This window comes from Ictalurus punctatus, chromosome 10 (genome assembly GCF_001660625.3).
Source record: "Ictalurus punctatus breed USDA103 chromosome 10, Coco_2.0, whole genome shotgun sequence".
Taxonomy (NCBI): domain Eukaryota; kingdom Metazoa; phylum Chordata; class Actinopteri; order Siluriformes; family Ictaluridae; genus Ictalurus; species Ictalurus punctatus.
This window is the reverse complement of record NC_030425.2, coordinates 13,659,552-13,781,447: the sequence shown is the minus strand read 5'-3', so window position 1 is coordinate 13,781,447 and position 121,896 is coordinate 13,659,552. Positions and strand designations below refer to the sequence as shown.

The window sequence follows — 121,896 nt, the reverse complement described above, 5'->3', positions numbered from 1 at the left end:
TATTTCCTATTTTCTATTAAAGCAGTTTAACTGAATTCATTAACCCATTGGCAGCCTCAACATCTGCTTAGCTGCAGTGTGGAAGATGAATTACTATAGCACTTAGAATTAAACTCATACATTTGGGTTAACAGGAAGTCAGTATTCTGTTGTTGTTTTTTTTAAATATAGCAAAGCAAAATAGTTTTTTAAATTTAATTTGTAAATAAGATGTCACCAAATATATGGTTTGAATTCTGTGCTTCAATGCTATCTATGATTCTTACAGAAACCAGACAAAACAATCATTCAAAATTCTCATATAAAGTGGTATTAAGACTTTATTCAGAACTTATAAGAGTTTCAAAATGAGTACATTGAGTAATTTCTGACTGCAACTGTAATGGTCTCTTGAGACAGTATTATGGTAAAGAAGGAATGGGGTCCCTTTCCAGTTAACCATCTGTGCACTGGTGATCTTCCCATGAGGAGTTGCACGCCAAATGCATCAAGTTTGTCCTTTCCACAGGGCGGTTTTCAAAACAAACTGTCATGAATCCATGGGATGACGCCACTAACTCCCAGCAGGCTGCAGGAGAGGATTGGGAATGGAAATGGAAATGGCTGTCTAAGAGGATATCTAGCTCAAGGTGAAATTAAATGCAGGGTTTACAGATATTTCAGTACATCTACTTCTATTGCCTGAAAAACAGAGACAGATGTAAATTTATAAAACTTTTAGATAGACCATAACGATTCTTGCCTAAGTGTTTATGAAAGATAACACTATTAACATACTGCACTGAAAAAGTGGCTTCTCGAGAAAGAACTTCTGTGATGCTGCCTTCAGATTGGTCTAAAATAAGGAACATTAGAAGACAGCTGTCCTCATGTCACCTTCTTGATAATGCAAACACTGTGTATCTAATAAGCCTCCTCTCAAATGGAGCACTGCGATAGTGATAATATTTTGAATTCATAACAATACTATCTTTGCTAAATACTACAAAGCAGCCAGCACATGCTTCATTAAGACAATTAAATCTCACAGCTACAGTAATTACAGTAATACAGTAGTTAAGCATAACTATAATAGTTATCATAACTAATGTTACCTCTCCAGTAGAGCTATTTGATTTTATTGGCTAGCCAGGTTCACTAACAAACTAACATTAGTTAGTAACATTACTAACTAACATTAGTAAAGGTATTATGTAAATAAAACAAAATGATAGTTTTAGCCTACTATTAATTTTCTTTTGTGGAAATTTGTAGCCAAGGTCACTAGCCTCTGTTAGCCCTCATGCTCACAACTGGACTGGGAGTGAAATAGATTTCTGATTTTACCTGAATGCATATAGCTTCTGTCTCAAAGTTTTGCAAATATGATGCAAAAAGTGAGAATATATTTTCTACTTACAATTGGATCTTTCACTGGCGAGTATCTCTTCACAACCTGGCCTTTTCGGTCAATGAGGAACTGCACAAATCACACATCAGACATCATTGTCAATTTTTTCTGCGCTAAAAGAGCATTTAAGATAAGATAAGAAGATGTACCTTTAATGATCCCCCATAATTGAAATTCAAATTGACAAAGCAGCACAAGTAGGATGAGTAACATGAAAGAAAGAAAGAACAAAAGAAAGAATGAAAGAAAGAAAAAAAGAAAGAAAATAAATAATTTCCATAAATACCTATACAACAGAAATAATAGAAGCAATAAAACAGATCTGTGTGTATGTGCATATGCTAAAGTTCTAATTGTATATGAACATGTGCAATATCATCTGTATTTATATACATGTGCAAGATCTGTGAAATGACAAATAACTGTTGAGTGTGTGGTTCTGTGAGACTCGGTGAATGCTCCTGAGCCTCCTCAGCTCAGCATAGAGAGGATGAGACAGATTGTCCATGATAGCTTTCAGCTTCCCTCTCATACTCTTCTCAGTCACTTACTCCACCCTGTCCAGTTCCATCCCTACCACAGAGATGGCCTTCCTCACCAACTTGTTCAGTTTCTTGGCACCGCAAGTCCAAATGCACCTACCCAGCACACCACAGCAAAAAGATAACACTGGCTACCACAGACTGGTAAAACATCCATAGGAGCCAATGCACACATTAAGGGACCTGAGCCTCTTTAGAAAGAACATCCTGCTCTGTCCTTTCTTATAGAGGGCCTCAGTGTTGTCTGGCCAGTCCAGTTTGTTACTGAGTTGCACCCCTAGGAACTTGTAGGTGTCCACAATCTCCACTCCCTCCCCCCTTATGGTGACAGGGGTGGGGGGCCGCTTGCACCAGTCCATCACCAGCTCCTTGGGTTTCCCAATGTTGAGCTGGAGGTGGTTGTTGTCGTACCATCTTATAAAGCTCTCGATCAATTTATTATCTGTGATACACCCAACAATGGAGGAGTCATCTGAAAACTTCTGTAGGTAGCACGTTCCAGAACTGAACAGAAGTCAGCGGTGTAGAAGTTGAACAAAAATAGAGACAGTAGAGTTCCCTGGGGTGCTCCAGTGTTGCTAGTCACCACGTCTGACAAACAGCCTTGCAGCCTGACATACTGCGGCCTACCAGTGAGGTAGTCTGTAATCCAGGCCACAAGATCCTGGTCCACCTGCATCACAGAAAGCTTCTCATCCAGCCAGAGTGGCTGAACCATGTTAAAAGCACTAGAGAAATCAAAGAACATGATCCTCACAGTGCTTTGTGGCCTCTCCAGGTGTGTGTAAGCTCTTTAAAGCAGGTAGATGATGGCATCCTCCATACCAATATCACCCTGGTATGCAAACTGCAGGGATACAGGCAGTTATGTACCATGGGCCTGAGATGCTGCAGAGCCAACCTCTCAAGGGTCTTTATTACATGTGATGTTAAGTTGAGAGCACTGGGACGTCCTTTCTTGGGCACAGGGACTATGCAGGATGTCTTCCAGATCTTAGGTACCTTCTTCAGGATCTGGAAGAGGTTAAAAAGATGACGAAACACTCCTGCCAACTGCTCTGTACACACATTAAGCACCCTTGGGTTGATGTTGTCAGGTCCTCTGGCCTTGTTAATTAGTTAGTTGACGTTTCACCTGGCTGGTCATGATTGTGATGACTGGGGTGGTTGAAGATATGGCGAGGGTGGGGATATGGGGAGGAGATGATGGTGGTGGTAATGCTGTCTTCCTGGGTGTAGGATGTGTATTAGGGATGTAACGATATCAACAATCTAGTAGTCGGTACCGATACCACCAAAAGTACACGATACTTGATACCAAAGTTGATACCATGATGTGGTATAAAAAATTTTTTTAAAAATTAAATTAAAAAACTCTCCTGGAGGACATCCATTTCTGGCTGATACTGGCAAAGAGAGAGAGAGAGAGGAAGAGAGGTGGGTATTTTAGTTATCAAACACTGGCTGACAATGAGTCTCCGGAGGTGCACTCCTAATCGCATGTGCGCACACACCCACCCCTTATACTCTGAATGCAAGCATTAGTTTAAATTCACTGATATGGTGGCAGGCCAAAACGATATATTAAAAGCATGAACATTTGAATAATTATTAGTGACATGAGGCTACATTTAGCTGACAGGACACGGGCTGAATGGCGATGCATGGAGGCCCATTCGGAGGTAGTTTATAACACTGCAATGCGTTAGCGTCTTTAACAAATAACAAGCTATCGCAAGCATTACATGGAGCATAACGTTAGCTGGTTTCACGGCCACAATGCCAACTGCCTCAAATATAATATAGGACCGTCTTTCAGGTGCTTCGACAAATTCCAAGTGTTTCCTCGCTTTGTTTGAAATGAACGATAGCATCGGCTGCACACCGGAAACCGATACTAGCTTTCCTCTCAACGAGTCGGGGCAGAACTAAACTTGTTAAGCTAAGCTAATCTTCTGTAGTTTTTCCCGTGTGCTTGTAGGCGTTCCTCTTCTTCTTCACCACTTGTGGACCGACTAAAAGACTTGGACGTATTTGCTTCCCCCTTCAGGTCCGGAAGAATCGCAACCTCGGTACTTTTGGTACTTTCGTTACAAACCGTCACATTTTAAGAATGTTGGTACCGACTTGGTACCGAAGTATCGGTTCTCGTGACATTCCTAATGTGTATTGATGTCATTTTCTGTCTTTGCATTGTCTGCTGCTGAGAAGAGGCGGACTGTGGCTGTCATTCCCCAAGTTTGTGGTGGCGCCGCAGGAAAGCCTGTGAAGGAGGGATGCCATGTCTGCAGGTCCGCAGCAGTTGAATGAATGACGTCATAAGCACACCACTGAAAATGGTGGAATGTAAACAATAACAATGGTGACTGAAAACTCCCGGGGCAGATAGTATGGCCTCAACCCGATGGCCAGCAGCTCAACATCAGACGTGCAGATTGTTGCCTTCGTAATAACATGCCCTGGGCTACACCATTTGGAGTTAACAAAGATAGCAAGTCCTCCACCCAATTTCTTGCCGCTCTATTTCTCCCTGTCCACCTGAACTAGTGAGAAGCCGGCTAGTCCCAGTGAACAGTCAGGTATTTTCCTGTTCAGCCATAACCCGCTGCACTCCAGGTGCCCTGATAGTTCATCCTACCTGTCAGATTGTCCTACCAGGGCTTACTACAGTGTAAGAGAAGACGTTATAGTCTTGTAGATATGTTACATAGGTGTGTTGTTATATGTTTAATTGATCATTTCTACCTGTACTGTTTTGCCTTAAGTCACGTTTTTTCCTTTTGTTTTTTTTTTTTAAAGTAAGATCATGAGACATGACATAGCAGTTGTACTGTCCCTCAAATTAATTAAATTAAATAGGCACATACCTTGGTGAAATTCCATTTGATTCCACTGGGAAAACACAAAAGACACATTTTAGCCACCAGGTTTATATTATAGCCATTATACTGTGTCACTTTGAAGTGAAAAACAAAGCTTGACTCAGTATTTTGTCCACTGTTTAATGAAGAGGACTGTAATGTCTTTGCACATTTTAACAAGAGTTACTTTCCTCCAGTCATGGTCATGGGGTTTCTTTTTTATCTTTTGTGCAGTGATGATTTATTAATTTATATTTGCTTTAGTTTTACAGTTGCTCTTCCCTATTGATCACATACTTCTCATCCAGCCTACTCAGAGGTATTTCCTTTTGATTTGCCCCTTCTAATGTTTCTTCACACGGGCAGCTGTGGCTCAGGTGGTAGAGCGGGTTGTCCACTAATCGTAGGGTTGGCGGTTCCTTGCATTGCAGCTCTGCTACCATTGGTGTGTGTGTGAATGGGTGAATGAGACACAGTGTAAAGTGCTTTGGATAAAAGTGCTATATAAGTGCAGACCATTTACCATTCTTCCTTCCCAAGGGGCTTTCCTCCAAATCACAGGTGTCAAACATACAGCTAATCTAAGTTTCTAATCTAGCCCACCAATTGAATTTAGAATCAGTGTTCAAAAAGAAAATAAATAAAAATAATGTGCCCTAAGACAGCGATACATAGATACGATACATCTCTATGTGTCTAAATGGAAAACACATTCACCTGCTTTTATAATAGGCCTGAATAGTGCTGACTTACTTTCCTAGGAATCCTTTGCCATTGGGTTGCGCCTTCATCCACTTCCACAGGTCATGAGCTTCTTGTCCGTTTACTTTGATCTTACTGAATAAATCAAATTGCACATTGTAGGATTTGACATGGTGTTTGATCTGTGCATGGGTGCCAGGTTCCTGATTAATAGAGAGGAAAAAACAGTCACTAGCATCTAAACAAATAATTAGCATTATACTTATTGTACACTAATATATATATATATATATATATATATATATATATATATATATATATATATATATATATAAGTGCAGTAATACCAAGTGCAATAGTGTTTTTTGTGCTCTGACATTTTCTGCTCATGTTTTCTTTTTTTAACACTTCGCACTTGTTTACAAATTCTCCGCTTGATTTCCCAAATGTTCCAGTTCGAGTTTCTTGTAAATGAGGGTGGGCTTTAGCGTCACCAATGGTCCACAACAACTCCTCCTCTAGCCAATCAATCGAAGAGGGGAGTTGACGTCATCCCACTGCGACTCATGGCTGTTGTGTTCATAGACATACATAGACGCCGCACTGGCCTGGTGCTGCTTTCAATGGCTTATGGTCTACGTGGAGTACAAAAAAAAGTTCTGTCTCCAGTTACTTAGAATCTCTATAGATATATACAAAGAGAGTGTGTGTGTGCATATATAAAGACCTTCTTTGTTTAAACGGCTGCAAATACTGTCTGAAGGTTACTCATACTATTTCTATCATCTAAACATATAGCAGAAATAGTGATTTCGATTTCAGCCGCTATTTTGCTTCCTTCCTCCCAGTGATAAGCGGGTATCTGAAATGGGAAGTTGTGCAGCGCCACCTTGTGTACCGGAGTATTTCTGCTTTTCAATAAGCGCCATCTACTGTTAGGGAGTGAATTTACACTTTCTTTCCGTTCGTTGCGGAGTTTAACACGTGGGTGTGAACACAACAAAAACAGCGCTATGAGAAAATCATCCCTGTGTGAACCAGCAAAAATGCCTCAGAAATAATGAAATTAAATATTTTTGCATTAAAAAAATACTAAAGAGAAGTAAACAGTAATAAATTAAACAACCTAAATATTTGTTGTGATGACCCTTTGATAAAAAAAAAAAATAGTAGTCACAGGTAGAATTAGTGCAGTTTTACATGGAAATGATCTGTAAGTTTTATTGAGCATGTTGCAGAACCAGTCACCGTTCTTCTGGAGACTTTGAGTGTCACACTTGCTTCTTATATTTTGCAGCAAAACACAGCAGCCTTCATTGTGTTTTTTTGTCTGAAAAGTGGTCTCTTATGCTGCTTTCTTGACTGTCATACAAATATTTTTCTGTATCATTTAATTTTGTGCTTGAAAACTAATGTTTGGGAATCTAAAATGTTTTTGTATTGACTCGATAAAGTAGAAGTCATCAAATAAAAAAATCTATAACAAAGTTTGTACTAAAACAATAGTGTGCCTAAAACTTTTGCACAGTAAGAGAGAGAGAGAGAGAGAGAGAGAGAGAGAGAGAGAGAGAGACTCTTTCACACAGTAACAGGTGTTAATTATTAAATAATTATAAACAATGATATTAATGCTTTCACAGCAGCATTTCCAAGGCACTGTTAGACACTTAAACATGGCCCTTATCACTCAACTGCTCAGCTTGGAGTGGGTTTTGCCCCACTACTAAGTCATCTGCCACATGAATAAATCACATTTTAAGATGAAGTCATTGATTTGAAAAGCCATAGTATTAGCTCAAGAAAAGGGATATTGTTAAAGGGTGTTCTCATACTGATCAAGTCTTATATCTTTAAGCCTATCTGTAGTTTATTGTAAAGTCAGTAAGTGTGATATGTAACCCATAGGCTGTAGCATAGAAGCAATGAAGGAAAAAAAGGGGGGGGGGGAGGGGTTGCCATATTTTATGTAGTTTTGTTTCATCATCCCTACTCTTCACCCACCTCAGCGCCCAACAAGTGGAAGCACAGAGCCACGGACAACCACCGGGTATGCATCAAAGATATGGGAATGATATACTCGTGTAAGCACATCAGGGATTTGCATTACTCAGTTGACAATCAGCCAACACCTTCTGAACTTCTGCAAATTGTAAAATTATTATAAAATTCCTAGCACAAGTCTTGACTAGCCGGTTGGTTGGAACGGGTCCTTATGACCTCCAATCTAAGAGAAATTGGAGCCAAAGTATTGTGTTGGAGCTGGGACAGCCGACATATGCCTCATTCCTCAAATACCAGGATCTATTCTTCCTCTGACAGGGGTTGCAACTATGGCATAACAAGTTTCCGTATTGTTTGACTCGTATGATCAATAGGGGGTGCTATGGACCTATTCCACCCCCAGTCCTCTTGGGGACTCTTATGGTGGGAGGAGAACTGACCTTGACAAAGTCTCACTAACACTGAGATATGCAACAGTTAATCTACAGACTGAATAATGTGTGTGATTTTGGCCTAGTTACACAAATGTACAGTAAAGGAAATTGTAAAAATGTATTTGTACTAGCTCTACCTTATTAACTTATTACTGAAGTATACAGCAGTTGCTCCCTTCATACATATACAGTACTGTATATTCCTCATTTTAAGATGTTTATTGTTTTCTCACTATTTACTCATGAAGCCTGAGGACTACAAAATTAAGAATGAAATGAAAATTTGAAGCATGTATAAAGGCATCATACCTGGTTGCCAAACTGATTGCATGGGAAAGCCAGGATGGATAAACCTCTCTCAGCGTACTTGGCGTGCATCTGTGCAAACTGAGAGTAGTTCACTGGGGCTTTGGCTCATTGGGTGGCAACGTTGGTGATGATAACCACCTTGCCTCTACAGAAAAAATAAAGACAACAAAGTGTGGTGAAGTTGAAACCTTAATTATAGATTATTCTCCCGCTTATCAACAGAATTATTCTGTATTTGTATTATGTTCTTCCATTTGATTTCTGTTTTGACTTCAGCTTGTAAGGCTGGTGTGAAGAGATCTGAACCTGGAGAGAACTGTTCTCTGAGGACCAAGGACTCTTATGAGAATTAACACTTGAAAGCTCTCCCACAGAATTAGCATCTTCATCTGAGATAACACATCACACTGAGTGGAGACTGGAAGATCACACCTCACTATATTGCTTCTCTCTCTCTCTCTCTCTCTCTCTCTCTCTCTCTCTCTCTCTCCACACACCCTTCTCTCTCTCGCAGTGTTAAGATCACCTTAAACTCACCCAAGGTCTATATGCATTTCATGGTATGCTTAATGTGAATAAGAGGTTAAGTATACATGTATAGTATCATTCAAAAGGTCTCCGTGTGTCTGGAAATCTGGTCTCATTCCCTCAGCAGCAGTTCAAATCACTATTAAGATCTAGAGAAAAATATTGCATGCCGTTAAAGGCATACCCTCCCCAGGTCCCTCACACAAATGACCTCCTGTATGTAAATAAGTTACATCCTTCCACAGAAATCAAAGAAATCACAAATGCCAACTGACCTCCTGAATAGTGGGCCCAAAATACAATTCTAATCACAAACACCATTTGGTGAACCTACAGCGTATCTGGGTATTTAGAAAGAACTCGCCAAACATTCAGGGACTCTGTAGACAGATCTCCCACACAATTGTTGTGTGTTGTTTCACTGCCAGGAAAACATCTCTAATTCTCTTTTTTGTGTTTTATGTGATGTTTATATATAATTTATTACTGTTTGTTATCTTTTGAATTATTATTGAAATTACCTGGTTAAAAAAATTGTTATATTTGAATTTATTCTGAACTACCCTGAAAATAGTGTCTCTAGTAGATTACGTTAAATCCATGTTACTGCAAATCTGCGACCAGGTTAGTACAGGCTAAAATCCAGGTTTAGGTGGAACATAGGGGCACGCCAACTGAGCTTTTAGAGTCCAGGTTAACGACTTGGCTTTAGTTAAGTGTACTTAGACTGTAAAGACTAAAAGGAATTTACATTTAGAACAACATAGTGTTGACTGACCAGTCTAAATAGGGTGAGCTTTAACCTCTGATTATTGTAATATTATTCTAGTTAAATGTACATGGTAAACCATGGCATGATTAGACAAAGCTACTATTATAGAGAAGTAAAATTGGTCGACTTGTTCAGATAGCTAGTAGTGGTCATGACTAGACGTATCTCTATCTGACTAGAGATAATGTTATTCTAATTAAGTGTGTACAGATCCATGGGGACCAAAGAAAGTACTTTTTAGACTAAAGGCAAGCATGGGTGGCCATCTGTATAGTACTAGTCAATTACCGCTGGCTAATGACCCAGACTGGTGAATTTGTGACGGAGATCTGCATACACGGCCGGCGCAACACTCTGAGCAACATGGAATCCCGAATGAATGAGCAGCACAATCTAAGTAAAGGGTTAAACAGGATAATCAAATGTCGAGATAAATTTAATGATAGGGATTAGAATTTTAATATCTCAGATAATTCATTAAATTAAACACGCATCTTTAGCATTGCGGGGAAGTCAGGGACAGTGCCCAAGGAGTGGCAGACTGGGGTGGTGGTTCCCCTGTTCAAAAAGGGGGACCAGAGAGTGTTCGCCAACTATAGGGGTATCACACGTCTCAGTCTCCCTGGTAAAGTCTACTCCAGGGTGCTGGAACAGAGGGTTCGGCCAGTAGTCGAACCTCGGATTGAAGAGGAACAATGCGGATTCCGTCCTGGTAGTGGAACAATGGACCAGCTCTTTACTCTTGCCAGGATCTTGGAGGGGGCCTGGGAGTATGCCCATCCGGTCTACATGTGTTTTGTGGATTTGGAGAAGGCATATGACCGGGTCCCCAGGGGTCTCCTGTGGGAGGTGTTGAAGGAGTATGGGGTGAGGGGTTCCCTTCTTAGGGCTATCCAATCGCTGTACTCCCAAAGCGAGAGCTGTGTCCAGATGCTCGGCAAAAAGTCGGACTCATTCCAGGTGTGGGTTGGTCTCTGCCAGAGCTGGGCTTTGTCACCAATCCTGTTTGTGATATTCATGGACAGGATATCGAGGCGTAGTCATGGTGGGGAGGGGTTGCAGTTTGGTGACCCGATGATCTCATCGCTGCTTTTTGCAGATGATGTGGTCCTGATGGCATTATCTGTCTGTGACCTCCAGCACTCACTGGATCAGTTCGCAGCTGAGTGTGAAGCGTCTGGGATGACGATTAGCACCTCTAAATCTGAGGCCATGGTTCTCAGCAGGAAACCAATGGAGTGCCTACTCCGGGTGGGGAATGAGTACTTAACATAAGTGAAGGAGTTCAAGTACCTCGGGACTTGTTCCCGAGTTAGGGGACATGCGAGCGGGAGATTGGCCGCAGAATCATTGCAATCGCTTTACCGCACCGTTGTGATGAAAAGAGAGCTGAGCCAGAAGGCAAAGCTCTCGATCTACCGGGCAATCTTCGTTCCTACCCTCACCGATGGTCATGAAGGCAGGGTGGTGACTGAAAGAACTAGATCGCGGGTATAAGTGGCCAAAATGGGTTTTCTCAGGAGGGTGGCTGGCCTCTCCCTTAGAGATAGGGTGAGAAGCTCGCTTATCCAAGAGGAACTCAGAGTAGAGCCGCTGCTCCTTTTGTGTTGAAAGGAGCCAGTTGAGGTGGTTCGGGCACCTGTTAAGGATGCCCCCTGGGCGCCTCCCTAGGGAGGTGCTCCAGGCATGTCCAGCTGGGAGGAGACCTCGGGGAAGACCCAGGACTAGGTGGAGAGATCATATCTCCACACTGGCCTGGGAACTCCTTGGGATCCCCCAGTCAGAGCTGGTTAATGTGGCTCGGGAAAGGGAAGTTTGGGGTCCCCTGGTGGAGCTGCTGCCCCCGCGACCCGATAACGGATAAGCGGTTGAGTGTGGATGGATGGATTAATTAAATGGAGTCAGATATTTCAATCATAAACTAAAGCACTCATTTAACCTTCGGCTGCACCTATCTTTTGTTATAGGAGAGCAGTGGGCTACTGTAAGTAATTAACCCTTTATATTTTAGCCCTACGAGCTTGTACTTATTGATCTCCTGTACACATATATTTACTTCATGATTTACTCTCTGTTATATTTTTGAGGTTACAGTGCCCCCGGATGTGATGTGATGTTTTCCTTTTATCACACCCTCAAGATTTTATTTTCTGATTTCTTGGCACTGTAGAAGATACCAGTTTAAACCAGCGTTAGGTTGCACCTGCAGTCTAGTAACTTTGTGTAACCCTAACTTTACTCGTCCTTTGTTAGATTGATGTCATCATATACCAGAAAGATGTGGATCATGTGCTAGAATTCTGCAGTATATGAAGTAAAGTGTATGTGATTTTAAGTCAGTCTGAGAGTGTATACTCTCTCTCTCTATCTCTCTAAAAAAAAAAAAAAGTTGCTACTTTTAAATGTAGTAGCATGTAAATGATAATGTTTTTACTGATGAAATTAAGTTCCTGTCCTGTTTTCAAGTGAAAAGTAAGTTTTATTAATTATCTAAAACTGTTAGAAGAGATTTTTTTTTCTTTTAGCAAATCAACTATGCTGTTTTGGTTTGTATATTAGTATGTCGCCTACCTGTATTTTTCCAGAGACACTTCGTTGCCATCGATATCTGTGACAGTGAAGTCATAAATAGACGTGGCTGTTTTCCAGTCCTCCACCTGTGCAGACGGGAAAGAAGAAAGAGAATCACCTCAGTCACTATGTCTGATCATGACATTTTCTAATACCCGAAAGAAGCACTAACACCATCCAAGACACTTTATCAGAGAATACCCAGTAGCACGGACTGACTGTGTACACACACAGTATTTTTTACTAGATCGAATTGAGTGCAGAAGTTCACACTCCATGTGTTCTGGGTGAATGTATATTTTATGATTTATCTCCAAAAATGTGGGTACATCCTGCAATGACAACAGTTTTGGCATGACCCTGAAGGTCTGAAAACCTGATAAGAAGAAGGCAGTATATTAGTACAGATGTGTGAGGGAAATTGGGGTGTTTTTTTATTCACTATAAATATCAGAACATACACTATAACAACATTTTTGTTACTTACGATAATGAAACAATGTCTGTGAAATGTAACACACTAAATGTATGGTTTTTATCATTTAAATGTCTTTGTCTTCTTGATTTTGGTCTAAATGTATACCAACTTTTGCCTTCAACTGGACAATATGGAAAATTCAAAAAACAAAAAGAGTCATTTGAAAATTCAGTTCTCCCTGTACTATATTCAAAACATACCAACCAAAACACATCACAACCATAGTATAAAGAGACTGTTTGAACACAATGACTTTGTGAAATATTGAGTGTTATCACCATACCAAGCGTTTGTACCCTGTTCCTCGTTTTGATTCATGTTCTTTGATCTTGTTTCTTGTTTCTGGTTTCTCATTCTCGATTCTTGCCTTGCCTAGTTTATGCCTGCTTGCTGATCGCCTGACCCATTGCCTGTTTTTGACCATGCTATTGTCTCATGATTTGGATTTGTCTGCCTGCCTCTCTTTATTAAAAGCTCTTATCTGCACTTGTATCCGTCCTAACCTCCATTACGTCCACAACGTGACACTCTGGCAGTGTGCGCACACACATATGTTATTGTGGCTTCTTTATTTTTCCTATTTTTCCCTAAAATGTTACGGATTGTTTTTCATGTAATTTTTATATTTTGAATTTCACATTGAGGGTGCAAAAAGTTGACATGATTGATCTTAGTTTAATTTTTTTTTTTTTACATAACAAAAAACCTGTCATTTTAACAGGGGTGTGTAGACTTTTTGTATTGACTGTAAACATGTGCCTTGATGATAAAACAAGTTTCAGAGCTGCACACTCAATAGTATTTTTTCATACTGGCAACTGTGATTTCCTCTTTTAGAGGTAAAAAGGAGTGTTGCTTTGATATTGAAAGTTCTTTTTTATGCATTCGCCTGTGATATTTATTTTCTGCTAAAAAAAATTCTCTCAGCTAAAAACAGTTTCATATAGTGCAGTGTGAAGCTTTGCTGTGTCAGACCTCGACGGTCCAGTGTTTGGTCTTGTGCTCGGGTTACTGTCTGCGTGGTGTTTTACATGTTCTCCCCATGTAAGATGAATAAATGGGAAAAAAAATCGGTTTCCTCCTCCAGCAAACCAAAGGAAAGCCAGAATCCAATACAGTTTTGGAATTTAAGTGTTTAAGTCTATTACACATTTACCATCATACTGGATTTGGCAAGACTTGGAACAAACATCCATTTAGACAGCAAAATTGAGGAACTTTTTTAAAGCTGGAAGTCACGCATTAACTGATTGCTCTCTTCTCTGTTATCAAGATTATTCAGTGAGACTGCAGGACGATCCATCACTTTCATTTACATTTATGTCATTTAGTAGAAGCTCTTATCCAGAAAGACTTTATAGAAATGTTTTGTAGTTCCATCAAAAACATTCTCATGCTAGTACACATAGGTCAGTGTCTAAGAATACCATCAAACTTTTAAAGACCACTACCACTAGAATAGTTTTTTAATGGGTGATGAGATCAAAACAACAAAATTCCAAGAACTCTGAATTTCACCTGTAGCATTCTTAAAAATGTCATTTATAAATGTACGTGATTACCTTGAAAAACAACTTTTATGGCATGTTTACCTGTACTGACATAAGAAGACATGAAACTGTTTACTCCAAACTCCCTTATAATTGAGGTCTCTGTGCAGTTGTTGGATAAATAAACATTTACAATTACTTTCACTTTCTGACATTGGGAGTAAACCAGTGAAATATTTTTCTGGTCACTTTCTCTCTCGTTTTGTTAATGGTGTCCTTGTGCAATCAGGTGCAGACTAACTATACTACTACGTGTACAATCACATTTCTTCCCTTTGGAAAAGTAGTTTAATCTCTAATAGGACAAATGATACCGAATTAGAGCCTAATTAAAATTATATTTGAGGAATTCCTAAAAGTGTTTACAAATATGTTTTTATATATACATAAAATGTGTGTTTGTGTGTGTTGACCCTGCAACAAGTGCCCTTAGACTGCCATTATAAAGTATAAACAGGTTTTCTGTTCTTTTCTCATTACAGCAAAAGACCTCTAGTATAAATATGAGAATTGTTGTGCATTTGTTCTTACAATAAATGCTTTAAACATTTTTTTCCACAGAAATAATTTTCAGCATGTATCATTGGTAGTAATTCCCTGCAGTCTCACCCACTGAAAGTTGAATTAAACAGAATGCACTAACCTCTTTCTGTTTTCTGAAAGCCATCAGTCAGTTCAGGATAATATCAGATGCAGGAAGAAACACAGACAATGAGTGCACTGTAAGTGAACTTCAGCACTGGGAAGTTATTAGTCTACTCTGATGCTCATTTTGCACCAGGTATAGCTCCTCCCTATGAAAAACAGAAGTAGCAAATAGAATCGAAAGTCTTTCACTGTTCTGCATTTGAAAACACCAAACAAACAGCAAATGAACTGTGAGTGAGTGCTCAGTACTGCTGGGAATATGCTCCAGTTACATTTTATTCAGGCGCATGCACAGATAGCCAGCCTAACTTAGACAATGGCCCTCCATTAAGCTTAACAACAAGCAAGCTAGTCTGATGACATAAAATAGCATCGTGACAGGGTCGGAAATGCCACCAAAATTAATAAAAATTCCCCCAAAATTCAAGATATGAATTGTCCCGTATGAGTTCTTGTTTTTAAAATAAAATAAAATAAAATAAACAAACAAATAAACAAACAAATATATATATATATGTATATATGTAACATAATATAGTTAAGCAATGTCACATGAGCAAGAGTGTTGTTTTCCGAATATCAGCGCGATTGCAAATGTGATATTCATTCACAATGTGATAGTTCTATAAACAAGAAGTTAATATTAAGTTACAATCTTTAGACACAGTATTGTCAATCTTGACAATTTTGGCTCTATTTCACCAGATAAAATAGTTCCAAACAAAGCAGAACTGTTGCGTCTCCCAGCAACACAGAGTGGTGTTTTTGAACGAATCGGGTGAGTCAATGACTACGTTTACACGCACATCAATACAATATTAATCAGAATTTGGCAATATCCTGATTAGTATTGAGTCACGTAAATGCCACAATTTGATTCAGATTAAGACGGTATTCTGATTCTCACTCCTGGAATATGTCTGTTTTAAATGGGAATTTATTGCGTGTAAACACTTTATTCAGAAAATCCACTGAAAGGAGATATATGTGCATGCTCAATCCGCAAGGAATTGTGGGTGCTAACAGATGCTTAGCTGTAGGCTAGGTATTTAGGAATGGCAACTCAGGCAAGCTTACAACAACCATGTACTGTATACAGGAATATTCCAATGCCTGTACACATATAAACATCATATTCGGAATATGGCTGCAACCCGGATATAGACCATAAACTTGCTTCACTAGTCACTTGCTTTGTTCATGAATGAATCAGCCATTTTTAAATGAATCAGTTAAATGAACTATTTAATGACTCACTTACCTGTATTAAGACACAGACTTGCCCTCACCTAATGGCGGCTTTAGTTTCATATATAAAAGTATAATTTAATGATTAAATATCTTGGTTATTTTATTTATTCAGAGAACAGCCTTTTAAATATTTGTGTAAAGATTTGGTGATTTTGAATGGTTATTTATTGTATAGACCACTAAAGCATGCACAGTGTGGCATTGTTTTCTTTGTTGTTGCCTGTTTCTGTGATAGCCTATATGGAGAAACATGTCTCTTTGTGAATAGGTAAACTTTCTAGAAGTCTGTTCAGTATTAAACATCTGCATGAGTGTATGGATATTAAAATAAATAAATAAATAAATATGTAAATAACTAAAAGATGTTCTACAGTATGTAACTTTATTTTTTAAAATAAATAATTATGATAGGTGCCCTTTTTTCGCTTGAGCACCTGTCACCCAAAATGTCTGTGCACGACCCTGAGTTTGTTCATAAAAATTTTTAAGGGTGCCAATAATTGACACACATGGTTTTGTTAATAATATATTCTTAGAATGAATTTAACTTAATTACAGGTCAGATTTCACTCAGTGAGATTTGCAGTGAGAGATTACATTTTTAATAACCTTAGGGTGCCAGTAATTCTGCATCTCACTGTGTTAAAAGACAGAATGATGTGCTTACTCAAATCTTTGTGTCAGCTGCTATTTGGCACAGTCATGAAAGATTTTTTCCCAACATCACAATTTAAGGACTAAAATAAAAGTGAAAGCAGAAAATGAATTTACAGTCAAGTGAAAATGTTCTGGATTCATAAACGATGGTGTAAAAGAAGTATAATACTGATGATGCCACATACACTGCACATGCTCTCAATAAGAAAATATCACAAAGCACACCGTTTCTGTTGATCTAACATAAATATGCATATTAATGACCTATATATTGCCACCTTCCAGCTTTCAAGACAAGCCAATCAGCTGATTTTATTAAAAGAATGGTACATTAAAAATGAATTAAGACATGGACATTTTCAGCAACAATGGCTTGGAAAAAAAACACATCTACATTTCTAGTAATGTATGAAAAACATGTTCTGTTGAAACTGCTAGTTTTCACTTGTTAGTGAAGAATAATACTGAATAACGCTTCTTACTCGCACCACACATGCATAGCTTTTAAATATCCATGTCTGTTTGAACAATATGCGTGGTAAACAAGGATCACACAAAAGGATCTATATACTGTATATATCCACTGCTGGAAAACTGTAAATAAAACTAAACTACAGCAACACTGTGAACAAGGTGGAGGTTGGGAATTATGATGCATTCACACTGGCAGCAAGTTTTTATCGTCAAGTTGCTCTATGTTGGTTGCTAGTAGGTGCTGCTAACTTTTTTGCAAGTTCAAGTTTTTTTCAAACAAATTTTACAATGGTTTCCCTGACAACATCTGGCAAACACGATTTGGTAGCACAAACTACGAAACTGGCTATGGAACAAGCCTGCTAAACACGAGATGTGTGGCCCCTTTTTAGTAAAAAAATCATTATATAATTATTTATTATATACAAAAAATGCTGTTCAGCTACCTGTTAATAATGGGGCTAGTGGGAATTATCCCTTGCATCATTTCTTCTTAAAGAGAGTGATGCAGCAGTGCTTTATTCTGTCCAGCTTTCACCTCTTCATCTGTACACTCTGTTCATACAGATCAGCTTCTAGAGCTTCAACACTCATGCTCCTAGCTCCGTCGATGCCGTCGTGCTGATAGCTGATTTGAATCTCTGCTGTAACTCAGTGTCATATAGTCGCATTGCATTCATTATAGCCAGAAAATGTTGAGAAAAGAAACACTTCTGTTTGAAGGAACCTGATCGGTATCCCATACGTTTGAGATCGCGAAACACTTTTCTCCTGACACACCATCGTAATTGTGCTATCGATATCCCGTGACATCAGAGTGTGACTGCTAACTTCTCACAGGAATAACAAAAATAAGCAAATATAAAACAAAAATATAAAAATTCTTTTTTTAGCTCCATTTAATCTCTGATCGACTTTTTTCATGTGCATCACCCTGCTCACTTTGCACTGCAGTCGGTTCACCTCCTGTCACGGTAAATCATCAGCGCTCAGTGTAAATGAATGACTTCAAGCTGCTTTGTCATGTTGCCTCACTGCCAGTGTGAATGCAGGGTTAACATTAAATTAGAGTCTTAAATCAGCAGCAGTAAAGCAGGCACTAAGTGCAATTTCAAACTTCAAGACCTTTTTGCAGCTACAAGCAAGCCACAATATTTTTGTCTCACCGTGTGTGTGAAAACAAAAGCATCATGGAAATGTGCCGGTCATCATGCACTGCATCTGATATAAAACAAGCTTGCTAGTTAAACACAGGGGGGTTTTTTGGGGTTTGTTTTTTTTTTTGTAAAGCTCCTGGCCTGTAGAAAAGCTCAGAGTCTGAAGCAGATTACTGAAACTAAGGGACGGTAACTGGCTTCTGTTGAGGAAATGTGCTTAAAGTTCCTGAAAAAGTTCCTGCAAAGGAAGCGAGTCTCTTTAAATCCAGGGCTTAGTCCTTATACCCAAACAATGCTGATTAACACTGTGGCTCATTATTGTTGGACTGGGTGATGCTGAGCTGTGCGAATGAGCTCGTTGGTAGATCATCTGGACTCTCAAGCTCCGGAGGCTCACTCTCGGGCAATGCAGGAGGTTCGTTGTCTGAACCTGATTGATTCTGGACCTCTGCTGTGGGAGGGGTTATTTCAGGATCCTCATTATTGATTGGGGAGTGTGGCTGTTCTTCAGTCCCGCCTCCTTCCTCCTCCAGCTCAGAGTCAGAATCCAGACTATGCTCCAGGGACCCCAGTGTGCCTGTGGAGCCTTCTAATGGAAAACAGAACAGGGAGAAAACACCTCAATAAATGAACATTGAGGATTTGCTACAATGTGAAATTCAGTAGTCCTAAAATACCCCACCTAGTTCTTCATTTATCTTGTCTGCCTCGGTTCCTCCATGTTCTTCAGTGCGATCTGCTTCATCATCATTTGTACCCGAGTCCTCCCCATCAATACTGCTTTCCTGAACAGGAACATCACAAATTCACGTATGCTTTAATAGAGTGTCAGTGTTGCTTTAGTATGGATCTTATTTTAGAGATGAATGTCAAAAGAAATGTATCGATCATCTGCAAACTGAGAAACAAACATAAATCTTCACCTAGGAAGTCAACAGAGGATTAAAACCACATTTGTAGACCTCCTCAACAATTACTAAACTCTGAACAACCTATTACCATTTTATAATAATTACACAAAAAATATGTATTAAAATTCAAAGTCATATTAAAGAAATAATTAGCACACATCTATCTTGCACATTATATTTGTCATACCCTCACCCCCACCCATGTGGAGTCTTTAAGGAACAGTTTTTAATATTAAAGCACAATAAAAACCAATGACAAGCCATTCCCAGAGCAGATTTGTTACAGGTACGAGTGGGGCTTCTTGCACACACCTGCTGCAGTGACGAGGAACGGACTGTACTGATGCCGCCAGTGCGATTTGACTCAGAAGGGAAGACAGTGGGGTAAAACACAATGAGCATCTCCACGATGCGGGCCTGATAGGGGTAATCCACAAGAGAAGATAGGGACACTGTGGCCCCCGAGGGCCGGGGCCGCATCAATGAGGGTCCAAACACAATACCCAGATTACTGGGGCTCATCTTATTGTCCTCTTCCAGCTCAGCAATCCTACAAAGTGAATAATACGAATGTGAACAATTATTTTTTAAAAATGTTTAAAAAAGAAACAAACCATGTTTTAAAAACGATCCTGTATGAGCTTTAAAGGTTATGTTTAGAAATAAACAGATGTTCAATTAAATTTGATATTGAGAAAAAGTTCAAATGTGGCCATTTTTGAAAAGTTGGGTGTCTGTGAAATTTTACAATATGACCCTGCAACACATTTTTAATTAACACAGTGATTAAAAAAGTCATAAATAGACACAGTATACATAAAGATCGTAAGAACATGTTTGTGGCACACAGGATAAGTCTTTTCGAGAATTTACTGTATGTTACCTGCGGAGATGGCGTGCTATGTAGCGCAGTGTGGTAATGTTTGCTTTAGGCAGCTCAGTGAGGAGCTCCTTTAGTCTGTGCACCAGGTTCAGGAGTTCAGGGTTTGTCTCTGGACCCAGATCTATCAGATCAGGCCCTTTCCCAGCCTCTGCCCCCTCAGGTCCCACCAGGGCCAGGCTTTCCTTCGCAAGGCCCATCAGACTGTTGTACAGGCGGAAAGGCATGACTGGCTCTGGAAGCTGGACAGAAGTACAAAATATGAAAATGTCGAAATTTCAGTTTGAGTATATGAAATATAATAATTATTTTAAGCCTAAATTTTTTCACATTTAATATTTAAGATTATATGTTCTGGTCTTGGCCTACACAAGACACACGTTGCCACGTGGAAATTTGTTCTGTATTTATGTATTTGGTCTGTATTTATGTATGACAGCATTTATGTAGAATTAATAAAAATTTTAATAGAATTTTTAAAGCAATGAAACAGAAATCCTCAGGCCATTATTAAAAAGCTGAATGAATCATATAAGCATAGATGACACCCTCAGTCATCCTTATCTGAGTTTAATAGTGTAATAATAATAACAACAAATCACCTGTCTCAGGTAGAGCTTTAGCACATTGCTGATGTCATGTGGAGAGGATTGCGACAGCTCCACAAGCTCTTTGCCATTTTCAAACGCTTGGCACAATTTCTCCACCCTGGTTTTCACCCCGTTCACCCGGTAGATGCCCTGTATTTGGAGGGGGGCATTGAAGAAGAGGAGATTTAGCAGGGAACTTATATTTCTGTAGACCTAATTTAAACTATAACAAAAGCCCCATCACTGGCTTTTGGTCTCACCTTCATCCTTAGTGCTCTCCTCTCGATCTCACATGTGCACTTTTTGATGATGAAGGGAATTTCATCAGAGCTGCTGCTGGACACCTGGGAAAATTCCAGTCCAAAAAGCTGGAGACGGCCCTGCAGTTTCTTATGTCCACACTGGATGGCCAGGGTCTCCAAACAGCGTTTGTGGCAAGCCAGGAAACACTGCAACAGGTCAAAAACCACATACAAGACACTAATTACATGTGTGCGTTATCAACACTACGACGCTACTGAAATCTTTAATCTGCATTTTAATCTACTTTAACTTCATAGACTCTGAGCTTTCCCATTAAGAGTACATTTAAACATGTTGATTAAATCATTGCCAAAATCTGATTTTCAGCAGTTACCAGATTATATTGGATATGTAAACATTTTCACTCTCCGGTTACCACACTGAACCCAGATAATTAGCCTGGTACAGCCATGCATACCTGGCCCAGGTTTGTTTGAAGCTCTATAATAGACAAATAGATTTCCTGGGAACATCTGCCTAGCTAACAACACTGTACTCACCTCCTCACATTCTGCCCCCTGGAAGTACACGTAGCTGTCACATTGCCGGCATTTTGCTGGAGAACGTAGTTTGCGCAGGCGGTGAGTTTGCGCAGCTTTGGATAGGCCTATGTTTCTAAACGGCCCGGTCGGCACCACGATTTCAGGCTCTATGCCATTAATGTCTGGATAGGAAAGATGGACAGAGGGGTAAGGCAATTCATATTAAACAACATCCAGTATATGAACAACATTACGACAATACAGCCAAAGCTATATTCATGGTGTCCTGCACAAAAAGCAACAGTCATTTTTTATGGATACTTTCAAAATACAAGCTGGGAAAGTGCAGAGAAGAAGGCAACATGTAAAGGCAATATGCGCGATCTAAATGCTGCAACTGCTAAATATCTAGTTAGTTGTCAGGTATTAACAAATGAATCCACTTCATATTAGGCTTATTCCGCAAATGTTCTGGATATGATGGCTTAATACGTAATTTATCCTAGTTAGCTAGTTATGCCATCACTATATTTATATTTCATATCAATTCTAAATCTAAAACAAAACAACGGCTACAGCAGTACATAAAATCTACTACCTCATCATCCTTGGCTTCAGAAGTAAATTTGAGTCACGCTACCCGTGGAAATACTTTGGACAAAAAATACATAGCTGTGTAGTACACTGAATGCTTATTCTCACATACCACATACTACTAATATTATATAGTATACAATATACTGTGTGAATGGGTTCACTGATGCATGAATGGGCAATTCTGCAGCACTATGCATTATAGTGTTCAACCCAAATTCACTCTACGGTATTGTAATATTTCACCTGTCACTGATTCTCTTTGTTATACACTCTCTTTTATGACACACACAATAGCAATGACCTAAATAATCAATCCGGGAGTCTCTCTCTACATAATGCATGTGTAATACATGTGTAATGTATGTACACTTGTCATGTTATTCAGCCTTACTGGATGTTTCAAAGTTCGCCATGGCCCCATCTTTTTCATCTGCATCCTCGTTTGATGACATGGTCCCTGTGGACGATGTTCGGGCCATTTTACTGATGTCACCTACAATGTGATCACGAGAGCACAATCAGCTGCATTAATATTGGTCCTGTGTTACACCAAATGTGAAGTAGAGCTGTGGTGTAAGTGTCAAAACCTGAAATCAGCACTGTAATCTACCTGCACTGTTGGTGGGGGAGCCGAGGTCATTTCCTCCGACCACACTGTCTGTGTCACTCACTGTGGAGCCCCATGATTTGTGAGTCATGTGACCTCGTGCTGAGGGAGTGACAAGTATAACAGATTATGCATAATGTGCTGTAATACATCGGTGAGACAGAATAAGAATAAGCTGTGTCTCAAATCATAGTCTTGATTTAGTCTCAGTTCATTGAGTGTGTCCATCAGAAAATGCTGCTACACTGCAGACACATAAGGAGTGAAAAACATTTTGGATTTTACAATCAATGCTGTCTTTGTGAAAGTTTCTAACACAGGTCAAGGATTTCAGGTATCGCAAACTGGTCTGTTATGTGTATGCTAGTGAATAATTTGAGGTGTTACAATACTACAAAAATGGAGGTACTAGATTGTCAGACACATAGTGCATACTGTAGTGTACCACTTGAAAAACAGTGATTAAGTGGCTTTAGAAATCACCTCAGTTCTTTGTAAACCTTTTTTTTTTTTTACAACTGTTTAAGAAGGTGTCTAGAAGGTGATGTCAGCATGAAATTATACATAAATGAAGCTCTTTAGTATCACAATTTGTGCTGAGTTCAACTGCATCAGCCTCTAACAGCTCCATTATACTGTAGATACAAAATCTCTGGTGGAGGAGAGTACCCTATTTTGTAATAGTACCCTATTTTGTGGGTACACTAATGAATTAAATATTCAAGGCACATTTTCTCTCAACAGATGGACAGAAACTCTAAACCAGAGCACCATTATAACCAGTGACATAGACATTACATTTGATAATAATGAACATTTCTTTGATTATTCAGTGTTTGAAATGCACAGATGAATAATCCAGGAAAAAAAAAATCAACATCGTGTTAAACTGTACATACCTTTCCTCTGCTCCTCTTTCTGAGCAGTGGCAATATCGGCTGTTTCTCCAGCTGTGACTGACCCTTCAGCGCTGCTCTGTGCGTCTGTGTTGGAGCTGTCACTGCGCAATCTGGCTGCCTGCCTACAGTCAAAAGCAAAAATATATTTAAGTCTACTGCACCAGTTCACATGCTAGTAAGATTTCAAACTATTTCTCTATTTTTCACTTTTACACTATATTTCAGGTAATGGCTGCCCACTTTGGTTCATATTTTGATCTGAATGACAATTTAAAAAAAAAAATCAGCTTATTAAATTGTTTTAATCTGAAAATATTTAAACATTATTAAAAATAATGTATGTAGAAAATGAAATGGTTAATGATTCTACAAACCTTATTGGTATACACTATACAGTCAATACGGTTTTAAGGACTACAAGTCTTCAACAACAACAACAAAAAAGGCTTCGAATATCGCTACACTTTCACCCTCTTAAAAATGTTCTGCGAATGTCCAAGAATATTTTGATTTGCTACATATATTCTATGCAATTTACATAACTGTAAATAAAGCTGTCAAAATACAATGGAAGAAACATGATTTTGCTCATCACTAATATTCCTAGCTGGCTTAGTTCTTAGTTTTAGTTCTGCAGCTAAATACTGTGACATCACTATTGGAGCTCATATATAAAGCTCAAGAATGCAAGACTCTTTTACAGAAAACATGTTTTTTTTTACAGAAAACATGTTTCACTTTACTGCTGGAACCCTTTGTGTGACACGCACTGGCTGCTGGAGGCACAGTAGGGCTCGAAGGTGTAATGGACCTCGGGCTCCTCGCTCATCTGCAGCTCTTTGACGTGGGTGGCATACTGCTGTCCCGGATCATACAGCTTACTGCTCTCACACAGAGTCTGGTAGTGCACAGGCAGCACTACCGTCTGCATGTGCATGATCTGGTAGTATGAAATAGTGGCCTGGGAGAGAAGGAGAAACTTCATTAGATGTATTGAAGCAGTATCATGCTAGATTTACTGACTGATGAGGTTTTACATCATCAGTCCAATAAATCCTAACAATGAAAATAGATCAAAATAAAATTTGTGCTTTATTTATACCCATTACTACAGTGAACTTAATGTCCTAATCTACACCTGCAAATGTTTTGTACACTGGTACTGACTCGCTTACAAAAGAATGTGGTTTTGCACTGAGAAAGCAGGATACTGTTTGAATTTTGTTCTTAATGAGACCTACATGTAGTAGCATGGAGTCTTCTTAATGGTATGCTCTCTATTACCCCCCTGCTCTCTATTACCAAGTGCACTGTGGGTGTTCTGCACCCTCTCAACTACTTCTTTTTGATATTGCAGTGCATTGTGGGATTTCAGGTATACACTGGATATAATACATTATTCAGACTTGGCAAAACTACCAAAGTAGGACAGTACAGTTTTACCAGTCATGCTAACATTACAGAGTAATACTTTTCATGTATGTTAATTGCAGGCTTGTATACATGATAATTATTTGCCGTATGTTAGTTAAATACATTGGTGTTTTCTGTTGAGACATATTTAGCATATTTTCATATGCTGGAAGTGCTAATTATTACAATCATGCCCAGGGACTACCACAAAACCCCACGGGTGGACACTCACAGAGCGGAGGGTCTGGTCACTCTGCCTGATGACCTCCTGGATCTGTCTCAGCACTGTAACCTTTGTGTGCTCCAGCTCCTGCTGCTGCTGTGTGGCGTCTGCAACACACACGCGGTACGTGGCCTCTGCTTCCTCAGCCTGACATGTGGGACATAAAGATACAAACAGACAAGGTGTTGTTTTGAATCAGATTACCTACTGCATTAAAGTGACAATAAAGCCTCACTGTGTTGTAAACAAGGCAGACCTTATTGCGAGCCTCTTCCTCTAGTCGCTTTTTCTTATCCACTGCTTTGGCCGTGGAGCTGCTGCCCTCCTCCTCTGCTCTGTTAGCTGCTGTCTTGGCCTTCTCATATTCCTCATAGCGGGCGACGTAGACCTGCTTGGCCCTCCGCAAATTAGCCTCAGATTCCAGCTGCAAAAAGGTGATCCCACATTAAAGCACAATCATAAAAGCTCGGAAAGTTGTTTTTGGAGATTTTGTAAAAATAATAATTGCTTGTCACAGCAAAAACATAGACAGACAACAGAAAAAGTCACCTACAGGTTTACTCTTACTAAGAAATCTAGATTCTGATATGTAAATCAGAAATGCCCCCAAACCAGTGTCATAACAGAGATGATTTGTTGGAACATATTGGAGATAACGGCACATAACTGAGATAACAGCAGGTATTGGAGTGCACACTAAAAATACAAAGTAAATGAATTTGTTCTACCGAATAATATAATAAAATAATAATATATTCTCTATGCATTACTAATAGAATTCTCTTCTGAAAGTATTGGAACGGCAAGGCCAATTATTTTGATTTTGCTATATACTGAGACATTAGGGTTTGAGACCCAAGACATTTGGGTTTGGGATCTAAACCTGCCACTTTTCCCCTCTGATAAAGTCCTTTGTTGAGTTGGCAGTGTGTTTTGTGTCAATATTTTGCAGCATGATGAAGTTCCTCCCAATTAGATCAGATGTATTTCTCGGTGAATTGGCAGACAGAATGTTTCTGTAGACTTCTGAATTCATTCTTCTGCATCATCAATAAAGATTAGTGATCTCGTTCCAGAAGCAGCCATGCAAGCCCAAGCAATAACACTACCTCCACTGTGCTTGACTGATGAGTCTGTTTGTTTTGGATCATGACCAGTTCCTTTTCTTTCTCCACCCTTTGGCCTTTCCATCACTTTGAGGTTGCCTAGAGGTTAATCTTGGTTCCAGAACTTTTGTGGTTCATCTCTTTTTTTTATTATTTCTGTGCAAATTACAATCTGGCTTTCTGATTCTTACTGCTGATGAGTGGTTTGCATCTTGTGATGTGGCCTCTATATTTCTGCTCTCAATGTCTTCTTCGAATAGTGGATTGTGATACCTTTGCCCTGCCCTGTGGATGTTGTTGGTGAAATCACTGACTGTTGTTTTTTGCATTTTCTTCATAGCTCTCACAATGTTTCTGCCATGTTCTAAGATGTACAACACATCTAGATGTAAATGTCAGGAAATGAAAGCTGAAATTTTGATCTATCGTCTCATATTTATCTTTTGATTCAAACTGAAATCGAATGAAAACGTGATTCATCAGACCAGGCCCTCTTCTTCCATTGCTCCATGGTCCAGTTCCGATGCTCACGTGCCCATTGTAGGTGCTTTCGGTGGTGGACATGGGTCAGCATGAGCACTCTGACCAGAAGTGTGTTCTGACACCTTTCTATCATAGCCAGGAACTTTTTCAGCAATTTGTGCTACAGTAGCTCCTTGGAACCACTTTTGGTAGGTGCTAACCATAACCATGTTAACTGCATAAACATGCATAATCAAGTTAACTGCTTTGTACAGAAGAGCAGATTTTCCTCATGCCTTATCTCTTCCGTTGAAACGTGTTTGGATTACACTCAGACAGAATGCATGTAAATATTTCAAAGATTCTACTTTTCACTCAACTTCTTGTCAATAATAGAATTTGTAATGTAAATTGTTGTATTAAATTAGAAAATAATGCAAAATCGAAGAATTTTCACTAGTGGTCTTAGACGTTGTATATATATATATCATGTTTAGGTAAACGGCATTCACCAGTCAGTCATATTCAATTACATGGCAAACAGCAAAACAGCATCAGATTGAAATAATCAGATCGTCTGTGGAATTTGCAGTGGCCGGATGATAAGATGATAAAACCACCAGCTCTCACCAGCTTTCTCCGAGCTTTGAGCCACTGTTCCTTCAACTCTTTTCGTTTCTTCTCATGCTCCTGTTTACGCTGCATCAGAGGCTGTAAACAGAACAGTTTAAGCAATTCTCAAAATAAGAAACAACAAGCATAAAAGTCCATACATACAGTGCTGTGAGAAAGTATTTGCACCATCCGGATTTCTGCTGTTTTTCTGTAGATCTCATACTAAATAGTTTTAGATCTTCAAACGAAATACAACCTGAGTAAACACACAATAGTTTTTATTTTTTTATTGAAGCAAAAAAGTTATCCAACACCTATCACCAATGTGAAAAACTAATTGCCCCATTAAACTTAAAATCTGGTTGTGTCACCTTTAGCAGCAATAACTGCAACCAAACGCTTCCGATAACTGGAGATCAGTCTTTCATTTACTTCTAGAACTAGGATTTACTCCTATGCTTTGGATCATTGTCTTGCTGCATAATCCAGTTGTGCTTGAGTTTCAACTTATGGACTGAAGCCTGGACATTCTCCTTCAGGATTTTCTGGTAGAGAACAGAATTCATGTTTCCCCTCAATTATCACAAGTTGGCCAGGCCTTGAAGCAGTAAAGTATCCCCACACCATCACACTGCCACCACCATGCTTGAGCATATTTATAATGTTCTTTTTGTGGAATTCTGTGTTTGGTTTACGCCAGATGTAACGGGTTACATCTTACAAGTAACAAGTTACACTTTCGACTCATAAGTCCACAGAACATTCTCCCAAAAGGTTTGAGGATCATCAAGGTGTGTTTTGGCAAAATTCAGATGAGCCTTAATGTTCTTCTGGGTTAGCAATGGTTTTCACCTCGCCACTCTTTTGCCCAGTGTCTGTCTGATAGTGGAGTCATGAACAGTGACCTTTATTGATGCAAGAGAGGCCTGTAGGTCCTTTGATGTTGTCCTTGGCTCTTTTGTGACTTACTGGATGAGTAGTTGCTGTGCTCTTGGAAGAGTTTTAGTTGAAAGGTCAGCCACTTCTGGGAAGGTTCTCTACTGTGCTGAGTTTTTCCATTTGGAGATAATGGTGCTCACTGTGGTTCTTTGGAGTCCCAGAGCCTTTGAAATAGCTTTGGAACCCTTCCCAGACTGCTGTATTTCAATCTCCTTCTTCCTCATCATTTCTGGAATTTCTTTCAACTTTGGCATAGTGTGTTACTGGGTAAGACCTTTTAACCAAATTCATGCTGTAGAAAAAGTTCTATTTAAGTGTTGATTTGATTAAACAGGTTTGCAGTAATCAGGCCTGGTTGTGTCTAGTCCAGCTGATCCCCATTATGAATGCAGTTTCATAGATTTCATAGTTTCATTGATAGTAACAAATACATTTTCACACAGGCCCAGTTGGTATTAGATAACTTTTTTGCTTCAATAAATAACATTATCATTATATTTTGTGTTTACTTGGGTTGCCTTTGTTTTATTTTAGATTTTGTTTTCATTTCTGAAACTGTTTAGTATGAGATATACACAAAAACAGAAGAAATCAGGATGGAGGCAAATACTTTTTCACAGCATTGTACACTGACATAAATTTCAAGAAATATCTGTACAACAGAATAAAACTTTAAAAAATATATATATAGTTTTAACTAGCTGGTCCTCTTGGCATGGGAAAAAATCATCTTCTCCTGTTTAACAGCGTCTCCTCCTTTTTTTAAAGTATAGTTTTAAATGTTTACGTTAATATAGTTAATGAATGGAGGAATTCTTTTTAATAATCCCATGTCTAGAATACCACAAATTTGATTAGAACACTATGTGTCAGTATATACAGTTAAGAAAAACCTACAAAGTTAACTGAAGTTAACTTGATTTAAACCTCTGCAATACACAATATCACATTAACTTACATATTAATATTAACTTACACTAAAGATTTGCTCTCTGGTCAAATCTTGCAGCGCACATTAATTCTTGTACAAATGAATTTTAAAAAAATATTCTTTTATTTATTTATTTAATAAAAAGCACGTCTCAGCTGTGTACCTGAACAAAGGTCTGGCACTGCAGGGTGTTTGCAGCCTGCTGTATTACTGAGCTCTGCTCCAGGTCCTGCTCCAGTGCCAGAGAGTATATGGAGAAGAAAGGCATGTGTGGCTGGAAGAGGAAAAAAAATAAGAGTAATAAAGAGTGAAATAGCAGCTTAATTCAATTTGCTTTATACCACAGTGCTGTTGAATACTTGAATCTGATTGGTTGAAAGGTGTTAATTCATCTTCTATAACACTGGTGAAAAGCTGTTCTTTAATGAATGAAAAAATGTTTTAAAAAAATAATCATAGTATCACAAACTGCTGTTGTATAAGTGAAACATTTTGTCATATGTTGTTATGGGAAAATAATAACCTTGAGCTGCTAACACTAACTCCAGTTCGCCTTGGCTGCATCACACCACACCACTCTTGATTACTTTCCTACAATAGCCCATTGTGTTTTATTCCTTACATAAAGAGTCTAACATACCTGTGTGATTGTTTGCTTGCATGTCTGATACAGCCTTTGGAGGCCTTTGGAAAACTCCACCTCTGCAAAACAAAACATTTAATATGCAGAGTGAGTGTATGCCACATGATATTAAAACAAACAGACTTACCAACTTGTCCAATGTAAGAAGGACATAGTGCGTTTAAAGTGCATGAGACATTCACGTCTTACCAAAAGAGATGCGTTTCTCCACGTAGCCAATGAGGTCCTTCATGTACTTGGAGATGGTCTTAGCATACGCCAGGGCAGAGTCAACTCCACCCTCACTACGTTGCAGAAGGATGTCCACCTCCTCAGCTCTCATTGCTGTTCACACACACACACACACACACAAAGTTTCAGTCTTATTTAAACAATCACAAAGTCATGCTTTAATTAAAAGAGAACTGAAGTTTGATTGATACCTAATTCAGAAGAGTCATGTGAAGTCTCCATACCAGAGATTCTGTACAGATTCTCCATAGACTAACAACACAAACAGAATTACAGTCATGCTCTTCAATTCGCTCAGACATTTTCGTTAAGTTTTTTTTTTTTCTCCTAACATCATCTTGCTCAATGCTATGAGGTAGTCTGAGTCTGAGTCCCTGTCTGCTACTGTAGACTACAGGATTGATGATGTGACACTTCAGTTAGCAGGAAGTGAAGAGTCTGCCTTCACAATGCTCACACACAGACACAAACACACACAGACACACCTACCTTGCTCTTCTCTGTGGGGAGTACTGATAAAAGAGTGCTGCTGTCAACCTCTCCCATTAACAGCTCCGAGACACTAAGCAAGAGAGAAAAATACAGAAAGAAGAGAGGAAATAAATGCGTACACTGCTCTGCGTGCTCCATACACCACTGGTAACACCATCACTGCTGTATGGCAGTCAAAACACCAGCAATTTCCTTGTCCGAAGCAAAAGTGTCCCATGGTATTATCAGTAATCTGGTAGTGGTTAATATTAGGGCTGAACTATTGTGTCTATGTGTGTCTACTATGATCAATTTTTACTCCTGCCAACACTGTTACAACACTATTAAAATTTTGCTGTGCAATTACGCTTAGTAAACTTTTTTAACTCATTAAATACATATTTGTCTCTTACAGTTCAATTAACATGCACCCAAATACAAAGATTTTACTAATGGATATCATAATATTATTTTAAAAAATGATGAGAAAGTGATTTACAGACAGTAAAAAGCACAATGATAAAAATCAAACGTCTGATTTTTTTTCGTTTTGGGGTGCAGGCCAATTGCTGAGAAACAGAAGAAAGCCCCGACTCCACTTCCTGTTATGGCAGTGGAGTTACAACCTGTACCAGTGTAGTCTTTCTTTTTTCTACAGCTGCACTTTACTCAAACTGCCGAAAAGTGCAGCCAAGTTCAAATGTGAATGCTGTTACTGGCATTTTCACACTACAGGTGGAATTCATACACAGCTCTTCTTACTCAGATATGTGCTGCCAAACCAAAAGCTGAATCATTTCAGAGTCCCCTTGATATGTTTTAAATATTAGATAAAATCTGAAAGTCTTGATAAACAGATCACTTACTTGTTGCTGAAAGCTACTGCAATGGTCTCGATGGCTTTCTCAAAGTCCTTTTTGTCAGTTTCATTGCAGACTTCATAATGAAAACCTGAGATCAAACCATAACGTTAGAGATTCTAAAAATAAATCTTGTTCCTTTGCTCATAGACTGGACAATGCTGTTTTATGTTTGCAATGTTTTTCTTATTTGTCTTGGTTATGCCTGTACAGACTGCCTACATCCAGCTTGAATCACAGCATGCATCTGTAACCACTGAAAATATTTCAATTACGTTCATCATATTCCACTGGCTCTGAAGCTAAATGACCAAAGTGGCATCTGACCTTTGACCTGGGAGATGAGCTTGCCGGCGGCGGTGAGCGTCTCCACTGTGTTGAGGAGTGGGTACATGTTGATGATTTGGCGCAGGATCCGCAGCACCTCACCCAGACACTCATGGGCCAACGGGCGGCGGTTCTCCTGTTTGTCTGGAAAAAACATACCCACATGTTGCTAAAAGAGAGCACTCGTTTACACCAGACAGATGAACTCTGACTGCAGAGTTTTACAGCCATACCTGTGAATTCCTACTATGAATTCCCCCGATTACTTAAAAATCAGCAATGTACACTATGTTGTACATTTCAGCGGATGGCTTTTTCTTCAAACGTTGCCCCCGCCAAATATTACTGAAGATATGACGAACTGAGGATATGAAGAGTTTGGAGGGTGTTAAGAGGCAAATGGTGGCCACAGGCTATATTAGAGAACATTAATATCAGATTTTTAAAGCAAATGTATGCCTTTTTAATATTAATATCTTAACAATGTTGCATGGTGGTGCAGTAGACAGCATTGCTGTCTTACAGCTCCAAGGTCCCTGGTTTGATCCTGAGCTTGGGATACTGTCTGTGTGGTGTTTTGCATTTTCTCCCTGAGGGTTTCCTCTGACCTCCCTAAAAACATGGGAGGTAGATTGTCGACTCTAAATGTATGTGAACGTGTGCATGCATGTTGCCCTGCATCGCTGGTGTACCATCCAGGGTGTATTCCCAATATACGCCCAGGATAAGTGCTGTGCCCAGTGTTCCAGGATAAACTCCAGCTCCACCATAACCCTAACCAGGTTAAACTGGCTGTTGAAGATGAATGAAAGAATGAGTATCTTAACATGTACAGTTTGACCACTTTTGTTATCTTTTTTTACTTTTTTGTTACTTTTGTGAAAATAAAGGAACATTTGTGAAACTCTACATACAAATGACATTATTTGTCTTTTGAAAGATTTTATCTTAAGGTTGTGCACATGACTATATAAATGCAAGGTCTCTCAATATCCAAATTCAGGAGACTGCTTCCATCAGAAAAGAATAGGTAAAAAGGTATAGAATGCAAGAATATCATGTTGTGAAGTGAAGATCGAGCTCTTAGGCTGTTGATCCAATAGAGAAACTAAAAAGCAGGCATGAATATATGTGTACTGTGTGTAGGAAAGTACAATATGAAGTAAAGTGACCAACTAGGCAACATTATACTAGTGACAGAGTAATCTGATCACACCAAGACCACAACATTCAGCATGTGTGTCCAAGAACTGTCTATCAGGCAGCACATGGTACGAGGGATGCATCGATACTGATACTGGTGTCAGGTATTGGTCTAATAAATATGCTCTGATACAAAACAATGCCACATGATACTTTGTGACTATGTGATACTAATGAACACTAATGCTAACACTAATCAACAGAGGACACACACTGACAGTGAGTGGATGGCCATCAAAGCAAAGCAGCCTGCAAACTGCACTCTGTGAAAACAACAAGAGGAGTAACAACTGCATCTTCCTATTATACAATAACCTGATAAAACATATTGTGGTTTTTAACTAATATGAAGAATAAAGAGCGTGAGGATGGCCAACCTGAGCATGCAGAGCAGTATCAAGTCATTACAAATGAGCATAAGGTGCTGTGAATTGCGTACGTAAAAGTATTTGCGAGCATGGAACAGTGAAGTGAGCATGAAAGCAATGCAGTTCTGAGTACTGAGTACTCAGACACATCAGCTTTCTTTCTCCTTGCTTGCCAGGGTGTATACTTAGCTTGCGAATCAAAGTGCAATTTATGCCATGTTGCTCTCATTTTTAATGATCACACTTGCTGATACTGCTCTGCACGCTCAGGTTGGCTCAAACATTCTATTAAAGATGCAGCGTAAGCACCACAACATCTTTAAACACAATACTGAGCACAAGGAGTTCACTCTTATCAACAAGCACAACAAAAACGTGTATTCGTTCTTGGTCTGGAAAAATGCTATTGATGCATCCCTAATTTTAATTGGACATTCTTCTTCATATGTCCACCTTATACAGCACACATGACCCAGAATTTTCAATTAAGCAAGAGCACATGGGACACATGAGCGACAGTGGGAGCCACTTTACACAAGTTCTGAACCACATTTAAGTGTGCTGCAACACCTCTGAAAGCCACTTCCTCCTCTGTACACCAAGCACCAGAGCATACTTCCCCTGATCTGTCAAAACAACACAGCTACTGAACCAAAAACAACCATGTAAAAGTCAGAAAGAAATGAAGGGAGGAAACACATCAATCAGAAAGAAAGCTCTTAAATACATAAATAACTTGCAAATTCACTGATTAGATCAAAAATATAAATGCTTTTAAAAATGTCAAATTAATTCATATTTTTTCCACTAAAAAAGAACACCAAAAGTTCTGGAATGAAGACGTATTTAAGTTTCATTCAAAGCCTGAACAGTGTAAGAACCTCTCCCTGGTGAGCATGCAGGTGTGATTGTGTAGAATGAGAGTGATTCTGCCAGAGACAGCATGAAGCTCTGTGAAAGTAGAGTTTCCTGTTTGAATGTGGTTTGCCACAGAAACTGTGCTGAGAGCAACGAGCGGAAGCTCAAGGTGCCTTTGGACCAAAGCCCCGCCCCTATTTTCCTTCTTCCGTCAATCATGTGGGGAAACTCTGGGACAAAACACCTTTTGTTATATGTGCAAATAAGTGCAGTTATAGAATTTAAGCTGTAATGTGGATTAATGGTAATCCACCATTTTGTCCACGCGCTACCATTTTGTTTTCATATATTTTTAGATTAAGTGCTAAATATGGTAAAAAAAAAAAAAAAGAAAAAGAAAAAAAGAAAAAAAGTGACTGGGTGATGTAAAGAAGACACTTAACACCCTCACTATAAATGATTTTATTTATGATAAATGATTTATTTTTTATTAATCAAAGAACAATACTTTTCATTCATTTATTCCATCCATCCATCCATCCTCTATACCGCTTATCCTTCTTTTAGGGTCACGGAAGCGTATCCAGGGAGCATCGGGCACGAGGCGGGGTACACCCTGGACAGGGTGCCAATCCTAATTCAAGGCCTGGTGAATTAGCTGTTGCTATAGAAACTATAATATAGTAGAAGAAGTGCATTACTATAAACCTGTGAGTTGCCTCGTACACAGCACTACCGTCAGAGCTGCTGTTATAGATATTATACCTGCTGTTATTTTTTCACAGAACTGTATAATGCAGATTCATACAGTTTTATTCTCAGGTTGTACAAGCTGAGCTTGACCTTTATTTCTAGATGATGATGAAAACATTATCCATTCATCCATTTTCTATACCGCTTATCCTACAGGGTCATGGGGAACCTGGAGCTTATCCCAGGGAGCATGAGGCACAAGGTGGGGTACACCCTGGACGTGGTGCCAATCCATCGCAGTGTGCAATCACATACATTCATACACTACGGAAACTTTGGATGTGCCAATCAGCCTATCATGTATGTCTTTAGACTGGAGGAGGAAACTGGAGTACCCGGAGGAAACCCCAAAGCATGGGGAGAACATGCAAACTCCACCCACACAGGGCCACGGCAGGAATCAAACACTCGACCCTGGAGGTGTGAGGCGAATGTGCTAACCACTAAGCCACTGTGGGCCCATGAAAACATTATTATGACTAATTTTCACACTTGCCCATAACGTCAACATTAACTATATGCTACATGTTAAATATATCTATATGTAATAAGCATGCTTTAATTTCACCAAAAACAAACATATTCAATACTATAATAAGACCAGAAGCCTCTGTCCTCTGCTGCAGGCCATTACATATGCTACAATTCTCACATGCACAAATACTGAAGCCTATTATATACGTGCCAGTCGCATCATGTAAAGCAATTAACTATCTCTTTATTGGACAATTATGATAAGAAAACCAAACCCTTCCCTGTCCAAATGACATAGAGAACACAATTCAATTAAAAGAGCTCTACTGTAAAATGGTGCCCTCTTTAAAAACAGTGATGCTCTATGTCTATTAGTAAGCTAATACATTTACCTAAAGATGCTAGACTCAATCCAAATGTGTGCTTTTAATCCGATTTAAAAATCCTGCCAGACAGAGAATAAGAGAATCCTCTGCCCCAGTCGATTTAGTTACAGAATATATTTACAAATAAATGACACCCATGTTCTCAGAAAGAATCGGCTACGCTGTATATTCATTAGAAAGATAACATGCTATACGCAGACAAAGACAAAACCAACTGTCAACTTGGACGGCTACAATATGAGAACCACATCCTGTTTTCCCTCCCACTTCGTTTACATAGAGGACATCTTGTCTTACCTTCCAGAACCACATCTTTGAGTTTCTCCACAGCCTCAGCAAAACGAGCCACAGCGTGCAGCAGTGGGGGGATGTCCTCCACCTCAATAGCTGCAGGCGCTTCCACGGTCTCAGTGTGAGGGCTATGGGCGATAGCGGCCCGGCCTTGGCCCTTGCTGAAGACCCAGGACTGGAGCGGCGAGCCCGCAGCGCTGGCATTACGGCTCAGAGTTGTAGGCCTCTTCAGGGTGCCTCCTGGTGACGGACAGCCCACCAGTTTGCCATGCGTGGCAGAGGGAGTGCCCGGGCAGTTCTGGCCTTCCACAGCTGGTAGACCAAGACTTGCAGGGGTGGAGGAGGATGCAGACGAAGAGGAAGAAGTAGCGTCCGAGCCATCTTTCCGTGGCTGCTCCTGGAGAATGGACAGCTAGGTTGAAAGGACATGAGAAAAACTAATCAACTAAAAATTTGGAGACAGAAAGAAAGACATTATACCCAAAATGGTTTTGAGGAACTTAAAACATTTGGGCAAATAGCAGAAGACAGCTGTTGGTAAACAGACCTTATTTCACAATAACACACTGAGTAACTGTGTGGCTTACTTCCTGTCACACCCTAAACCTGGAGTTAAAACGCTCAAAAAACACAAAAGTCCTAGTTTCTACAAGATAAACTTCAAAAACTAAACACAGCACCGCTCTGTATCAAACCATTTAGAGAAATCACAAACGGCACTCTGAAATACAAATACCTGAATAAACAGATGAAGTGCAGAAAAAGCCCATAGGTTTATATGCTACATTAAATAAAAGGGAATTCATTTCCATTTCGTATTAATTTATAATATTTTGAAAAGGGAGAATTCGGTTTTAGTTTTAAAACCAAACGTGTAGCGTACAATCTAGTCTTTAAAGTATGACAACTCCGTTTACACCTTGTCCAAAGTGGGTTTGAGAAAGTTTTTTCCTTTAAAAGGACTGTGTTAGTCAAAAGCATTGAAGGAAAGCCACCTACCTGTTTCAACCAAACATTGGCCTTATTGGGCAACAGATCCAGTTTTTTTGTTCTGCTGTCTGCTTTCTTGACCCTCTGGCCCGTTGAATATGGACTGTAGCTAGCTTTAGAACCTGTTCCCCTTTTTAACATATTTACTAATTTATCTCAAATAACGGAATAACCAAAGCTTATGAAGGAAAGAGAGTCCATCTTGTCAAGTTCATCAAATGTACTTCCACTATGAGTAACTTACACGCGCTCAGGATGTAAACTAATATCAGGAAAAACGTTAAAACCCCATATGCGTTCTAAAAAAAAAAAAAAAAAGAAAAGAAAGAAAGATATCTTTAAAAGAGAATACATCTGGAAAAATATTCATTCGAGACTACATTAATATGTTTCCATTAAAAAAGAAAGCTTCACTGTGCTAAGCTAGCTGGCTAAATCCATTTTAAACTCTTCCTTAACTAGACGCCATTTAGTATAAAGTTTTACTTCTGAAACTGAGATAAACACTTTATAGGAAAAAAGAAAGCCCAAATCCAAACCATTACGCTTTTGTTTTACACAGCGAGCATGAATTAAAAGATTAAAGAGTACCGACGATCCCACACGGTACCGAAATGACGGAAAAGTTAGCTACTGCATACTACCGTACTACGGTGGACGTTACAATGCTACGCCACCTCCGGTAACTATGGTGACGCACTATTTTACAATACTGTTTAGTAGGCTAGTATGCGGCTGAGTGACAGTTGAGGAAAATGCGCGACTTACTGTTGCAGAGCCGTGAGGCGACGAGTTTCCGGTCCGGCTCTTCTTCGACACGGAGTGTGTTTTTATCAGCTCTCTTCTCTTTTTGGAGAACATTTTTCATTCTGTGTCGAGTTTGACCTTCATTAATTTATTTTAGATTACAGACCCCCCCCAACCCACCCCCTCAATCCCCCATGTCAGAGCTCTTAAACTTGTTAATGATGCTGGTCCATCCGAGTTTGCTCATGCCCTGCCTCAGAGTGCTGCTCTTATCACATGTTCACTTTCCTGCTGCTCTGCATCACCGCTAAAACACATCCGCTCTGAGTTTTTTCTTTCTCTTTGAAAGACAAGTGAACCACGGTTGCCAGATTGGACGTACAGTTTAACTAGGCCTGTAAACTATGGAAAGCCAAATGGGTCATTATTCACGTGCGTTGCTACGCCTTTTTATCTTAAGTTAAATTAGCGTCGCGCTGATCGGCGCTAAATTTGCTTCACGCACTGACCGGCGTTAAATTAACGCCTCATATCTCTTAACAGGCACATTAATTTGCTCATTACAAAGCACTCCCTCTACTGTGTTTGAGTAATCTACAGCAAGTCAAATCATTCGATCGGCAAAATACCACCAAAGGCGAGAAGGAACTTTATTTTACAATCCACGCAGACAATAAATGTCTGCACCTGACTTCTCTTGTTCGATAATCCCGGACCTGATGTCCTTCACTCATTATTAAATAATCAATAATATTTATAGACATCAGAGGCGAAATCCTTACCTAACAATGTTGTAAAATAAAGTGCCTTCTCTTAGCTTTGCAATGAGCAGATGAATGAGGCTAGTAAGTGGTGTGTGGTGTTAAATTAACGCTGGTGGCTTGTAACGCTAACTCAACACCTTGCGGTGCTCTGCGTTTAACACCTAGCGGCGTTATCTTACCGTTATATTAACGCCTGGAGGAGATTACAAAATGACGTTTTTAAACTTAAAACAGCATAAAGATGCACGTGAATAATGACCCATTTGGCTTTCCATAGTAAAACTCAGGCTCACACACGATGTGATACGATTTCGAATATTAATGTAACTGCTGGATATTTGACAATACTGCTGAATTGGACTGAAATAATACGATTGGATTTAATGGCCTCTGATTCGAATGTGAACAGAATCTGGGGTAGGCCCAAATGATGATGATGTAGAGATGGACTATCAAAAAAAATAAAAAAAATAAATAAAATAATTATTATTATTATTTACACTGTCCTTTTTCAATAATAATCAATCTATAATCAGTTAACACATAATAATCAGTGTATTGTTACCTTGATTCATGTTAATCATTGTCTTTTAAATTGATGCATCAGTCCAAACTGTCCAATCATTACACATCACTGTGTAGGTCTGTGTACATAAGGAATAAAACACTAGTATGCTGTTATAGCTAAAGAATCAATGACCATCCTGAAGTTGATTATGTTCCTATAACAGTGTTGTTTTCTCCTTATACCACAGCGATTTGCAAACAATTACAATTGACTGTTTATTAATGAAGGACACATCCTTCTTTTTAATCCATTTATAATTACATATAATATTGTGGAACATCTGAGAGACAAGTTAGTTCCCACCCCAGCCTCTCTTTTTTGTCTCTCTTAAATTTACAACAACAAATTGGAGACTCCTTCGGTAAATGTTAAACATCTCTTTATGTGTTTATCTTTGTTAAATAGCAACACTTTTTAAAATCAGTTTATTATTAGTCTTAGATTATATAGATAATCCACCACACAAGTACCTGAGAATGAGTCGTTTCTATAAAAATGATAAAGGTATTATTACAAGCGCATCCAAACCTGTGATTTGTCTTGCAACTATTGTCAGAGCTGGTGTTACAGGAAATTAATCAACACCTTCCGACCAATCAGATTGGAGAATTCAACAATGCTGCAGTATAAAATAGCTTAACACCCTCTCACACAAATAAAAACCAAGTATACATTGAACATTAGAAATGATACGTCACACAAGTCTGCGATCTTATTTTGTTTTCTAACACAGCACGTGTATTAAAATGTTTTGTGAAGAAAGATTCCCAATCTGGCAACCTTCCACACAAACATGTGCGTTAAGGAACAAGATTAAATCGACCTCGTTTCTTTCAGAATGCTTTGAAAGCTAACATTGGTCTATAAATTTTCAGTTTATTAGGCATAACCAAAACAAGCTAAACACAACCTATTCCACAGCACTCTCAAATACTCAATTCTGATTGGTCAGATGATGTTGATTCATTTTCCATAATTAGAGGCTTTACCAGCAGTTCTGGCTGTAAGGCAAATCACAGAATCACAAGGTTTATATTAATCTGCTCGTTCTGTTATAGTGTCTATAGTAACATCTAATTCACAGGGCACACTCTATACACAATCTAAGTCTAATAATAAACTATTCAAATGTGATGATATTGAACACAGAAAAACATATGACCACTGATATTGTTGTGAAATTACAGGAGGAGGATCCAGCCTTGCACTTTGTTAAGGGCAGGATGTTTTCTGACAAGTCTACAGAATGGAGGACTTTGTGGTTTCTCTGTTACATGGCAAGTTGTATTTTTTGTGTGTGCCTGATTAACTGTAAGAAAGAGAGAAAAAACAAAGCAGTGAGCGAAATGGTGTTTATAACTGTTATAATGCAAGTGATAGCAGGAACTAATTTGTAGATGTTACACAACATTCGTTGTATCTATAATTGGTTAAAAAGTACAATGCATCATTCATCAATACAGAACAAATGATCATTGTTGGCAAAGTACTGTGGTATAAGAGGAATACAACACTTTAGGACGTTATTGGGAAATAAGAAACTACTGGTTGGTGACATTAATTCTGCTTCACATTGGGCCTGATCAACCCTACCCAACATTCATTATTTTCCTTTAACAGCATGTATGATCATGTTTTATTCCTTATTTATCAGACCCCCTCTGCCTTATTTATCAGTGGAAAGGGCACATGGTGGCTTAGTGGTTAGCATGTTCACCTCACATCTCCAGGGTTGGGGGTTCGATTCCCACTGTGGCCCTGTGTGTGTAGAGTTTGCATGTACTCCCCGTGCTGTGGGGGTTTCCTCCGGGTACGGTTTCCTCACTCAGTCCAAAGACATGCATGGTAAGCGGATTGGCATGTCCAAAGTATCCGTAGTGTATGAATGGGTGTGTGAATATGTGTGCACGGAAGGAGCCTTCCCTGGCGTACTGGCGTACCTTCCTAGGTATGCCAGTACGGAGTATAGCGCATGGGAGGCACTTCTTGAGAGGGTAGAGTGGGTAGTGTACTCAGGGTCCTCATACTGCTGAGCGGCTAATCCTTCCACCACGATGGTTCCACTATGAAGTAGAATCTCGACAGGAAAAGAAGAAGATGGAAAAGTTCTACCATAAGACCAGCGATTATTTGGGAGGTGGATCATTCAGACATGGACATGGTAGTCAGTGGTTCTGGAATGAGCATGTGCTTAGTGCTAGTCCTATAGTTGTCTCTTTCACTGAATACAGAGAGGCTGATACATTGCATAGCAATTGTTGAGCTACAGTCAGTAATTGTACACTTACAAAATGCATCTATATGTTAGGTTTACCTCATAAAATGGGCATTGTGTTCAGATATCTTGATTCATTCAAAGCCCATTCACTGTTCTTTTCAGAGAAAAAAACATAAGTTTTTTAAGTTTAAATATTACTGACCCTGGAAGGTGAAATATTTTGTTAAATGTATTTATTTTGAAACAGTTCACGTTTTTTTTAAAAAAAGACAAGGCTGTAATGTAATACAGAAGGTAAAATACACATTGTCCATGAACATGTCCAATGGTACAGGGCCTGAAAGAACCCCAATGTATGCATACAGTCCAGCAGTGAGAGTTTTCAGAACAGGTCCATGAGGATAGGTAAAAATAAAATAAAAAGCAAAGAGAAAAAAAAAAAAGATTTTCACATTATTTCCACAGATGTGGTGGTCCATGTGTCTTCTAGGTTGTGTGTATTAGAGCTCTGTGGCAGGACCCCATTCCATGTCATCATTTTCTTCATCATCATTATCGCCATCACTGTCCTCGGAACTGTCGCTGCCTCTGATCTGGGTCCTTCGCAGCAACATTGCTTCATGATGTGCCAACCTAGAATTACACAAAAAGGTCAGACAAAATCTGGAATTTTGGACTAACAAATGGTGGGTAAATATGCCTTTGGTTTTTGTCATGATACTTACACAACCAAAGGGGTCTTTGGTGCATCTACTGTGCGTGTCTAAACACAGAAAAAAATACATGAACATTTATGTATTTGCTTTCCATTTCTTATCATATTCCATATTGATATTCCATATTCATATTTCATGTTAAAAGATCAAGTGAAACATGTATAGATGTGATACCTGTTGTAGTTTCTGCTCTATGAATGACAGTGTGACAGGTGGTGGGCTCTTGCGAGGGAGCTGTGTGGGATCTGGAGCCCTAAATTCCGGAGGTCCTTCTGAGGTGGGTGTGCCAGGTGGATCAGGCTCGGCGCTGTAGTCTGAGTCTGTGAAACTGCGCGTGGCTGATAATGCTGCATTCTCCTTTTGCGAGGCTTGGGGCTCAGGAATATGGCGCATGGGAGGCACCTCTTGAGGGGGTAGAGTGTACTCAGGCTCCGCCTCCTCTTCTTCAGAGTGTGGCTGAGGCTCAGGGCTGGGTGTCTGCCATGCGGCTGGTTCTGAGGAGCGAGCCAATGCTGTCCTGCGGCGCCATGCTATGTCTGGTTGGCTGTTGGCTGGCTCTTCCAGGTCCTCATTGTCTGTGTAAGCCTCGCCATCAGTGTACGGCTCACCGTCCGTGTCCTCATAGTCGCTGGCACCACTGAGGTAGTCTGAGGCATCGTTGTGGTTGAGCACATCCAGTTCCTCATTGGCACCTCCCTCCAACTACACACACACACACGTTATTAACTCATTATTACAACTATCCGTGCAGGAAACATTTACAGTAAGTATATTCCTTAACCTAGTGCACATGTCTCCCCCTTCACTTAGTGTGTTACAAATACCATATAAGAGACCTAAGTGCAACATAATGGTGGCCTAGGAAACTCAAATACTAAACATAAAGGCTTATTTTACATAATAAAGTTTATATATTTCTATATTATTGAAACTTTTAAAATTGTACTATAAAGAATATCTTAAATTCCCACATTTGTACATGGATAATGTATTTTTTTAATGATTGAACTAATCTTGAGGACCTTAAAAGCCTAAATTTGATGATTGGGTAAATATATGTAGCTTTAAGTTTCGAAATGTGTCTTTAGTTCAATGAACTATCATTCCTCAGATTTGTTTAACACTGTAATTGATCTAAATTATGCTTTTTTCTTTTTATTTTCTTTTTCATTTTTTGTGAGCTTTTTTAAAAAAATGTTGTTTTTTTAACATTTAAATATTTTAAAAACATTTTTGCTTTCAGAGGAAAGAGAAAAGTCTTACCGTCACTTCTGAGACCCAGACAGGCTTAGACTGTTGTTGCTGAATCTTCTCTTTAAGAATTTCATACCACACATTTGAATTGGGCTGCAGATCGATGTGTGCTGAGGAAAAGCAGAGAACTTGTTTGGTAAAGTACAAAATATTATGTGAGTGAAATGCATAAGAAAAGCAGCATTTAATAAATAGAACACAACTGTCATATTGATATATAACTGTCACATGATATATTAATCATGTGTGTATATGCGTGCTGAAGGGGTTAGTGGAATTTATTTTACAGTAAAGTGGTTCCTGGCTACAAAAGGTTTAAGAACCACAGATTCTAGCAATTAGATAATAGATGAACATGTGTGAAGAAAACAAAGCGTGTGTGTGTGTGTGTTTACCAGCAAAAAGGTGGCTGTATTGTTTCCTCAGCTTTAAGGCCTGAGTGTACAGTTTCCGTGAGCTTTTCTTAGAATTAGGATCATATCTCTGTCTCATAGCTTTCACATCTTTACGGCTGTGCGGCTCCAGGAACAGCACTATAGGGTGATACTGGATGTAACTAAGTCTCTCCACTGCAGTGGGTGTGATGTCCAATAGAGGGTGCTTGTTCTGCAACAAAGAATATAAAAAAATACATAAATTTGCCCATTGGTGCTTGTTTTAGAAGCACATATTAAAACAGTGTATAATGTATGTATATGGATTAGAGAAGGAAAGAGAATAAAGATTTACAACCAATTTTACCTGCTCTGCTATTCTTTTTACTGTGTCCAACTTAATGACAGACTGGGCTTCTCCACCACCCCTGGGTACCATTTCTGCAAAAACCAAACCCAGTCATCAGTTACATATGGCAAGTAAATTTTTATTAACATTTTATACAAATAAAAATGTTAAGCATACCTGCCACCTCAAATTCATTAGGCATTTCTCTGGCCAGTTTCTCATTTGCAATGTCATTCAGGGGGCCCGTGATGACAATCGGCCGTTTAAAGTTGGCTGGAACAACCAAAAAAAAAAAAAAAAAAGCTTCATGAGACTGAAATAATTATTCAATAATGTGCTGATCTTTTCATCAAATACATTTGAATCCTATGTTTGAAAATGGTTCATGATATTATGCAACTGGGTTTCATCTTAAGAGTAAAATCATGTCAATTTCAATTTGTTCCATCTACTCACCTTCCCTCAGCACAACCTTCTCGTATGCTGGAAACTTGCCCTGGATGGTCAGTTGAAGGAGGTCATCCCGTGTTCTTCGGACAGGCTTCTTAGCCCCCCGGAGCCCCCGCAGTTTCCAAAACTCTGCCCTGGGAGCTGAGGCCTGGCGTTCTGCCATCTGGATCCTCTGAGTCTGCTCGACAATAGCTAGACTTTCAGCTCTGATAAACACACACATGCACGAACACAACATAGTGATCAGATTTTACTGCACAAACCACAATGGAGCATACTACAAACCTGGTTTAACCGGTTCTCAGGATCTGGTCTTATCATAAGCTTTTCTCAGAATCTGAGTGTCGAATATGCTTCTCAGCTTTGCCATTTTCACTCTAAAGCTGATGTATTTTTTTCCCCACTGTAAGGCACAATACTGTAAATATGTCATGGAGTAATTTTAAATAACCTTCCAAAATGAATATGAAAAAATAGGAGGACAGCCCCTAACACAGTTGAATCTTGTATTACATTGTATTCACTCTTGTATTAAAGGCTCTAATAGGCTGGATGTAAATGATATCGTCAACACTTTGCTTGTTGAGGTATGATTTGACATTGCAGATGAATGTTCAAATGTGACTGGTCAGAAGGTGTTGATTAAGTAAACAATAACACACAGTAGACCATGCTGCTGTACGAAAATTATACATGCCAGAGAGGCTCTCTCTAACAGCAGCTCTGACAGTAGCTCCAGTGAAAGATAAAGAGTCTCTAGAGTCAGCATTTTGTAATATTCACAGGCAAAGTTATAACCAAGTTGTCAAACACAGGAAAGTCTTCAGACTTTGTGTTTTCAGTGTGTGTTCAGTGGGGTTGAGGTCAGGGTTTTCTGCAGGCCACTCAAATTCTTCCACCCCAGCCTTGGAAAACCATGTCCTCATGGAGCTCACTTTCTGCACAGCGGTATTGTCATGCTGGAACATGTTTGGGTCTCTTAGATCCAGTGAAGGGAAACTGTAATGCTACAGCATACAAAGACATTCTATACAATTGTATGCTTCCAACTTTGGGGGAACAGTTTGGGGAAGAATCACATGCGAGTGTAATGGTCAGGTGTCCACAAACATTTGGCCATATAGTGTATAACTGGAGCATATAGTAGTGGGGTGTAAGGAGGGACTTAGCTAAACAATATAATGAGTTGCTATCATTCCATTATAAATAAGAAAATTTACAAAAGCTCAGTATTTTAAAATACTGGTTAACGCTCAACAAGTGTGCTGATATCAGAAAATAATGGACTTGAATTAATACATAATGAAGACACATGTGACATCAGTAAATATCTACATAAAGAAAATAAAAGGCCTTAAATTTGGTACAGAATTAAACCATATGAACACATAAATACTGGCTGCTTTCCTCCCACCTGGTCTGATTGGGTATAATGCCCTTGTCCAGCTCATAGAGGTTGGTTCCCATCCGAACAGCCATCCAACTTCCCAATTTCCCACGGTGCATTGTATCCACCACACGGAAAACCTCTCCCCGGGTGAAGCTTAGGCCGCGGTTCTCCTCTGACTCATAGTCAAAGTGGGTGCGGATGTAGAAGGAATCGCCCAGGCTGGAACTCAGGATCTTCTTATAAACTAAAGATATGAATTGCGCATTAGCACCATTAGACTTTAGCACTCCTAAAACTATGCCCCAGTCCAAAATGGCCCATACAATTGGAACATTTCTTGACTAATATGGATTAACGGAAGTTTCGCACTTTCAAAATCTCACATCTAGATTTTCCATACCTTTTGATAAATTAATTTTTGAATATAGAATCTTTTTTTCTTGCCAAAAATGTCCTGCCCTAACACAATGACTGTGAGTAGCATGAAGTTTTGTTATTTTTTTTCCCCTCTATTGTTATTTTTAAAAAACATAATTAAAATCCAGGCACGTTTTCCTCAATCATAAGGGAGGCATGTTTGAGGGGACAAATTACATGATACAGTGCTCAAAAGGAGTGTCTTCAGAAAATAACTAATGATCTCTCGAGTTTGGATGCAAACTTACTGCGACTCTATCACCCAATTTAAATAAGAAAACATATGACGCTTCGAATGGAATATAATCTTATCTACAAAACAGGCTGAGAGTCTCATTAATAAAATGCAGTACATGGCTTATGAACACGTGAAAAGCCTGGAACGACCCTTGCACATCAGTTACATCATCTTTTTATAAACTGAAACAAGACAGTTATTGGCTCCCAAAAGAGGATAGGTGTGTACTCACTGTTCATTTTATTCTGAGTGAGCATATTAATGCGTTCCCCAGATCGGATGTTCATAAGGAACATGGCCGCCTCTTCTCTGGTGAAGTGACTGAAGTCAACCCCATTGACCTGAGCAACAGTAAAACATCAAATGTTAAAAGAATACATGGGGAAACAGAAAGCAACGTAACGCAATGGAAACAGAAATCTAACCTGCAGTATCTGATCCCCCTCTCTCATGCCCTCTCTATGAGCAGGGCTGTTTGGCTGGATGCCTCCGACAAAGATGCCCACGTCGTTGCCCCCTACAAGCCGTAGACCCACACTGCCCTCCTTAACAAACCCCACCATGTTCTGGTCTGAGCTGTAGCTGCAATGGAATTTTATTTATTTTTATTATTTTATTTATTTATTTTTTGCAAAAATTCAGTCAAAAGATTTAATCAAAATTCAGTGAGTCTACACATTCCAATACTAGTTTGAATACTAGACTTTGCTTACCCCTGGCTAGGTGTAGGATCTGCATCAGGTGGGAGGGAGTAAAGAGGCTCCTCTACGGGCTTGGCTGTGTACATGAGCAACAACACAATGTTAATGACTGACTAAGTGAAGCATAAGAAAAGGGAACATGCTGCACACTCCTTTACTTGCCTTTAGCTTGTTCAAAAGGAGAATAAATTACTTGGTAACATGAAAATCAGTGGCCTAATTAATCTTATTCTTAATGAGTGACTTATAACAGAATGTGTGCATGATCATCATCCCTCATTCCTTCAATGAATCAGACTTACTAGATTTAATTACTGGGCTTTGATACATACCATTCCACTTGGTGTGGCTGGATCTTGATAAATCAGATCGGAGAGTGGTGTCTGCCTCTGGCAAACTAGAGGAAAAGTACAAAGAAGGTGCAGTAAACCTAATTTAATTATACTACTGTCCATGAAACAGTCACATGGTAAGAATCTTATGAGGCTATGGTGGGTAAATGTAGAGCAAAAACCAGCAAAAATAGCTAGGGTGTCCAAAACAGTCTTTTTGTTCAGACTTTCAATTTGTTAAGCCTACTTGTCTGCTGGGCAACTACAAATAAGCAAACACAAAAAGAAAAAATGACTCCTTATTTACATTAGCAAAAAAGAAATGTTTTCATCTGCTATATTTAAACTTCTAAATATAGCACAGGCTTCTGAAATCGGCTTAAATTTACAACACAGACACACAGGTAGAACTGTAGCTGGTAATGTGAATGTTCATACAGTGAGACCCCTCTACAGCAAATGTAATTACAGACTATCCCTCCTCTTTCAGGAAATCCTTTCTTTAATATATATATATATATATATATATATATATATATATATATATATATATATATATATATATATATATAAATAAATAAATAAATAAAAATTTGAAGCTAGAGAGAATGAAGTGAAAGCAAAATTTGGAGTTCCATGACTTTGTACGTTTACATGGACAGCAATAATCCGATATTAGCCAGATTAAGACAATACTCTGATTAAGAAACTGGCATGTAAACAGTGATTATTGATTACCTTAATCCGACTAAAGTCATACTTGAAGTAAACACAAATCAAATGAAGACATGTGGAGTATTCCTATTGTGGTTACATTACAGACATGTACACACCTTAATCACACACTATTAACGTTGTGTGGGAGTTTTCACCGCATTTTGTGACAGGACTATTATATAGTAGGTAAGTATGCGGTTTCGGACGCAGCCCATGGCTTCAAGCAGTCGTCTATTTGCATGTTTAGCGTGACAAATAATTAACTGCACTTGAAGCTTTCGTAAAATTAAAGATGAAACACCCAAAACTGTATACGGTTCCATAACGAAGACGAACTGTATGTTGATAGGTGAAATTCTGGAGGGAATGTCGGACGGCGTGGCGCGGTGACGTAATGACATGTGCTGTTAATCGATCTATGTTCTATAACATGTAAAACAGGAACATGAAAGGAATATTCTAAAAGCAACTCATGTAAACACCTTAATCACAATATTGTCTTATTCAGAATAAGATCAATAATTATATCACTGCCGTCCATGTAAACGTAGTAACTGACTCTTTAGTTAAGCATGAACTATTACTGGATATAACGGACATTTTTTGAGAAAGTGTTTGAAAAGTACCTATGATTGCTGTCATGATCGGTGCTGCCTGATCTCCTGGGTGGAGAAGGTGTCCTCTCAGACGGCGAGAGGTCTGGGGATTAAAACAGGGCAACAATGCAGGGTATTAAAAGATGTTCAAGACAAAGACGTGTAAATATCAGTACAGGTGAGTGGTGTGTTAATGACAGTGTACAGACCAGATGGAGGTCTGGGAGGTGAGGAGGCTCTGTAATGATACTCTGGTCTGCTTTTAACGGACGTCACTTGAGTTTGAGAAACAACTCTGAAATACACATTTATGCAACTCGTAAAAAAAAACAAAGCATATTTTCCAAGATGGAACACTTTTATTTGTCCTGACCTTGTGTGGAACTGGAATGTAAGAGAAACTGAAAATATTCTAGCTAGTCTATTATATAATCTACTTTTACATGCAGGTTTTATTGTCAAAGTGGAATTCTTACTCGTGTTTGTGTGTGGCATCTGGACTGGGAACCACTGGGTAACTTGCATCTGATTCAGACTCTGACAATGCTGCATGGACATAAAATTCAGCATCATATACTTTGAAATCAGTTTCTCCAATCGACTTGGCTAAAATGTGGGTGCTTACACCATGCTCACCTCTCTTGGTGGGTGTTGAGGGTTTTGACCATTTTGGGGCCGCAACCATGGGGGCTAGCGCTATCTCAGGTGTGGCCCTGCCGAAGCAAAAGGAAGAGGTGAAGGAGTGAGAAGGTGAAATTTGCTTGTGTCCAGCGACATGGAGGGAAATGTGGAAGATAAAAATAACAATGTTAATAAGCATTAATGAAGCATTAACGGGGGTGGTGTCCTTTGTGTGTGCGTGTGTGTGTATATATAATATTATATATATATATATGTACGTGTGTGTGTTTTATTTGCAAATGGCGTATTACTACCCGTCTTCTGATAAGACAGCTGCCAGCACTGCTTATCATAGCAACGGTACAGGAACTAATCTGTGTCTTTGAGCCAGTTTAGGCCTATTATTTTCCAAGCCTTCAAATAATATCCTTATAAATATATTCCCAAATGAAACGAAAAACAATAATTATTGTTTGACTGTCATTAGGTTTTTTTAAAAAAATGATAGAATTATTATTTTAAAAGCTCTGCAAGAAATTCACCTCAAAATATGACGTCTGTTTATATCAAATTTTAAATGGATTCATTCTTTTAAACGCTGATGAAATCGGAATTAAAAGTAATCAGGACTTGAAGTCATTGCGAAAAAAAAGTCTATTGAATAGCTGATGATTCAATACATTTTCTCTAATCACACATGAACACCCAGTCTATTTTAATGTGACTCGATTGAATCAGATCACATGTCTATGGTCATTATGTTTGCTATGTCTTTGCTATGATTTAATTATATTCATTATTAAAATTTCATTTAATTATGGTGATCATCTAGCCCAGCAAAATCAATTCAAATACAGTCACATATTCAATGTGATTTGATTATTTTTATTTGAGATCACAAATTTATTACACTGCAGCATAATGCTACAAAAATATGCAAACAAGCATGAGGGTAACAATTGAAAGGAGCAAAAAAAAAAAAAAAAAACCCAAAACATGTAAACAATACAAAAAAATACACAAAAATGCACGCACAAAATAGGCTAAATACCACCAAAACATGAATTTAAAAAAAGAAAAAAAGAATGTATTCATTAAAATTTTAATTGAAAATAAAATGAATTAAATCTTGAATGCCCAGTAGATAAGTGGTCCTGTATGGGAGGTTCTTGCTGGAGTTCAGCATGTTGAATGAGGAGGGGCAGCAAGACCTCCCTCATCAATACCTGTATCTGTTGTGCGAGTCCTGGCTGGACAGCGTTCCTGATCTGAATGCTGCTCCTGAACTTTCATCGGACTCGGACTCGTCTGTAGAAAAACGGTGTTAGCCATGAATCTAACATTCAGTACCTGAAGCAGTGAAAAGGGAAGACAATGGGATGAAGGGGACGAGCTGTGGAAGTGTCGGAGGAAGGGTCTCACCTGGCGGTGGGGGTCTGTAAGGGGAGGAGCCATGGCTAAGGATGTCCAGGGAACGGCTGCGGGAAGATGACTTCAAGCCAGCTTGGGGAAGTTCAGGGAGCACCCTGGGAGAGGAGGGGAAGGACAAAGTCATGGTCTGAGTGTTGTAGGGTCAGGAAATATGCATCAGGTCAAGTTCAGGAAATAAAAGCTGTAGTTCATTCTGGAGTACCTATTGTTTTTTGTTAAATGTGCGAAAACTGAATAATATCAACTTGGCAGTACCCTTTATCCTGAGCGTTCATGAGAGATCATACATAACTTTTAGCACACTGATATATTTATTCACCATCACCCGCTATATATATATATATATATATATATATATATATATATATATATATATATATATATATATATATATATATATATATATATATATATATATATATATATATATATATATATATAAAAACCTGCCTCCACCCCTCTCTTCAGAGGACATTGTTTGCACTAAATAAAGTCAAATGTTTTGAACTGGTACAGATTAAGAGAGGAAGAGGAGAAAAGAAAAAAGCAAGCAAAATAATTGAGAGAATTTTTTTTTTATCATACTTTACATTAAAAAGAAAAAAAATGAGAGAAAAAGAAAAAGAAATATGATACACATTTGCATATAATCATATCCTACTAATTGATCAGTTTTCCTCATTCCTGAGGGTGGATTCTAAGCCCAAGTTGATTACTGTTTGCTGAAAAATCTAGCTAGCTAACTAGCACTAACCGGCAGTGATGGTGTGCTGAAGCAATGTTATGACAAGAGCATGACACACTACAGAGAGAAAGATCAAGGAAATGCAGGTGTATTTGGAGCGATGTTATGTTTGTAATAACTCTTACTTGTATCTGGACTGACTGTTAGTCCTGGGACTCTCCCGTCTTGGGGGTGGAGAGGCATTGTGGTCTGAATCAGACTCTGAAATGGCTAAAATGCAGAACATAAAAACACAACAACCAAGCTTATGGCTATTAACCATTTTAACAGAATCAGATTCCTTGACTTCAGATTATAAGGCAAATCAAATATTATATGAGGGAAAATTTAAACCGCAAGATAGTTGACTGTAGTGCCTAAATTGTGAAAAGTGTTTGGGACAGACCTTTGCGTGGTCGTGGCAATGAGTAGGAGCTGTGAGGAGCGTTATAATTGACAGGAGAAGCTCGAGGATTAGGCAGCGCTGATATTCCTGAGAGCACTCTGTAACAACAACCACTCATTTACTCTCATTAACACTGGCATGTGTTTCCTTAATAAGTTAATGTGAAATAATGTGTGTGTGTGTAGAAATTCGGATATGTTTGAGGCCTGTTGTGAAACACAGCAACTTTACCTGTACCGGTCTCTGCTGTTACTGCTGTTGTGTTTACCCGGAGGAGGAGATTTGCTGTGGTCTGATTCTGACTCAGATGAGACTACACATGAACCAGGTAATGAAGTTATTTATTTGTTTATTTATTTATGTATTTTATTAATTATTATTATTATTAACAACAACAACAACAACAACAATAATAATAATATAAACCTCTCATTAGTTTTTTTTAAAAATCCCCTTTCATTTACAGAGCAGAATTATATAATAGAAAATGTATGCATATAAATAATTTTTTTTGGCAAAATGGACAGCCTTTGGACACTAAAAAAAAAAAAATCTTACCTCTGACACACACATAAATCAGATTTTACACAAAATGGCTGCCAGATCCCGAGTGACATGATTTAAAACTCTGACTGATCAGTGTGACTGTTTGAATGCCAGTTAAGCAAGACTGACCTCTGCGTCGAGGCACTGCATAGGAAGGTGGCTGTGACTTGCTGGTGCGCAGATCGGGTGAATCACGAGCTTTTGAGAAAGTAGGGGCCTCAGCGTTTCTGGTTCTGAAACCCAAAAGACAATCCTGTATGTGCCATTTCCACCTTCAACCTTACAGGTCTGCCTGTTGTGCGCGCGCGCTGTTTACCTGCGAGTGCGACGTTCTCGGGTCGGTGCACGAGACGATCGATTCTGAACAGGTATGTCCATGTCCAGATCAGAAATTTCTGATGGGAAATAACATTTATGTATGTTTTATGGCATTTATAACAGCGCATTCACAATGAACACGGCAGTGAGTTTGAATAATCTTTTTTTTTATTTTTTATTTAGTGACTCACCATCCAGCTCTGAGCTGCTGCCACTGCTCCTCTCCTCAGTACTGTTCTGAGGGCTGTCTGCCACTTCAGGAATACTGACCAGGAACTTCCTGTTGTCCCTCAGCACCACCATGGAGAGTTTACCTCTCGACTTCTCCACCAGGTGCTTGGTCTCCAGCAGGGAGAGGTTCTCTGTAGTCATTCCATTAATCTAAGAAAAATTGAATTTATTATTATTAACATTTTCAACAATCAGGTTAAATCAGTATTCAAGAACATTATACCTTGTGAATGAAAGCATCTCACCTTGAGAACGAGATCTCCCTCCTGCAGTGTGCCTTCTTTAGCAGCCAGACCAGTAGGGGTCATGTGCTTGATGAAAATCTGACTCCCTAACTTCATCCCATACTCTAAGAAAGAGTGAAATTTTGCACAGAACAAATTAAGGCATTAAAAAACAACAACACAGAACTGATGTCTGTCTTGCAATATACAAATAAATATACCAAAATTAACTGCACTGTCATGTCATAGCAAACTCACGACTCCATTTCCCAGAATGCACCGCAATCTACAAACATGGCCAACTTCTGAAACTACACACAGACATGTCACCTTCTCCTGAGGACTAATCAGAGACACCTGTTCCCAATTACACTCACAATCACACCACACATAAGAGAGACTCTCATACACAACGTCTTTGTGAAGTAATACGCTCGGTTGATCTTTTCTCTGTTGTGTACCAAGCCTTAATCCAGTGGTTGTTAGCCTGGTTTTTAACTTTGTTTACTCCTTACTGACCTTGATTTCTGCCTTACCTGCTCTAGCCTGATCGCCTGACCTCTACCTGTCTTTGTTTATGTCTTTTGCCTTGCCCTCTGGATATTATAATCTTCATTAAAGCTCTTAACTGCAAGTGCATCCATCCTAACCTCACGGTACGTGACATGCACAAGATGTCTTACATTTATTAGATAAATGGATCATAAAATACATGCATGCCATCTAAATCCCTTATAGCATAAATTCTCAACCTTGGTCCTGCAATACTCCCCGTTTTCCCTGTTTAATGTGAACGAAAGGAGGTACTCCAGGATTAACGTTGTGACCCGGTGCGCTAAGGGATTAATAAAATCCATCCCTCCATCCTGAAAGTGGCTCTACGGCTCGTCCCCTCACCGTCTGTAGGTTTCAGCTTCACCAGCGTGGCTTTGATGGGTTTATCTGAAGCGTCCAGATTGGGAAGTCTTTTGTAGCCGGACATAAGTGGCAGGTCGTGGCCGTTGTGTTCAGGTGTGGTACTTCGAGGACGCCGCCCATACCCTGAGTCTGACCCACGCGGAGGTTTCCGGTCATATCGGTCATTGTCCAGCAGGTTTGATTGTGAGGAAGCTCGTGTGGGCCTGCCACTGGCTGGAATCTGAATTGTGCGAGGCCTCTTCACTGTCTGCAAAAGATAACAGCAACAATATTAATTCTTTCATCAATATGAACAGCTCGGTCTATCAGTGGCCTTTCATGTAAAACACAAAATCTTACTACAGAAGGAAACCAGACACCAGAGCCTGGCAGACAAAGCACTGGTTTTGTCGGTGGTTGTACTCACAATGTTGGCTGTTTTGCCACAGCTTTTGAGGTGCTGAATGGTGTACTGTGAGGTGGTGTTCTCCACGGACACCCCATTCACCATCACTATCTGGTCCCGTGTCCTGTAAAGATGAGCGTATATATTCATATAGCATATTTAATTTTGGATTCAATCATGTTTTGATCTGGAATTAAAAACACCAACAATTATTGGGTTTAGAAGCTATAAGAAAATGATTGTTTTATTGGAGTATAACGAGGGTTGGCAGATTGGTATCACCGGTTCATTCATTTAATATTTGGAAGATTATAAGCTGCAAGAATGAAAACTTTTGAAAATAAATTACACTATTTATACAAGTCCAATCAATTTGTCCAGCCAAATAAGTTAAAAACAGTTGGGAAATCTTCCAAACCTGGCAACAGTTGTTAAAAGGATATGCCACTAGTTTCAAAATGTCCACAGTAGGACTTTACAGTTGATGAAAAGGTTAATGGGAAGCCAATGTAAACACAAAAAATGGATGGCGCAACATGCTCTGACACTACTTCCTGGAAAATACCCCTTCACATTCTCAGTTAGCAGACATTTTCTTACTTAAAGAGAGAGTAGCCAGTAACACAATAACACGCTGCTCTATATTTTATAATCAAATATTATAAAATCTTGCTTCATTTCACATGAATGGAAAATTATGTTGCGTTAAACACATGCGGAGGTGTTTGGGCTTGTAGGGTTTTTTAAAAATACACAAACATGACAGGTTGGACGGGATTAACTTGGAGGTGCAGGAGGAAGGGATGTATACGCGAGGAACTCACTGGAGTCTGCCCATAGCCGGGCCGCCAGGCACCAAATCAGAGACGATCACAGCGGTGTCCCCAGTGCCTGGGTTCGGCTTGTCCCTCCCGCCCGAGATGGCAAAACCAAACCCGAATTTGTTATCCTATCAGAAAAACAAAAAGAGGAGTGTGGAGAAAGAATGACACATGAGAACGTGTTAAAATCTGCATATTCCAACAGAGAATCTAAATGGGTCACATGATATGAGACATTAAAAAAATGCAGGGTGTGTCCTGGCGAGATGAAAAGGCACTGCTGTGACGAGCCAAAAGCAAAAACGCTCTTGCTTTTACATTTCTTCATCACCGTCTACTGAAATTCACCCACTTTCTTAACTCTTTAGGAATTAGAAAGCAAAGGCGTGTGGGATAGTGTAGGAAAGCTTGAAGGAAAACTTACTTTGTTTAGCGTGACTGTGTGCTGCTCCCATATTGTCATTTCCTCCATGTCTGCCTTCTAAAAAAAAAAAAAAAATGAACCCGTTTAAATTATAAAGTCCCTCCTGTAGTGTTACAGGTGCAAAGACTCAAAACAGCTCCATGAGCAAGACAGGAACCGTGACGAGAGTACGCAGATCGAAGGCCTTGGTGTTTTCCTCCCACTCCCTGAATTAGAGGAAGAGTGACTCAGCCCGAGCATGCTCTCACCTGCTCACCACATTCCTGGAGGGCAGGTAGAAGAGGCGGGGCCTGCAACATGACACTTCCCCCTGATAAACAAATGCATAATACACAGCACCAGTCTCTGTGCACAAATTCTCTTCATGGCCAGCATACCAGCTCGTTTCGACACGTAACACTTCAATCAGTGAAACTAAGACAAGACACACAGCTCACTGAATCAGTCTCACCTGAACTTCAACACAAAGAAAGATGAAACCAAAGCTTAACCAGAATTAACAACTTCAGCCAAGCTCTTTATTTTTTTCTCTTTTCCCTAAGGTCTGCTGTACTGAAACTATGACCACGTAGATTTCAGCCAACACCTGGACATCTCACTAGTTGTCAGGAAACAACAACAAACAAAAATACATATACATTTTATATATATATATATTTTTTTAATGAACAGAAGTAAGACTGACAATGCCGAAAATATAATCTACAATCACTGAGCCCTGTTTATTAAAACTGGATAAGAACTCATTTCTTTGAAAAATCGTCTGCAGGAGCATTTACATAAGAACTGTGGTGTTCATGAAGACAACAGATATTACACATGATCATATAGAAAAACAATGAGAAATGTCTTAAAAAAATTACTATTACTACTACGAATTATTATTATTATTATTATTATTATTAATAATAATAATAATAATAATAATAAGAGGAATCGAATATTAGTAGTAGTATTTATATGACTTCACAGTATTCAAAGCAATGCAATTAATGTAATAATCTATAATTTATCGTTAATAAGATCAGTACAAATCTACATTTTAAGGTATACATGTTGAAACCCATTAGAGTAAAACGTTAAAAACAATCCCCCACCTCTGTGACTTTGTACGGCTAAGATTTGTGAGGATTTCCCCCTTCATAAAAAGCCACGTCTTTAAGCCTCTACACTTTAAAACCAAAACTTTTACAGAAACATGTTCGAGTTCAATTTTTCGAGGCAGAAACGTCAGCAGGACACCACATTCTTTCCCTGGGACTTGATGGCGACCGCCTGTCTCAGCTAGTGTGCCGCTTCATGTGTTGACAAAACATGGATATTTTTGCACTTATGTGGCACGGGAGAGGCGGAATACAATGCACTGAGCTGTAGTTCTGCAGAACTACAGTATCACCAAGTCAAATGAAAACACAATATGATTAAGAGAACTCTCTTCACACTCAAGAGAGAACTGCTTTTATTAATGGAATTCTTTCAGACATCACTCTGATTTCAAGAGCTTCAAGCTTGTGCATAGCAACAGTCATCCAGGGCTGGAAATCTGGGGGCGCGGGGGGGGGGTCTGTCCTGTCTTAGTAGTTACTATACTGTCTTGTGTTGTTTGCATACGTTTGCACATGCACTTTATGTAGAAACGTGTAGGTCTGATTTAGTTCCATGTTGTCCCGTATAATTAGTGTGTTGCTTTATGTAGCACCATGGTCCTAGAGGAACGTCGTTTCGTTTCATTTCACCGTGTACTGCACCAGATGTATACGGTTAAAATGACAATAAGAGACACTTGGCTTGACTTGAATTTCAAGGGAAATGAAGAGGGTTTCTATCTTTAATTCACTCAAAAGCCTCCAAAAGCGAGTTCCACACCTAAGCGTAGCCTCTGTGTGCCTGTGCAATGTGTGCCTGTGCAATGACTTTCATGATTGGCCATAATACCTATAGACTGCAGCCAACGGGAACGCTTCTCTATCAGCACGCGTCCTCACAGGACCGATCAGACCACCTCAGGTAAGTTAATGGAGTCTTATTGTAAGACTCTGAAAAATCTGAACAGAAACAGTTACTTTAACAGAGGTGATAGTAGAAACTTTGTGCTGCGTGCACGTACCTGACATACTCCAGATTTAATCCATTTTGAATGCCCATATTAATCTTAATTTATTTTCACCATCATAGCTTGCTAACTATTATATCCACAATTAGGTTAAGCCTACATGTTTATTCATTCTTTGCAAGCAGAGATTCTTTTGAATGCGTTTGTTTTGTGCCACACATAGTTCACAAATTTTGTTCACTGGCCTTTCATATGTCTGTCTTGATACTCAAAAAAGCATAATGTTTGGAGGAGACATGAAAGTGTAATATTATATATTATAGATGTATTTATATTGATATGTTTCGATTTAAATTACATTTACACTCCAGTCACCTGAAAGCGATACCCCCACCAACCCAAATAAATAAATAAATAAATAAATAAATAAATAAATAAATAAATAAATGAATGAATGCCCCACTAGAGTCCCCCAGTGCCGCACGGCCATTTCCACCACTGCAGTCATCAATTAGGTGAAACGTGCATATAGATATTTTAATAATAATGTATCAATTCATCAATTCTCTAATCTATACTGCCGTTACACTGGCCATTTTGTACAGCAATCCGAGGCTACAGCGTGCACAGACTCGCTGACACTCTGGCCTGTTCTGTTTCAGAAAGCTGACAATGAAGCTGTCCATTTTAAGTGATTTTTCAGACTTCTCAGAAATGAAGAACTAAGAAGAATAGTTTTATTAACCGTTGAACTGTAACCTGTGGTGTGATTAATGTTTAACATTTAAAAATGATTTGAATAAAACTAATTCTGTCACTCTTTACGTACATGGTTGCACTGAAGCGTTACACTTTGATTGATTATGATGTTCACATCAGAAACGCCTAGGGAAAAACCCCAGCTTAGAGTTTCTATCACGTCCTCATTGTTACTCGCGCGGTCATAATCAGACGATTGCAGTAAAACTCCCACGAATGCACCAGAACACACCGAGTCGACAAAAGAATGAAACATTGCGTGCACGTGAAAGCCTTAAATGTCACAGGAAATCGAACGATGCACTGAGCTGCACAATCTCTGTTAATCTAAAAGTCTCACAGTAATGAACTTCCTGGATGACGTGCTGGTAGTGAGAACACCACCAACCCTCGCGATCTACTGCAGAACACATCCAGGACCGGTGGATAATATGGCAGAATGATCGGATCAGAGGTATCGCAAATATTTCCATGATAAGCATCAAGAGCTTTAGGTTTGATAGCACAGGCAGTGCAACTCTATACTGAAAATTCTCTGAAGGGTTCTTCACTTTATCCCCTGGGGAAATCCTTTAAGCTTTTATTTAGCACCTTACAACAAATATAGGAAGCTAGATTTGTTGTATACAAGGAACCCTTGAGAAATCTTTAAAACTCCAAACTGCTTTTACTGTAGTTATTGTAAGTAACAATAGAGTCATCTTGTGTTTAAAAACCCCCCACAAAAGCACCGCTTATTTCTAAGAAAACCATACTATAAAATTTATCATGATATTCGTATTAAGTAAGGAATAAAACGCTTGGGAGTGTGCCGCTATAGGAAAATAATCAGTGATGAGGTAGTGTGATGTTTCACCTGAACCAAAGTGGAGCTACTCTTACCACAAAAATTCACTAATGATTTTTTTTTATTCACTAAAGAATGACACGTCATACTTTTTATCCATTTACAGTTGCATTTGATGTCGTGGAATGCACAATGAAACAAGTTAGTTCCTGTTATCACTTATGTTATAGCAGCTATAAAGAGTCATTCGCTCATCGGCTGCTCTTTTCCCCTGTTTTGAAGTTTATATCTTCACTGAAGTTTTTAAGAAAAATCTCTTCATGTTACAGAAAAACTGGAAAACTCAAAGCCCTCTGACTCGAAGACGGAAATTTGAATGCTACAGCTTTACTTCAAACAGTTATAAAGTGCTGACACTGGAGACTCTTTCCAAACAGGCTAAGGAAACGTCACCAACAATTACATGGCCTTTTCCACCAGTCCCTGTGTATGTTACTACAGAAATTAGAGGTAGACCGATTGATCGGGTTTGCAGATTAATCGGCATTTATAACTGATTGCTGGAACTAAATCCATGAGGTTGCATCAGCATCTGAGAAGGGTCCGCTGTCATTATACAGCACGAGAGTGGCCTCTAGAGGCGAAATAAAAACTAGCGCTGACAAAATTTGTTGTGTTATTTGGGTTTTTCGATTTTTAATTTTTAAAAAAATAGCATCTATTTTTATTTGTTATTTGGAGTTTTACTTTATGGTTCAGTTTGGCTGTATCTTTTATTTACTGTAACATGTATTAATAGTAAATATATTAATATTGATATATTTATTTCATTAAAAAAAAAAAGTACAGTGCATTTTCATGTTACAGTACTGTTTATTTCTGTAATAAAGTTCAGCAATATTTTACTTTGAGTGTTAGTTTTTCAAATTGATTCTGAATAAAAACATATCGGTTGATGAACCGGTTATCGGCAGGTACCGCCCAACTTATTTATTGCTATCGTTCGACCTCTAATAGAAATGATAACGTATTAGAACGGGTGCTTTAACATGAAACTTGCTGCCGGAACTATTGTCAAGGCTGCTGTTATAGAAAACTAATCAACACATTCTGACCAATCAAAATAGAGACATTTTTGTTAGGAGATGTTCATGAGGATGGGGGCACGGTGGTTTAGTGGTTAGCACATTCGCCTCACACCTCCGGGTTTGGTGGATTGGTTCCTGCTTTTGCCCTGTGTGCATGGAGTTTGCATGTTCTCCCCATGCTTCAGGGGTGTCCTCTGGGTACTCCAGATTTCTCCCTCAGTGACATGTATTGTGGACTGATTGCCATCTTTAAACTGTCTGTAGTGTGTGAGTGTGTGTGCAATTATGCCCTGCAGTGGGTTGGTACCCTGTCCAGGTTGTCCCCGCCTTGTTCCCTGGGATAGGCTCCAGGCTCCCCTGTGTAGGATAAGTGCTACAGATGGATGAATGTTCATCAGGAGTCTTGGGAGTCAGTGCGTTGTAACAGTCATGGTGCTTTGTAAAGTTTTCAAGATAGAGGAGTTTATACATTCTGGTTTCTTGGTAGAATGCAAAGCTTCAAGAGAGAGAAGTTAAAACGACAACATTTTTTTAAATGGACATGACACAACATGAAATGTTGCTAAAACCATTAAAAAGTGCAACGTCATAAAAATTGTAAACATTCGCAAATCACCGTAGCATAAGAAGAATAACACACATCAGAATGTGCCTTTACGAGAAAATAATACATTCATGTATTATTTTCATATAACTGCCATCATGTGTTATTCCTTGTCCCAGTCTTTTCCACTACATTCCAGCCTAAAGGAAGAAAGTCTTCTAAACAGTTGGACCATGTCCCAAACATTGCTCTATGACCTTGGGGAAGATCAAGAAAATGGCATAAGCAGATACCTCCATATTTAGGGGTTTGATTCCTGCCTTTGCCCTGTGTGCATGGAGTTTGCATGTTCTCTCTGTGCTTCGGGGGTGTCCTCTGGGTACGCCCTTTAAAGGGTACTCTTTAACACAGATAACAAATATTTGCATGTCTGATCTTTGTTTGATAAGAGTTCCGTCCCAGAAAGACAGAACAGATGTGCAAAGATCTGTGTATTCTACATTTAGTGAAACCCACAAACAAATGAGCTGTTCCTAGGGCTAGCTGTTCAACTCTCCTACAACATGTGTAGCATGTTTGGCCAGTTTTCAGTTACATACAAAAGTGGAAATCATTTTATACCAATAAACACCTCTTGTATCTCAAGGTTGTCATATTTCTACAGTACTTTGTACCTTGGAGAATGCTATTTGGTATAGTACTGTACACATGCACATGGAAAGAACGACAATAAATCTCTCTACGCTACTCAATTAAAAAAAAGTTCAACAGAGAAACCAGAGGTGCTGGTGTTTATTCTCAAAGTCACACTGAGACCATATGGCAGCAGCGCTTCAGGCAACAGGTGCAGCAAGGGTGGTTAAGGTCAAGTCTCAGCATGACAAAGAAAATTTAATCTAACCATCGTCAACATAAAAATAATGAACTACTAACCTCTTTAAAACAAAAAATAAGCTGAACTGCGCACATGTGCCATCTACATCTGAACAAAGCCTGCCTGTGGACTCACCGGCTCTTTGAACCTCACCTCCATCTTCTTCAGGTAACACCAAAAGTAAGCAGGATAACACCTTATAATCTCCTGAAAATCATAGCTTTCTCCTCATGTTATATGAACTAATCCACTGCTTTCTGATCTGCAATGAAGCAGGCTAATCACAGGGGCTTTGTCCATGAAAAACACCTTAAGCAGAATGCACCTGACTCGGCAGAACGCTCCGCCCACAGGCTTTCCCATTCCCTGGATGCTTTCAAGTGTGGGATTTGCCAGGAAATTTAGGTGGAACATGAATCCACCTGGTAATTATGTGCTCTCAGCGAGGAGAAACTGCCTTAAGAAGCTCCATCATGACATACGATGATGGCAGTGAAGCACCTGGCAAACAGGCTGCATGAATAATAAGCCAAAAAAATAAAAAAATAAAAAACAACCCACCTGAAAAACAAACAAAAGAAAACCATGCTATTATAAAGCACCACAACAATCTAGGATACCGGTGAAATTTATTATATATATATATATATGCCTTCTGTTGGCCTAGATAGAAAGGATTCTGATCACTACTAGCAATGACTGAAAGACAGACAAGACCTGCTGTATGTACGCACAGTCTTAGTTACTCAAGGAATCATTACCAGGGCTGGTTAATAATTGATAAAGCTTTTAGGGGGGTGTTTACTGCCAGTCCAGCGGAGGCTTTGGTATGTGCTACATAGATTCAGGTTCAGGAAGCAGAGGCCTTTTTGTTTCTCGGCAATAATGAAGCATGTGACCTGATCTCGTAAAATGTGGTGCCAAGAAGAAAAATGGCCCCGTGCTCGTTCCCACAACTGGGATACACAATCGTTCTAATCATTTCAAACTGTTATGTTACATATCAAATATATCTTCATAGATTTATTCAGCTGGTAGAGATACAAGTACATCTATCAGTGGAAACAGGATGACTAGAGGACCAGCAGTGAGCAGATATTATTCGGGTGGTGGATCACGTGCGTTTGTGGTGCCAGTGAATCAGGCGCGGTGGATTTATTGGGATTGTAAACACCAAAACATTACTGCTGCGTTGACAAAACTGTCCACCGACCAAAAATATTGCGCTGCACAGAAATATGCTCAGAACATAAGCACTAGTGAAGGGTTAGAGAGAAGGTTCCCCAACGAGGGGTTTGTAAAATTGTGATCAATTCCAGCTAAGGTAGAGAAGAACCTAATGGACTCAACAAGGTAGTCTCATTCCCTGCTGCTTGCGAATCTAAATTATTCTTTAAAGAATTTGAATTTGAATCACACGATCACCTCCAATCATCCCACGCCCTGTGGGAATCATTGTGGTTTAATATATAAAAAACGACTTGGATGTAGAAGTAGTTGATTTAAATGATTGTTGAATGTCATGTGATGTTCTGTTACAGGAATGCGAGGTCATAAAGGTCTTTTTTTAAATTATCCATCTAAAGAATAATTTAATGTTGTGCAACGTCTGAGAAACGAGTTATTACTTCCTGTTCTTATTTACATCAAGCCAGCTATAAACAGCTGTTCCTTCACTTTCACTTATTAATACGGAAATTGCAGCATGTTACTGAGAAACAACACAGTGAGATGCTAGACTTTTCAGTGGCAGAAAACAAAGTTACAGCTTTAACTCTGGTTATTACAAAGTGCCAATACCGAAAAAACAAACTAAACATCTACTTTCAATTAACTTCATTATTACAAGGATGAGATGTTTTGCTTCCGTTAAATAACAACACATCTTGAACGTGGTTATTATTAAGTTTGGATTACGTGGCGCACACGTCATACAAGTGTACTGTGTTAGCTGTTACTATCGAAAGTATCATTTATTAGAACATGTGCATTAATAGAAATCTTGGAGCAAAAAGCAGCGTCAGAGAAAACCATACACAATGATTGGAGTTAATGTTTCCCTCAGAGGAAACTTCACAAGTTGGGAGGCAACTCGCTTGAAAGGATACAGCTGTTTCTCACACACAAGACAACACACTCCTGATGTGTCAAGGTGTGTCCTTACAACAGTATCAGTAAACATCTTTAGAAGAGGAAACCTGTTTCATGCTCCCAGTCTGGCTGTTTACTTAAGACTCACTTCTAGTTATGTAGAAACAGCTACGTATGAGCAACTAATAATAAAAAAAGTCCTCTCTTTTGTCCCGTTGCATGATATTAGATTTAGTCTGAAAAGCTTTAAACCACAGATATCATGTTAAACAGAGACGGTAAGGTAAGCACTATAATGAGGTGTACTTAATCCAACACCCAATGTTCTGCATATTGGTACAGGTGTTTCGTGTCTGAGTAACACACTGACACGGAGATTTGAGACAGGATTTATAAACGCATGCGTGTAGGCTTTGGATAGTTTGGGAATGATGTATTGTGAAACCTAGTGAAACTAGAAATCAAGCAGAGACAAGTGAGGGTGGCTCAACCAGAAGGGCAGGTTAGAAATGAGAGAGAGAGAGAGAGAGAGAGAGAGAGAGATTCACTCATGTGTTTTGTACACATTGTATACATCTTTTCGCTACAGCAGGTGTGTTTAATTACTTATTGCAGTTATTCCTCATGAATAAAGAAATATAATGACGAATAAATAACACTGGTGTTCCTCCTCACTCATGAGTGACTGCACCACTACATGGATCCCTATTTACTAAGTAGTGCTCCACAAAGGGTGTAAACAACACTATTTCAAGGCCCATGGAGTGGGCATTCACCACATGAATGAAGTGTCCAGTTCAAGTCAAATGTATAAACTTTAACACTAAATTCTTTTTACGTGATTAATTTCGACTTTTTTTTTTTTTTTAATTATTCATTTTACGTGATTAAGATTTCTAGAACAAAACCTAAAACCCAAGGCAGTGTAAAAACTGGTAACATAAGCACCAGTAACATTACTCAGGGTTAAAGGTCAGTCACTGGCTCATAGAAAAACATTGAACCGAACAAACGCTAATAAACGCAGCTTTTCAGCCTTTTAACACACATTTAACACTCAGAGACATTTGAACTCCTCTGTTATAACGAGTTAAACTAAGTTCACACGTTTAGCTACAAACCTTTTCGCCAGACAATAGGGCTACACTTCCAGCTCTAATGTTGAAATGGCCCAAAGAAGCAGCATGAAGACTAAACAAAACCGACATAACAGAATAAAATAGTAGGTTTTACCTCAGAAGATGCGCAGATCTAAACAGTAACACTCGTAAATCCACCACTTGAACCTCGTCACCTGTTTCTCCCAGTTTCACTGCGTCCACAATTAGCTTTACTGCACCTACCGGTAGGTGCCGTTCACCTGAATACACGATGGGCGTGGTTACGGGAGACGCGATCGAATGACGCAATTCACCGGTAGATACAATGGGCGTGGCTACGGGAGACATCATCTTGGGACGTCAGTCTAATTGAATCTGTATTTATTTGTTTACGTTTATTAATTTATGTTTAATTCATTTTATTTCTTTGATGTATTTCTCATATTTATTAATATGTATTTGTACCTTTTAGGTCTTAAGAAATATTCACATCAAACCATCGTTTCAAATGTAAAAAAAACAACAACTTTGGTTTTACAAAATGTAAATTTAAGTCCTGTTGGCACAGTTGGACACTTATGTCTAGTGAGATGAAGAAAAACAGCAACAATAACAACAGCAGCACCACCACCATCATTACCAACAGCAGCAGCACCACCACCACCAACAATAACAACAGCAGCAAGGACACCACCACCACCAACAACAACAGCAGCAGCACCACCACCACCAACAACAACAATAACAACAGTAGCAGCAGCAACACCACAAACAACAACAACAATAACAACAGCAGCAAGGGCACCACCACCACCAACAACAGCAGCAGCACCACCACCACCAACAATAGTAGCAGCACCACCAACAACAACAATAACACCAGTAGCAGCAGCAACACCACAAACAACAACAACAATAACAGCAGCAGCAGCACCAACACCAACAATAACAACAATAACAACAGCACCACCACCACCAACAACAACAATAACAATAACAACAGCAGCAGCATCACCACCACCAACTACAGTAGCAGCAGCAGCACCACCACCACAACCACCATCATCAACAACAACAACAGCAGTAGCAGCAGCAGAATTAGCAGGAGCTCCGCCACCGCCACCAATAACAACAATAGCAGCAGCAGCACCACCACCACCAGCAGCAGCAGCAACAACAACAACAACAACAGCAGCAGCAGCAGCACCACCTCTACCACCACCACCAACAACAATAATAACAGAGTGGCTGATAAAGTGGCTCATTTGGGGGCGGGGGACAATATGTGCACTTAAAGACATGCCACCTGAATGAAAGCAAAACAGTGACGCAATCATTCATTCATTGGTTCGTTCACCTGGGTCATTCAACTTTAACAACTTTATTATGGTCTAGGTGAATCTGGAGTTAATCCCAGTAACACTGGGTGCAAGGCAGGTGAATTCACCCCTTGTTCGCACGTAGAGGCACCTTGAAACTGGAGGAGACCCAGATAGACACAGAGAGAACATGTGAAACTCCACACACAGTACCCCAAACTCAGGATCGAACCCTGCAGCTATGAGGTAGCAAGGCTAACCACTGCTTTGTTGTGCTGCCTACAATGACACATGCTAGATTAAAGCTGCAATCAGTGAGTTGGTGCCCAAACCCATTCCTGATGGACTGGATCCATCCCACTTTGAAGACTCCCCGGCTCCACGACACTTCATAAATCCCCCAAAATCCCCAAACTGAACTACAGTAGACTGTAGATAAAGAGTGCCTTGCATACGTATTCACCCCTCGAACGTTTCCACATTTGGTAGTGTTAGAATCTAGAACTGAAATGGACTTAATTGGGATTATACAGTCAGGACCATAAGTATTTGGACAGCTACACAATTTTTGGCCTCTGTACACTACCACAATGGATTTGAAATGAAGCAATCAAGATGTGATTGAAGTGTAGACTTTCAACTTAATTCAAAGGGTTTAACAAAAATATTGCATTAACTGTTTAGGGATTAAAGCCATTTTTTTTTACAGTCCCTCCAGTTTCACAGGCTCAAAATTAATTGGACAAACTAACATAATCATAAATATTAGCATTATTTTTAATACTTGGAGGCAAAATCTTAGCAGTCAATGACTGCCTGATGTCTGGAACCCATGGACATCTCCAAATGCTGAGTTTCCTCCCTTGAGATGCTTTGCCAGGCCTTTACTGCAGCCGCCTTCAGTTGCTGCTTGTTTGTGGGATTTTCTGCCTTCAGTTTTGTCTTCAGTAAGTGAATAAAATGCTCATTTGGGTTGAGGTCATCAGATATTTAAGAACTTTTAATTTATTTGCCGTAGGAAGCTCTTGAGTTGTTTTTACAGTATGTTTTGGGTCATTATCCATCTGTGCTGTGAAGCACCGTCCTGTCAGTTTTGCAGCATTTGACTGAATCTGAGCAGAAAGTATTGCTCTATACACTTCAGAATTCATCCTGCTACTTCTATCAGCAGTCACATCATCAATAAACACCAGTGAGCCAGTTCCATTAGCAGCCACATGCCCATGCCGTAGCACTTCCTCCACTATGATTGACAGATGATGTGGTATGAGTCCTTCCTTTCCTTCTTCCTATTCGTTTCTTTCCATCATTCTGGTACAAGTTAATCTTGCATCAGAACTGGTCAGGTTATTTTATTTTATTTTATTTTATTTTATTTATTTATTTTTTTAGCAAAGTCTAATCTGGCCTTTCTGTTCCTGAGTGTTACCAGTGGTTTGCATCCTGAGGTAAACCCTCTGTATTTACATTCATGAAGGTGCCTCTTGATTGTAGACTTTGACAATGATACGCCTACGTCCTCGAGAGTGTTTTTGATTTGGCTAGATGTTATCAAGGGCTTTTTTCTTCAACGAGGAAATAATTCTGCATTCATCCACTTTTGTTGTCTTCCATGGTCTTCCAGGCATTTAGGCACTTAGCTCACCACTGCATTCCTTCTTTTTAAGAATGTACCAAATTGTTTATTTGGCCATTTCTAAAGTTCCTACTATCGCTCTGATAAGTCTGTTTTGTTTTTTCAGCCCATTGATGGCCTCCTTCACTTGCATCGACACCTCTTTGGACTGCATACTGTATTGAGAGTTCCCATGAACAGCTACCAAATGCAAATTCAATACTTGGAATCAACCCCAGACCTTTTATCTCCTTAACTTGTCATGAAATAACGAGGAAACAGGCCACACCTGGCCATAAAACTGCTTATCAGTCAATGGTCAATCCTTACCACATTGACCCTTTAACAAAATGTAGAAGTGAATACTTATGCACTTAAGACAGTGTATATTAAAGGGATCAGACATCCAGCACTGAATTTTCAGAAGGAAACTATGTTGCCTTTGGTAGCGTCAGCTCTTTACAGCCCCATTTAAATGTGGTGGTTGGATTACATTTGCATTATTTGCAAATACTAGGGTGGGTCACGTGACCTAAAATGACATCATATTTTCTTTTTTTATTTACACATAGTATGTCACAAAAAAAGATGTGATGACTTTCAAAATGTTACCAACAAATAATAATGCACCCTGTTGCTGACTTGTAGCTCATCTTCATGCAGATTTACAGTAGCAAATGTTTACTTGCAATTAAACATGACTTTAATGCAAGAATAGTGACTGAATAAAACTCAAGGCAGATGTAAAAGTCCGCACTACTGGTATTTTTGCATTTTTTCTTCTTTTTAAAAATCATAATAAAATCATTCTAACCTTAAAACTTTACATTTATTGGTTCGTGATGACTTTTATTTCTGAAACAGAATCTAAGGCAAGCATCAAAATACAACATTACAGCAAATGAATCATTTTATTCATTGCTTTGTTAATAATAAACATTGCACCGCTGTATGTTAATTTTTTTTTATACATAGAAAATTTTTGTTAAGAAATAGCTGAAAGGCACAAATCGTTTTGCACTATGTACATCTCAACATCAGATATAAATACACAATGCAAAGCAAACGGCAGACTAAAAAGGACAAACCCCAGATACATCATCTCAGTAGCACGGTTTTATCTCTTTGCGTTAACAATAAATTACTTAAAAGTGATATAACAGATTATGCTGTTTTATAATACATGGTTTAAAGGGATAGAACAAAAAAAAAAGTCTCCATCATACCAAAACTTTTACATTTTTATTTTAGTGCAATTTTACACAGAATAAATGACAGTTTATCTAGTCATGGAGGTTAATGTAGAGTGCAACATCATGAGGGTGTGTATAACATATTCAGAACTCACGTCATCTCATGTTAAAGCCCCAATCAGAAATCAGTGACTGAGACAGCAGTTTCATAGATATTTTTGTAGAATAATAATAATAATAATAACACCATTCTTATTAGTGTACAACATGTACATTCTTTTGAGTTCAGCACTTTTTAAAGGTGCCATATTGAATTTGTCTTAAACAACATGAGATGGAAGATTCAAGGATACTTATTCGGCTGTAAAATCAATCTGATTGGGGTTTTAATGTTCTTCATTTGCTGGAAAACAAAGACCAAATAAAGGACCACAGGGCTGGAACCATAACTCCATATTGTTCTAGTATATTCACGAATATGAATGAAGACTGGGATGTGCCTGGGAAAGTTTCACATGTGTCTGATATAGAAAACAATACTGTCTCCTACATGTGAAAAAAAACGTTTAGAAGCAAATACACAACATGGATCTGAACATCATTTATCTGCAGAAACGATGTGTTTTTAATAAATAATATCTAATCTGAGTCTTTAGCTAGTTTGGCAGAGAGACTAATTAATAAGCAACTTTTCATGAGCAGATAAACAAAATTTGCTTCATGAAAATGTGTCTCTTTTTGCACGCAAAGCCTGAGAGAGTGGCCGAGTGTAATATACTGATAAAACCTGCACGCTGGGCATGTATTAGTTTCAATCAGGATAAAAAAATAAAATAAAAATACAAAAAACGTCAAGCAACACCACTAAAATTTCTTCCTGAGATAAAGGATCTGGTCAGATGCTCTATAATGTAATTTACTACAATATTGAAACGCCTCAATCAGGAATTATTGAAGGACCCATCCACACCCACCCACCCCCTCCCACACCCACACTCCCACACCCACACAGCACATTCAATTAATCACAACAGTGTGATACTGTAACATCACAATACACAGGTTTGTCAGAACTAGTCCTGTGACTATGCTAATGCTGTGTCCCTGATTTCTGATTAGGGCTTCAAGTTTGAACTTGGGTCAAAAAAACAAGAAAAAAAAAAAAATAAAAAAAAAAAATATATATATATATATATATATATATATATATATATATATATATATATATATATATATATATGTTATTGACAATATATTAATCTGGTGCGGAAATACAGAACAGTGCAATAGTATGGTGCAAATGATTTACTTAAGGCTGGGCAATATGACTACAATATCAATATTGTGATAAATCAGGCCACAATACACTTTTTTGTTGAGTCTGAGAGATCGCAGGTTTTGTGATTGCAGGTTTTGTGATCGCAGGTTTTGCTTCTCTTAGAAACAAATAGCTGAGTGTATTATTTTTTATTCTCCCTCCTTATTGTGTCAAACAATACATTTTTGTATTGCATATAATCATTCATATTCACTTAGTGCTTTATCCAGGTCAGGGTCACAGAGCCTATCACAGGGCACCTCACACACACACACACACACACACACACACACACACATTCAGACAAACTTCATGTTTCTGAGAGGTGGGGTGAAACTGGAGAACCCAGAGGAAACCCACACAACACAGTAAGAACATGTGCAGAAACTCCACACAGGGCAGCCGATCTCTGGCTCAAACCCTGGAGCTGTGAGAATAACTGTTTTGTGCTAGCAAACCTAATGATAGTGTATTATGTATCCAGAATTGTGATATTTTTGCCACATCACCCGCCTCTACTTTGTCTTGTTTGGGTTTGAAATAATTCCTCATCTCCATTATGTTTCATTTTCTTCCTTTTGTTGTATAGGTTGTCTACACATATAGAATGAACAGAAGCTCCCGTTAAGAAAAAAAAAAAGATAATTTACTATAAATAAAAAGAAAGATATTGCAAGAGATCCCATCACCCAGATTATATAATATTTCTACATCTCTGTACTGCATCCCTGTTCAGCTTTTTGGTCAAGTCTTGTTGGTCAGTTTTGTTGGTCGCAATCTCTGAAGCATTTTTTACTTTGCTTTTGTTCTGTGAAACCCAAAATATGCACACACTGAGTGCATCGTAACTGCCCTGATGGGTATGTGTGTATATATATATATATATATATATATATATATATATATATATATATCCATCTGTAGGCGTCATACTGGGTGGGGTTGAACAGATTCTTTGCGTTACCTGAGAGCAAACAATTAAGAACAGGAATCACATTTTTAAGATTAAAAGCTGAAACTGAAAATGTTGGTATCTGCCCTGAATCACTACTGCGTCAACTCATTAATAGCAGAAGCACAAATGGAGTAATTACTCTGGTGCATAAAGAAGACAGAAGCATGTTTGAGGACATTCAGGTGGACCAGTGGGGTTTGTCCTACTCGCTCACCAGTCCAGTAATGAGGTCAGATAAATAAAAACAATAAATAAACGCATTGTATACAAATATATACTGTACAGATGTCTGTTTACAAGACTACATTTCCCTAATATGTTCAGAAGGCACTGTGTTAAACAGTAGTCTGTTATCTTGCTCTCAGCAATCGTAGGAGCCGAGTGTGACAGAAAGCTATAGAACATATAGAGCAGGTTTGGGTGCGGTTCTCTTCGGTTTGTACTCTTCCAGTTTTGGTTTCAGCTTGACAGACGTTTCAGCCAAAGAGATGACGTGTGACAGAGATGTGCCAGTAGAGAGCAGTGTGACTCAAATAACTGTCAATATTAGACTCGTTTCAACACTTTCATGCCAGTGTTGGATTTTTAAGCCCTAACAGTTGTTTTTTTTTTCTTTTTCTGATAATACAAACAAAGAAAACATTTAAACATCTAATCTGAGTAAATGTGGGCAGATAGCAGGTTGGTGGGCTCCCTCTACTAAACACTGCACTGCAAAAAGAGTCATCTTAGCAAATGAAAATATCTTGAATATAGTCACATTTACCTCTTATTTCCTTTTACAAGATTACAACAAACCAAATATAAGATTACTAAAACCTAGTTCTAGACATTTTATTCATTTCAAGCTTGATAGTCAAGCTTGACATACAGGTACATCTCAAAAATGTTTAATATTATGGAAAAGTCCCGTAATTTAATTTAAAAAGTGGAACGTTCATATATTCTAGATTCATTACAAATAAAGTGAATTATTTCCAGCCTTTTTTTTGTTTTAATCTTGATGATACAGCTTACAGCTCGTGCAAATCAAAAATCCAGTATGTTAAAATATTAGAGTAAGGAATTTATAATACAGAAATGTCGCCGTGTCACATTGCAACCTGGGCTTCCAGAACACCTCAGCAGTGCCACAAGCTGATCGCCTCCATGCCACGCCGCATTCATGAAGTAACTCGTGCAAAAGCAGCTCCGATCAACTATTGAGTGCATAAATTAACATACTTTTCAGAAGGTTGATATTTCTGTATTATAAATTCTTTATTATATTTTTAGATACTAGATTTTTGATTTCCGTGAGCTGTAAACCGTAATCATCGAGATTAAAACAAAAAAAGGCTTGAAATATTTCACTTTATGTGTAATGAATCTAGAATATGAGCATTTATTTCTAGAAAGAAGCAAAATGATCTGACAAGTGTACAAGCAAATTAGTAAAATATGCCTACAAATAGGTTTAATAATCTTAGATTTGTTTAATTGTAATCTTATAATAGGAAATACTAGACAAATCTGACTATATTCAAGATATTTTCACTTATACTGATGCCAGTTTTTGCAGTGTGGAGCTGTCTAGCGTGTGAAGCAGTCCAGTGCAGGTCTGTAACACACACTAAACAGATTTAGTGACACACCAAGCCAACTGTTGAGAGACGGAGCCCAACTAGCACCACCATCTGTAGAATGTTTGCGACATTCCAGTCAGTCCTGATTGTGCTGAACCGATATTAGATGCCAGAGGAATAGAGTTCTCTGATTGGCTGTTCATCAGGAGAAAGGAAACTACAAGTAGGCAAAGTAAGCTAACATTCACTTTGAGTATGATCACACACTCTTAGAGTACCTCATGTCCTGCTCATCTGGCAACTTTTTGCAAATTTTCTTCCAACAAAATGGCCGATAGGAGAGATTAAACAGATTCATAGTGACGAGAGGTCAAAACTGTATACCACTACAAGTGATATCAGAGGTGCCAACAAGACAATCCTAGAAGGCAGAGAGTAAAAAATTACCATAAAAACCCCTAGTGTATTCTAGTGGATTTTTATTCAAGTGGACTTTTTTTTTGATTCAAATTTTTTTCCCAGTAAGAAAACAGCAAGTCAGACACTCAGTGTGACTGCTACAAAAAGCAGTTCAACTCGTATGAATTTGCCTAGAGAGTGGAGCAGGTATGAGTCCTAAAACCTGGAAATGAGTTCGCATTTTAGCACTATCTGTTCCATCGTCCTGAAGTCAATGGGGTTCTGAATGGGGTTTTGGTTGAATGCCTGAAATAAGGTCTGTGGTTTAACAGAAGCTCAAGATATTTTCACGTTTTATTCTACGACATAAAATACATCAGTAATACCTCACTTGTTATTTTTTAACACTTTTATGTGTCTTGAAAAAGACGGTTGCTAACAATTGGCTAAATGGGACTACGCCGAACAGGAAAAACTCATCTACTACAGTGGCATTGTGTTTATACTCTGTTGCTCTTGCAAACTATTCCAGCTCAAACTTTCCAACTTGTACATTTATCAATTTATAGTATTTTCCAATTGTAGTGTTTTTTAAAATAAAGATCGAAAGAGTTGTCGGAAGCTTAGCGGTGGTGACGCTAAAGTCATGTGACCATGGTGTAGGTTTATTGCCTAACTTTTGCTTTTTACTTCTGCCGATTGTATTTTGGCCTACAAAGGTATGTCATCCCAGCAGAACTCTACTGGTCACAAGAGAGAGTCTCATGAATTCCAGCTAAAAAAAATATTCACCTCGATAAACTTTACCAAATGAACTTAAGTGAATTTCCTTTTCTGACAGGTGAAATTTATTTCTGTTTTATCTAGTAGCTCCCGTAGTGTCAAAAATCATAAATGCTACGGCTAAACTAGAGATTGGCACCTCTGTGATATAAGGTGGTAGATGGTATACTGTTTTGACGTGGCATCTAATACAGTAATATAAGAGTTGGGACATACAATACCGTATCTTCTACTTTTCTTTCATTTTTATTAAGCACACAGACTAGCCCTGGTATGAAGAGTTTCACCTTTCACACAGGCACAGAATGTGCACACTTGTCATTCAAGTTCAATTACCTGAAGAGGACATGAGCTAACAGGATCAGCCAATCTGCTCCTTTTAGTTGGTGCTAATCTGACTATGTCAGCTTGGTGTGTCTCTGTGCGACCAAAACCCAACAGGCCTGTTTCACACACTAGGCTGTGTTTAGGACAGATGCTCTGACTCGGGTACTCTGAAGTGAATGACAGACTGGTCTGAGCTGCTCCTCAGCATACTGCTCAGCACCTCTTTGGCGTCGATGGCGGTGTCGTCGCTGCAGTTAGCAAATGGGTGCTGGTCCGACGGCGACAGGGAGGAAAAGAGTGGCAGTGAAGAAGAAGAAGACGATGGAGTGAGTGAAGGAGAGAAAAGGGATGACGAGGAGGAGGAAGGATGGATGGTGGAGGTGGGGAAGAGGCTCGTTGGGGCAGGTATGGCAGCGTGTAAAGAGTCCGATGAAGAAGAGGGAAGCCCAGAGTGGCACTGTGGTTGTTCTGGCAGCGAGTTGAGAAAGTTTAACAATTCCTGATGCGCAGATTCTGGTTGACTTTGCTGCTGCTGGTGCTCCTGTGGGAAAACCATGCTGAAATCGGTGACAGGCCCAGAGAGGACGTCTGTTCCCGTGCTGTGTGTGGAAAGGTGAGAAAGGCCGGGCATTGTCAGGTCCAGGACACCATCAGGGTAACCGAATAAGGGGCTAGGGTAAAGGGTGAAAGAAATATCCCTCCGACGTTCTTCTAACATCCTCTGTTCATCCCGCCACTGGTTCTGAGCCTTCAGCTCTTTCTCCTGGCGCCTCTTTTTCACATCCTTATCCATACGGTCCAGCTCATCTCGCACTTGAGCCACACAGTTCTCTGGGATCTTTATTCCTGAGCGGCGCAGAAGAGGACACGAAAGAAAGCATGAGCAAAATTCAAATCAAGTCATTTTTTAAGAAGCGAATATATAATGACATGTTCACCAAAGTACAGCAACTTATTAATTAACAATTAATTTGACATCAGTGTCCCCTCTAAAGCTATACCTCCAAACACATGCACGCACTGTCTATGCTTAAGTGGCTGAATTCTAGTGCACAAGGAAAAGCTTTCTGAATGGAGAGACAAAATGACTAACAGGCGACTATGCACGCCTCCTTGTCCGATTGGTTTGGATGTTCTTTACAGAGCTTTACAGAGTTTCATTTCTGAACATGTATTTAATTAACATCTGCTGAAATGTGGGGAGAGCTTCACCAAGTGTCCTGGCTGACGGCCTTTAGCTGATACAGAGTAAACACGACACCATTAAACTTTAACTGAGTTTGCGGAATTCATTTGAGAACTGAAGACATTTCAAAGCAGAGCATAAAAATAAAGTGGTTCCAAAAAGTGTCATAGGGCTTAAAACCGTAAAACCAATTGTGGATTTTTAAAATGTTATTTTGCCCTATATTCATCAATTTGAATCATTGCAAATTCCTACCCATGTGCTAGTGTCACTCTGACTGATAGGCGAATTAAAAAAACCTAAATAAAAAAAAAACCCAAAACATTCCTCCTGCCCACTTGACCGTTAGGTGTGGATTATCCAGCTCCAGTAGTCTAGTGGACACTCACCCACTTGTTTGTGCTCCCTGGTTTTGAGGCGTACGATTTGCAGGATGCTGGAGCTGGTGATGTCTGCCACCACGTCAGCTACACGCTTCCACACACACAGAAGAGCACCGCAAAGGACGTGGTACTGCCGCAAGCGCATACCCTGCAAACACTCCTGGCCCTCGTCGACCTTTTTGCACCTCCCGTTCCTTCACAGAACGTGCACACAAACACACATCGAATAAACAGCCTGTTTTGAAAACATTTCTATGCTTGATTCATTAATATCAATCATTTAAAAAGACAACAGTCTTGTTCTTCTGCACGCTTTAGTAAAACGCAATGACTTTAGCATGCTTTGATATGTGTTCTGACATAAGTGCAAGCAGGGAAGAAATAGTAGTTATGATTAGAATTATTATGGTAGGGGAAATGATGAGATTCACACTCACCAGTTGGCATGGCTACATTTCCTTAAGGAGAACGTGAACTGATTCTCCCAGCTTTCCTTCGCATCCTCTGGAGTCACCTGCAGTTCGATTGTTGAAAACATCACTCACCATTTGTTATATAAAACAATGTCACATGAGACCTCTTAGTATAACAGTCAAAGTGAAGGTTCATAGATTGCCACCATAAAATGGTGTTATGATGCTTGGTCTCAAGACTGACCAAGACACTCAGTGACTTTAAGAATACATGGACATCCGGCCCAGATTATCACTGCCACGATACTAGTATTATTCAGACAGGATAAGACTTCTGCAAATAGTTAAGTAATGTTGCTGGAGGACGTCTGTAGTAATTATGATCGACTCACACGGTCTTCTAAAAAACTGAATGCGTACTACACACACCTCATGTTAATTGTTTTGTTCTTTAATATAAACACTTCTTAGGGGTTGTGGTTCATCAGTTGGATCATTAGTAGTGCACATCACCATAATATGTATGTAGGCTTTACCTGTGCTAGGAACTTAACTAAAACCTCCAGAAGCATCCCTACTCTAACAAATCCTTTTGAATGTCTATATTTTATTGTTCTGCATTTTAAACTCAGCCAATACTTGATTTCCGGGAGTTTCTCTATACTGAAGAATAAGCACAAAACCCCTTTTCCCCCACAGGATACAATATATATTACATTTACTGATGATTTTATAGTAGGTAAAACATGATGTAATCTTTCCAGATCCGTGCGCGTGCAGTCTCTTAAAAAAATATGAACATAAGACTCATTCAAACAGAAAGGATTAGATCACAGTAAAAATAAACAGGGATAGAAAAACAAAACAGACCTTGTGGTACTTCTTTTGGATTTTCTCCAGATTCTCCGGTTGCTTTTGTTTGCCCACATTGGGTTTGTAGACAGTCAGGTTGTGACCTCTGCCCTGCTCGGCCAGCAGCACACATGGGTGACTCCCTCTCAGCTGCAGGAGAGACAGACACCAAGGCTCACAGTCTGCTACCATGTCTTTGCGGTAAAGTGACCCCTAAGCACTGACATGTGATTTATTTATGTTTCCTGTCCATGCGTTTGTTCAGAATGCTCTAATAATGAACTCAGGTTCACCCCGGTTATCCCTCTCTTTCTTATTTTCATAGGACTGATAATAATGGAATGGAAGCTGAATGGAGATGTGGGAATGTGAGATGGCCTTTGGTTTCTGCTTCAGAGACACACCTTGTGGGAGATGTAGAAGCCTTCGTCTGGGTTGCTGAGTGTGTGAGCCTTTCTGAGAGCCTCTTCCCAGGGCATGCCTCTGTCGACACTGATCTGCAAGGCACAACAAAGCGTCCACATCAGAGGTGGTATAATTAGAGGAGACTGACAGACAGCATTGGGTCAACTCCTTACAAAGCTGCCTTATTCTGAGACTAAACCACAAAAGGAAAGGAGCTTTGCGTATAACTCTAAGCGACGGTTGATAAAACTGGTCTGTGCTGCACTTGCTGTTAATTTAAGCTGTCTGTTAGTAGAGGAAGAAGGAAATGGAAATCATATTCCAACTGAGCCTTTTCTATAAATTTTGCAGCTTGTGAAACAATGTCACATTTGTTCATGGTGTTGAAACAGCAAATGCGACCAATTCTCTGTTAACTGTTGGTGCACATACTGTACATGCTGTGAAATGCAGATGTTATCTGAAAAGTTCACATTTGTGAGCACATATCATTCAGAGCAGTTGTTTCACAGCTATTTAAAAAAGATAATAAAAAAAATCATAATATAATTAATATTAATAAAAATAAAATCACTGTCCTCTTACTGCTATGCATCATTAAACTTGCATGGTTCTTTAAAAAAAATGGCTCCAGATAACAGAAATAAAAATGGTCCTAAATGGGTGATACCCATGGGTGATATGGTTTGCTTCTACAAAGAACCAGTGAGGAACTCTTTACTTACACATTTATCAAGTGATCAGTGTTATTTGTTGCTGTTGAAGCAACTTAAATAATGAAGAAACGAAAATATAAAATGTAGTGTTTTCATGGAATTTGTAATAATTATCCAAATTATAATACAGCAGTGGTAAGCTTGTGAATTTTCATGTAGCTTATTAAAGATTTTTGAGGGTGTTTTCTGCATCTGAGAAAATGGAAAGGAATCCAAGTAATTATAAATGCAGAAAAGGTCTTTATTCCTTAAAATACTTTACTTGCTTTCTCATGAAGCCAAGTACAAACAAAATGACTGCTTAACACTGTGTATGTGAAAAATTCACTGCCCATTATTGGCTCTGGTTCTATTCACAGGAAAAGATTGTGTATTTCAGCGTCTATCATTCTGCATAACTGATACAAACAGTAGGAGCACAATGAATTATGTGTTTAATCCAAACTGACCTTATAGAGAATGACTTGGCCTTCCTGTGGGTTGCCTGGAGTCAGAAACTTCTCTTGAGTCTCGTTGGATATTTCATCATTACCAGGAGCCAGATCTGTAAATGAACAGTACAGGACACATGATATTACAATACAACCGCTCTTTGTATTGTAGGTTGTATTTTAAGGGAACAGCATTAAATAGAAAGTTACAGGAATGCTTACCCAAAATCCCCATATCATATTTGCCTTCCTTCTTGTCCTTTTCAATCAGGTACTCAAAATTGTCACTGAAGTACTGAAAGAGAGAGTTCTGCTTGTGCACCTCCAGACCCAAAATACGATTGAGGAACTTAGTAATGGTGCAGTCTGTCGCAAACAGAGGTGAAGAACAGAGTATGAGGTCATCTGTATTTGTATATACGTGTATGTGTATCGAATATAAAGAGTGGAGACCTCACCTTTCTCAGGGTTGATGCCAAGGCGAGCCTCCTTGCAGAAAATGCCAACATCCATCATGCCTTGCTTCATGTCTACCAGTAAAAAAAATGTGGAAATGTGCAAATCAATACCTTCAAAGGGTCACATAAATTACCTTATTAAAATATACAGAGAATAATTACAGGTTTGAAATATATAAATATCACACAGACATCCACATTTGCAATTCATCACATAACATGCATTAACACTGACTATAATTCCAAATGACATTAAGCCTACACTTCTCCTCAACTACTACACACAGACACACACAAACTAGTTTTACCTCTGAAGAACATGGCATCACCACCTGGATAGCCCTTGGGAGGGGCCACCTTACTCTCAATGTGACCCAGAATGGCTTTGGTGATCTTCTCTAATGCCCTGTTACCATACTGGAAAGGAAAACAAACACACTCGTTGCTTAGTCTAGAACTTGTTCAGATGAACATCTGCATATATGTTGCAGATAAGATGTTGACTCACTTTATTTTCAAAGTTGTACTTGCTCAAATCTCTAGACTCTGTTGCTCTTCTGTCACCGTGCGTTAGAGCTCCCTGTGAGAGGATACAGACATTCTATAGTTAACAACTACTTCTATAGTTAAAAACAGTCTGAATGTGTGGTCAAATTTAGCTCCGTGCTCAAGTGCTAAGCTCTTGCCTAATTAAAATATATTATAATATTTCACCATGTCAGCTGCAGTCCACTGGAGGTGTGTTCTAAATTACTGCTGCCACAAAGAGTTTAATAATCTACTTAAAAGCCTGAGCAGCGTCAAACATCAGGCGGAAACACCAATCAGCAAATATTAGCTGTGAGAAAAATTTAGGTTATATGGATTGGCTTAGCTTAAAACTGTACTAGGTAACACTCTATCAGCTTCGCTTTTAGTTAGACTGAAAGTGAGTAGGATGTCTCAAATCCTGAGCATTGCGTCCTATATCAGTTTTGACTTCCAAAATGACTAATATGACCTAATTGCAAGTGGTAGACCCCTTTGAAGTGAGAAACAAGATCACTTCCTCTACGTGGGGAGATAGACAACAGAGATGACCTCAATGCCCGAGTACATACAGCAATTCAGTATGCAAGGGGAATATTGTATATTACGATACGATAGAATATATTACAGCAAACACCATATTAGGATAAATGTGATCAATCTGAATGTTTATCTACTGATGTGCAGTGATGCTCTCTTTTAGGGGACAAGTGGACATAAACCATGGCAATAAAACTGTATACTTTTTTTTTGTATTGTGATGTGAAAAATTAAAGCAATCAGACATTAAGCTATGCGGCGCAGAGTTTCAGCTACCAGTGTCCACATGATTGTTTCTTATTAGGACATAAACGTCAAAACCTCTTATGTCTGACAAATATAAATCAGCCGTAAAAGCATAAAGCAACTGTGGTGTAAGCTTGAGAACTTTGCCACAGTCTAAGATCCCAATATGATATTGACTGTAATGGCATTATAAGATGCACATTGACAGAGGTGAGCCACAATAAATCAGTGTGTCAGCGGCTAGACGGTGCATGTGAGTGTGTTTGTGACATACCAGGCTCTCCAGCCTCTTAGCCACAATAGAAGCAAAGCGTCTTTCGCCCGCCAGTTCAGAGATAAGGAAGATATACTCTGGTGCTGTGACTTGGTTGGAGCGGTGAGTGCGACCTGTGTGAGAGTGATGAAAAAAAAAGTACAGTTTGCTGTTTATGGGTCTGTGGTTACAATGTCCTCCTTTACGGGAAGCTGACTCTGAACACTAGATCCAAAGGTCAGCACTGGTGGAGTTATTATTATCAAGTCATTACTGAAAATGTCAAAGGTGAGATCAAGAAACTCATTTGAAGAAAAGCAGGATATATACACACACATACATACATTTGTGTGTATATATATATATATATATATATATATATATATATATATATATATATATATATAAATAGATACATAGATAGAGAGAGAGACAGAGAGAGAGCGAGAGAGCGAGAGAGAGCAGTTTTCCATTGCATATGCAAAAACAAGAACTGGACCAAACAAAAGTCAACAAAACTAGTTCACGTTGCAGCAACTGTACAGAAACTGGAACGATCACAGGGACAAAAGTAAAAGTGAATGCTTCATCATTGTAGTGCATAACAATATGGAGTAAGTGCTTGGAGTAACAGTTGTTTATTTGTGTGGATGGATGTTTAGTTAAAAAGAGCATATCAGCCAAAACAAAACTGGTGCCGAAAAGATACAGTGGTGCTTGAAATTTTGTGAACCCTTTTGAATATTCTATTTTTCTGCATGAATATGACCTAAAACATCATCAGATTTTCCCACAAGTCCTAAAAGTAGATAAAACCTCATTAAACAAATGAGACAAAAATATTATACTTGGTCACTTATTTATTAAGGAACATGAAAAATATTTCATATCTGTGAGTGGCAAAAGTATGTGAAGGATTAGCAGTTAATTTGAATGAAATTAGACCCATTAAGTTGAAATTAGAGTCAGATGATTTCAATCAGTCGGATGACAATCAGGTGTGAGTGAGTGCATTATATTTAAAGAACAGGGATCTATCAAAGTCTGATTTTCACAACATGCGTGTGGAAGTGTTTTATGATAGGAACAAAGGAAATTTATGAGGACCTCAGGAAAAGAGTTGTGACGCTGTTGATGATGTGTTTTGTTGTCTGTGCGTTTTTCTTACTATATTACCTCCAAACAGAGTTTTTAGACTGACGGTATTCTTAGTCCCTGACCTAGTGAGCTAATATTGGGATGTATTTATTGATAGAGACTTTAAATCACTTCTGGAAGTAACTCTGGATAAGGGTGTCTGTGAAATGCTGTAAATGTAAATGTAAAAACAGTCTAAAGAGTTTGGACTTCACCAATGCACAGTCAGAGAGATTGTGTACAAATAGAGGAAAATCAAGACCATTGTTTTCCTCCTCAGGAGTGGTCGACCAACAAAGATCACCCAAAGAGCAAGTTGTGTAATAGTCCATGAACTCACAAAGGAACCCAGGGTAACTTCTAAGCAACTAAAGACCTCTCTCACATTGGCTAATGCTAATGTTCACGAGTCCACCATCAGGAGAACACTGAACAACAATGGCAGGGTTGCACGGAGGAAACCACTGCTCTCTAAAAAGAACATTGGCGTCCCTCTGCAGTTTGCTAAAGATCACATGGACAAGCCAGAAAGCTATTGGAAAAATGTTTTGTGACTTGATGAGACCAAAACAGAACTTTTGGTTTAAATGTTTGGAGAAGGGAAAACACTGCATTCCAGCATAATAACCTTATCCCATCTGTGAAACATGGTGGTGGTAGTATAATAGTGTCTGCCTGTTTTGCTGCATCTGGGCCAGGACGGCTTGCCATCACTGATGGAACAATGAATTCTGAATTTTACTAGCGAATTCGAAAGGAAAATGTCATACAGCAAGACAAAGACCCTAAGAGCACAAGTTGTTATACCAAAGAATGGTTAAAGGAGAATAAAGTTAATGTTTGGGAATGGCCAATACAAAGTCCTGACCTTAAGCCAATAGAAATGTTGTGGAAGGACCTGAAGCAAGCAGTTCATGTGAGGAAACCCACCAACATCCCAGAGTTGAAGCTGTTCTGTACTGATTAACAGGCTAAAATTCCTCCAATCTGATGTGCAGGACTGATCAACAGTTACCGGAAACTTTTAGTTGCAGTTATTGCTCCACAAGGGGGTCAAATCAGAGGTTCACATATTTTTGCCACTCACGTATATGTAATATTGGCTCATTTTCCTCAATAAATAAATTACCAAGTATAATATTTTTGTCTCAATTGTTTAATTGTGATCTCTTTATCTACTTTTAGGACTTGTGTAAAATCTGATGATGTTTTAAAACATCTCACAAACTTTCAAGCACCACTTACAATTTAGTCAACAAATACGGCAAGTTGAAAAATCTGTACCATGACAAAACAGTAAGTTATATAAAATTTGTTTGTGCATATAATTTACACAGAACTAATCATGAACAGTGCTGCTTGCACTAGCTTCTTTAGTGTTAAAAATGACCTGGTAATTAGCACAAGTGATAAGAGTCTGAAAACAAGACACAGTAAGTGGAAATCGAGTCTTTACTCACCAAACTGCTGGATGGCCCGGTCAGCACTCCAGGGCAACTCCAGGGTCATGTGCACTCGCCTGCACTGGTTCTTTACCCGCCTGTCTGCCTGCAAAGAGATTCCTGAACTGGCCGCCTCAGAGATTATAGCCACCAGCTGAGAAAGAGAGAGAGAGAGAGATACTTGGAATCTGATCCACCCTACTCAATTTTTCCATGATGTCATCAGATAGGATTGTGCTTTTGAAATGAATTATAGAGGCAACTTTATAAACCACAATTCTAACCTTCTCTCCATTCATGAAGCGATCCTTTTCTTTGATGTTGATGTGCTCAATGGTGTGGCCATGCTCAGCTCGAGACTCATAGCGCACACTCCCATCTAGCCGCCGAACCACTCTGCCCTTGCGTCCTGTCATCTATACACACAGATAGAGAGATGGATAGATAAAGATCGTGAGAGTGAGTGAGTGAGTGAGAGAGAAGAAAGAGAGAGAGAGAGAGCTTTCAATTTTATAAAAGTTACAATTTTCAGGTAATAATGTTCAAGGCTGCACAACTAATCATATCTTATTTAACTCAGGATTTTTTAGCTTTCTTAAAAAATTACACATACTGGTGAGCTTAGCTGATGTTTATTAACTGGTTTAATTTTTTATTTCAGTTTCTAATGACCAAACAAACCAAAAGGTCCCCAGTCATATGTTTAACACTCTGTAGGGTTTCATACTGTGGTGCACTCTTTGAGTTAAACATGAAGTTCATTATAAAGTGAAATAAAACATGCTTGTAAATTGGCTAAAGAATTGTTATAAATAATCAGGATCTTGAGCAAAATAACATTGATCAGTGATATTATCAAGCAGCTGTAATATATTATGTGATAATCTACTAATAATTTTTTCTAATATGTGATAATCCACATACTTTTTTCCATTTGCCTTACCTCTGAAACCTTCTCCGGACCTCCAAATTTATCTATGAGCTCATCCAATGTGTTCAGAGGTAGTTCTTTCCCAAGTTCAGCGATTTTAATAAGGAGACTTTGCTTCATCTCCTCCAAACGAGCTGGTGATGAAGAAAGGAACATTAGAACTTAAACGGTTATTTAATTACTCAGAATGAAAAGGACAATCATAAACAGTGCTTCAGTGAACTGATGAATTTAGTTATTAAGGTTTACATCAATTTAAACCTTTCTGTTCTTGTTGATCAGGTGTTCAAATATACACTTACGTTGTGCTGACTGAAAAAAATCCCTAAATGACTGACGCTAAAAGTAGCAGTATTTATGCATATCTGGACATAAAGCAGAATGATGAGACCCTGTACCAGCATGACAGTTGGTTTGTGTAATGAAAATGACATCATCGCCATTGTCCTGTAGTGAATCTGGCGATGAATTGGAGTCGCTGTCCACTCCATCAGACTCTGTGCTGCTATCATCGCTGATGTTAATGACGCTTTTGGCATCTGCACCCTGCCTGGGGCACTTCGACTGCCGTCCTTTGGGTTTACCTACACCACGCACAGCACAACATTTATACATATCTAGATAGGACAATGAAGACAAATGAAGACCATTTACATTTACAGCAATTTGGCAGACGCCCTTATCCAGAGCGACTTACACATATACAACTGAGCAGTTGAGGATTAAGGGGCTTGCTCAAGGACCCAGCAGTGGTGGTGCTGGGATTTGAACTCATGCCCATTCAATCAGTATCCCAACATCTACTGAGCTACCACTGCCCATTACTATCATAGCATTGATTTCTACTCATGCCCCATCCTATATTCAGGACTATATTCAGTTCAATTTTGATTCTACATAATTTTATTTAACTAGGAAAACACGATGGAGGATGAGCTAAGACCGGAGAAACTCAGCTGTCTTTTGATATGCATTCAAATTTGACATTTTCTTAAAGTGAGCAATACAAAGGACTTCTGATGTTCCACACAGAGCCACGGGTGTGAGAAAAGACCTACGTTTCCTCTTGCTGGCTGCTCCTTTCTCCCTTCGCTGTTTCTCTGAAGGGAAGTGCTTTTGGACCAAGGACTGGAACACACCCCTAAGAACACAGAAACAAAATCCGTTACTAAGAATTCACACTAAGCATTCACATTGATACTGCTATACTATGCTTTATATTACTGCTACAGAGAACAGTAAGCAGCATGACAGGAAGAAAAATCCCTTATATGGATATTCAGATGTCAAGAAAAGCTAAATGTAAGCGCCTTTATCTGGCAATCTGACAAGCTTGTAGTTTCAGAATGGCAAGTGGAACGTTAATCAAGTGATTTAAAAGACATCAGTGATAAAATCTCAATCATTCACACTGCTATACTTACTCCGCAGCAGAAACAAATTTGTCGAGGTGTCCTTCATTTTCATCAAGAACTTCTCGGGTTCGCGCTTCACCCGTGGACTGCAGCCCAATCACAACGCACTGCAGGACAAAAAGAAAATTATCAAAATGACACTTTGATAGTGTCATTCGTCTGCGTTGAAGCAGAACACGGTAAGTATAAATATTAATGATCGCTTCAGTGGAGTGATGGAGCTCACCTTGCCAGCTTCCAATTCCTTCTTGGCCAGCTCGACCAGACAGCGAACCTTGGAGGCAATGCAGAGGTATTTGAAAAAGCGCTGGTGGGAAGACCAGAATTGACCCCACAGAGACTTCCTGGACACCATACCGAGGAAATCAGCTGCCTGGGTGAACACGGCCAAGGCTTCTGCCCACTGAGGACCACAGATAGAAAGGGTCAGTTTCATTTTCACTGCTTCCTCATATACTGACAAACTCACATAGTAGCACAAATAGACAATAGGTAATACTGTTGTATTAAAAATATTATAATATTATACCACAGTGTGGGCTAATTGTCAAGTCAAAACCATGTGATTATACATTAATGTCCAAATCTACATTTTCAGAACCTCACTAAAAAACCCAGGACTGTTATTTATTTATTTATTAATTTTTAATTTCTTGTTTAATGTTCTGAATATGGCCATGTGGTAATCTCATTTCAATAGCATAGAGAAAGTCTTTGAACTGTAGTGCAAAATTTAGATCAATATAGCTGTAGTGAGCGATATTCACTAAACTGGAAAATTCAGTTTACTCTAAAAACATTATTTAAAAAAATAGAAGTTTAGCTGTTGTGCAGTGTTTACCAGTTTGGCGGCTTTGTTGTAGACGAGTGTGAAGTCATCGTCCAAGTTGATTTCTTCGATGCGGAAGGACACTCCTGAGAAGCTCAGTTGCCGTGCAATGTACATCCCACTAACCTTCATGTCCATGGCAACAATCTCCATGGCACCCACACCTCTACCAAAACAGTGCAAACAGCCAATGAGAAAACCTCTTCCCACACCGAGTAACTATTTACTAGCAATGTATATTCCACAAACCTCTTTTCTATAGCATGTAGGAAGTCGTCAAATGTCTTAAATTGTGTTCCTTCTCCCCAGATGCCCAGACGACTCATGTAGATCATGTTCTTTGGCTCGGAGGCACCTGCGGAATGGAAGAAACATCAACCTTTGAATCATAAAGACTCCAAACATTTCCATGTAGTTGTAAAGACATATTTGGAGTACTCACCTGTGGCACTGGCGTACACCACCCTGGCCAGAGGAAGCTTGTTCTGTAGCTGTATCACAGCTTTGCCCATTTTGGTGGACGTGGCATTTTTGGCTTTATGGCATTCATCAAACACGATCTGTAAGCATGGTGCAGTTAAGGGAATTTATAGCGATCATCCAGAGATGTGTAATACTCATCCAGTTTTCAAATCTTCACACTCCTCGATCAGGTATAGTGAGAACTCAAACAGTAAAGGATACGACACCATCAAAATCAGGTCCACACCAATCCAGGATCTGCTTGAGTCTAGTGCGATGTTGGCCTCCTGCCTGGCTCTCTCCAATCAGAGCCGAGTAGGTAGCAAACAGAACACCTTCTGAGGTAGCTGTGTCTCCATACTTTATCTGACAGGACATAATGATACACAAATCGGTGAAGTCTTAATTGGAAATATACTCATACAGAGTTATAGTGTGGAAAGTCAGAATAGGAAAGAGAGAGTAAATGTCCACTTTGTTTAATGTGTATGGACCTTCACCTTATTCAAGGCATGTACTAGAATATTAGGAGCACCAATGTCCTGAAGATCTCGTTCAGCATCATATTTGAGGTCATTGGATACGCTGAACCTGAAAGAGACAGAGGATAAATTAGAGATGGAAACTGTGCTTAATTTAGGTGAAAAAAGCTAGCTAAGAAGAACTATTGAGGTTTAACAGGGCAGTAATTATAAATCACAGTCTGGATGGAAGTTCCCCACATTACACAGTTTAGAATAATTCCTGCTTTTACATGCATCTTTTATTTGATTCAGATCAATCATGCTGACAAATAAGGAAAACACCAAGCTTGACAGTAAAGCTGTCATAAAGCTGTGGATCAAATGCTTACCAAAGTGCTTTCCTCCTTCCCTTTAGATAGTTCTCAAGGATGATCCCGGCCACCGTGCGGCCCTTTCCCACTCCAGCCCCATCTCCTATCAGAAAACCTGCCCTCTGCTTGTTCTGTAGGATCACCTCATGTTGCTAATGTGCAAAGAAAGAGGTCATTCATGAGGAGATTTTTCTGGTGTTAAAGTGACAGTGCTTAGCCTGAATGCAAAAGTGCCCTGAATGTGTCAATTGAAACTGTTAAAATAATCAGTTGAATAACATACTGTATACCATGATTTATAACATCCAAAAAATGACTAAAATGACCTCTACAGCTCTACAGTCATAAAGCATGCAAAACCCTTTATGTCATCCAACCATCTTTTTCTAAGCAACATCTGAAATCTGACATTGTTGATGTATCAGAACTGCTGCTATACCGTGATATTTTACCACTGGTAATGTTAGGCATAGCCAGCTGAAAGTGTATATTTATGTGTGTGTATGATTACGTGGTGTATATTTAATAGGAAATATGCTTGACAAGTGTGGACACAAGTGTCACTGCACGCACTTGGCAGGCATAGATGATGGCCTCGAGCTGCAGGGCCGAGAGCACATTGCTGTCTATGATGGCCTCAGGAATGGAGAGAGTGTAGCTGATGTCAGGTGGAGGGACGCTGGAAAGAGTGTTGGTCTCAACTACACGGTCAGGATGCGAGTTTCCTATAGTGGCTGGTGGAAGGGCAGGCAAAAAAGATGTCAGTTAAGCGAGGGGAATGACAGACAGACAGACATGATGGTATAGAAAATCAGAGGGCTGAGCCTACATTTTGAAGGTTTGTAGTCAGCGTAGGTGTCTACATGGCCTAGCTCTTCTGTCTCCTCTTCTTCTATGTCCTCCTCCTCCTCTGGCTGTGACTGTGCACTCTATAACGCAGATGCACATGAACAAGTTACAATTACTCACAGAGACAAAGAATACAGGAACACCCACTAATCAAACAACCAAGCTAAAATGAAAGTGAAAACAAAATCTATCAAAGCAAAACTTTAATACTGCCAGTCATACGAATAGTTCAGGGTATTAATTTAGCGAACTCAATTTAATTTCTAAATGAAGTGAACTGTACTATAAATGTAATTAATTACTATGAAGTCACTATAAAGGTGTTATAAACACTGCTAGTTTCGATGCGCTACAATGTTTAGGCCAATTCAAATCAAACCAAAATATGCACCCCAAGCATAGCTCAATTCTACTAATTTCTACTATAGACAAGGAGGATTTCATTGAGTCATTAACATCATGCTGTGAGAAGCTACCTGAATGCTCCCCAGATGTGGTGTGCTGATTATAGCAGTGATATCTTCTAAACTGTTTAAACCCTGAAACCGTCTGGAATTCAGCTGAAAAGAAAGGGGGAAAAAAACAAAAACACAAGACTGAAAGTAAATCAAGGGCAAAACAAAACGTGCGAAAATGTGCCATGTCGGCTGGGTTCACAGCGCCTCTCAAACACCAGCTACACCGAGCATATACAGAGGGGTTAAGTGTAGGAGTGCAACAAACGATATCAGAATTCAGAGGAAGCCCGCGGTTGCTTTGTTAGATGACTTTATGTGGGTGGGGGAGCAATTAAATGAGTCTTACCTCCTGATTCTGTGCTGGTGTACTTATGTCCCATATGGTAGGTACAGTTGGCAAGCTGTCATCTACATACTCAGACAGGGAGTCGTTAGACAGATTGGACAGATCATCTATACATACAAGGTCCTACGGAGGGAGAGAGGGAGGGAAAGAGAGAGAGAGAGAGAGAGAGAGAGAGAGAGAGAGAGAGAGAGAGAATGGCCACAGGTTAAAAGGATTTTATGCAAAATCCTTCAACATATCAAGGCTGGGATTTCATAATGTCAAAAATTTTATTTCTATATTGTAGCTTAAAGATATTCTATTCAGTCATCCCAGGTCATTGAAAGCTTTGCAAATAGTCATTCAAGCAGACAGCATATTGACTATAATTTTGAATACTGTGTCCATGTTGTGGATTTTCTCCGGGTTCTTCCAAAAACATGCTGGCTGATGGGTTGGCTACTCTAAAGTGCCCCTAGATGTGAACAATGTGTGAATGTGTGTGTATACAATGTCCTGCATTCCATCCTGAGCACCAGGGTCCCATCCCACCTCATGCCCAGTGTTCCTGGGACAGGTTGATCCACTGTGATCCTGGACACGAGAGACAAGTTACTGAATGATGATGTCATACTGAGTGACTAAATCACCCAAAACAGTTTAAAATCCCAAGGAAATGTTCTTCTCTTTTCTATCACACAAGAACTGGTTCTTGGACAGAAAAATCTATTCAGTCCCTGGAGATGGCATCATTTTGTTACCATGAGAACAACTCAAGCAACCCAACTATAGAAACTCAATTGAATTACATCAGGGCTATTGAAACGTTATTATTGTGTACTGATGCTGAAGGATTTGACTTTAGGTGGTGAGATATGTTTTGCAGCCTCGGAAAATCCATTGAATGTTGCTGTGACATTCTAGCAAAAAAGGCAAAAAAAAAAAAAATGGTTTTGGATCCGGACTAAATTGGGGTTTTCTGCCATAGCTGGGCACCTGAACATTTAAGAAACCACATATATATTTAACTAAAACAAAAGTGAGATGTTTTTAATTAACTTTTTAATTGAGCTTTTCTACGAAGATTACAGTGGATAACCTTGCTAGCTAAGGGTGTTTTCCATTCACACAGGCTTTGATCAAGTTGCTCAAAGTGCCCGAGCGAAACAGACATAAGCCTAATCAATTCAAATATGTGTCCCAGTGAAATCTTTACATGCAATTTTCTCCTTTCTAACTTTTGGGGTCAACAAACTTTTAAAATGCTAGAACATATATCAGTTCAGGAAACTATACATAGTAGAAAATGTCCAAGTTCACCATGCTCTCAGTATACAACTAGTAAAATCCTCCAAGCCCCAAATCAGATTATGTTTTAGTTTGGCACTAGGAGTTTATTCACAATCAGTGATGAGGAGACAATGATCAGCACAGTCTCTAATTAAAAGCTGCTTTCTAAGTGCATACAGTAAAGCCTGCTGTAATCTCGTAGCTGCATTTAGCTCAGAGCTCCATTCATACTGGTATCTTCTACACATCTCCATTTAATTATTCACTTCAGAAACACACTGTGTTTTCGCTGTTTGAGTCAAAAAAAGAAAAGGAAAAAAAAATAAAAAATCCAAAACAAATACAACCATTATAATAACACACTAAATGATTTATAGAGTACAGAGTAAAGCATTTCATCCAAAACTAATAGAATCGAACAGAATAAAAAAAAAAATGATGCTGGTAAAACAAAAACACTCGGGTAATCACAAATCTGGCTTCCTCAGTTAACCCTTTCATACATAAATGAAATGTATGAAAAATGTATGCAGTTTAGGACTGTTGCATGATGCAGCTGATTTCAGAGATTTAAAAAAAATTTAAATTAAAAGCTACATTTGTTCCTGATTTACGATTCCGTGTAGAAATCAGGATAATTAGTTATGTTACAGTAATGGCCTCAAGTGATTTGGAGATGCTTTACATCTTATATTTCCCTTAAAAACAGATTTTAATTGACTGTCCATAAGTGTGGACACTTGCATAAAGGGTTGTGTTTAGATACAGCATTTAAAAGATATACTCACTCACTATGACTAGGAAGTGGTTATATCTTGATTCAAAGATTTACGGTGTCAAAATAACTAAAATATAGGTTTATAATGTACAAAGGAAGAGTATAGTAAGCAAAATAAATCATAATTTTTGATTTCTGAGTGTACTCTGTGTACTGTAAACAGACAAGCAGGATCCCTGGATGCTGTTTACACAGATCACAGCTAGAGAATTCAGTGAAGAGTGCTACTGTTTCAGAGTAAAATAAAGCTGCCACTGGAACAGAACAGCAGGAAAGTCGCACACTTGGCGCCATCACGGCAGGCAAACTCTGGGAAAGCTTGCCTCGGAGAAGTTCTGAACATTTCCACGGAGACTCTGAGGAGCTCTGACAGCTGCTTCTTTACTAAGCAAAAACATCACATCCTGCCCACCTTACTGAAGCCAGCGCTGACTCAAACTAGAGCAGCCTGTTTGTTCCTGTTGCAACAGAAAACACCATGCACAGCCTCCTTTTTCCATGGACAGGAAAGTTCGGTGAAGCTGTTTAATGAGACGTGAGAATATACAGATGGAGCACATCTTGTATTCACTGCATGTATATATTTATGGCCATAAACATCCTTTGAATTAACATATTTAAATTTAAATATACTTACTTTAATATTAAATTTTTTAAAAAGTGTGTCCTAAAACTCCTTAAAACTTGTAAGTAATTTCCAAAGGAAACTCACTGGAGTCTCTCTTTTTCTACTGCTGAAAGTCCAAACTAACGAGATCTCTACATCACCATTATACTGTTTTACACCACAGCGGAGGTGAATTCTCGACTCTGATTGGTTAGAAGCTGTTCATGATTTTTTCAATAACAGAACAAGCAGCTGATTTGATAGTTTTCTAATATATATTAATTACAGGTTTGAAAATAATTATCCCTCCTATTCACTGTTAATTTATTATATACTAATTTAAAATAATTATTCCTCTTTTTCACTATTAAATTAGTATTTTTTTAATGATATATTTTATTCTACTGTTTTACTGGTCGTGATATTCTGATACATACTGCAAAAATGTCTTTAAATTCTGATATGATCATTTCACATCACCCACCCATACTATGGGTTAAATAAATAACAAATCAGAATCAAATAAGTTATCAAATAAAAGAACTCTAAGAGTTTCTTTTTCTGAAGAAAGACATTAAGTTACCATCATTTCTGTGTAATTTCAACAACAACATCTGTGTATCCCTTTAGCCTCAATGATTTCACATTTCAGAGGATTTGTGCTGAAAAAAAGACTCTGGGGGAAACTTTACATTGTAAAACACTTCCACTTTATAGATCTGCAGCCAATCCTGTATGAGTTTGGCCTATGGGGCATCTTCAATAGACACAATGGCCTACTGAATTTATAACTTCAATTTATAACTTGAGACAACGTGCTTATTTGGCTTGTGGTCTGATGATCCCTGCACCCTTTCACAGCCTGTTCCTCTTCCACTTCATATTCTCTTCTGATTCCTGCTTAAACAAGCACTTTGTGTTTCCCAGCAGTGCTCTCAAAAACCCTAAAACCACATTTATGACCATATTTAGACCATGTTTTCACAATCAGAGTAGTTCTCCCTCACTGACCGGTACTGAAACAGGTTCACAAACAACTGACACCACAGTACAGAAATTCAAACGTTTAACACCACCTTATCCTGATAGACTGCATTCTATTAGCTACAAGAACAATTCCACACCAGGGCGTATGATAAGGAAATAAAAGACAGGAGTACTGAGTATATCTGTAGTTCCAGATCATACATTGCTTTGTCTTGTAGTAGCTATGTAGCATAGGCTTTCAGGAAAACTGAACCACTGCTCCACTTGTTTGTTGCTGAACCAGTGTGCAGGGAATCCCCCAGCATTCCACATCAACCACAGGAAATTCTTCCATACATAAACACACACACACATATATATATATATGTGAACATTATATATATATATATATATATATATATATATATATATATATATATATATATATATATATATATATATATATACACACACACACATATATATATACACACACACACTCATATATATATACACACACATACTCATATATATATATATATATATATATATATATATATATATATATATATATATATATATATATATATATATACATACACACACACACACATACCTTCATTTGTTTGTTAACACATATTTCTAGCCAAGAGAACCACAGGACCATGAGAAACAAGAAGTGCTCTTTTTTAAATTCTCACTTGGTGTTGGAGGTAAATGCTTTTTTAGTTTCCGGGAACATTCGTATGCTTTAACACAAAGCTGGTACAGAAATTAATCAGTTTAGAAAGAAGGCTCAGGAATGAATTGAAGGGGAAAATGGTGCGGAAAATACTGTTGTAGCACAACTGACTCAAGGTTTGGCATGTTGTTCACTCTGAGATGCTATTCTGCTCAACACGGGTGTAAAGAGTTGTTATTTGAGTTACTGTAGCCTTTCTGTCAGCTCAAAGCAGTCTAGCCATTCTACTCTGACCTCTCTCATCAATAAGGCCTTTCCCCTGCAGAACTGCTGCTTACTGGATGCTTTCTGTTATTCACACTATTGTGTGTATTTTCAGTTTCTGAAATACACAAGTCGCACATTTTCCCCCATTCTGATGTTTGATGTGAACATTAACTAAAGCTCTTGAACTGTATCTACATGATTTTATGCACCGCACTGCGCTGTGCATGTAAATCGTGAGCATGTTGTGGATGATTCACAAAGAGTAATTGTGTGATTTACTACATGTGCAAAGTAATGGGAGGAAACAGTATGTGAGGTTTTCTCGGTAGCAGAGAGTCTCCTGGAAGAGTAACGTGAACAATGAATAAATAAATGAATAAAAGTGTACACACGAGTGTACAGTAAGTGACTCAAGTATACTATCGAAAACTTTTTCATCCATCTAAAAGGGGCTCGGTTTAAATGCAATTGGCATCAGATATGTGAATCTAATACAAAACTATAATTTTGAGAAACTTTTTACTAGGGAATAATTTTGATACACTTTCTCATTATTAGTAAATGGTTATAATTTTTCTCTTCAGCTAATTTCATGGCTCCCAGTTGCATTAAATTGTGCACTCAAAAGTGACTTTCTGGCTTAGTAAAACATGCTAAATCTATTTACATTGACTCTGCCCTGTATTTGGCATCTTCAGGTAAAAATGACAGACGTTCATTAAGCCAAATGCGCAAACAAACAAGTCCTGCTGTTTTGCTCATTGGAATGACAATCATCTATTACAAACCCACCCTGCTGGTGAATGTCGCATTGCAAAAGCTGTCCACTGAGCTCTGTACAATGGGAGAAATATAGGGAAGAACACCTAGGAAAAACACCTTCTGGCTAAGGAATTAAAATCCTTTGCCTGTATAAATAAATATAACATGCAAGCATGGCACACCCTCTTCCTAAACTCCATAACCCGCTTCACACTGACTGTAACCCAGCGGTGCTTTGACACTTTCCACTGAAAACAGATGATTTCATCTCTTTCATGTTGTGAATGCGGCCCTTGCTAATTATCCAAGCCTGCTTTGAAGACTGCTAAGGTGGCTCTGTTTGCTTTGGGCTTGAATAAGAGACTACAGTGCAAACACTTGGACAGACAAGGCTGCCTGTGGCAACATGCACGCAGGCCAGATGTGACTAACAAGCGCCGTGTTAGCTGATTACGTTAAGAGGAAGCTGAGCAGTGACGGGGGGCTTCTCTTACCGAAAGTCACTGTCAGTGTGTGATTTTGCACAAAGAGGAAAAGAGAGAAAGCTACGCACAAAGGCAAACAAAACTGTTCGCTGCACTGTACTACCCAGCAGGAAGACGATGAAATAAAATCAGTGTGCATGTGTGTGTGTGCGCGTAAATAAGAGAAGTCTTGAGACACAAGTGCTCCTCCACGTCAGCAAACTGACTGACGCTAATCCTCCTGTGAAATTATGCCTCATTATTACAACAATAGATTAGGTTACACCACAACGCATGACACTTACTGAAGCCTCTAAACAAGCGGTGACGGGAAAACAGCAAACAGCTTCCTGATGCGTTTTAAATAACGTTATTCCAACAGGTGCGGTTAAAACTGAGATCTGATGTTGTGAAACAATGTCTTTAAAATGCGAGAATGAGAAAGAAAGATAGCTAGATAGATAGATAGAGAAAGAAAGAAAAAAGAGTGAAAGAAAGGAAAACAAAAAGAAAGAGAAATGAAAATAAATGGAAACAAAAGCCAAATATTTTATATCAGTGTGTGTCAAGCAGTGAAACCACAGGTGTCCGTGTTCTAGGTCTCTTCACAGCACCTTACATCACTCTCTTCCAGTAAGGCACGCGCTCTTGCTGTTTAGCCTCAGGCCGAAAATAGATCTGTTTGCCCACCGCTTACTGACAGACCTTGTTTTTTTTTTTCCATCCAAAGAATCTGAAGATTTACAGGGCATGATGACACTTTTAGCACTTTAACAGATAAACAGATGTCGTCATTTTGAACCTCCTATTCAACACGGCAGAATGACATTTATTAAATATGCCACATATTACATTTTTGTGCATCGCATTTGTCCCCAGAGAAGGACAATCACGGACAAGACTAGCATACGCTATGTCTGGAAGTTTGATTCGAGACAATTTATTGTCTAAATTTGAGCGCACACACGCAACCATACAACAGCTCATGCAAAATGCTCCCATGCAAATAACCTGAAGTTTACATTCAAATGATCAAGTTGTCAAATAGCCAGAGGAGAATCCAAGAAGCGCCTCCTTCCACCTCTTACTGGAAGCCGGCACAGATTGCAGTTTGTCATGTTGATTACCAACATGCAGTGAACCCGAGAATCAATAGCGTCGAATGTGATTGACAACCATACTTCATCTTATACAATAACCCTGCGTTTAGTCAGAGAATTCATCTATGGGATTTTTATTCAAACAGGAAGTATATTTATCGAGAAAAGTGAGGCATAAACTCAAAGACGTGTTGACGAGGAAGTCTTTTGCTTACCACATCAAGGAAATAACAGACAAAAATTCCTGGAGAGAAACCAGATTAAATTGTGCATTGGCAATGACTTGCCGGAATAACACGTGACTTAACGCAATTATCATTCATCACTATGACTAAAATGCAATCATGTGAGCGAAGAACACGGGCAGTTGCATTTCTTGCATACATGCAATTGCAAATAAAACCCCAAAAAACCAACAACAAACAAACCCTGTGCATTTAAAAGAAACGAAGAAAAAGTGAAGCAGACATCTACCTTGGGAAGTGGACGTCCCAGGTCTGCATAAAACTTAGTCCAAAACTGCATGAGCGACATGAGTCCAGCGTCTCTCCGGGAACTCACTGCTGTTCACCTTGCGATAGCGACACATCCATCCATGTGCTGGAGAAAAACCCAGCACCGTCAGCACAGCTGTAGCATTCCCAAACAACGAGGACGCCAAGGAAAGAGTGACTGACACAGACGAGGGCCAACGCAGCAATCTCAAAGCTCCGCACCAACAAATCCTCTCTCTCACTCACGCACACAGACACATTCACATGCACACACGCGCACACACATGCGCACACACACACAACAGGTAGGAGCTAGGCTCACGCTGGAGAGCTCTTTGGCCTACTGAGTGTGCTCCTCTTTTGCTAAAAGAGGAGTGACAGGTATTTGCTCAGAATGTTCAGTCATATTGATTGTGGTTTAGTTCCTCAGTGCTGAAGGTGGCAGGGAGGGGAGGGGAGAGGAGAGGAGAGGGGGAGGAGGGGAGGAGCTTTCAGGAAATGATGCTTTTGTTGGTAAGTGACTAGAGTTCCTGGCAGTCAGGCCCTCTTTACTGTACATGGTGTAACACAACCGCATTTCTAGTGTAAACAGCGCAGCGCGCAGGATCTCCAGAGCACTGTGGCGGCTGTGTGGCCTCTGTTTAATGCTCACAGATCATCATTTAATGATTATTCTCTTTAGGCCAGCGGCTCTCTGACGGGCACATTATTGCAGCCTCTGTCTTTTTGTGTTGAGCCACACGAGGAATACCATGGTCTCATTCATCACTTATGAATGGGAAACGATCGAGATAATTAGTTTAACACAGCCCGGGCGGCAAGCAGAGAAATGAGTTAACGGCTGCGTGGAGGACTACAGAGCCAGAAGGCAAATGTTTTCTCAACTAACTATTAGTGCAGGAATGGAAAGATCCTCTCGAAAAGCAACCTACATCTTACCTATATATTTTTTTAACGCAGACGTTTAAAAATATAGAAAACAGATTCAGCAACAACTACAGCAGTAATGCAATTACAGCCAGGGGCACTGTTTACTCAAGGGATACATTTATCATATAAACACAATAGACTTTAACCTGTTTAATACAGTGTGGTGTTTTAAGGCTGCAAAATGTTCCTGCTTTACAATCTATTCACCATAGTTATGACATTATGTGTGATTTCAGGCTACACATTGGGACTTTTTTAAAGATATACTTCATGCACTAATAATACTAATACATACTAATGTCAGTATTTTTGAATCCTATATATGAGATGTATATGAAAGATATTTTTGAAAATGCAAATATGAACCTTTTTCTCTTTTTCTTTTAAGGACCCAAAATAATCTGATAAAAAAGAAAAAAAGATGATGCATGATGCCTTGAGATCCTAATCAGTTTGGAGGCCTCCGGCTGTGGCCCGCTGATCAATGCCTACTGGAAGAGGCTGCTCATGGCAATAAGAAGCCCCAGGACTGTTATGATTGTTAGTCTGAGAGACAGAGCGGCGTCGTGAGTGGGGTCATAGTTGGGAATCCACATGAACGAGTAGTCATCCGGTACTAATAGGATATCAGAAAGGATGATTCAACCTCTGTAGCTCTGCGTTACATTCAATTAATTTCCCTTCATGTTGTGGGTGAACGGGAAAAGAGAGTCATGCCATTCATTTTACACACCATATTCTTGACAAGACTTTTTCTATTTTTTAAAATAAAGTCATTATTGTAGGTCTGACTTGGGAAAGAAAGTGTCACATGGTCAGGTTGAGATTAGAGGCATGTCAGATAGCTCTTTATTAAAATTCACTGTTCCTGAATCAACTTAGCCCTAACTGACATTTAGCCTCAAAATAAGCTTGAAAAAAAAGAAGAATTCATGGCTTACTATTTGGGTAGAAAGTGTTCCACAGAAGTTTAGCCTACGCACTGCCTAACTGACAGTAATGTTCATGTCAAATTCTCTTTCTGCATAATCTCACTCTGTATTTGACCAAACTCAAAACTTGCCCACATACTAAAGCTAACATGGAAGAAGTAACATGATGCATGGGCATGCTTTTAAAATTTCTTTGTAAGCTTATTGCACATGTGTGCGTGTGAGTGTGTGCGCGTGTGTGCAAGCGCGTGTGTGTATGTGTGCGCGCGCGCGTGTGTGTGTGTAGCATGCACATGTATTGAGGCCCCTCATTTCTCTGTGGTTGCGTTGTGGTTTCATGTCCTTGTTGCTCTCTAGTTCAGGTAGGTTGTAGTTGTCTCCTACTCAGCTATCTGCTAGTTATTAACGCTACATTCTCCACTGCACAGCCTGAACAATCAGGAGGAAACAAAACAGTGAATCTGAGTTTTGCTTCCAGGGTTAGAAACAGATTTGCACTGAGAGGAGCCTGACACTGAGAGGACCTTGGGCTGTTCTATAAAGACCACTACCAGCACATTGATCAAGATGAATGGAAGAAGGAGAACAGACTGACTGCAAGGTTTATGTGTGTTTTTTTTTTTTTTTTTTTTTTTTTTAAATCTGTAATTGTGTGGAAACTACAGGACATTGTGAAGGGTGGATTCTGGAATCTCCTGCCTCTTTTATATATATATATATATCCATTGAGTGATTTGAAATGCGTTATTAATCAACATTTATCTTTTAATGGCTTCTTCAAGATGAGATTTACTATTCTTAGGTAAAGCATTTACTTTATTTTTCATCTTCAATCACTAGACAATAATGACAATTATTGTCTGAACTTCTTATTGAGAGAAAGTATATCTAATCAGTATGTTTTCTGAAAGTTTCCGGGTCAGAGCTAGAGCTCGACCAAATCCAACCTTGAGGAAGTTGTGTATCTGTGTGACGTTTGGAGGTGAATTGATCATCTGATGAGAAAACTGGAGCTTAAAATCTCAGTGGTTCACGGTGTGCCTAAACCAGGTTTTGACTGATGCCCAGATAATAGATGGATTCTTCTGATGCATATGTGGAAATTTTCTACATTTATCTGTGCCTTAACCAATCAGAATCATTCAGCCTGACGTAAAGACTTGCTTAGTGACTGTGTGAAAGTATAATTGTTGATGTAATGAGTGTGTACACAGAGGGTTGAAGCTGATGTCTGCTGATGAAGCTGTAAACAACTCTTCAGTAAAATTTTCTTTAATTGATTGCATCTCTTGACTCCTGGTCTTCATTCCTCATATCTGGTCCTTGGATCTTTAACTGTAAATTCCCCTACAACCGCAACTTAATACACCGTACACTTATGCTCTCATCTTTCATGAAAATGAGCAAGAAGTAATATGTAAAAGGAATAGCATATGCTGTAAGTAATGTTTTGAGCTAAAACATAGTGTGAACATATAATAAATTTTTTCCAAAAACGATTTTTTTTTTAAATAGTGCCCCCCCTGAACATTTTGTGATTGAGATTCTGGAGAGAATTACAGCTCTGAGTCTCAACACAAATTGAGAAGGATCTTCGTCCACTTCTCCATGCAGAACATTTTAGCATCCTTTATATTCTTATAATATGCTTGAAGAGAGGCAAACAGGGTTTGCTGGAAATATCCTTCGACTTTGATGATGCCATCAGTCTTCACTGAATTACCAGCCATAAAACTGCTCCAGGTCATCACTGATCCTCCTACATATTGTACAGTGGTGGATCAGCTGCTTTTCTGTGTAAGTAGTCGCCAAACATGCTGACAGTGTGCATGACCAAAAAGTTTGATTCATTTCAGCTCATCTGATCACAGCACATAGTGCTAACTGTAGTTCTAACAATGCTTGGTGGAGTTTAGCACTGGATCTATTGACTTGCTTTCAGGAAGGGCTTCTTTCCAGCAAAATTTCCAAACAACCTGTTATGAAAATGATGTTTAACAGCTGATTTTGAAATTGAACAAACACAAGAACCAATACACTGCATTTTTAAGTTTGAAAACAACCTAAAACTGTGATCTTTGGGTTCTTTTGTCCCTGCTTCACCATCATCCTGATCCATTTCTACTCCTGGCTAATGTTCAGCTGTTTCAGATGTGGAACTTAATTTGGTGCAGCAAACTATCTGTCTGTTTTGTGTTTTTTGATTTTTTTTTTTTTCCACCTGGGTAATAGACGACAAAGGGATTTTACATGTGTGCAACCTTGCATTTACAGTAGTCCACAGGGAAACAGGTCATGGTTAACGGAGTTCCTGGGGACTGAGAGCAAATCAAAAATGATGCAGGATTTTCACGAATGACAATCCGATCCCTTCATTTTTAAATATTCCATGGGGCGTCAATAATTTTGGCACATATTTCTGAGAAAAAAAGCCACTGAAAAAATTTAATTCCAACAATGAGATGTTTTCAAGAACAAAGCAAACGGTTTTCTCCTGCAAATGTGTGTGATGTTTATTTTATACAATTATTTTTGCTCACTGTTATGAAGGGTGTCAACAGTTCTGGAGGTAATTGTATATGACCCATGTTAAAGCCACCAGACAGCTGGGCCATTCACTTACAGCAATAAGACATTTTATGGAAATCTCATGCTCAGCATTAGAGAATGTTTACACACACTCACACTAGTATTTCAGATGTGTTTGGCAACACACAAGGCAGAAAGAATAAAATGACCGAAAGGTGTTGCTGCATTCAAATGGATGATGAGTGCACACAATAAATCCTTATTTCCACGAAGGCAATGTGAGCAAAAATACATCTGTTAGTCATGCACAAGATAAATACCTGGAAATGCACTCTGAATGCTCGCAGTCCTTCTATCACAGCCAAAGTTGACACATAACACAACTGTTCACGGAGCATGACTACAAATAGACTAAAACATGAAAGGATTTTCCCCCTTTAATAACATCATCACAAATAGGCTAACACATGAAAGCTAATCTGCCTAGTTAGATTATTACAGACTAAAACATGAAAATTGCTAGGTTCATAAAATGCTTACAAATAGGCTAAAATATGTTTCAGTAGGTTAATACAATCAGAACCAATAGGCTAATACATAAAGCTAATTTCACTAGGTTAGTAAGAATGTTATAATTAGGCTCAAACACAAAAACTCATTTTGCTAGGTTAATAAAAGTGTTAGAAATAGACTAAAACATGAAATACTATTTCACAAGGCTAACAAAATGATTATAAGTTATGACTAAAACTAAAAATCTGACTAAAGCATGAAAGCTAATTTTGCTAGGTTAAGAAAATTAGGCTAAAAACACTAATACTAAAATGGTGCTTTGCCAACTAGTTTGCTATGGATAGTTCAAAAGTGTTCACTATAAATAAATAAAAAGGATTATTAGCAATACTGATAACATTAGCAGCAACGATAACAATAGAGAACAAATGCATAAAATGATAACAAAAACAAGTTTCTGCTGCTACGAGTCTAAACCCAGCAGAGGATTATTGTGTCTGTTGTTGCAGGAACAAAACAATGGTCTTACATCCTCTACACAGCACAATATGAGGAAGTTCTGCTCTTTCCATTGTCACAAACCAATCACCTGTGTTTTTTAAGAAGTATCTTCCACTGTATATTTGTGTGTGTGTGTGTGGTTGCGTGTGTGGGTGGGTGTGTGGGTGTGTGGGTGTGTGTGAAAGATAACAGGGGAGTGTGATCTTTCCTGCTGGTCAACATGGCTAGGTTTAGTCACAGGACAATTACGGTCTCATTTAGTCAGAGTTTTAGCATGAAGTGTCTTTTTCCAGCAGCTGAGAAAGGTGACACTTGGGCTGACATGGTCTTTAGCACTACACTAAACCTACAATGAAACACGATTTTAGGTCATACGTCTATAGGTCACACACATTCATATTACACACATTTACATTTACACTTATTCATTTAGCAGACGCTTTTATCCAAAGCGACTTACAAATGAGGAAATACATTGCATTCAATGCTATCATGCAAGATTTATAATTGAGTTCTAGAGAAGGAAAGTGCACAGAGTAGAGGTGTAAGTGCCAGAGTAGGGTTTTTTTTTTTTTTTAAGGATAATGTGGGGTTGGCATTTTAGGGGTTAGTTAGGTGTTCACGGAAGAGGCGGGTTCGACACACATCAATCTGAGCATTATTTCTTATGGCTCACTACTTATCAAAAAAATAATGTCATGGTCATACTGGAGGTTTACACCATGGCCAGATAACTAAACTCTTATCCCCAGTAAGTTTCCTCACAGCAGCTTTCACACTTTTTCCTCAACCACCAATGTCCATTTCACATGTAATCCTACAAGAGGTGACTGTAATGCAGGTGGAGTGCAGCCCCTTTTTATAGCTGAAATTTTCAGAAAAGAGCTGTGTGGTGTCAAGCACTTTGAACTTCTGACCACTCAGTTTGCAAGCAAGAAAGACAAACATTCATTATATCCTTTGTGAGAGAATATGACTTGTTGAATTTCATTGTTGCAATGGAACTTAAAAATGACCTCAGTTTAAATCTTTATAACTGAATATAATAAAGCAAATCCAGCACCCTAACACTACATACTAAGGGTATAAGGCAATGACACTATCTGGATCTGTCTGTTTACTGCTCAAAAAATCAGTCTCTGTATCTTAAAGTCAAAGCGGGTTTGACCTAAACCAGAATTTCCAGTGCTAAGCACATAAAAAAAACCCAGATGTAGAAATGCCAGCAGTGTCAACATGGTCTGTGAATTAAAGTCAGCTATGTGACTCCAGAAATGTGCGTGGGATCTACTTGCCCCCAAAAAGTTTTACTTCTAAACCCTGCAACCCTGAATGGATGAACCCTGTAAGGATGTACTGCACATTCTTAGTTCACACAGTGTCTAGGTCCCACGAGCTTCATATATTACCGCTTGTACACACCCGTATGAAAATAAATACCCTCGCTAGCGTGCACGACTTTTTTGTTGTGTCCCGCGGGATCCCAATCATTATGCACACCTTTAGTTTCAACCAGATGCCCTGTAAACACTTTTTGGCAAGCTTTCCTAAACAAACAAAAACAAGCAAATACATAAATAAAATAAATAGCATTTCACCTATTCATATCCGTATTTGTATTTATTTAGAAGACGTTATCTGTTCGTTCAGGAGAATGTACTTGTATCTGGTTACATCTCTATCACATACACATTCACGATAACTCCTTATATCATTGCGTGGGTGAATTGTTGAATGTGATTGGGCCAAAGGTGTGCATTATTTCTGTATAACAGCACGGATTGGACAGTAGTTCCACATGCAACCTGAACGATAGGTTAATATTAATGTGCTCGCTCTAATATGTTATTGTTTCTATAGTAACATACACAGGGACTTGTACAGCACATGCTCAACCCAATCTAAAACTAATAGTAAATGGATTTTTATTAAAAAAAAGTGCTTTTTGTAAATTGTATGATTGTTGATGTGGTGAGGTTTTTTATTAGGAGGTATTAATTTAACATTACATGGACAACAATAATCCACTCTTAATCTGATTAAGACCATACTCTAATTAAGAAACTACCACGTAAACAGCAATTTGTACTTACCTTAATCTAATTAAGGTCATAATCGAAGTAAGCAATAATCTAATCAAGACAGGTGGAGTACTCCTGTTTTAGTCGCATTATGGACGTGTAGTAGTGACATGTAAACACCTTAATCACATTATGAACGTCGTGTGGGAGTTTTCACCGCATTTTGCGACAGGACACGATCACACACGACAGTTTTACGTTTTACGGCGAACAAGAGAGTTCGGCCGCGTCCCAAATCGCATACTTGCCTACTATAGGCCTGTAGTGGGGAAAAATACATGTGCCTTGGCTACTATATAGACGGTAACTACGCGATTTGGGACACACCCACGGCTTCAAGCAGTTGTCTATTAGCACGTATAGCATGACGAATAATTAACTGCACTTAAAGCGTTCGTAAAAATAATGTAATAAAAACACCCAAAACTGTATACGGTACCATAACGAAGACGAACTGTATGTTGATACGTGAAATTCTGGAGGGACGTCGGACGGGGTGGCGTGGTGACGTAATGACGCGGGCTGTTAATCTAATTATGTTCTAAAACATGTAAAACGAGAACATGACAGGAGTATTCTAAAAGCGACTCATGTAAACACCTTAATCACATTATTATCTTACTCAGAGTAAGGGCAATAATTAGATTAATGCTGTCCATGTAAATGTAGTCATTTATAGAAGGAGTCTCGGTTGTTAGCAACTATGTAACAGGAAAGTGTCTGGTTTCTTGGAAAATTCACTGTGTTTTGAGAGAGAGAGAGAGAGAGAGAGAGAGAGAGAGAGAGAGAGAGAGAGAGAGAGAGACTGTTTATCACAACTATAATGTAGATGAGAACCTGAACAAACTTATCTTATGGACGTTTCACAACATTAAATATAACAACCAGTAGTAAATTAATAAATTAAACATTGTAATTGTTGGAAAATTGCTGTGGTTTGTGCATCATACTGCATCATACACATCATGCTCAGGGGGCATTATCTGCACATAACCTCACAGTCTGTCGTGTGTTATTCCTTACAAATACCCTGACACATGCTCGCAGGTAAAATAGCTTGAAGTAAAGCCGCTGATCTGATCTCTTGCACCTGATCTCTTCATGTGTCTTAAGTATCAAGGGGTTGGGATTAGGGCTGAACAATGTATCAAAACTATTGAAATTTCACAAATGTACATATCGTGGTATGTTTATCGCAAGGCCTTGTGATAACTGAATGATTTAAAATAAAATAAAAAAGTCAAAAGTAGAAAAGTCAAAGTTTTGGGGTAATGCAGAAAGCACAGAATGATTTCTTTTCCTCAAAAGAACATGATACAGGTATGTTGATGATCATATCCAGGTTTTAAATAAATAAATTAAATAAGTAAATAAATAAATAAATAAATATGTATGTCACGATCTGTCACTACGGGATGGGTGCAAATGCAGTTTAAGCGGTTATAATATATAAAGTCTAGCAAACAAATCCAATAGGTAAGGCAGATGCAAAGTCAAAGCAGGCAAAGGATCAGGTGAGCAGCAAACAGGATATCATAGAGTAACCAAAGTACAAACAGCAGGGGACAAACAAAGTAAAAAAAAAAGAACAGTAATACAGGAAACAAGGCTTGGTAATGACAGAACACAACGGAAACTGAGCAATTACTTAGCGTGATGCAGTGACAGAATGAGGCTTCTATAGGTGCTCATTAACCTTATCCGTGAATCAGGTGAAGATGGTCATGTGGCAGTGATGCAGTGGAGTGCAGTGGCTTTTGGGAAACGTATTCCCAAGCTAGTTACCGCATATCCATGACATAGCAAACAAAGTACACAGCAAAATCACCAGTGTTGAATTCACACCCTACAGTGTTTATAAGAGTCCATTGGAAACTTTCAGGCCACATCAAACATCTCTTCAAGTCTCATTAATCCGAGATGTAGCCCACATTCCAGAACGTGTTTTTTCCCCTTTAACTTATCTTTATTTTTTTCTGAAAAAAAAAAAGAAAACCATGACAAAATACAGCATCACAGATTATTATTATACTGCACTGTCCAGTAGAAAGGCACTTTAAAAAAAGTATAGCCACTGAAAAAGTATAGGCACTTAAGATAAAAATCAAAAGAATCTCAGCATTGAGGTTTTGAGGCTCACACTTACCCATAATTGATCTCAGTATTAGAAATCAAACACAGCACTTCTGCTCTAAAATGATTTATGTACATTCTTTGTCATATATTGTGTGGGTAAACACTCTGGGTATTAATTCAACACTAGGGATTTTACTGTGTAATTTGATAAATTTGCTGAAGAAAACTTGCTGTGAAAAAGACTCTGCTAACAGGCACAGGCTTCCCACACTGTAATATTTTATTTAATGCAAAACCAGGGAGACTCGCAAACAAGCAGCATCATGCCATGAACTAAAGAACTGATGAGAAGTAGGAAATTCAAATGGAGCATGCAAAATTAGGGACTGCGAAGTGAAAGAGAATTGTGAAGTCAAACAGATGCTGAGTTATGAACGTACCGGTGCATCTCAAAAAATTAGAATATTGTGAAAAAGTTCATTTTATTCCGTAATTTAATTCAAAAAGTGAAACTTTCATATATTCTAGACTCATTACACATAAACTGAAATATTTCAAGCCTTTTTTTTTGTTTGTTTTAATCTCGATGATTCCGGTTTACAGCTCACGGAAATCAGAAATCTAGTATCTCAAAGTATTATAATAAAGAATTTATAATACAGAAATATCAACCTTCTGAAAAGTATGTTAATTTATGCACTCAATACTTGGTCGGAGCTGCTTTTGCACGAATTACTGCATCAATGCGGTGTGGCATGGAGGCAATCAGCCTGTGGCACTGCTGAGGTGTTCTGGAAGCCCAGGTTGCTTTGATAGCGGCCTTCAGCTCGTCTGTATTGCTGGGTCTGGTGTCTCTCAGAGATTGTCTATGGGGTTCAGGTCAGGCGAGTTGGCTGGCGAATCAAGCACAGTAATACCATGCTCAGCAAACCAGTTACTAGTAGTTTTGGCACTGTGGGCAGGTACCAAGTCCTGATGGAAAAGGAAATCAGCATTTCCATTAAGCTCGTCAGCAGATGGAAGCATGAAGTGCTCTAAAATCTCCTGGTAGACGCTGCACTGACTCTCGACCTGAGAAAACACAGTGCACCAACACCAGCAGATGACATGGCACACCGAATCATCACTGACTGTGGAAACTTCACACTGGACTTCAAGCAACTTGGATTCTGTGCTTCTCCACCAAGCTTCCTGTGATAGTCGGTGTTCCCCTTGTTACACGGTGTTCGGCCGCACACTGATTACATCACTTTCCCACCGCAGCACCGCCCTCACTGTCATTTTGCTTTTTTATAGTAATAAAATTCATTTAGTTCAATTAGAGAACGGATGCTACAATTAAAAATTTAACACATCTCTGAAAGTGCAAGTAAAATGCGCACAGGCATTCAGAAGCGATTTAAAAGTGAGAGGGAAAAGAAGGAAATAAATCCCAGCAATGGCAGAACCATTCATAAACAGGAGCCAAGGAAGAAAAACATGGTCAAGAACCACTTACTTTCACAGACAGAAGTAATTTGATTGACAAGGCAAATGACCAACCACATACTTTTTTCCCCCCACAGACCATAGACAAACCTTCAAGATCTATAACTCTAAAATATGGGATTCTCAGAATGTTTATCAGTCCAACGATTATGTTGCTAAACAGCTCATTGTGCTACAGTGTTCCAAAGTTTGCTATCTCTTTGGTGCATGGAAGTGCGTGTACGTGGAAGTGTGGAGCACAGACTGCGATCTTCAAGATAGTAGTCAGAAAAGTGCACTAAGGACAAAAGTCATAAATTCATCTGAGATCACTGATGATGCGGAAGTTTAGCACGATGCTGAAAACCTGGGTAAGGTAGAAGGATAGTTGCGCTCAAATATGATGAATGTGTCCTCAGGTGCGTGTAGCAAGAAAATTCCAAATCCAAGGCAGAGGCTGTCTGCACACTGAATGAAACAAGACCAGGGGTATTATCAAAATAGGGGGGGGGGGTTATCCTATCCACAATGACGTCATAGACGCAACTAATCCATAATGAAATTCGTTGTGGATTATTTTAATTTTCAATTATTATTGATTTAATTGATTAGTTGTTGCAGCCCTAAAAACTACACCACAAAGATACGAAAACTAGACCACAAAATACAAAAAATAAAAACTCCCATCTCCTCATTCACGCAATTAAGCATTAAAGCTCAAAGATCCAAAAAGCCTCTGTTTAATTTGAATGATATTTTCTGGAACTGAACTCTGTAACTTTAGGAATTCCTCGTCTCAGTCTTCAATTATGGGTTGATAAAAGGGATGGACTTTTGTTTGTTAGGTGAGCACTGAATTAAGCTCTGGCTTTCTGGTCTGTTTTATTCACTGATTTTTGCACTTTCTACACTATGCAAGTTTAAAACAACAAATAAATGAAGGCCTCTGTGGTCCGGTTTCATTCAGCGTGTGGAAAGCCTCTACCTTGGATTTTGAAAACCTACATAAGTACGTAAACAAACAACGCTTACCTGAAAGAAGTCTTCACTGTAGGAAATATCCAGATCAGGAAAGGTAGAATGGCTGGAAATGTCCATGTGCATCCCAGGAGTGCTGCTGGAATAGTGTTGCCTAGGATATATAAAGAAAATTGGTGAATGAAAGATGAAAAAAGATGGCGAAATGGTGTGAATAAAATGTGAAAAAAATCAAGCTTCTTCAGGTACATTCGTATTCTCCTATTTACCGAGAATGAGATTGTACTCACAAAAGTGCACCAATGCCCATTCGATTTGTTTTAAATCGACTTCTCTACATGTAAGACTTCCGCTTGAGTGGAATTACGCACAATAAAGTGAAACTATAAATGTGAATCCTTAAATTAGGCGTCACACTGCTCATTCTTATTCATTATAACAGCAGTAGTGGTAAAACCGACTAACGTAAAGATAGTGACTGCTTCATAAGGCTGTTATAAAGCTTTCTTAGGCAATGATCACCCTGTACTACATTTTCATCTCAAATCATCTTTTATACGTGATGGATCTGACAAGTAACAAAACTGAATGTTCTTTTTAGAAAATCAAACATTACCGTCTTAATCACGGCTCATGAGCATTTCTTACACTGCGTCGAATTAAAATTATAATGTAACAACACACTGCGTGTCAATGGTTTTTAAGACACCCTATATTATATGTAATAGTTATTTTATTAGACTCTCTGATCTCTAATTGGAAAATGAATTATTAACCACAGATATTTGTCTTACACTTGATATGACTTATGTCTACGAGTTTATTATTTATAGCAGTTACTATTTGGATTTAACTAATTTAGCTGTCACTCTGTCTCTTTTCGTTGTTTTGTCTATGGTATTAACAGTGATGAAACTGTAATCACACAAACTCCATTTGATCAAAAGCTTCTGGCTATGTTCCACATGATAGAAATGTAAAATGAATACAGACATTGTTAAGATAAGGGAAGAATGTATATGCACAGAAGACTATGTGATCACAACAAATTAAGAATGTCATTAAAAGTCGAAATGACACAAGACGATGAGAGGAAAATCAGGTGCCTACCTTTAGAGCAGCCTAAATTTAAAAAAAATTCCACCATGAACATCTCCCTCAGACCCTCAGTTCATGACTAACACTGGCCTTCAGCGTGTGACGTACATTACTTCTCTACCTCTCGAGTCATGTTCACGTCATGTGACACTCACTTTCAGTTCTTTCTTTTCAGCCACTCCCGAATGGGAAAGCACCATATTCTGTTTAAGGAAGTTTCATTCTTTTCTATTGCTCTTTGCAGCAGAACGTTTTGTCAATTAAAAAACAATTAAAAAAACAATAAAAAAAATTTAAAAAGGCAGTTTAAATATCCCAGACTATAAAGTTATCTTTTGTATGAGTGATTTCAAAACATAAACCACTACAGTGGGCTTAGTTTCTGTTTGACCACAACACACACACACACACACACACACACACACACACACACACACACACACGATGAGTAATACATGTTACTCAGAAATTCAGCATAATGTTAAAAAAGAAAACAAAAACTAGAACCAAATGGAACAAAAGTTCTTGTGGAACAATAAAATGTTGCCTTCATGATTTAAGCATCTCAACAGGTAAAACATTTTTATTGAGAGATTTTATTTTTATTGAGAGATTTAATTTCAAACCTGCTTCTACTGCAAATCTGAATACTTTGTTGATTTGATCAGTGAGAAGAAGAGTCAATGTCCTTTATTCTCCTATCGCTTGTCTCAATCAGTTAAACATGATCTACCAGTCACCTGTTTCTCCTAGACATCATGCACAGCTAACTCTGCAGTTTGTGGTTGCACTGCACTAGTGCACATGCTGATATTCATCCAAAAATCTTCCCTGTCTGTCACCTTGCAACTCTTTCCACTGCTGTAATGTGATAAAATCTCAATTTTTTTTTTAAATGGTCATTTAAAGTGAAACTCATTTGCTTCTTTAACTGGGAAGGCCATTTTATCTGTAATTACTGATGGATTGATAGATAAATTATCTCCAAAAAAACTGGGACGCTGTGTAAAATGTATACAAAAACAGAATGCAATCATTTGCAAATCTGATGTTATTCACAATAAAACTTCGAAAACATATCAAATGTTTAAACTGAGGAAATGTACCATTGTGGTCAGTGAACCATTTTTGTGTTGATTTTGTTGTATGTTTTGGTTCATTGCCCTGCTGGAAGATCCAACCACGGCCCATTTTAAGCTTTCTGGTAGAGTCAGGTTTTCATTTAATATCTGTTTATATTTGATAGAGTCCATGATGCCATGTATCCTAACAAAATGTCCAGGTCCTCGTTCAGAAAAACAGCCCCAAAACATTAAAGAGCCACCACCATATTTAACCATTTAACCATATTTATCCATGGGCATGAGGTACTTTTCCATATGGCTACCTCTCTGTGTGCACCAAAATCACCTCTGGTGTTTATTGCCAAAAAGCTCTATTTTGGTTTCTTGAAACCCTTCCAAATAACTTGTGGTGATGTAGGTGACTTCGGATTGTAGTTGTGGAAACTTTCTGACCCCAACATTTGCAATTTTCCAGCTGTGATCCTTGGAGATTTTCTGGCCACTAGAACCATCCTCTTCATAGTGCATAGAGACAATATAGACACATGTCCAATTCCAGGTTGATTCATAACATTTCCAGTTGACTGGACCTATTTAATTATTGCCCTGATGGTTGCAGGGCACTGTATTTGTTCTGGCCTCTTGTCAGGCATTCTATAGACACATCCCGAACGCCCCTTCACATTCCAGTTGAATGTTTGAGGGCACTTGAAAGTGATGCCATGACAGTCCTTGCTAATGGTAATTCTAGTTAACATGCTAAGTCTTTGTGTACATAGGTGGAAATAGGGATGGGCTCAATGGGTAAAAAAATCATTCTAATCTTATTCTCCACCCATTTAACTGTTACAGACCTATTTTTCACTAATCTTGCATAACCTTTAAAGGAGGCATGGCACATGTGACAATTATAATTGCTAGGATTTTAAAAGATAGCACTAGGACACTGTTTTATGTGGTGTTTTAGCTGCACTGGGTTTTTTTTTTTCTTTTACCCATTTTCTCCCCAATTTGGTCACCTGTCCATGCCTACTATCATATGAAGGCTAACATGTGCTTCCTTCAAGACACATGAAACCAGCCAACTGCATCTTTTCAAGTTTCTGCTCGTAGGGTGCATCACAGGGAAGATTAACACACTCAGAGGAAAGCACATTCTATCTTCTTTCATGTACATGAGCTCACAGACACCAAGTATTGGCTAGTATCACTGTGATTCACAAGAGAGTTAGTATGCCCTCGCCCACAGTAGTCATGTCTTCTGTGTCTGTAAAAGCAGCTGTAGTAAAGAAATAATAAAAGCCTGGATTTTAGTAAAGAAAACAACAATTTTACTGGTTTCATAAACAAAGTACTTCTCTATACACAACTATTTATAGCTGCTATAACGTACGTCATAACAGGAACCAAGTAACCAGGTAACTCTCGCTTTCACTCCCTCACTCACTCACTTTCAGCAACCATTTTATCCTGATTAATATTTGCAGTGGATCCGGAGCCTTTCCTGGAGCACTGGCCGTGAGACGGGAGAACACCCTGGATGGGATGCCAGTCAAATGTAACTATAAACAGTAAAAATGTAGGCCATGTTGCGTGTGTGACCAATAAAATTCTTTAATAAACAAAAAAGTTGTTGTCAAGATGCTTTTGTATAAGAGGAATAAAACACTTGCTTAGGATGTGCTGTTTAGGACAATGTTCAATTTTGCTTGACATTTGGCTGCATCACACCACCCAATCTTTCAATAGTTTCCTATAACAGCACTCCTTATCCTGGTTTATTCCTCAATGTATCACCTATTCCTAACAAGAACAAATTATTAAACAAACATACTTCGATGTTCTTAATGTCCTATTAAAAGAGTCACACAAGCCACTCTAATAATTTTTTTTCTTTTACAGCTCTTCCTGTTCATTTTGTTTGTCTTAAGAGACCCAAAGCTGAATGTGATCATTTACACTTGATGGATTTGTTGGCCTTACTGGCTTCCAGTTTTCCTACTGCACTACATCTTCCTTTGCCAAGTATAATTAAAATTAAATGGAAAATTAGATCCATCCCAAGTCTGTACCTAAGTGACTCCACCAGAGACCTGAGTGTTTGTAGTGGACGAGCGTGGCGTTGAGCAGAAAACACCCTCTCCTGATCTGACAGCGACACTACAGGCTTGGCACACAGCCACCACTTTCCACTAATTCAATACCAGCCTTTCGGCACGGCTCTCCGTGCTTCTGGAAGTCTGAGAGTTTCCTGGAATGTTTTGGCCCTGGATTGTGTAACGCCAGAGCCCTTCTGCCTCCTGACTTGGCATGACACGCTTATCTCATGCTTCATCACAGTGATGGAGGAGGAAAAATAGCCTGAAGCTCCTTAATAACACTAAAATGTCTGACCTGGAATTAACACTCTAACATTTTGATAAGATAATAGAGTAATTGCACAGGGTACTCTCTTTTAAAATGGAAATTTTCCAAGAAATGAGTCATAGATACACAGGAGTGATTTCCCGTCTCGAGCCTTATGATAGTTATATATTACATCTACTGTCTGATTACAAAGAATACATAAAATAGATGATCAGTCTAGATTTACTCATTTTCCTTCTTTCTGTCTAAAAAATGTTCACTAGAATATTTCAATGTCCCTACTACCCTCACACTACATGCACTTCACCCCTTTGCTCTTTCCCCCATCATATTGTAAGAATGGATTTAAATCTGAACATTTTGTGCTATTTTTCCAGCAGAGCATGTGGGCAGACAGGATGTAGCATTCAGAGTGACGCCATTTGTTATTCATCCTAAAACTGAGATTGCAGTTTTACTGACGTGATGAACAAAGTAACCGTTACAAGCACATGATCTAGATCGCCCACTCAGCCTGTACAAAATCTGCTCAAGCCCATCGAATCCTTGGATTCTTTTAACAATGAATTGTTTGCGTTGAGCAGTTGCAAGTGAAAACACAGCCCAAATCGAGCAGGTTAATTTACACCCTCATTTCCTTATTAGATGTTGCCACTGATTCCCAGGTATTTGATTTACTTTTTCGCATGCCTGCAAGCAAACTCATGTTGCTACAAATACATCGAAAAAAGAAAGGCCTTTGGATTATTACAGAAATACCAGTGACATATTCATAACCTCATAAAACAGTCATTAATGTGGCTTATTTCACAGTGATTTTGAATTCTCGTTTAGTCTGAAGATGTTGATTCATGTTTTATGAGCAGCTCTGACAGTAATTTCGGCTGTAATTCAAATGACAGGTCCATCTTAATGGGCTCGTTCTAATACGTTATTGTTTCTATAGTAACAACTCATTTACATAGAACTACATGGCAGGTGTTCCACATAATCTAAGCCTAATGATAAACATATTAAGGTATATGCTCTTTAACAAAGAAAAATTCTTGATATGGTGAAATCTGGAGACATTTATTTAACATTTACTGAAGGATTCCCCAGTTTTCAGCACGTTGTTAAAGCTGTAATGTTAAATTTTCCGCCAAAGGAAAGTCTTCAGGAGATAGGGGTTTGTGTTTTGTGGCTTCCTGCTGTTTTTCTGTCGTATAAACTTCAAAAGAAAAAGAAAGAGAGGCTTGTGAGGAAATGGCTGTCTATAGCTGCGTTAATGTAAGTGATGACTGAAATAATGTAACTTGTTCCTGTAGTACAACATTTAATATAACTATAAATCTTGTGGCGTTTCGTTCTTGAATAAATAACAAAATTGCAATTGTTGGAAAATTTCTGTGGTACACAACAAATGAAACACTTTGGTACAAGTTGTTACTGTAGAACTGTTTAAAAAAAAGAATCGGGCTCCATCACACTTCCCTGTCGTTAATTATTTTGATATAACAACATGCCCCATGTGTTTTTCTTCATACATCTCACCTAGACACTAGGAAAGATGTGTGAGGGAAATTACTCATTTTTACTTTGTAATAGTTTTGTTCTTGTTCTTTTTCTGTTCATCTGAGGATAACGCCTAAGCAGGTCATGTCATGTCAGTGAGATCAGTACAGAATGTTTATCTGCATACAGAGACACAAACATGTTCTTCTGTTCAAGGTTCGTCTGCACATCTTCCAAGACCCTAAAATAAAGCCTGTTTGAACTGCCTCAAACTGCTTCTTATCGTTACACAGAAGTGTGTCATGCTCTGCGTTTCATATATATAGTAGTGGTTCAGCACAAGTGCTGAAATAATGAGCGCTCTCATTATTCTATCCTGCTTTATTCTATCCTGTATTAACCATCCATCTGTAATAAACCTTTTTACCTTCAGAGGACGAGTCTGCGAGTGTTGTCTAATTTCCACAACAATTTGGCGTCCCTGGGTGGGCTGCACAAATCTTTTCAGCTTTTCTGGAAAACAAGCAAACCGGAGAATGGTCGTAGAAAAGTTTTACCCTGAAGTCCGTGTTGACACGCAGGTGGTTTGTGCTTTGTTGTGCAGAGCGAACGACTGAGGCAAGCTTAATACTGATTGGTATGAATCATCAAGAATTTAGAATTAGAATTTTATGAAATCATAGTGTATTGCTGTCTGTGTGGAAGGGAGTTAATGATTTAGAATTAGAATTTTATGAAGTTATTGTGTATTGCTGTCTGTATGGAAGGAAGTCAATGATTTAGAATTAGAATTTTATGAAGTCACCGTCTATTGCTCTCTGTGTGGAAGGAAGTCAGTGATATAAGAAATGCACGTATTATACTGAGAGAAGTATTACATGGAGCGATTTCTTATAAGAAGTTCCAGGAACTTTGCCTCTGCGACGGCAGAGATATTGGTGTTTCTTAGATCACAGCTTCAAAACTAAGATATATACCAACAGGTGTATGTGTATATATATATATATATATATATATATATATATATATATAGAGAGAGAGAGAGAGATAATAACGGTAAAAATATTCGCTAACAGAAGGAGTCCGGTTCGAGCAATAACTAAGTAAAGAGAGTACTTAAGAAGCGCAGTAGGCACAGTATTTTTGCGGCGGGTTATTATCAAGTGGCATGCCCCATTGACTCAATCCTTCATAACAGAGGTACATGATATATTTGGCAAATTTAAAGCACAAGTAAATTTTACTGAGATAAAAAACTAAAATAATAATTATTATTTTAAAAAAAAAGAAGGGAAAAGAAAACTAAGTCCTACCAAATTGCTGTATGTGGACTTGCCCTCACAGGTAAACTCTTTTACATTCTTAAGGTTTGCTCTACTGAACCTATAAGTTATATGATTAATTGAATGTCTAGAGATTTGGCACACATTTTGAACCTTTTCTGTCTGTGCACGAGAATGCATATTCACTTGATTTTCAATGCATGTTAAAGAGATTAAAACTTTGAAAGTTATAGGAGGTGTAAAAAGAAAAATACAAAACAATATGGGGAAAACATGTAGCAAAACACATCAAGTGACACATGCTATGGTATGAACAGGGTGCTCATATGTTGATCCTAATCCTAGTTGCATGTATTTTTTGTCCCAGAATCGGCGCCCCACGTCTCATTAGCCAAAATAAAGAACAAACACTAGAAAGAATGTGGGTCGGATTATGTGAGAGTGGGAAAAATACAGATTGGGAACAGAAACCCACCTCCAACATTTGGTATAGCCGGACGCTGGGAGTTCTTTCAGGAAATGTGCGAGGTTAAAGGATGTTATTTGTCATGACAAGGGAATGTTTCTGAACCTTGGGACAAGCCCCATACCCCTAGAGACACACCCACAATTGAAGAAGGTGCCTCTCGGGCTGTGGGCCCAAGGGAAACATGACGTAGGCCTGATTAGAAGTGCACCACCAGTCGTGATCACGCCCAAATCTGGCTTTAGGACCAGAGAATCTCAATACCCTCTTAAATCAGAAGTGATTGAGGGAATTAGGCCACTATTTAATTCACTACGAAAAGCAGGGGTCATTGTCCCCTGTCCTGATTCGTCAGTGCGCACTCCAATATTTCCAGTGTGAGAAGCAAAAAAAAACAAAAAAACAAAAAAAACCCTACAACGTGATGAATGGAGATTTGTACAAAATTTGCAAGCGGTTAACGCAACAGTCAAACAGAGAGCTCCAGACGTGCCAAATTCTTACACTACATTAAGCCAGGTTCCAGCAAATAGCGAATGGTTTTCAGTCGTAGATTTAGCAGTATATCTCTTGATAAAGACAGTTTCGGACGTCCTTACACTTTCACTCGCTTGTGTTAAGGGTATTGTGAGTCCCTAACGATATACAACCATATGCTAAAGGACAACTTAGGACCTCTACCACTTTCTCCAGGGGACAGTGTGAAACTGACACCATGAAATTGTTGCAGCATCTTGCCCAAGAAGGCCACAAAGCTAGTCTCTACAAATTACAGTATGTACAACAAGAAGTGAGATTTCTAGGGCACGACATCTCCAGCAGTGGAAGGAAACTCTCCGCAGACAGAGTATCTGCCATTCAGAAGATTCCCAAGCCTGACGTAGAAACAGGTTCTATCTTTCCTCGATATGTGTTCAATTCGCAGAACTTTCATTCTAAACTATACCATTCAAGAAGCACCACTCAGAGAGATGGCATATGCAACAAGTTGGACAGCTCATTCTCATGTAAGTTGGATCCAGTCGCTGCAGGGTTTCCCCCGTGTGTAGGTGCAGTAGCAGCAGCTGAGAAAGCTGTGGTGGCATCCAGAGACCTGGTAAGTTACACAGAAAACCTCACACCTGTCCACCCAATGGTGGCTGCACCATAACACTATACTACTAGACATGCCGAGACAGATCGTCTCTGCAAATCCATGGCCACACATGCAGCAAGTTTTGTAACAAGTATTGTTATAAGGCAAGAATATGACTTTTGCTCTGCCATGGCAGAATCGATATTTGAAAATCTCACATGAAAGTCCTAACATGTTGATATAAATGCTGAAGCCAACCCAAAGATGATAAGACCGTCTAGATTACTTACTGACTCCCAGACTGTGTAGGCCAATGCAAGCTGAAAGGCGTTGGTGAGAAACTCCACGGTGTCCAAAGTGGACTCTGAAACAGAATTCATGCTTTTTAGAGGAAGGTGTGAATGAGGTTGATACAAACATCACTGCTTAAAAGAGCAGGCAAAACAAATTCATGAAATGATGAGACAGAACTACACGCCATATACAGTGTTATAATTCACACACATCAACGGCAGCACTGTGCGCTTGTTTTTTTTTTTTATTGGATTGAACGGGTCTTGATGTTATTGATAAGAGCACAGGTTGGATAATAAAAAATCCAAGTCATAAATCCATTACCTAGCCTACCATGCAAGTGAAATCTTCAATGTGCTGCCAAGTACAGCGCTCTGAAAAAGTATTTGCCCCCAAGTTTCAACTTACGGACTGAAGACTGGACATTCTCCTTTAGGATTTTCTGGTAGAGAGCAGAATTCATGTTTCCATCAATTATTACAAGTTGGCCAGGCCTTGAAGCAGTAAAGCATCCCCACACCTTCACACTTCCACCACCATGCTTGAGCGTAGGTATGATGTTCTTTTTGTGGAATTCAATGTTTGGTTTACGCCAGATGTAATGGGACCCCTGTCTTCCAAACAGTTCCACTTTCAACTCATCAATACACAGAACATTCTCCCAAAAGGTTTGAGGATCATCAAGGTGCGTTTTGGCAAAATTCAGATGAGCCTTAATGTTCTTCTGGGTTAGCAGTGGTTTTCACCTCACCACAATTCCATGGATGTTATTTTTCCCCAGAGTCTGTCTGATAGTGGAGCCATGAACAGTGACCTTTATTGATGCAAGAGAGGCCTGTAGGTCCTTTGATGTTGTCCTTGGCTATTTTGTGATTTGCTGGATGAGTAGATGGTGTGCTCTTGGAGGAATTTTGGTTGAAAGGTCGGCCTCTTCTGGGAAGGTTCACTACTGTGCCGAGTTTTTCCATTTGGAGATAATGGCTCTCACTGTGATTCTTTGGAGTCCCAGAGCTTAAAAATACTTTTTCACAGCACTGTACCATGTTTTGGTTTCCCAGAAACGTAACAACTGGTAGCTACCATAATGTAATACAGTATTGCAAGCAAGTTAGCATGTTTAAAAGAGACACAAATAAAACAGATGATTTACATGCTAATTAATCCCATTAGTAAAAGCTGCTGTGTGTGGTGCAGCAAGTGGTGGGGTTTAGAACAAGTTGCGCTTGCTATAATTGCAGCATTGAGGTGCGTTGAATTAAAAAATGCTGGTGACTGCTAGCCTACGGAGCTAAAAAAATATTAGCCTGAACACGTAATGTTCTTGTACTTGTGTGACACAGACGAGAAAAGTACATATGCCATGTGTTATATGCAATGTCCATATGCAATGTTACCTTTAAAAAATAAAGTTTTTAACTAAAGAACAAAACTCTTTTTATGTTGTTCATTTAGGTCTGTATTTAACTGCATTAATGTGCTGTAATAGAAATTTTAAGGAAATTGCCATGTATATCCACCACATGTGTTCACCAATAACATTTTCACCCGCCATATTTCATGTTTTCAAAAGAGGCTTCAAAAACCTATTTTTTAAAAACTTTATATTAACAATAAGCATTTTGCAGAAAGATGGACAAATGTCGGGGAAATAAATACTCTCACTGTCATAACAGCGATGCCTTTTGACTGTATAAGGGCTATATTTATGACGTCATGACGCTTCAGTGCTGTGTCACATCTGTAATGTTTTCAAGATCACGTTTATATCTTATAATAATTACTAATACAAATAACTTAAAACTTTCTGTACAAAGCTAAATTATGTCCATGCTAATTATGATCAACAACTCATTTCCCTTCTTTGCTCTGAACAACCATAATAATGTGTTACGGACGTGACCGTTATGGACGCTTCATATTAAATCGTATGCACCAGTGCACATTTGTTTACCCAGATGCTGCTGTTAGATGACTGACTTATATTACGGCGATCTGTTTCTGGCTTACTGTATATCGGAACCTTTTAGAAATGTAATTAATTAATGTATTCTAGTAACATATAAGAAATTAAGTTCTAACAACAACGAGAGCACCATGAGGGTTTACAGATCACTACAACGTGGCGGCTGTGGCTCAGGTGGTAGAGCGGGTTGTCCACTAATCGTAGGGTTGGCGGTTCGATTCGTGGCCTACGTGACTCCAGAGCTGAAGTGTCCTTGGGCAAGACACTGAACCCCAAGTTGCTCCCGATGGCAAGTTAGTGCCTTGCATGTCAGCTCTGCTACCATTGGTGTGTGAGTGTGTGTGTGAATGAGACACAGTGTAAAGCACTTTGGATAAAAGCGCTACATAAGTGCAGGCCATTCACCATGTTATTGTTCTAGTATTTGAATAAAAATACGTGTCTGAGAGAGAGAAATGAACAGGCGTGCACAAATGTTCACTCAGCTGATCGCTTACATCCAACCATAAAGGACACACCTGACGTGTTTTTCCCCTCGCTCTTTATCTCGCACGCCCTCACCTTTTTTCAGACACCTGTTTAACACATGTCGTGTCGCTGCTTCTTTTTTGCTCCTCTTAATAGGCAGAATCTAAATGACAGCCATTATTAGATGTGGTTAAAACATAATGACTGAAATCGTTAATACTACTAGCGAACATTTTTACACAAAGCAGAAAACTGTGATTATTTTGACTCCCGATTGCACGTTGAACTGCGCAAACTGGCTGAAAACAGTGCAATCGTTGTGACACAAAACAAAATATTGCGATTATTTTGACACATGATTGTGATTTGAACTCCATCCATCCATCCATCAATTCTCCACACTGCTTGTCCTCTGTAGGGTCGTGGTGATGCTGGATCCCTGCGTCTTGTGCCGTAGGCAGGGAAACGCCCTGGACATATGGCCGGTCGGTCCATCACAAGGATAACACACAAACATACACTCATTCACACTCGCACACACACCTAAGGACAATTTAGTGTCTCAAGTTCACCTGACCTGCATGTCTTTGGATTGTGGGGGGAAATGGGCAATTTGAACTCTGATATGATAAATATTTAATATAGCTGCTGATCTAGCTTGCAAACTCTACCTTTCGTGGTCTCTTGCACACACCAAATTCATGGTCTCTAAACTGAGTCTTGAACAACGCCACTCTGGTTACACCTCAACGGCATCAGAGACGCTGTGAACTCAGGCTTAAATAATCCATATGCATATTGTGATTTCAGTTTAAAGTCGACTATTTGTGCAGCCTTAACGTACTGGTGTCTCAGAGGCCAAAGTTTGGTGGTTTAAATACCCACTAGCGGTCTAGCATTTTATATGCTTTTCCATAGTCGGGGAAATGCGGCTTTCAGGACCGTCACGTCCATAACAGAGAGATGTCACGTCCGCAACAATGGGTTTTCCTCATAAATGCGAAAAAATGAAAATAAAATAAATA

The 121,896-nt window shown here is 38.9% G+C and overlaps 3 protein-coding genes and 1 pseudogene across 11 annotated transcripts in view; all 4 read right to left on the bottom strand.

Annotated features, from left to right (window-relative positions):
* Positions 1-302: 302 nt before the first annotated feature.
* LOC108271044 (phospholipid hydroperoxide glutathione peroxidase-like) lies at positions 303-14,988 on the bottom strand (annotated as a pseudogene). Of its 2 annotated transcripts, XR_006983148.2 has the most exons (8): positions 14,782-14,988; positions 12,111-12,196; positions 8,240-8,384; positions 5,547-5,698; positions 4,800-4,824; positions 1,400-1,459; positions 778-835; positions 303-681 (listed from the first exon to the last, which is right to left on the bottom strand). The product of XR_006983148.2 is annotated as a phospholipid hydroperoxide glutathione peroxidase-like, transcript variant X1 (transcript). The 2 variants fall into 2 exon arrangements; XR_001813791.3 differs by lacking the exon at positions 778-835 and having other exon boundaries at positions 14,782-14,935.
* A 1,985-nt stretch (positions 14,989-16,973) lies between these two features.
* arhgap45b (Rho GTPase activating protein 45b) lies at positions 16,974-38,209 on the bottom strand. 3 transcript variants are annotated; one of them, XM_017478237.3, is made up of 23 exons: positions 37,907-38,209; positions 36,155-36,560; positions 31,816-31,959; positions 31,495-31,579; positions 30,647-30,719; positions 30,349-30,409; positions 30,116-30,250; positions 29,924-29,985; positions 29,447-29,557; positions 27,429-27,509; positions 25,487-25,654; positions 25,240-25,377; positions 24,338-24,555; positions 23,595-23,716; positions 22,699-22,797; positions 22,480-22,581; positions 21,510-21,673; positions 20,967-21,155; positions 20,719-20,856; positions 20,120-20,358; positions 19,549-19,786; positions 19,008-19,110; positions 16,974-18,914 (listed from the first exon to the last, which is right to left on the bottom strand). In XM_017478237.3, the coding sequence occupies exons 1-23, from the start codon at positions 37,997-37,999 to the stop codon at positions 18,625-18,627; spliced, it is 3,459 nt and encodes a 1,152-aa protein (XP_017333726.1). In that variant the 5' UTR covers positions 38,000-38,209; the 3' UTR covers positions 16,974-18,624. The 3 variants fall into 3 exon arrangements, with proteins under 3 accessions (XP_017333726.1, XP_017333724.1, XP_017333725.1); XM_017478235.3 differs by lacking the exon at positions 37,907-38,209 and adding an exon at positions 37,148-37,871; XM_017478236.3 differs by lacking the exon at positions 37,907-38,209 and adding an exon at positions 37,148-37,871 and having other exon boundaries at positions 24,365-24,555.
* Positions 38,210-41,651: 3,442 nt separating this feature from the next.
* Positions 41,652-65,603, bottom strand: tjp3 (tight junction protein 3). 2 transcript variants are annotated; one of them, XM_017478489.3, is made up of 31 exons: positions 65,448-65,603; positions 56,019-56,075; positions 55,598-55,722; positions 54,795-54,897; positions 54,368-54,635; positions 53,492-53,595; positions 53,207-53,396; positions 53,014-53,092; positions 52,827-52,930; positions 52,383-52,464; positions 52,152-52,249; positions 51,892-51,976; positions 51,013-51,116; positions 50,817-50,898; positions 49,606-49,682; positions 49,446-49,515; positions 49,179-49,264; positions 49,000-49,072; positions 47,657-47,721; positions 47,337-47,400; positions 47,049-47,205; positions 46,856-46,964; positions 45,993-46,212; positions 44,585-44,784; positions 44,306-44,401; positions 44,147-44,220; positions 43,801-44,011; positions 43,415-43,515; positions 42,326-42,853; positions 42,161-42,198; positions 41,652-42,068 (listed from the first exon to the last, which is right to left on the bottom strand). In XM_017478489.3, the coding sequence occupies exons 2-31, from the start codon at positions 56,064-56,066 to the stop codon at positions 41,936-41,938; spliced, it is 3,774 nt and encodes a 1,257-aa protein (XP_017333978.2). In that variant the 5' UTR covers positions 56,067-56,075; positions 65,448-65,603; the 3' UTR covers positions 41,652-41,935. The 2 variants fall into 2 exon arrangements, with proteins under 2 accessions (XP_017333978.2, XP_017333977.2); XM_017478488.3 differs by lacking the exon at positions 65,448-65,603 and adding an exon at positions 62,259-62,412.
* Positions 65,604-69,076: 3,473 nt separating this feature from the next.
* The window catches only part of si:ch73-63e15.2 (protein strawberry notch homolog 2), a 70,372-nt gene continuing 17,552 nt past the window's right edge, over positions 69,077-121,896 (bottom strand). Inside the window, exons 3-33 of one of the 4 annotated variants that reach the window (XM_053683372.1) lie at positions 118,437-118,510; positions 115,750-115,835; positions 109,354-109,453; positions 89,904-90,026; positions 89,576-89,659; positions 89,080-89,179; positions 88,824-88,984; positions 88,269-88,402; positions 87,916-88,006; positions 87,638-87,781; positions 87,396-87,513; positions 87,203-87,308; positions 86,966-87,119; positions 86,351-86,527; positions 86,134-86,231; positions 85,768-85,850; positions 85,108-85,293; positions 84,722-84,843; positions 84,063-84,194; positions 83,797-83,932; positions 81,221-81,333; positions 80,141-80,212; positions 79,941-80,049; positions 79,633-79,704; positions 79,397-79,540; positions 79,193-79,287; positions 78,027-78,119; positions 77,641-77,772; positions 76,795-76,871; positions 76,364-76,551; positions 69,077-75,634 (exon numbers count right to left, since the gene is read on the bottom strand). In XM_053683372.1, coding sequence (XP_053539347.1) covers positions 74,928-75,634; positions 76,364-76,551; positions 76,795-76,871; positions 77,641-77,772; positions 78,027-78,119; positions 79,193-79,287; positions 79,397-79,540; positions 79,633-79,704; positions 79,941-80,049; positions 80,141-80,212; positions 81,221-81,333; positions 83,797-83,932; positions 84,063-84,194; positions 84,722-84,843; positions 85,108-85,293; positions 85,768-85,850; positions 86,134-86,231; positions 86,351-86,527; positions 86,966-87,119; positions 87,203-87,308; positions 87,396-87,513; positions 87,638-87,781; positions 87,916-88,006; positions 88,269-88,402; positions 88,824-88,984; positions 89,080-89,179; positions 89,576-89,659; positions 89,904-90,026; positions 109,354-109,425 — 4,023 coding nt within the window. In that variant the 5' untranslated portion in view covers positions 109,426-109,453; positions 115,750-115,835; positions 118,437-118,510 and the 3' untranslated portion in view covers positions 69,077-74,927. Of the gene's footprint in view, positions 75,635-76,363; positions 76,552-76,794; positions 76,872-77,640; positions 77,773-78,026; positions 78,120-79,192; positions 79,288-79,396; positions 79,541-79,632; positions 79,705-79,940; positions 80,050-80,140; positions 80,213-81,220; positions 81,334-83,796; positions 83,933-84,062; positions 84,195-84,721; positions 84,844-85,107; positions 85,294-85,767; positions 85,851-86,133; positions 86,232-86,350; positions 86,528-86,965; positions 87,120-87,202; positions 87,309-87,395; positions 87,514-87,637; positions 87,782-87,915; positions 88,007-88,268; positions 88,403-88,823; positions 88,985-89,079; positions 89,180-89,575; positions 89,660-89,903; positions 90,027-97,272; positions 104,610-109,353; positions 109,454-110,409; positions 110,723-115,749; positions 115,836-118,436; positions 118,511-121,896 lie in introns of those variants that run through there. The other 3 variants (XM_017478160.3, XM_017478162.3, XM_017478164.3) reach the window with 3 other exon arrangements.

Excerpts from the sequence above, each read along its gene's own strand:
- arhgap45b (XM_017478235.3), bottom strand. The coding sequence starts at position 37,279 with ATGTTAAAAAGGGGAACAGGTTCTAAAGCTAGCTACAGTCCATATTCA. Across the intron at positions 29,986-30,115 it reads GGAGAAACGCATCTCTTTTG|AGGTGGAGTTTTCCAAAGGC; the intron begins GTAAGACGTGAA and ends TTTGTTTTGCAG. Across the intron at positions 25,655-27,428 it reads TCAAAGCTCGGAGAAAGCTG|CTGGAATCTGAGGCTAATTT; the intron begins GTGAGAGCTGGT and ends ACCTTTTTGCAG.
- tjp3 (XM_017478488.3), bottom strand. The coding sequence starts at position 62,282 with ATGGAGGTGAGGTTCAAAGAGCCG. Across the intron at positions 53,093-53,206 it reads CAGCAGCTCAGAGCTGGATG|AAATTTCTGATCTGGACATG; the intron begins GTGAGTCACTAA and ends ATTTCCCATCAG. Across the intron at positions 44,012-44,146 it reads TAAAAAGAATAGCAGAGCAG|AACAAGCACCCTCTATTGGA; the intron begins GTAAAATTGGTT and ends TCTTTGTTGCAG.